Raw genomic sequence first — 138,165 nt, 5'->3', positions numbered from 1 at the left:
AGCTGCTGCAGCCCGTGAGTGTCCCTGGGATGGGAGATAGGAGGGTTGGGATGGGGGATAGGGAGTCAGGCTGGGGGCCTGACCCCTCCCCCCATCCCATGCAACCCTCTGGGAACCCCAGTGAGCCAGGCCTTCCCACTCCAGGGAGGGGCCGGGCCATGGGGGAGAGATCTCTGAATCCCCCCCAGTAGGGTTGCCAACTTTCTACTCACACAAAACCGAACGCCCTTGCCCCGCCCACTGCCCCGCCCCTCCTCCAAGGCCCTGCCCCCGCTCTGAGACCCTCCCCGCCCCTGCTCACTCCATTCCCCCCGCCCCCCGTCGCTCGCTATCCCCACCCTCACTCACTTGCTGACTTTCACCGGGCTGGCTCAGAGGACTGGGATGTGGGAGGGGGTGAGGGCTCCAGCTGGGGGTGTGGGCTCTGGGGTGGAGTCGGGGCTGGGGGATTTGGGGTGCAGAAGGGGGCTCCAGGCTGGGGCAAGGGGATGGGGTGCAGGAGGGGGTGAGGGCTCTGGCTGGGGGTGCATACTCTGGGGTGGGGCTGGGGATGTGGGATTTGGGGTGCAGGACAGCGCTCTGGGCTGGGGCCAAGGGGTTCGAAGGGCAGGAGGGGGATCAGGGGTGCAGGCTCTGGGTGGCGCTTACCACAGGCAGCTCCCGGAAGCAGCGGCATGTCCCTCCTCCGGCTCCTACACGGAGGCGCAGCCAGGCGGCTCTGCACACTGCCCCGTACTCAGGTACCACCCCCACAGCTCCCACTGGCCACGGTTCCCGACCAATGGGAGCTGCAGGGGCGGCACTTGGGGCAGGGGCAGCATATGGAGCCCCCTGGCTGCCCGGACGTGTAGGAGCAGGAGGGGGGACGTGCGGCTGCTTCCGGGAGCCATGTGGAGCCAGGGCAGGCAGGGAGCCTGCCTTAGCCCTGCTGTGCCGCCGACCGGACTTTTAACGGCCCAGTCAGCGGTGCTGATCGGAGCCACCAGGGTCCCTTTTCGACCGGGTGTTCCAGTCAAAAACTGGACACCTGGCAAACCCTACCCCCTAGGGGGAGGGGAGAGGACTCTGCCCCCGTAGAGAATGGGGGAGGGGAGAGGTCTCTGCCCTCCTGGGGATGTGGGTGGGTGAGGGGACAAGTCTCTGACTCCGGGGGGGTGGGAGTTGGGGGGAGCAGAAAGGTCTCTTCCCCCTGGGGGTTGGAAGATGGGGGAGAGGGATAGGTCTCTGCACCAGGGAGTGGGTGAGGGGGAGGGCAGAGATCTCTGCCCCCTGGGGTATGGGGGTTGTGGAGTGGGGGAGGGGAGGGGAAAGGATTCTGCCCCCTGTGGGGTGGGGGAAGGGATAGGCCTCTGCCAGATGGGGGGTGGGGGAGGGGAGAGGTCTCTGCCCCCCGGGGTGCAGGGTGTGGGAGTTCTGTGTCTCATTGCCCCTCCCGCTGTCACCCCAGACAAGGCCTCACTCCGGGTGACCCCAGCAGGGGGCATGGTCCCTGCCGGGGGGCGGGTTTCCCTGCGCTGCCTCTGCCAGGTGCCCTGCGCCCGGCTCTTCCTCTTCAGGGGCACAGGCCCCGTCCCGGTGCAGCACGCCGAGGCGCGGGACCAGGCAGCTGAGTTCCCCATCGACCGCGCTGGCCCAGGCGACACCGGCACCTACCGCTGCAGGTACCTGAGCCGATATGGGCAGCCCCGGTGGTCAGAGAACAGCGACCCCGTCCGGCTGGTCGTGGGAGGTGAGTCCCGAATGTGATGCTGACTCTGGGGTGTGGTGCGGGTGTTGGTTATACAGGGATCCCTCACCCAGAGCTCAGATGCAGCCACCTCTGGGGTGAGGTGCAGAGGCTAATTATACAGGGACCCCTCACCTGCCGCTGGGACACAGCCACCTCTGGGGTGGGGTGCAGGGGCTGGTTATATGGGAACACCTCACCCGGAGCAGAGATGCAGCCACCTCTGGCGGGAGGGGGCGGGGGGGCCGGATATACGGGAACTCTCACCCAGAGTGGAGATGCAGCCACCTCTGGGGTGGGGCACGGGAGCTGCTTAACAGCACAAAGCAACACCCCAAGCATTTGGGACAGGAAGTGAGGGAGAATCCAGTGGAAAGCGCAGAGGGGATTTAGGGCAGTCGTGTGGAAGACCCCCTCCTACACACACACACACACACATATACACACACCCATTATGCAAGAAAAATTCGCAGGGCTCCAGAGATGCTCTCCTGGAAGGAGCCGAATGACGGGCCCCCCCTTCACTGCCCTTCTTCTGTACCCCCTTCCCAGCTCCCACCAGCGAACGCTGTTTCTCTTCACTTTGCTTTCAACCTTTTTCTCCAGTGCGCTCTATTTTTCCGCTCGTGCAGCGTGGGGCTTTGTATGTCACAAGTCACTGGGTCCAGTTGTGCCCCATCGAACTGGGGAGAATTAACTGTCGGGCATCTCGCTGCAGTGGGGCGGCCAATGGGGCCCATGGGCTGAGAAACCGAAGCCCGGTTTGTGGGGGGGTTTTCCTATACAACTATTTTTAAAATCAGAATCAAAAGTTAATAGGGAAAAAAACCCGAGAACTCCCCACACACATACTGGGGTTTGGCCAGGACGCCGGGGTTCCTGCCCCCCATCTGGGGGGACATGCCAAGGGATCTGTACTACCCAGGCGCTGGCAGGGCCGGGGGATGGTGCCCAAGACAGTGGCAGGGGTAGCGGCCAGACAGACCAGGCTGGGAGGTTTCTGGTGCTGGGTTTAAACACCGCTTCCCCTCCCCCACCCCCACCCCGCCGCTCTTTATACAGGTGCCAGCCCGGATTCCAGCCCCGCTGCTCCCACCAGAGACCCCAGTCCCACCATCCTGGCACCCCTGTCGCACAGCCACAGTCCTCTGCCGGGTAAGTGATATGGGAAACAGAGGCCCAGGGCTGGGTTCAGATCTCAGCCCCCCAGGGTCAATCCAGAGTCACTCCTGACTGCTGTGGGGTCATACAGGGACCCCTCGCCTGGTGCTGAGATGCGGCCCCTCTGGGGTGAAGCACAGGGGCTGTTTAACAGCACAAAGAAACACCCCAAGAGTTTGGGACAGGAAGTGACAGATAATCTAGTTGAAAGCAAAGAGGGTATTTAGGGAGGATGAACAAAATCCTCTCCCCCCACACCCGCTGGGGTTTGGCCAGGATGCCGGGGTTCCTACCCCCCATCAGGGGGGACATGCCAGGGGGTCTGTACTGCCCAGGCACTGGGCAGGGCCGGGGGATGGCACCCGAGACAGCGGCAGGGGTAGTGGCCAGATAAACCGAGCTGGGAGGTTTCTGGTGCTGCGTTTAACACCCCCACCCCTTTATACAGGTGCCAGCCGAGATTCCAGCCCCACCATCCACCCCAGAGACACCAACCCCACCTCCCCGGGGCACAGCCACAGCCCTCCGCCAGGTAAGTGACGTGGGAAACAGAGGCCCAGGGCTGAGTTTGGATCTCAGCCCCCCAGGGTCAATCCAGAGTCACTCCCGATTGCACTGGGAGCTGGGTGAGGTCTGATCTTAACACCCCCCACCCCCAGGAAATGGCTGCAGATTGACCCCTCCCCTCTTTAGCAGCTCCGGCCCCACCTTGGCACCTGGATTTCACCCAGGGCAACATCGTCCGTCTGGGCCTGGGTGCCGGCGTCCTGCTGGCCCTGGGGCTGATCCTGGCTGAGTCCTGCCACAGCTGGGAGAGACGAAGACCCTGGACCAAGAGAGCTTGCAGACGCAGGGGAGGGGTCCCTCCACCAGGGCGTCTTGTGCCCCTCGACCACGACCTCCCACACTGGGGACGCTGCTCCTCACTCCCGACCTGCAGCCCCAGGAAGTCCAAAGCCGTCTGCGAAGAGTTACGAAGGGATCTCGCAAAACGGGCAACTGGGCGACAAAATGACCAATGAAATTCAACGTTGATCAATGCAAAGCAGCACTGCACATTGGAAACCATAATCCCAACTAACGGACAGGGTCTAAATTAGCTAGGGTGACCAGATGTCCCGATTTTATAGGGACAGTCCCGATTTTTAGGTCTTTTTCTTATATAGGCTCCTATTACCCCCCACCCCCGTCCCGATTTTTCACACTTGCTGTCTGGTCACCCTAAAATTAGCTGTTATCACTCAGGAAAGAGATCTCGGCGTCAGTGTGGAGAGTTCTCTGAAAACATCCGCTCAATGCGCAGCGGCAGTCAAAAAACCCAACAGAGAGTTGGGAATCATTGAGAAAGGGATAGAGAATAAAACAGAAAATATCATGTTGCCTCTATATAAATCCATTGTACATGCACACCTTGAATACTGGGTGCAGATTCGGTCGACCCAGCTCAAAAAAGATACATTGGAATTGGAAAAAGTTCAGAAAAGGGCAACAAAAATGATCAGGGGCTGGAACGGCTGTCGTACGAGGAGAGATTAATCAGACTGGGACTGTTCAGTTTGGAACGGCTTAGGCCAACCCCCCCCCCCCCCCCCGAATTTCACCATCCATGCTATGCAGTGCGGGGGTGCCAGTGACCCCTTTCACATAGCAAGCCTCTGAGTGTGACCCCCCCCTTATAAATTAAAAAGGGAGGGTAATTTAATGGGGGCCTAGGGCTGGCAGCCCCTTGTGACTCCCTGAGGGGTCACGACCCCCAGTTTGAGAACCTCTCTGCTAGAGGTTTAACAACCTTCTGAACCCCTTTCACTAAAATATCAAGTCTCGTGAACCCACTCCTAAAAATGAATATTTCCAGGGATTTCTCCTTTACCTGACCAAGCAGTGATCTCGGAAATATAAAATTTGTTTTTGACATGCTTATTATACACTATTATTAATTATTATTTATCATTACAATATTTTTATTACATTATGAAAACGGCAACACTCTTCCACGATCTCACTTTTGTAGCTTGTATCACTTTGAATAAGCCTGTTATAAGACAAGGCTCCAATGTTTCATCAAGGAGTGTCAGATGTGAAACAGCAGGGAGGGATTTAGGAAGCCAACTCAAAGCGTTCCTCCTACACAAGCATTCAGGTCTTGAGCAGTCCAGGCAAACAACGCACGTTACAACAAAGTTTAAACTTGTTCTTCATAATCATTTTAAAAACAATACTAGCTGCCTAGTTCATTCTATTAACAGCCAAAGATATCCACCTCCCTTTCCATTTCTTATAAGGTGTCTTGAAGTTTAAATCTCCTCAGTGTGATAGAGATGCTTGCTTTCATCTGCTTAGTTCTTGGAAGTCCAGGGGCTTCGGGCTGCTGGCCTCGTGCTGCCCGAGGTCCCTAGGGACAGCTCTGTCCGCCATTAGGGAATCTTTTCCTGAGAACCCCCTGTAACATTTCGCGAACCCCAGTTTGGGGACCACTGTGCTAGAGGGTCTCAACAACACAGTGGTCAGCATTGAACCCAGGCCGGCAAACCGGTCGGGGGAGATGATGGAGGTCTATGAAATCCTGACTGGTGTGGAGAAAGTCATTAAGGAAGTGTTATTTACTCCTTCTCATAACACAAGAACTAGGGTCACCCAATGAAGTTGACAGGCAGTAGGTTTAAAACAAACAAAAGGAAATACTTCTTCACATAACACACAGTCAACCTGTGGAACTCCTTGCCAGAGGATGTTGTAGAGGCAAAACGTATAATGGGGTCTGTAGAAAAGGTCCATCAATGGCTATTAGCCAAACTGGTCAGGGACACAAACCCATGCGCTGGGTGTCCCTAAATCTCTGGAGCCAGAAACTGAGACTGGACGACCGGGGATGGATCAGTGGATCATTGTCTGTGACGTTGCACTCCATAATATTTGATGGAAATATGCTAATGAGTGTGAATATGGTGTAACTGGAATGTGCTTTATGCAAAAGGTCTCTTGTAAGGTATCATTACAAAGCTTATAATCTACTGAGTGTGGTCATCCAATTTGTATGAATGTATCATTCTTGTATCTGAAACTAGGAATATGAAGTATAACTCTGAGGTCCTACTATAGTTATGCAAAGTGTGGGCCATTAATGGTGGTTTAGAATCCTGATGGCTCCCATTGACTAGGACAATTGATTGTAAATGGTTCTGTTTACTTGCAAACCTTCCTCTGTATGTGTAGGTCAGCCCAGGAAGAATGAAGACTCTCACAGGGGTCTCACAGGACATGTGACCATCCATATTAAACCTGGTGCTTTTCCATTTAGAAGGAGGGGTGGGAACCCAGAGAGACAAAAGTTTCCCACCTTGTGCCAAAGCGATAAAAGGGAGTGGAACAGAACAAAGTGGGTCCCAGTCATGAAAAAGCCCCTAGTAACAAGGACTGTACCAGGGAAAGGACTGGGCCCAGATTAGGAAGGAGTCTAGTCTGTGAAAGAAGCTTATTGGAACATCTCGGTAATCAGTTTCTTAATATATTAGGCTTAGACTTGCGTATTTTGTTTTATTTTGCTTGGTAATTTGCTTTGTTCTTTGTTATTACTCAGAACCACTTAAATCCTACTTTTTATACTTAATAAAATCACTTTTGTTTATTAATGAACCCAGAGTAAGTGATGAATACCTGGGGGAGCAAACAGCTGTGCATATCTCTCTATCAGTGTTATAGCGGGTGGACAATTTATGAGTTTATCCTGTATAAGTTTTATACAGAGTAAAACGGATTTATTTGGGGTTTGGATCCCACTGGGAGCTGGGTGTCTGGGTGCTGGAAACAGGAATACCTGCTGAGTGGTTTTCAGTTAAAACCTGCAAGCTTTGGGGCCATGCTTCAGACCCTTGGTCTGAGTTGCAGCAGACTATCGTGTCTGGCTCAACCAGACAGAGTTCTGGAAGTCCCAAGCTGGCACTGGAAAATGGGCTCAGAGGTAATCTCAGCACATCAGGTGACTGTCCCAAGAGGGTCTCTGTGACCGAACCTGTCACATTGCCCTGTTCTGTTCATCTCCTCTGAAGCACCTGGCCCCAGCCACTCTCAGACGACAGGATAGTGGGCTACACAGTTCATTGCTCTGACCCAGTGCGGCCGTTCTTACTTGTTATGATCCCAGCCACGTGGCCGGCGCCCCTGGGATGTTGCTGTGACGAACTGGGACTGTTCTCACGGTGGTCTGTGAATGCTGACAGGGGAGTGTGCTGGAATAGTCTGCATTGCAGGATGGGATCTGCCCGAGGGCGCATACCTGAGTGTGTAACATGAGAACCCAGGAAGGGGTTGAAGGCGAGGCGACTCCTTAGCCCGGGAAACTGAACAAAGGCTGTGGGAGGGGGGCTGAAAGCAGAGTGCTGGAAGCAGGCTGGAAGGAGGCTGGAGAGATGGCTGGGAGGCAGAGATGGCTCTGACCCCCCAAAGGGGGGTGGGCTGGCATGCCCTGGGACCCCAAGCTGGACCTAACTGAGGGGGGCCCTGTTGTCTGTGCCTGCAAGACCTGTCTTGGACTGTATTCCTGTCATCCAAATAAACCTTCTGCTTTACTGGCTGGCTGAGAGTCATGGTGAATCGCAGGAAGCCGGGGGTGCAGGGCCCTGAGTCCCCCAATACTCCGTGACAGTTGCTTTAGGGGAGAAAGTCCTTTAGCCCAGGATCTGAGCCTGTGAAAGTGACATTTTGACTCAAACAGTGGTGTTCTGTATTGGGTTTCCCGGTGGCCCGCTCTGTTTCCACCCTCCTGCCTCGGCAGCTCAGCTGTCGTCAGCGGTGGTAATAACCTTCTGGTTGTTTCCGTTGCAGTATCCCAAAGGCCCGACCCTGAGCTGGGGCTAGCTGTGGGTAGCGGGCCATACTGCTCGTTACCATGCGCGTCCGTGTCAGGGGCTGCACGCCGCCGGGTAACGCCTGCAGAAGGGGCTTGGGGTGCCGCCGCTGATACCCCCCAAGGCAAAGCACAGGCCGACCTAGCCCAGAGGCGATTGCTCGGGGGGCTGGTGGTGTCCTGGAGCTGACGCCCAACAAACCAGTGGCCTGGTTTCCAGAACCAGCGGAACCAATTTGGCTAAAATTCTCTCCCCAAAATTCATCCCACGGCGGCTGCCTGGGCTGGGGCAATTCCATCCCCAATGATGAACATCTGGCAAAGTTATCAGCATTTGGAAAACAGGGGCTTATAATGGGAAGAGTCTTTCCCCAGCTCTGGGAGGGGAGTGAGGTCTAGTGGTTACAGCAGGGGGAGCTAGGAGCCAGGACTCCAGGGTTCTCTCCCTGGCTCTGGGAGGGGAGTGAGGTCTAGTGGTTAGAGCGTGGGGGGGGGGGCTAGGACTCCTGGGTTCTCTCCTCCTGTGATGAAGTGGCAATGTTCTTAATGTTTTGTATGAATATGCTGTGTGTGCCTCAGTTTCCCCTGTATGTTACTCAAGTATCTAGGTGGTGGGACAAGGGTGTGTGATTATTGCGGAGCCCCCTAGAGGGCAGGTGCGATGCTGACGGGCTGCCTGGGCACAGACAATGGCTGACATTCCGTGTCCAGGCAACTCTCTGCATGAGCCAGCTGGAGGTGTTGGAGAACAAAGCGAGAGGTGGTGGCCAGGGACCTGCTTGCCCAGGAAAGAGACAAAGGGCGGAGGAGGGGCAGCTGGGCATGAAGCTGGAAGTGGGTCAGTCTCTTGGTTTGGGACTTGGGTGGGAGGAGCCGGGGGGGGGCAGGTTCTGGATCCCCCCCGAGATGGACTTTGATTTCGGTGCTAATGAACTCTGTTCTACACTGTGCTCCTGATGACTAATAACCCTTCTGTTTTCCATGGTGCTGCAGGGCCCCTTTGGGGTCGTGTGAGGCTTCCCCAGGGGTCCCAGCCAGGTGGACTCGCTGCGGGGAGCTCACAGTGTGAACAGGGGCGCTGAAGCCAAGGAGGGATGCCCTAGGAAGAGTGGGCCCTGGGGGGTGTCGCATTGCGACGAGGAACCTGTCTGACTTCATTCGGCGCGGGTCCCAGAGCACCACGCCTGCGCACTTTGTTACACCTCCACAAGCTCCCTCCCCTCTCGCTGCCTCAGTTTCCCCCTCTGGAGACTGGGGCTACCGATCCTGGCCAGGCTTTGAGGTCTATGGGACAGAAGGGCCCATTATTATAATACACCCCCTTGCTGCAGGGCACCTGTGGCCCTGTCCAGCTCCCAGCCCTGTCAAACAGGGCTCCGGCCAGCCGGGCAGAGACTCAATTCAGCAGGGGGTGGGAGTGACGAGTGTCTATTACCCCTGTGTCAGGCATCCCAGCTGTGTCAGAGTGGGAATTTTTCATAATAATTTGCATTAATATGATGTGTGCCTCAGTTTCCCCTATGCAGTGCCTGGTTAACTAGGTGGTGAGAAAAGGCTGTTTACTCGTTGCAGAGACCCAGGTGTGATTGACATCAGCTGTCTGGGGCCGGGCCCCTGGCCCATGGAGGGTCCCAGAAGATAGTGGCCCGGCTATATGGCCCCCCTCCGCAGGAAGCGAGCCGGGTGTGAGCAGCTGGAGGACAAAGGAGGGGGACCAGGTGACCAAGTGTCCCGAACCCAGGCTGAAGGCTGGAGGAGGGGCTGGGGGGTCGCTCCATGTGGGGCGCTGGGAGCAGGACGCTCTTTGGGACTGGGCCTTGGGGGTGGGCAGAGCAGAGCTCGGGGCTCTGGCCCAACCCACATGGACTTTGCTGTAACTTTAACCGAGGACTATCTACACTGTGTCCTGACCCCTCCTGTGTCCACACTGCTGGCTGAGTCACTCCAGATCAAGGGAACGTGGGGGAGGGAGGAACCTGGCTCCCATTTGGGGTGTGTCTACCACCACGGTCTGATCCCGGTGGACTCGCTGCGGAGAGCAGCCGGCATGCCCCAGGGGGACGGCAGGCTCCAAGGGCCGGTCCCCGGAGGTGGTGTGAAGCCGAGGGGCTGACCCCAGTGAGTGTGACCCACAGAGGGCTGACGTACACAGGACTCCTCCCAGGGACTGAGCCAGAGCACCGGATCTGTGGATCCGTGACGGGGGGTGGGGGAGAGCTAGTGGCAGCCGTGGCCAGAGGATTCCCCTTGGAGCACTCGGGCGGCTCCGATCCGTGGCCCAGTGGCAGGGGGCATCCTGGGTCTGCCGCGCTGCCTGGTCTAGGGCCCGGTCCATGGACGTCCTGGTGGGTCCCGGGGGCGCACGATGTGTGAACGCTCACGTGTGGGGCAGATCGCAGCAGACCGCAGCGTATACTGTCCCCCAGCACAGCCTGAGCAGGGCAGGCGGGAGTGATGTCCTCAGACCCCGCGCCCTGCTCCCGCCGGGGCTGGAGGTGGGGCAGAGGGGGCAGAGCGGAGGGGGTGGGGCGGACCGAGCCGTGCCCAGAGGAGGGGCAGAGCGGAGGGGGTGGGGCGGACCGAGCCGTGCCCAGAGGAGGGGCAGAGCGGAGGGGGTGGGGCGGACCGAGCCGTGCCCAGAGGAGGAGCAGAGCGGAGGGGGTGGGGCGGACCGAGCCGTGCCCAGAGGAGGGGCAGAGCGGAGGGGGTGGGGCGGACCGAGCCGTGCCCAGAGGAGGGGCAGCACGAAGGGGTGGGGCAGACCGAGCCGTTCCCAGAAGAGGGGCAGAGCGGAGGGGGAGGGGCGGACCGAGCCGTGCCCAGAAGAGGGGCAGAGCGGAGGGGGTGGGGCGGACTGAGCCCTGCCCAGAGGAGGGGCAGAGCGGAGGGGGAGGGGCGGACCGAGCCGTGCCCAGAGGAGGAGCAGAGCGGAGGGGGTGGGGTGGACCGAGCCGTGCCCAGAGGAGGGGCAGAGCGGAGGGGGTGGGGAGGACTGAGCCCTGCCCAGAGGAGGGGCAGAGCGGAGGGGGTGGGGTGGACCGAGCCGTGCCCAGAGGAGGGGCAGAGCGGAGGGGGTGGGGCGGACCGAGCCGTGCCCAGAGGAGGAGCAGAGCGGAGGGGGTGGGGCGGACCGAGCCGTGCCCAGAGGAGGGGCAGAGCAGAGGGGTGGGGCGGACCGAGCCGTGCCCAGAGGAGGGGCAGAGCGGAGGGGGTGGGGCGGACCGAGCCATGCCCAGAGGAGGGGCAGAGCAGAGGGGGTGGGGCGGACCGAGCCGTGCCCACAGGAGGGGCAGAGCGGAGGGGGTGGACACTGGAGAGGGGAGCGGAGTTGGGGGAAACCCAATGCCCAGCCGTCTGAGCAGACGTATCGAGTGGCTGAAGGCCCCATGACCCCAAGGAATATTCCACGCATCTCCGATTGCAGCCAGCAGGAGGCAACGGGCTCACACCCACGCCCCTCGGCCTAACAAATTTGTAGGGATACTAAAGAAGGTGCTAACAGTGATTCCCCCAAGTGACAGTGACCCCCCCATAATTTGTCCCCCACTCTTCAAAATCCAACAGTTTCACCAAGTACAAAAATCTCTTGGGTCTTTTGTTAAAACTTGTAAGCTCCTGTCTGTAAGAAACCATTGATTGTAACTGTCCTGGGAAAGATACTTTATTACTATGTAAAACTTACAAACAAGTTAATTGACTTTGTTCTTAAAGTGAACACTGTTACCACCCCTGCTGTGAGCCTTAAGCTGGTAAGTGACTTTCACTTCATTGTAACAGCAACGGCTCCTAGGAACAGACCCCCACCCTCTGTGATTAAAGGGCCGGGAGTCTCAAATGAATTAGCACACACCCCGAAAGTGGTGGAGACAGTAAATTAAAATATGGTTAAGATATGGAATGTATGTTGATGAATGCTTGATATACATGGATGGTTAGGGAGGTGCCAGCCTAGAAAGGGAGTATCCATCGGCCGAAGAATGTGTCAAGTGGACCACCAGACAACCCCCGAGGATAAACTGGGATCCACCCCATCACCTGGAAGGAGGAGAAACACAAACTTTGGACAGTGTGGAGCCACCAGGAATGTGCCACTTTGGACAGGAATGTGCCATCTGCTGATTGAGTCAGCAATAGCAGGATGAAACAGCTCCCATAGACTAACATAGGGATTAAATCCTATAAGAATGGACTCAAAAGACAGGCCTATGAGTGTCTGGTTCTGCTGTCAACCTCCAGGAGCATCAGGTGCACCTGACACCGACTTGGCTCCATCCTCATGACCAAGATACCTGGCCAGCAACTTGGCATGAGCAACTTCTAGGCTGGTAACTATAACACCTATACAGAACTTGAATGAATGATTGTGTGAATGAATCTATCTATCTATGTGTGTGTGTATATAAGGAATAAGTAGTGATAGGAATAAGTAGTCAAACAACGTTGTTTACTTTTATCTTTTGCTTTATCATTATATTTACAATAAATGTGGCATCTTTGCCTTATCCCTCTTAATAAGATCCTGCTGGTTTTTATTCTATCGGTATAACAAATTCTTCAGTCTCCTGCCTGTGTTTGGTGCTCAGAATACATTCCTGGTCAGCCTCCGGAGGTGGGACCCGCCTGCGCCCAGCTTTGTAGCAGCTCACCCATTGGCCGTCTCCTGTGCTCGTTGCCCGACTGCTCGGTAGTTTGCCCCTTTGGTTTTATCCACGTACTGGTTTATTTACCACCCCCTGCTGGGGAGAATCAGACCAGTTTCCCACACACACACACACCTCACCCCTGGCTGGGTGCAATTAGGAGTGAGTCCAGAGCTGGGAAACAAGGCCAGGCGCCGCTGAATGGTAGTCGTGAGTGGATGCACCGCTGTGGATAATAACGCCCGTCTCCGTAAGGTGAGCGCTGTTAAAACCAGCATGGCAGCAGTCCGGGCCCCGAAGCGCTTGCAATCTGAAGTAGATACAAGGCACATCACAACAGACCGGCCTTTCGATGCTGAAAGGCAAACGTTATAAACGGGAGCAAGGACAAGGCAACATGCCTGACGCTTCTGGATACAAACGTGGCTTGTTACTGCTTTCAGTAGGTGACATGGACCAAAAGAATATGTAGTCAGTGGAAGCGTTACGGGATTTGGAACTCTTGTGACTTTATTACAAGTCTCTTGCTATTTGGTCCTTTACTAAAATCCCCACCTCCTGGAGTCATGTTATTTCGTGAGAGTCATAGAGATGTCAGGCAGGAAGGGGCCTTGTGAGTTCATAAGAATAAGAAAGAACTGCCATACTGGACACCAATGGTCCATCTAGCCCAGTAGCCTTCCGACAGTGGCCAATGCCAGGTGTTTCAAAGGGAATGAACAGAACGGGGCAATTATCCAGTGATCCAATCCCTATTGTGCAGTGCAGGTTTAGGGGCACCCAGAGCATGGGGTTGCGTCCCTGACCATCCTGGCTAATAGCCATTGATGGACCTGTCCTACAGGAACTTACCTAATTCTCTTTTGAACCCTGTTATAGTTTTGGCTTTCACAACGTCCTCTGGCAAGGAGTTCCACAGGTTGACTGTGTATTGGGTGAAGAAATACTTCCTTTTATTTGTTTTAAAACTGCTGCCTATTCATTTCATTTGGTGACCCCTAGTTCTTGTGTTATGAGAAGGAATAAACAACACTTCCTTATTTACTTTCTCCAACCCAGTCATGATTTTATAGACCTCCATTGTATCCCCCGTTAGTCATCTCTTTTCCAAGCTAAAAAGTCCCAGTCTTGACTGCCACTGCACATTGAGTGGATGTTGAGGGACAGGGTTCATCCCTCCCCACTCTCCAGTCCCCCACGTTTAGCATTTCAGTGCTGCCGAGAAGTTTCCCATTCAGCAGAGCTGACCGGTCCCCACCGCTGGCATCCTTCAGCTGCGTCAGCTCTGCCGGCTCCTGCATGGGGCCTGAGTCGCTGGCCTGCTGGGACGGGCCGGCTCTGGCAGGGAAATCATGACGGCTGCCGAACGAGCGCACGTAGCGAGCAATATTCTTTATCTGCCATATCAACAGCGCTGCCACCATCACTGACCCTACCACCGGCACCACCACCACGGCAATACGGCTGGACCAAGATCCGGGCTCTGCAACCAACGACAGGAATTGCGGCATTAGCGGGAGAATTGGTCAAACCCAGCCGAAAACTTCCAGCCTCTCCACCGTGCTCAGTGTTCCACCCCGGCACGCGCAAAAGGGATTTTCTGATTCAAGACACTCCACAGTCCCCGGCTAATCGTGGGTTTGCCAATTTTCCTGGGGCTCTACCGTAACACACCATGACTGGGGTGCTAGGCACCATATACTTTAGGTTAAGGTTCACTTGATAGCTGGTTTATAAGGTGTTCATACATGGTGAATATACGGTCTCAGCATGCTAAAGACACATGTAACGAGTGTGCTTGTCTACACAGGGCCTCTCAGGAAATCTAATCTGACTTTTAAAGTGAATTAGTTAAACAGCATTAAACCCCTGAGTGGATGCTCTCCTTCAAGATTAAAGCAGCCTGAATTCAATTTAGCTTAATTTACTTCCAAAGTGAATCAAATTCCGGCCACTTCAATTCTAAATAAGAGTGTCCACACAGGGGGGGGGTCAATGCGGTTTAGCGAATCCACTTTAAATTCAGGGCAAGTCTATACTACAAAATTAACTCGACCTAAGTTACGCTGATGTACAGCCAGGGCAGTAATTAAATCGCTTTTGCATGTCCACACTGCGCTCCATGTGTCAGCGGCATGCGTCCTCACCATGCCAGTGTGGGGCATTGTGAGACAGCGTCTGAAAGGCAGCAACAGGCGATGTCATTAGCGCCCCGGCATCGATCTAACTGCATCCACCCAAGCACTACGCCTCGCGCGGAGCTGGAGTTATTCCGTCGGTTCAGCGGGCGAGTTCCACGGGTGGGAGTTGCCTTTCAGTGTAGACACTGACAGAGTTAGGGTGACGTAAGCTGCCTTAGGTCCACCTAACGCTGTAGTGTAGACCAGAGCCTGCACTTCGACGTGATTCAGATTAATTTTCCTGAGTGGCCCTGTGTAGACAAACCCTGCAGCCACCATTCAACCCTTTCTTAAATTACTTCTCCATGGAACCTCAATATAAAGTGTCACCCAAGAAATCAATTCGTAGTTGGGCATGGACGTGGGGTTGAGAGCCAAGCGGTCAGTACCTGGAGCTTCTGCCCCACCCACTCTGCTCCATCGGCCAGTTAGGAGCCGAGCAGGACAATCTGCCGAGGACCCGGGCAGCAGCCAGAATTAGTTGAAGATCCCAGCAGTTGGGCAGCCCGTTTCCAGCCCCGTTACTCACCCACAGCTGCCGTCCCGCTGCTGACCAGGGCCACCTGGGAGACCGGAGCTGAGGTTGGCGCAGGCTCTGGAATGAGACAACGCAGAGGCAGTTGCAGTGAGCGGATGCAGAGTCCCAGGAGGTCAGAGGAGAGGGGTCCCATCCCCTCCAACTCCTTAAAATCTGCCCCTTGCCCCAATGCCACTGCGCAGAGTCAGAGCAGGGTGGGGCCGAGAGGGAGCATCTGGCCCAGCCCCCGGTGCTGAGCCCAGACCAGTAACCCTAGATCCGCCCTGGCAGGGGGTTTGTCTGACCTGTTCTTAAAAACCTCCAGTGACAGGGATTCCCCAACCTCCCTTGGAAGCCAGTTCCAGAGCTTCACCAGCCCTAGGGTGAAAAACCTTTTCCTCCTGCAGAACCGAAACCTCCCTTGCTGCAGTTTATCATAGAAGATCAGGGTTGGAAGAGACCTCAGGAGGTTCTAGTCCAACCCCCTGCTCAAAGCAGGACCAACCCCAACTAAATCATCCCAGCCAGGGCTTGTCAAGCTGGGCCTTAAAAACCTCTAAGGAAGGAGATTCCACCACCTCCCTAGGTAACGCATTCCAGTGCTTCACCACCCTCCTAGGGAAACAGTGTTTCCTAATATCCAACCTAGACCTCCTCCACTGCAACTTGAGACCATTGCTCCTTGTTCTGTCATCTGCCACCACTGAGAACAGCCGAGCTCCATCCTCTTTGGAACCCCCCTTCAGGTAGCTGAAGGCTGCTATCAAATCCCCCCTCACTCTTCTCTTCTGCAGACTAAATAACCCCAGTTCCCTCAGCCTCTCCTCGTAAGTCATGTGCCCCAGCCCCCTAATCATTTTTGTTGCCCTCCGCTGGACTCTCTCCAATTTGTCCACATCCCTTCTATAGTGGGGTCCCAAAACTGGACGCAATACTCCAGATGTGGCCTCACCAGTGCTGAATAGAGGGGAATAATCACTTCCCTCAATCTGCTGGCAATGCTCCTACTAATGCAGCCCAATATGCCGTTGGCCTTCTTGGCAACAAGAGCACACTGCTGACTCAAATCCAGCTTCTCGTCCACTGTAATCCCCAGGTCCTTTTCTGCAGAACTGCCGCTTAGCCAGTCGGTCCCCAGCCTGTAGTGGTGCATGGGATTCTTCCATCCTAAGTGCAGGACTCTGCACTTATCCTTGTTGAACCTTATCAGATTTCTTTTGGCCCAATCCTCCAATTTGTCTAGGTCCCTCTGGACCCTATACCTACCCTCCAGCGTATCTACCTCTCCTCCCAGCTTAGTGTCATCTGCAAACTTGCTGAGGGTGCAATTCATCCCATCCTCCAGATCATTAATGAAGATGTTGAACAAAACCGGCCCCAGGACCCAGGGCCGTCCATAGGCAGACGCAACATATGCAGCTGTGTAGGGCACCTGAAAATTTGGGGCACCCCTGGATCTAAGTATCCACTTCCGGGCTTTCCTATCCCTGTTCTGACCCTTCCTGCAGGCTCCCACAGCTGGCTGCTGCAGCCTGGTGAGTCTTCCTCGGGAGGGGATCTAGTAGTTAAAAGTGAAAAAGCCTCCAGCCTGCCAGACCCGTTAGCACAGCATTGAAACGGTTCAAGAGCCATTCAAGGGGCAATGAAGCCATTTAACAGGCATTTGCCAAACCCCAGATATCTACTGTCAGTTTCTGAACAAACACAGTTGTGCATCACCCTAATATTTACTCAGAACATGTCAGTCTACAGGACCTTAGTTTAAAATTTGCTTTAAAATATTTCATTAGTGAGTTGGTGAAGATTATAAAATCACATCTCTAAAAAATCCTTGCATAGATTGTTAGATGCACAATCCTCTTTAGCCTTAAATGCTTGGCTCTTCAGACATATGGTTTTTTAAGTCAATTCTTCAAAAGACCACCCTTATCTAAAATACATATTTTAATTTTAATTACTATAGTAAAAAAAACCCTGCTTCCAAAGTCTTCCTGTCCTTTCTGTTCATACCTTTCTCCCTTCACCGCCCTGTTGAAGAGAGCCCTTAAAGGGACAACACCCCTTTCCTTCCAGATAGCTGGACAAAGAGTTTCCCTTTCTTTACTTTGGACTATCTGATGAACTAGTTTTAAGCAAAATCAGTACCTTAGTAAGATATACAATCCTTTGTTAGGCCTAAAATCTTTGGAAACATATTTTTTAAAGTTGGTGAAATTTCATAAACATGTCTATTGTTCTGGAGATCACACAGAGTAAATGAGTGTTCCCTTCTCCTAAATGCAACGAACATTGTTATGAACACGGTAAACCTCTGTGACTGATTCATTTAAAATAATGCCTGTTTCAGTGAGTTAAAGATGTAGTCATCTGGAATGATTACTTTATGAAGGCTTAAGAGTACATTTAAAATAGTAAATCAGACTAGAAATACTGATTAAGAAAATGTAAAACAGAGAAGAGCTGCATCATGTATTCCATTATATTGAATGTTGTATTCAGCAAGACAGCTGACCCACCCTTACTGCAAAGTTTTTGCAAATAAATGTCTGACAAACTTCGGGGCATATCAAAAAGCCTGTGACTGACACTTTTTATTCCCAAGTTTAGTGCTTTTAATTAGGTACCTTCTGCATGTCCATTCTGCGTGAGGGAGAGGGTACAGGGGTCTCTGCGGGGATCTGTGACTCTCTGCCACTGTGAGGCGGGCCGGGCGTCTTGTTATCCTTTGCTGTCTCGTCCCTGCCCCCGGCCAGGCTGCAAGCTCAGGCTGCCATCAGGCATAGGGGCACCGGTTTAATAATACTGCGTAGGGCCCCATAAATCCTAAGGACGGCCTTGTCAGGACCGACCCTTGGGGCACTCCGCTTGATACCGGCTGCCAACTAGACATGGAGCCATTGATCACTACCCGTTGAGCCCGACGATCTAGCCAGCTTTCTATCCACCTTACAGTCCATTCATCCAGCCCATACTTCTTTAACTTGCTGGCAAGAATACTGTGGGAGACCGTATCAAAAGCTTTGCTAAAATCAAGGTATAACACATCCACTGCTTAAGCCCATTACTGCTTGTCCTAGCTTGAGTGGGACTGAGAACAATTGAGCCCCGTCCTCTTTATAACAGCCCTGAACATATCTGCAGACTGTTCTCAGGTCCCACCTCAGTCTGCTTTACTCAAGACTAAACATGCCCAGTGTTTTTAACCTTCCCTCCTAGGTCAGGTTCTCTAAACCTTTCATCATTTTTGTTGCTCTTCTCTGGATTCTCTCCAATTTATCCACAACTTTCCTAAAGTGTCACGCCCAGAACTGGACTCAGTCCTCCAGCTCAGACCTGACCAGTTCCCAGGAGAGCAGGACAATGACCTCCCGTGTCTTACATACAACACTCCTGGTAATACAGCCCAGAATAATATCAAACTTTTTAGCAACTGCATCACACCAGGGGCTGCTATTCAATTTGTGGCCTGCCCTAACCCCCAGCTCCTTTGCAGCTGTGCATGCCCCAGGCTGGTTATTCCCCAGTTCAGAGCTAGGCATTGGATTTTCCCTTCCTAAGCAGGGCCGGCTCCAGGCACCAGCAAAACAAGCTGGTGCTTGGGGCGGCACATTTTTAGGGGTGGCATTCTGGCGCGGGCCATGCCGCCCCTAAAAATGTGCCTCGGCCACCCTAACTCACCTCTGCTGCTGCCGCTCGCGTGCCGCTGCTCGCCCTCCCTCCCAGGTTTGAAAGCCTGGGAGGGAGGGGGAGATCCCGAGCGGCCACGGCGCGCGAATCAGCTGTTTCGCGCGCCGCAGCCGCTCGGGGTCTCCCCCTCCCTCCCAGGCTTTCAAACCTGGGAGGGCGGGGGAGCAGCGGCGCACGAAGCGACCACTTGAGATCTCCCCCTCCCTCCCAGGTTTGAGAGCCTGGGAGGGAGGGGGAGACCCTGAGTGGCCGCGGCGCATGCGCTGCTTCTCCCTCTCCCTCCTTCCCTCCTAGGCTTGAGAGCCTGGGGGGAGGAGGCAGGGCTGGGGATTTGGGGAAGGGGCGGAGTTGAGGTGGGGCCGGGGGTGGGGTAAGAAAAAAACGGGGGGGGGGGAGGGCAGCCAAAATTGTTTTCACTTGGGGTGGCAAAAATCCTAGAGCCGGCCCTGTTCCTAAGTAACGCACTTTGCACTTGTCTCTCAGCCCAGTTCTCCAATTTGTCCAGGTAGCTTGAATTCTCCCCCCTCTCTCTGTGGAAAGTGGAGCCTTCCTCTGTCCCGCAGCTGGAACTCCCCACGCAGCCCCGGCCGGGACCCCGCGGTGACGTTATCTGATTAAAATATGATCATGTCGATCATTGTTGCAACCACTGTTATATATTTGCAACAAATCTTGCACAAAGGTTGCCAAGTGAGGCGTCTATGGAAAGGTTATGATTTGCTGAATATGATTATGCCATCTGTTTGTATTTGACATTATGAGCATTGGCTCTGTACCTGGATTTCAAATGTTTGCTCCCGGGGTAACGCCCACAAGGTAGTGAGCCAGCACATCTGGGAGGCGGCTATTCAAATTGTAAAAAGAACAGGAGTACTTGTGGCACCTTAGAGACTAACAAATTTATTAGAGCATAAACTTTCATGGACTACAGCCCACTTCTTCGGATGCATCCGAAGAAGTGGGCTGTAGTCCACAAAAGCTTATGCTCTAATAAATCTGTTAGTCTCTAAGGTGCCACAAGTACTCCTGTTCTTTTTACGGATACAGACTAACACGGCTGCTACTCTGAAACCTGTCATTATTCAAATTGTGTAGCCCATCGAAAGAACATTTAACTCACAATGGAAGACGCCCACCTACCCTGCAGGGACTTTCCTGTGAATGTGCTGTCTGAGATATAGCTAATGGCTTCTACTGGGACTAAACAGAATCATGCATGGACATGTGACTTGCCCATGTGACTTCAAAAACTCCATCTTGTCAGCTGTGATTTTCCACTAGCTGTGCTGAGGGCTTTGTTTGAAACAAGGAGTTTCCTGACACATTGTAGAAGCTAAAAGGCCCTGGAAACATCTAATGGGAACATTCTAACCAATGGACTAAGGAACTTCCAATGATTTTGAAGCACCCAGAGACTTGATTTAAGCCAGCAGTCTATTCCATCACTGCTACAAGCCTGAACCAAGAACTATGCAATTGTTGTATGTGATTCCTTTAACCGATTTTAACGCTCACCTTTTTACTTTCTTTTTATAAATAAACCTTTAGATTTTAGATACTAAAGGATTGGCATCAGCGTGATTTTGGGGTAAGATCTGAGTTGTATATTGACCTGGGTGTGTGGCTGCGCCTTTGGGATCAGAAGAATCTTTTAGGTGTCACCAAACTCCTTGTTGTTTTTGTGGATACAGACTAACACGGCTACCTCCTGATACTTTTACTTAATAAAATTGGTTTTAAAGAACCACTCATCTCTAAGTTGAGTGTTTTTGGTGGTGATACAAGGACTGGAACGACTAAGGAAACTGCTGTTCTGACTTCGTGTTAGCCAGTAGGGTGAAACAGAAATTTGCTTTTGTTGCTGGTTTGGTGTATCTCATGGGAGAATAACCTCCAGTTTTGGGGTGTGGCTGCCCAAAAGGATTAAAATTCAAAACGATCTGGACAAACGGGAGAAATGGTCTGAAGTCAATAGGATGAAATTCAATAAGGACAAATGCAAAGTGCTCCACTTGGGAAGGACCAATCAGTTGCACACATGGGAAATGACGGCCTAGGATGGAGTACTGCGGAAAGGGATCTGGGGGTCCTAGTGGGTCACAAGCTAAATATGAGTCAACAGTGTAACGCTGTTGCAAAAAAAGCAAACATGATTCTGGGATGTATTAGCAGGAGTGTTGTAAGCAAGACGCGAGAAGTAATTCTTCCGCTGTACTCCGCGCTGTCAGGGGCGTTTCTCGGGGCTGTAATACAGGCACGGGAGGGCAGGAACCCAAAGACATCAGCCAAGGGGCACCACTGGCTGCAGACTGGGATCCCGCTATGCACAACAACGCTCCATGGTACACCTCAAAGGGGTGGAGGAAACTAGGCTCAGGTGGTTCACGTGTTCACAGAGAACAAACATGTCAGTCTCTCTCTACCAGAGCGGCAGCACAGCCTGTGAGAAGGAGCAGTGGCCTGGGCCTCAGGGGGCCTGGGTTTGATTCACTGACGTGCTGTGTAACCTTTGGTAAGTCACTTCCCTGCCCCATGCCTCAGTTTCCCCCCTCAGACATTTTGTCTATTTCTTAGGGGCAGGGACTGATTCTTTCTGTGTCTGGGCAGCACCCGGCCCGACGGGGCCCCGATTTCAGTGACTGTCTGGGCCACGCCCAGTAAAACATAGACAAATGAAAGAAATGGCTGAACTGTCCCCAGGACCTGCCAGGAACTTGTAACCGAGAGAGCAAACCTGGTTGAGGGGTTTGAAAGTCCGACCCCTACCAGAGCCTGAGGTCGGAGCTGGAGCTGATCTCTGTTTAGCTGTCAACGGGCGTGTTGGGCGGTTTCTTATTTTCCATGTTTTCTCTGTGCTGCTCGGACTAAATGTGCTTTGCAGTGGTTGGTTGGTGCCTGGTGTCCATTGTCGTAGCCCCGGAGAAAAGGAAAGCACAGGTGCTTAGGATGACCAGATAGCAAGTGTGCAAAATCGGGACAGGGAGTGGGGGGTAATAGGCACCTATATAAGACAAAGGCAAAGCCCTGAATATCGGGACTGTCCCTATAAAATCAGGACATCTGGTCACCCTACGGGTGCTGGACCACGCTCAGATGTGCTGGGAAACTCACAGTGATGTTCAAACCCAAACCCAAACCCCCAGGCTGGAGGGAGACAGACGCAGGCCTCCACCTGTGAGAGGGGGCGGCTGGGAAGCTGGAAACCTGACATCCGGGCCCTCCAGAGGCCAAGGGGAAATCCACAGTGAGGTTACCCTGAAATTGTGACCCACGGCGCTTACCTGTTACATTCAGACGGATGAAAACCAGACACTTGCTTTTGTTCATCTCAGATTCGATCTTATACACCCCTGCAATGGCTTTGCTGGCGTTCGTCACGGTGAGCCATCTGTTGGACATGGAGATGCGCCCGGCGAAGGAGCTGTTGAGTGGGTTTGATTTCCCTGGACGGATGACGGCTATCAGTACCCATGTCCCAGCCAAGGCATCGTACCAGGAGAGCTGGGCAAAGCGCTCCGTGAGGTTAAGGGGCTGTTGCGCATCGCCACCCTCGGGCACAGACAGAGGGATGTCCTGTTGACATTGGCTGGGGCCTGTGAGAAGAAATCAACATTTCAGGCCGGCTTTGGTGAAGCCTGGAAGAAGTCAGACCCAGATCTGGCGGGGGAGGGAGGGATACGTTACGGGGAGCGCTTCAGCTATAAGGCGTAGACCCTGCAAATGCTGAAGCGGGCGTAGCATCACCCTCAGCTCGCTGCTCGAGGGAGCGTCTACATGGCAATACAAGCCCTGCCACGCCGAATCGCTACACAGCAACCGGACACCCCCGGGTGCCCCATGCCAGCCGACTCCAGCTCGTGGGGCTCGGGCTGCGGGCTGTAAAATGGCTGGGTAGATTTGCACTCCCACAAATGGGGAGCCCCCAACGTTTACACGTCTGTCTTTAGCGCCCCCCCCCCCCCGCAAGCCCGAGTCAGCTGAGCCGGCCTCGGTGCTGCGGGGGAGGGGAGGGGGGCTTGGTAGTGTAGACACCCCTGAGTGTGTGCGGAATCAGAGTCAAAATCACTAAACCGCACCAAGATCCCGGGCAGGGTCTGTGCAGTGCCCGGCACAATGAGGGCCTGGGTCTCCACACACACACATCCCACATGCGCTGTGTTCCACACACCCCTCTTCCCTCTCCAAATGGCCTCCCGGCGCATCCCCTCCCCCCCCCATTTCCCTTCTGGCCTCTCACTTTCGGGGAACCCAGCCCGGCACAGAGCTCCCCGGGCGGCACTTACGGGTGTCCGGTACCGCTTGCCCAGCGCGCCGGAGTAAGACGACGACTTTAAAGGCGATGCTTGCGAAGGCAAAGGGATGGGTTTGGTTTTTACACCTCGTGGCACTGTATCCCGCCATGATGCACTTCTGAGTCTCGCGCCCACATGGTCATCTGGGCACCCCCTAAGCAGGCCCGCCCCTTGACCCTGCCTCCTCCTGCGCAAAGCGTATCAATCCGGACGCTGGACATTCCGCAAAATTCCTGCAGGGCCCCCCAGTGAAAAAAAAAAGCCTTCCAAACAATCCAGACGGCACCACGAGTGGGATGGCGAGAAATCGATCCGTTACACGTGTCCGCATTTGTACGTCCTATGCCAAGGAACGCCCTCCGACACGTTTAAAAGAGGGCAATCTTCGTCGCGGTGTTATTTTGAAGAAATAGTTTTTATCCCCCATTCCTCCAGCGCTCTGTGTCAGTCACTGTGCGCCTCTCTGCCTCACGCAGGCGCCAGGCCGGCAAAGCACGTTAGCGGGTGCTTTGTTTTAAGCATCTCAGTCGTCCCCTGGGAGCAGGGACCCCATGAAACACAAGAGGTCTCGTTTCTCTGTGATTCTGCAGGGGAGACTGAATATGGCCACTGCAGTTTTAGACCCACCCTGCGAGAGTTATGGCGTCTCAGCGCCTCAGCGTGTCTAACAGCGACTGTCCGAGAGATCACTTGTTTTCTCCTAGGCGCCTAGCAGGAAAGCCACAAACTGTCGTTCCTACGCAGGCTGTATATCATTCTTCTGGGGCTCGGTGTTTTAAACCCGCCTGTGCCCTTTGAGTGCCTTGTTATGCATTTGAAACCTATTTCAGCCCAAAGAAGGGTGACACTCTCCCCCCACTAAGTCCTCCAGTGTCAAACAGCAAGCGTGGGCGTCTTACCTCCTGAAAAGCAAGTTTCCTCCACATCTTTCCTTCCCCAGGGCTGCTGGCGATTCCCCCTGGTAGAGAGGCCCACGGATAGAGCAAAAATTGAGCAGGCAGGAAAAGCAGACCGGAGGTGGCCACTTCCTTGTGACAATGTCAGAGCAAAAGCGAGTAGGCGTTGCTTTTCCCACGCCACCCCTTCGGCCCCACACGGCCAAGTTTCACTTCTCAGTTTTACGGAAGCAACAGCTGCAGCCTTGGGCCTGGCGTTTGTCACCTGTGCAAAAAAAAATAATTAAAAGCCCCTCCCCCGAGGATTCGCGTCTCAGGAGGTTCCCCTGCCAAAATCGCCAGGTTGGCTTAGAAATCGGGAGCTGAACGGGAAACGCCAGGGGCTCTGTCTTCGCCTTCGGGACTTTGAACCGTGTGGCCTGTTCCCTGGCCCGAGGGCCAGGAGCTTCAATATTTTGTTTTCGATGGAACTTCCTTGAACCCGGGCGCTGTGGTCAAGAGGCAAGGAGCGGAGCAGGCCTGGGGTGTTAGGCTGTGAACGGGAGCTTGGGGCAATGGGAGGGAGTCAGCGGGGCCCAGGGGCAATGGGGGGGGGGTCCGGGGAGGCAGCAGGGGCCAGGGGAAATGGGGGGGCAGGGAGACAGCGGGGGTCAGGAGGAAAGGGGGGACCGGGGAGGCAGCAGGGGCCAGGGGGGATAGGAGGGCCGGGGAGGCAGCGGGGGCCAGGGTTGGGGGCAGTGGGGGGCCGGGGCAGCAGCAGGGACCAGGGGCAATATGGGTATGGGGGAGCTGGGGAATCAGCGGAGTTGGGGATTGGGTGGATGTGAAACTTAACAAGCAGCACACAGCTGTCACCAAGCCATGTCTCTCTCTCGCACACACACACACACATCCCCACCGGGTGGGGCGGCCAAAAACCTGGGTTATCGGCTCATTCCCCAGCCACGCGCGTCTGCAGCCGCGGCCCAGCCTTGGGGAGGGGGAGCCGTTATTCCTAGAAAGCAGCTAGGGGGTGGGAACTGGAGCTGTCTCCTCTCTCCTCCCATCGGACTGAGGCCAGCGAGTTGGAGCCAAAATGATCAGACAAGAGGGGGTGACGGGGAGGGAATTGGCCCAGGCTAGCGCTGCGGGCGGCGGCACCAGGCGGCTCCGCTCCACGTCGGGCAGTGCAAGTTCTTGGTCTGAGCGCGGGAGCCGTGAACTCACTGCAGGCAGGTGGCGTTGGCTGCCCTAGTCTCGCTCCCTGGAACCAGTTGCTGGCGTCCGAGCAGAGAGTTCTGGGCGCTGTGTGTGACCACCCCTGTTCCAGGCCTGGGGCCAATAATAAAATAGCTTATGCTAGAAAACCAGCTGGAGTCCATGGCTTCTGGTGCTCCGGCAATGGGAAATTGATATGCCAGGCCTCACATTGCTCCCATTTGGCTTAGCGGCAAACTCCCCACCCCATTCCCCCATGCTCAGCCCCACGGAAAAGGCAGCTGTGCCCCGCCTGACCCAGCCCCTTGCTGGCTAGTATGTGCCAGCACCTTGCAGCGCTCGGCTGCTCCAACAGGGACACATACACAGAGCAGGGGGCAGCAGGATTTACACACACACACACACACACACACACACACACACACAGCAGGGCCCAGCCCCTCCAGCAAGGGGCACCAAGGACACACACACACACACACACACACACACACACACACACACTGCACCCCATATTCTTCACAGTTATATTATTATGATAGGATTATGGCATAATTATGATGCATTTTATACAAGACAGGTCATGCGAGGCGTCACTGGAAAGGTTATGGTTTACTGAATATGTTTGTATCTGGAGTTAGGAATATTGAATCCTGTACTTCAAATGGGCTTACTCTGGGTGACACCCACAAGCAGCCTTTCAGGTACAACAATGAAGCCAGACAGTGCTGATGGCCCATCAGCAAAGACAATGGACCCTGAAAGAACTTAACCTTCCTGTGGACCTTCCAGACAGCCTGTAAGTTAGGGCTGCTGTGACGTTACGAGTGTAATATAATATTTCGTTGGAAGGTGACAGGGCCAGAAAGAGTTCATTAACTCACAGACTGACCTGACCCATGGGTGAACCTTAAGGACTGGTTAGGAAGATAGGTAAATGAATAGAAATTGAAATGCAAGTCTGCATTGTTAGAGGTAGAAGGGGAGATGTTTGCTCGGGTCTAGTGATGTAAGCAAACAAGTCTTGTCTATTGCTATAGCTTTGATTCAAAGATCAAAAAAGGAATATTAACATTTATGACGATACTTGAGTGAAATAGTATTATTGTCTCTATGTCTCTTTGAAGGTTGTGGTAACCGGTATCTGAACTGTTTAATGGATAAATTACCCTGTGCTAATCGCCAGGATGTTTGGAAGGAGAATTAAGCCTATTGTTTTCTCAGGCCGAAAGGCTGCTGGAGATGTATAAGAACCCTGGGACACGATCCTTCTTCATCTCAGATCTGCTTTGGGTTTCAAGAGGGGGAAACCTTAAGCCACAAGGATTGAGATCCCCAGTCACTGACTGGAGCCACCCTGAATATGGACATTGGACTATAACCTCTGGACTATTTCTAAAAGGACTTTTGGCAACTACAGTCTCACTTCTGCTGTGCATCTGAACCTAAAGAATTGAATTAAAGTCTGTATGTATATATTGATCTTTTAACCAATACTCTCTCTCTTTTCTTTTTTAATAAATCTTAGCTTAGTTAATAAGAATTGACTATAGTGTGTATTTTGGGTAAGATCTAAGTTATAATTGGACCTGGGTGTGTGGCTGATCCTTTGAGATTGGAAGAACCTTTTCTTTTATATGATGAGATAAGATTTTCAGTAATCATCATCACATCCGACAGGTGTGTCTGGACGGAGGCCTGAGGCTGGGCACTTTAAGGGAACTGCGTTGTTTGGACTTCTAAGTAACCAGTGAGGTAATATAGAAGCTGTTTTGTGCTGGCTTCGTAAATCTAAGTATTGGAATAACCACCAGGTTTTGGGGTTTGTCTGCGCCGTTTTGTTTGTAGTTCACCCTAATTGAGTGACCTCAGCTGGCTCCCACGGGCAGCACCGTCACAGCTGCTATGTCTCATGCAAGGTATGCAAGGTCATGTGACCAGGCCACATGTCTCTGGACTCCATCTTGGGATGTCAGTGTTTTTCCACAGACTGGGCTGGGAACCAAGTTTTCAAACAAAGGGTTCCTGCCTTATGCCAAAGCTGTATAAGGCAGGGAGTGACATCATCTCGGCGTCTTCACCAATGACTCCCCACACAAGAGGACTCCTGAAAACACCCCTGATTTGGGGGACCCCAGTGCTAAAGGGATTTTTAGCCTGTGTGTGAAAACCCTGGGGATTCCAAGCTGCAAAAGCCAGCGTAGCTTGTGCCTTAAGAATCTGCAGCCTGCTTGTGCCATCCGTCAGGGTGAGAGATTGTGCATTCAAATCCTATCCTTCTAGCATAGGCGGCAAGTTATATGGGCCCATGGTGCCCCTGCTCCACCAATATTCAAGAACGTGGGCCCAGCTCCACCAATGTTTGGGTTTATATTTAATCAAAGCTGTCCCATACATAGAACGGACCAGGGCAACCGCCCCACACTTTGGGGGGGGGGCTCGCACTTCACGGGGAGGTGGGGTCCAGGGCGACCTGGGGGGTTAGTGGGTGTAACGAATTGGGGGATTTTCTTAGTTTTTCCTTGTTTTTTTCAATGGTTTGCATGCAGAGGGGGTGGGACTGAGTTTCCCTGGGTGTTACTGGTTTAACGAGGTGAGGGGAGAGGGAGTTTGTTGTGAGAACTTGGGACCCTGGCCAATGGTCTGGAGAATGGATACCCCAGCGACGGGTGACCTGGTGACCGGGAGGCCCAGCTCGGGAGTCACAGCTGGTTCTGGCCAGCAGGAGGAAAATGGGCTGCAAAGAGAGGACGCCGGTGACCTGACCAGCCGGTTCCAGCCAGAGGGGACCAGAGGACAGAAGAGAGGAGATGAGGCCCAGGCGACCCTGTTTACCTGGATAGAAGACAATGGACAGAGGTGGGACGTGGGACCGGTGATATCAGCTACCCAGCTGGGAAGCAGGGGGGGCTCGGGACTGGAGAGACAGAGCAGGCAGAGCCCACCTGGATGCAGGGGAGACTGGGATGTGCTGGGCTGAGGGAGGCCAGGCCTGAGGGCCCAGAGAGTTTCCTGTGCTGTGTTCAAACGCTCAATAAACCCTCCTGTTTTACGCTGGCTGAGAGTCACTCCGGTCTAGAGAACAGGGTTGCATTATTCCCTCTGGGAGTGCAGGCCCTGAGGGTCCAGAGTAAGTGGACTTCCTGAGGGGGCCCATGTGCTAAGGCTCAGAGAGGTGCGGCTCCAGGAGGCGGAGGGGCTTAACCCCCGAGAGAGAGTGGACCCCCGAGAAGGAGGTCACACTGTCACACTGAACGGGGTTCCCCCCAGGGACCGCATGGGGCCAAGAGTGGGCACGATCTATGAGTCAGTGACAATGTGGTAGGAGAGGATGGTTGGTGGCTGCACCCTGTAGATGGTTGGCTGCGAGCGCAGGCGCTTTGCAGTGAGTGGCTGCCAATGATAAAATGAGGGAACTGAAAGGAACCAGCCTGGAGATGGCCTATAACCAGCTCCATAAGAGCAACCTGGCAAGTCTGTGCAGGGAGAGGGGGCTGAGCGTGGGGAGGCTCACTAAGGAGCGGCTGATTGCTCAGCCTGTAGAGAATGACCCGTCTGAGGAACAAGCTGCAGACCCCAGGGGGGCTCCCAGGGTGCCCGGAGAGCTGGCAAGTAGCCGTGGAGGCAGTCTGTGTAGCGACTGGGAGTGGGTCAGTCCTGACTCCCCAGTCAGTACAGGGAAACCCCAGTCAGGTTCCTCCCTAGAGGAGCTGCGGAGACTGGAGCTGGAGCTGAAAGGAAAGGAGCTGGAGCTGGAGGAGTGGAGGCTGGTGGACAGAGAGAGAGAACGAGCAGACCGTGCAGAACAGCGGAAGCACGAGTTGGAGTTGGACGAGAGGCGGGCCAAGAGGGCCTGCCGAGGGGTAAGTGGGGAAGGGCCCTGAGACGCCAGTGGTGTGGGGAATCTAGACACCAAACTGCAGCCCCAGTTCAAGGAGGGGGAGATATTGATGCCTACCTCACAGCCTTTGAGAAGTTGTGATCTGAACCAGATTGACCCCGCAGACAGGCTCCGCTGTCTGACCCCCTGCTGGGTCCCAAAGCCATAGAGGTATTCAGCCAAATGGATGGTGTTGAGACGGGGGACTATGACCTGTTCAAACAGGCTTTGCTGCTGAAGTTTGAACTGACCCTCAAGGTGTACAGGAAATGATTCCGGGGTGTACGCAAGACCTCAGGTGTCACTTACAAGGAAGTCACCTGCCTGCTGGGGGAATATCTCCGCAAGTGGGGGAAGGGCGCAGAGGCCACTATCGCAGAGGACGTGTATAACCTGGTGGGGTTGGAGCAGCTATATGATATCTGCCCTCCAGACCTTAAGATGTGGCTAGTGGACCAGAAGACCAAAGATCTGCGCAGGGCAGGTGCACTGGCGGATGAATTTGTGGACAGCAGATCGGGGGCAGGAGGGAGACCCACATTGGGGACTCAGAAGGGGAGTCACCCAGAGACCTCTCAAAAGTGGGACTCCAGGAAGCCCAACTCAAGGGTGCCCGTGAATGCCGGGGCGGGCTGACCCCCTTCGTGGGACTTGAGGAACCTGAAATGTAATTACTGTGGCCAAAAAGGACACAAGGTGGTGCAATGCCTGAAGATGAAGGAAATGGCGGCCAAGCAGAACCCACGGGCTGTCAACTGGGTGGAAGCTCACTGAGAGGGGGCATCGCCAGTCAGGGATCCGCAGTCGAGAGGGCTGGGCCAGGGGGAGGGGACCGCCAGGCCAGGCCAGCAGGGGAAGGGGGGGCTCCAGGTCCAGAGCGCCCGTACTCAATCCACGAGGTGAGTGTGGGACAGGCCCCGGGGGACAATCGCCACATCATCCCCATTGAGATGGGGGGAAGACGCATCCAGGGGTTCTGGGACACAGGCGCAGAGGTGACACTGGCGTGGTCTGAGGTGGTGGACCCAGACCAGCTAGTGCCGCATGCCTACATGACTCTGAGGGGAGTGTTCGGGCCCCCCGTCAAGGTGCCTGTAGTGAGGATACACCTGAATTGGGGTCTAAGGAGGGACCCAAAGAGGTCGGGGTGCACAATCACCTGCCTACCGAGGTGCTAATGGCTAATGACTTGGAGAACTGGCAGGATGGCACTCAGAGAGACCTATTCCTTACCTGGAGCCAGAGCCAGCGAGGGACACGGGACCTCCCAAAGGGGGGGAATTGAAGCGCCCAGGGTAGAACTCGACAGGGTTGGGCCGGAGCCTCCATCCCAAGGTGGGGAAACTGAGGCACCGCTGACCAGGGCTGTAGCCTCAAACCCAGCAGCTGAATTCCAGATGGAGCTGCAGGACGATCCCTTCTTGGAGAAGCTGAGGGCCCTGGCTAGCCACAGTGGTTCAGGGTCCCAGGGGGAGGACCACCAGGAGAGATTCCTGTACCGGGAATGGGCTGATTGGAGGCAAACTGAACCTTGGAAAGCCAGGAGGAAGTTGGTGGTTCCCCAGAGGTAACGCTGCAGACTGTTGTACTTGGCCCACGATATCCCCCTTTCGGGGCATCAGGGCATCTGGCGGACCAGGCAGAGGCTGCTGCAGAACTTTTACTGGCCCGGGGCCTTTGACGCTGTCCGACAGTATTGCAGGTCCTGGGACTCCTGCCAGAGGGTGGGAAAGGCCCGGGATAAGTGTAAAGCCCCGCTGAGACCTTTGCCCATCATAGAGGAGCCTTTCCAGAAGGTGGCCATGGACATAGTAAGGCCCCTCAACAGGGTGACCCGGTCAGGGAAGAAATACATCCTGGTGGTGGTAGATTTCACTATGCACTACCCTGAGGCGGTGGCCTTGTCCTCTGTCAAGGCAGACACCGTGGCAGATGCGCTGCTGACCATTTTCACCAGAGTGGGGTTCCTCAAGGAGGTCCTTACAGACCAGGGGTCTAACTTCATGTCAACCCTGCTCCAGTGCTTGTGGGAGAAGTGTGGGGTCCGACACACCTGGGCCTCGGCATATCACCCTCAGTCCAATGGGCTGGTGGAGTGGTTCAAAGAGGATGCTGAAAACCTTTATGGACCAGCACCCGCAGGATTGGGACAAGTATTTACCCCACCTGCTGTTCGCATACAGGGAAGTGCCCCAGGAATCCACAGGGTTTTTCCCTTTCGAGTTGCTGTACGGGAGGAGAGTGAGGGGGCCCCTGAACTTGATGAGGGCCGAGTAGGAGGGAAAGGCCTCTCCCGATGGGGAATCAGTGGTGGAGTATGTACTGACTTTCTGGGAAAAGCTCGTGGAGCTCATGGGCTCGGCCAGGGGAAACCTAGCCAGGGCACAGAGGAAGCAGAAGGTATGGTACGACCGCTCAGCGCATGCCCGCACCTATGCTACCGGGGACCAGGTGATGCTTCTCATCCCCGTGAGGAAGAACAAGCTGTCTGGGATGGCCCCTTCAAGGTCATCAGACAGGTAAACGAGGTGAACTATGTAGTGGAACTGTCCAACCGGGCTCACAGCCACCGGGTGTATCATGTCAATATGATGAAGCTGTACTGGGACAGGGAGAAGTTGGTGCTGGCTGTGTGTGGGCAGTGGGAGGAGAAAGGAGAGGACCCCCTGGTGGGACTCCTCCCTGAGGCTGGGGCTAACCCCTTGCTGGAATCAATTCCCCTCTCAGACCAGCTAACCCCTGCCCAGCAGGCAGAGATCGGAGCCGTGCTGCATTCATACCGGCAGCTGTTCTCCAGCCGGCCTGGGCTCACTAACCTGGCTGTCCACCGGGTGGAGACGGGAACCAACCCTCCCATCAGGTGTTCCCCATTCAGGGTCACTGGGAAAACAGCCCAGGACCTGGAGAGAGAGGTCAGGGACATGCTGGCTTTAGGGGTGATCCAGCCATCCTCCAGCCCCTGGGCCTCACCTGTAGCGCTGATCTCGAAGGATGGGTCGATCCGGTTCTGTGTGGACTATCAGAAGCTCATTGTGTCCGATGCCTACCCCATGCCTAGGACCGATGAGATCCTAGACAAGTTGTGGGGCGCCCGGTACCTCACTACCATGGATCTTACCAAAGGTTGCTGGTAGGTGCCTTTGGACTCATATATGTAGTCAGTAGAAGTGTTACAGGATTTGGAACTCTTGTGACTTTATCACAAGTCTCTTGCAATTTGGTGCTTTACTAAAATCTCCACCTCCCAGAGTCATGTTATTACATGAGAGTCAGAGATTTCAGGCAGGAAAGGGCCTTGTGAGTTCATAAGAATATAAGAAAGAACGGCCACCCTGGACACCAATAGTCCATGTAGCCCAGTACCCTATCTTCTGACAGCAGCCAATGCCAGGTGCTTCAAAGGGAATAAACAGAACAGGGCAAACATCCAGTGATCCAACCCCTATTGTCCAGTCCTGGGTCCTGGTGGTCAGAGGTTTAAGGGCACCCAGAGCATGGGGTTGCGTCCCTGACCATCCTGGCTAATAGGAACTTACCTAATTCTATTTTGAATCCTGTTATAGTTTTAGCTTTCACAACATCCTCTGGCAAGGAGTTCCACAGGTTGGCTGTGCATTGTGTGAAGAAATACTTCCTTTTATTTATCAGAGGGGTAGCCGTGTTAGTCTGGATCTGTAAAAAGCAACAGAGTCCTGTGGCACCTTTAAGACTAACAGATGGATTGGAGCATAAGCTTTCGTGGGTGAATGCCCACTGCATCCGACGAAGTGGGTATTCACCCACAAAAGCTTATGCTCCAATACATCTGTTAGTCTAAAAGGTGCCACAGGACTCTGTTCCTTTTATTTGTTTTTAACCTGCCGCCTGTTAATTTCATTTGGTGACTCCTAGTTCTTGTGTTATGAGAAGGAGTAAACAACTTATCTACTTTCTCCACATTAGCCATGATTTTATAGGCCTCTATCATATCCCCCCTTAGTCATCTCTTTTCCAAGCTGAAGAGTCCAAGTCTTATTTGTGACAGGTTGGGTCACAGAAACCGCCTTGGGACTGCCCCCTGATGCACTGAGACTAACTCTGAGCCCATTTTCCCTGGCAGCTTGGGACTTCAGTACCTTGCCTTGTTGAGCCAGACACGCCTGCCTGCTGCAAACACAGACCCAGGTCTGAACCATGTCCCCCAAAAGCTGCAGGCTTAACTGAAAACAGCTTAAGAAGTGCTCCTGTCTCCAGCACCCACATACCCAGTTCCCAAAGGGGTCCAAACCCCAAATAAATCCTTTTTACTTTGTATAAAGCTTATACAGGGTAAACTCACTCTTCACTCTCTATAACACTGATAGAGAGATATGCACACAGCTGTTTGCACCCCCAGGTATTAATACTTGCTCTGGGTTAATTAATAAGTAAAAAGTGATTTTATTAAATATAAAAAGAAGTATTTAAGTGGTTTCAAGTAATAACAGACAGAACAAAGTAAGTTACCAAGCAAAATAAAACACACGAGTCTAAGCTTAATACAATAGGAAACTAAATGCAGGTAAATCTCACCCTCAGAGATGTTCCAATAAGTTTCTTTCACAGACTAGACTCCTTCCTAGTCTGGGTCCAGTAATCCCTCACACCCCCCATAGTTACTGTCCTTTGTTCCTGTTTCTTTCAGGCATCTCTTTGGGGTGGAGAGGTTATCTTTTGAGTCAGCTGAAGACCAAATGGAGGGGTTTTTAGGGCCTTTAATATTCTCTCGCTTGTGGGAGGAAAACCCTTTGTTCTCCTGTGCAAGATCATAGCCACACGATATAGCCACCTGAGTAATTCACCTGTCTATGAATGACTGAGCTTTTTGAAGGCCGACGCCAATGTTTACATGCTAGTTTGAACATTTCCAGGAAAGCTCAGATGTGGATTGGTGTCTCCCAAAGTCCATTGTCAGTTAAGTGTTTCTTGATTGGGCACTTACTGAGTGTCAAAGTTAGATTCAGGACTTACAATTTGTTAGACCACTCTGTTTATTAGCACAGCACTCTGCTAATACACTCAGATAATGTGAGCACCGTGCAAGACCCACACTACTTTATTTTATACAGATAAAAAGGGTGCGAACTTAACAAGAGGACAAAGAAAGCAGAACTGACAACGTTTACCTGAGGCTAGACATATATATTCGATTTCCTTACTAACTTTTACAGATCTCCAGTTAATGTTCCACCATTAGCTTAAGTGGATTCATTGTTTATGCCTTAATGTTTCTTTTCCTGACACCTGTATTTCAACATTCCTTATTTCTGCTTAAAGGTACATACAGCATTTCTTTAATCCATTCTATTTTTACAATATAATTCATTCTACTTTCACAATCCCTCCTTTTGGTCAAGCTACACAAATGACCAACAATTACTGGATTCCACACCCGTTCTTTATCTCTTTGTTCATCAGCGATATTCAAAATCATGATATTAGCACTCTGTTTTGGGGCAGTTACCTGGGTGGCATACCTTACACAATTCTGAATACAACAGGAGATTAACTGAAAACATACAAAAATCATTAGGATACCAAACAGGATAGTCAGGGCTCCCTAAAACAACCAGTTTCCTATGCCAGAGAAATTGAACAGGTTACTTAGCCACTTCCGTATAGAACTCGGCTCTTCATGGGGAAGATAGGCGATTTGTTCTAAGTGACTAGCGCGATCTATTACCTCATTGGCGTTGTCAGGTATGAACACACAACATTCTTTTCCAATGAGAGTAGAGGTCCCTCCTTTGGCCGCCAGCACTATGTCCAATGTCTGATGGTTTTGGAGGGCTGTCGGATCGCCCCTGTTTCTTTGGCCAGGGCTCTGGTTTCATTTGCCATTATTTCAACTACTGCTTGTAACCCCAGGAGCCTTTTTGCATGGTGTATTACTCCACCAAGTGGGATAAGGGAACCACCAATGGCCTCTTCCCAGGTTAAGGGGCTTATATTATTTACATACCATTGGGCATCTGGTAAATCCCTTCTTCTTCGCCTGAAATTATGGAGGCGTTCTCGTGGGAAGGACCCTAGCACTAAGAATTGTGGGAAGAGGCGGGCGGGATAACAGATACCTGACCAGTTAGCTGGTAACACAGTATAAGCTTTGGTCCCACAAACCCAATGATGGCCTATTAAGGCTGGGAAGGGTCGGTTGCACCCATTTGTCACATAGGTGCCTACCAAGGAGGAGTAATATCCTCTGAAGGGCACAGGGTAATTCTCCTTACAAGGAGTGGTGTTATTTGCATGGCATTGAAAGATTGTATTGTTCTCACTAAGGTTACTGTAGGGGGAACGTGAGATTGATTTTTCTGTTTGATCCCAGGTCGAGAAAAAAATTTATATCCCCATACCCGGCCCGCCACTCTTTAGTTTTGTTTGAATAATCCCATACACCATTGGCCACAATATGCTGAAGGCAACGGCTTTTCCCCAGATCCAGCCCTGTCCCATTACACACCCAACACCAATGATCTTTTCCCTCCACCACTTATCCATTTAGATACATTTATTCCCACCGCTTCCCAAGTGTCATTGCTGTTCCATGTTTTGTTAAACGGATGAGGTCCTCCAGTGAGGTCTGGGGAATTGAGTGGGTTTGCCAGGACAGGAACACCAGCTTGAGAGTGGGCTGGGTCTGTAGCCACATCCCAGCAATTAGAACTATTAAGGGTCTGAGCTATCCACACTTGCTGCTGGATAAAAGAACTGTCATTGTGGACTCCCCAGACCTTAAGATACCAGCAGCCGAGGAACAGGCACCACCAGAGGCGCATGTTGGAGGCAAGGCCCTTCCGGTTCTGACAACCTCAACTGAGGGAACCGCAGTCACGGTTTTACATCTACCAGGCAGCAGGCACTAGGCTCACTACTGCTTCTTTTTGGGCCTTGCTTTAGGTCCTCGTCTGCTTCTGGGAACCCTTACGAGAGCGTAGATTGTAAGGCATTGCAGGCTGTTCCTCTACGTCTTCTTCTGGAGTCAAAATTGACTCTGTGTGGTTCTGAGGTGATGATTGGTTCGCCGGGGAGGGTGTCTTCTTCCACTGCAAAGCATGTATCCACGCTGCGATGCCAGATAGTTTAACAGCCATCTGGGTAGTAAGCAGTACCTGATGAGGACCCTTCCACCGGGGCTCCAAGGTGTGTTTTCGATGATGGTGCCGTACATAGACCCAATCACCTGGCTCGAGGTCATGGCACGCGTCAGAGGTGGGTTCCATTGGCCAGGCGGCTCGAACCTGTGAATGGAAGTGACTTACAGCTTGCATTAATCCCTTGCGATATTGAAGGAGCGTACTGCGAGTCAAGTTCAAGTCTGGGACTGGAGTAATGGTAGCCATAGCTCGCATGGGGCGTCCCATAACAATTTCAAAGGGACTCAATTTATGCCTTTGGGATGGAGTGGATCGCATTTCCATAAGGGCTAGTGGTAATGCTGCTGGCCAGCTTAACCCTGTGGAGTCACAAATCTTAGCAAGCTTATTCTTAAGTACACCATTTCGCCTTTCCACAGCACCTGCGCTCTGTGGCTGGTAGGGACAGTGCAGCAGGTGTGTGATAAGTAATACACAATCCAGGTGTTGAACAAATTGTCCGGTAAAATGTGTACCCCGGTCACTGGTCAGAATGGCAGGAATTCCCTTGGCAGGCATAATATGATTTAACAAACATTTGGCAACAGACAGTGAGTCAGCCTCGCGACAAGGAAAGGCTTCGATCCAACCAGAAAATAAACATACCATAACCAAAATAGATTCCTATCGTTGACACTTTGTACAAATGCCTAAATCATGTTGCCAATGCAAGAATGGTGCTTGGGGCAGGCCCCAGAACCCCTGAGCCACTTTTACAGGTTTACCAATATTGTGGCTTTGGCAAGTGGTACCGGTGGCACAGTGGCGGGCTGCAAAAGTGCTGAAATGGGGGGCCCACCATCCTGCCTTAGTTGTAGCAGAGACCATCCCCTTCTTTCCGACATGCGAAACATCGTGTAGCAGGGCGGCCAGAGACGGGTAAAGTGAAAAGGGGGCCACAAAGGCGCCATTAGGCAAACGCCAAAGGGAATCAGGATGTAGAGAGCAACCCAGGAGTCTTTTTCGGCTTCTGGGGCAGAGTCTTGGAGCAGGGTGAGGTCAGTGAGGGACGGCGGTGGTATAGAAACAGAAAGGGAACCTAGAAATGCATCTGGGGACGGTTCTATGGCAGCAGCATGTTTAGCAGAGGCGTCAACAAATGCGTTACCCTTAGCAACATCAGTATCTGCCATCGAGTGGCCAGGGCACTTAACAATAGCTAGGGCAGATGGAAGTAACACTGCATACAGGAGAGCAGCGATGTAGGGGCCATTTTTGATAGGGGTACCGGCGGAGGTAAGGAAACCCCGAGCTTGCCAGAGGGTGCCAAAGTCATGTACAACCCCAAAAGCAGAGCGGGAGTCAATGTAAATGGTGGCGGAGCGTCCCTCCGCCAAAAGCAGGCAGTGGCGAGGGCAACTAATTCGGCAACTTGCGCTGTGGTTACAGAAGGTAAAGGCGCAGCTTCTAGAGTTTCAGAGAGTGACACTACAGCGTCTCCTGCAAGGTTGTCTCAAAAACAGGAACCATCAGTAAACAAAACAAGGTCAGGAGTTAGGGAGAGGGACATCAGAAAGGTCAGAGCGCGGGACGGTGACAGCAGAGACAGTTGCAAGGCAGTCCTGGGGATCACCGCCATCAGACAAAGGAAGGAGAGTGGCAGGGTTTAACTGAGAGCAACGCTTTATGGTGATATACAAAGCCGACAGCAGTAAAAGTAAGGCGGGCGGAGGAGAGGTGGCCTGTGTTACGTTGTAGCAGGAGAGTTTCCACAGAGTGAGACCATGAGGGTAAGAGGAGAGCGGAGGACAAGGGATTCGGACATTTCGACTAGGCGCGCTGCGGCAGCCACAGTGCACAGGCAGGGGGGTAAGCCTTGGGCAACAGGGTCCAAAGTGGCAGAGAAATAAGCCACTGGGCGGTTTTTGTCTCCGTGCATCTGAGTGAGGACTCCCAGTGCACACCCAGATTGTTCATGGCAGAAAAGGGTAAAAGGCTTAGAATAGTCAGGCAGCCCTAAAGCAGGGGCAGAATCCAAACCCTGTTTGAGGGAAACAAAGGCAGAGTTGGCCTCAGGGGGCCACAGCCTGGGGTCAGGCACAGAGACTTGAGTGAGTTCCTGGAGAGGTTTTTGCAAGGGAGGCATACTGGGGAATCCATTGCCTGCAAAATCCAGCCATGCCCAAAAACCTTTGGACCTGGCGTGGGGAGCGGGGTCGGGGAAAACTGAGGATAGCTTGGACGCGGGCGGGAGAAAGTGTACAGGAACCCTGGGAGAGGAGAAAGCCAAGGTATGTGACAGAGGCTTGACAGAGCTGTAGCTTAGAGCGAGAAGCCTTGTGACCCTTCTTTGCTAGGGCAGTAAGGAGCACTAAAGAATCAGTTTCTGAGGCAGACAACGAACAGGAACAGAGGAGTAGATCATCTACATATTGGACTAGTGTGGACCTGGACAGAAAAACAAGGTCAGCAAGGTCTCGGGCTAATGCTTGGGAAAAGTAAGATGGGCTTTCAGTATACCCCTGAGGGAGCGTGGTCCACGTGTACTGCCGCCCCTTGTAAGAAAAGGCAAAAGGATACTGGGAGTCAGGATGAACCGGGACAGAAAAGAAAGCAGAACACAAATCGACAACAGTAAAATGAGTTGCACCTGGTGGGAGAGAAGCCAGAATCGTTGCTGGGTTAGGGACAACAGGAAAGGCGGGTATGACAATGCGGTTAATGGCTTGAAGATCTGAGCAAACCGCCACGATTTACCATCAGCTTTTCGAACTGGGAGGATAGGGGTGTTACAGGGGCTGGAGCAGGGGACAATAATGCCTTGTTCCCACAGGGCGCAATGCCAGCCTCTGCTTCGGGGTTTAAAGGGTATTGAGACAGGCGAGGCAGGGGTTTAGAGGAGTCAACAGTAATGCAGACGGGGTCAGTATTTAAGCAGCCCGCTTCAGATGGGTGGGTTGGCGACAGAGAGGATGGGACCTACGAAATTAGGTGTTCAAGGGACAGGAGCAATGGTGTGACGAACTGGGCCTGTTCTCACTGTGGTCTGTGAATGCTGACAGGGGAGTGTGGCTGGGATAGTCTGCATTGGAGGATGGTAGACTGCCCGAGGGCGCATACCTGAGTGTGTAACATGAGAACCCAGGAAGGGGTTGAAGGCGAGGTGACTCCTTAGCCCGGGAAACTGAACAAAGGCGGTGGGAGGGGTCGCTGAAGGGAGGGTGTTGGAAGCAGGCTGGAGAGATGGCTGGGAGGCAGAGATGGCTCTGACCTCCCAAGGGGGGCTGGGCTGGGATGCCCTGGGACCCCAAGATGGACCTAACTGAGGGGGTCCCTGTTGTCTGTGCCTGCAAGACCTGTCTTGGACTGTATTCCTGTCATCCAAATAAACCTTCTGCTTTACTGGCTGGCTGAGAGTCGCAGTGAATCGCAGGAAGCCGGGGGTGCAGGGCCCTGAGTCCCCCAATACTCCGTGACAACTGGTGGCAGCGGCGGGATCTACTGCACCCCGTGGACGGCGCTTCCTGCAGTAAGTGACTGGGGAGCAGTAAAACGAAGGGGGATTGACGGGGACCAGGCGTGCTGAAGAGTGAGAGAGAGACGGTTATTACCCCTGGGAGTGTGTGACCAGCGAGAAGGACTTTTGCAGTAACAGGGTCCCCCGGAGGGATCGCAGCGAGTGGTCCCAGGGGCGGAGGAGTCTGCAGCTCGACCCTGGCAGAGAGGTGGTGACCTCGAGAAGGGCTGGCACACTAGGGGGCCCCCTGGGAACTGTGGGGAGCTGTGAGCACACAGGCCGGTGAGTGGCCAGCAGGAAGATGTATGCCACGCGGCTTAAGAGCGACCTGGTGGAGCTGTGCAAGCAGAGGGGGCTGTGCATTGGGAGGCTCACCAAAGCACAGCTCATTGCCCGGCTGGAGGCGGAAGATCGCGCGAATGAACTGATCCCTGTGTCTCAGGGAAGCAGCCTGGCAAATGCAGCGCAGGCACCAGTGTCTGTCCCAGCTGGGAGTGGTCAGCCGGCTGCTGAGGGCTTCCCGAGACCCCTCCTTCCTATGCCTAGGGGAAGGGTGGGGAGGAGCCCAGCAAATACCGAAGGCGCCGTGGCCCCCCCGGCCAGCAGGGGACCCTCCCGGCGAAGCTCGCCGGCCAGCAGAGGATCCTCCCGGCGACGTTCGGCATCCGTGGAGCGGAATTGGCTGGAATGGGAGAAAGAGCTAAAACTGAGAGAGCTGGAGGATCGTGAACAACAGAGACAGCATGAAGAGAGACAGCGTCAGCAGGAACGGGAGGAGAAAGAGAGACAGCATCAGCATGAAGAGAGACAGCATCAGCATGAACGGGAGGAGAATGAGAGACAGCGTCAGCATGAACTGGAACTGGCGAGATTGAAGGGCAGCGAACCCCTGGCTGCGGTGAGTGATGGGGGACCCAGGACTGCACGGAGCTTTGATAAGTGCATCCTGGCCCCACGCAAGGAGGGGGAGGACATGGATGACTTCCTGGAGGCCTTTGAGACGGCCTGCGAGCTGCACCGGGTTGATCCCGCGGACAGACTCCGGGTCCTTACCCCCTTACTGGACCCCAAAGCCGTGGCATTGTACCGCCAACTGGAAGAGGCAGAGAAAGGGGACTACGAACTATTCAAAAAGGCCCTGCTACGTGAGTTTGGGCTGACTCCTGAGATGTACCGGGAAAGGTTCCGGAGTCAAGATAAAACCCCTGAGATCTCATATCTGCAACTAGCCGCCCGCATGGAAAGATACGCCAGCAAGTGGGCTGGTGGGGCCCAGACGAAGGAGGACCTGATTAAACTGCTGGTACTGGAGCAACTGTATGAGCGGTGCCCATCCGACCTGAGGCTGTGGATGGTGGACAGAAAGCCAGAGAACCCGCGACATGCAGGCCGGCTGGCCGATGAGTTTGTAAAGAGCCGGTCAGGAGATAACAGGGAGGAGTCCCAAAGGAACAGTCCCACCACAACGCAGAGAGAGAGTCACCATGGGACCTCCCCGTGGGAAAATACAGAAAAACCCCATCAGAGGGGAACATCCGGCGTCAGGACCATCCGACCCACCCGGGGGGACCCATGGGACATGGGCTGCTACCACTGTGGCCAAAAAGGCCACATACGGGCCCAGTGCCCCAGGCTCAGGGACAGGCTGAGCAGACCGAACCCACAGAGGGTTGACTGGGTAGAGACCCAGCCCGGCGAGAGGCAGCATTCCCAGGGAAGGGGGGCTGGCAGAGTACCACCTGCTAAGGAGGGAGGAGAGCTCCAGGCCAGCTCCTCTAGGGGGCTGGATGCTCCAGATTCAGGGTTTTTGGTTTATACGGTAGGCGCAGGGCTGTCCCTCCGTAGAGAGTACCTTGTTCCCCTGGAGGTGGATGGGAGGAAGGTCAATGGATACTGGGATACGGGCGCAGAGGTGACGCTGGCCCGGCCCGAGGTGGTGGCCCCAGATCAGGTGGTGCCCAACACCTACCTGACCCTAACAGGGGTGGGCGGAACACCAGTCAAAGTGCCCGTGGCAAGGGTACACCTGAAGTGGGGGGCCAAGGAGGGCCCCAAGGATGTGGGGGTACACCTGTATTTGCCCACTGAGGTATTGATGGGGGGGGACCTGGAGAACTGGCCAAGCAACCCCCAAAGGGCACTGGTTGTGACCCGCAGTCAGAGCCGGCGAGGGGCACTGCGCCCTGGCCTTGGGGGGGGTGCCTTGCCTGAGGCGCAGGACCCTAACCTGGTGGGGAGGGAACGCCCAGGGACACGGCTCAGGGAGGCTGCAGCTTCAGACCCAGCGGGCGAGAAAGAGCAGGTGGCCATCCCTGTCCCAGCTGCTGAGTTCCAGGCCGAGTTACAGAGAGATCCCTCCTTGCGGAAGATAAGGGACCTGGCCGACCTCAATGCGGTACAGACCATGGGACGAGGTGGCCGGAAAAGGTTCCTGTGGGAGAAGGGGTTCCTGTACCGAGAATGGGCTCCCCCAGGGAAAATGGAGTCAGGGGGGATCAGGAGGCAGCTGGTGGTACCCCAGAAGTATCGCCGCCAGCTGCTGTGCCGGGCCCATGACATTCCCCTCTCAGGGCACCAGGGAACCTGGCGTACCCAGCAGAGGCTGCTACGGAGCTTTTACTGGCCTGGGGTCTTTGTTACTGTCCGACAGTACTGCGGATCCTGTGACCCCTGTCAGAGGGGGAGGAAGGCCTGGGACAAGGGGAAAACAGCTTTAGGACCCTTGCCCAGCATAAAGGATCCTTTCCAGAGGGTGGCCAAGGTTAAAAGGGCGGCTCTGAACCAAGAGAGCCCAAAGCACAGACCTCCAGACTGGAGCGCTGGGAGAAGACCACAGCCCAGTTGGAGCCCCAGAGGTATGGGGGTGGGGAAAGGGCACAGGCCGCATAAACCTTCCCACATGCAAACTGCGAGTGCCATCAAGCACCCCCGACCTAAGGGGGGGGCGTGAAACTGAAGGGGCCTGGTGTAATTCTCACCAAGGAATGGGAGGGATGCGGGGGCATCCATGGGAACGGGGGTAGGTTCGAACTTCCCCGGGTCACTGGCTAAAGTGACCCTGCTCAGTTCGGTCTCGAAGGGGGGAGATGTGACGAACTGGGCCTGTTCTCACTGTGGTCTGTGAATGCTGACAGGGGAGTGTGGCTGGGATAGTCTGCATTGGAGGATGGGAGACTGCCCGAGGGCGCATACCTGAGCGTGTAACATGAGAACCCAGGAAGGGGTTGAAGGCCAGGTGACACCTTGGCCCGGGAAACTGAACAAAGGCGGTGGGAGGGGTCGCTGAAGGGGAGAGTGGGAAGCAGGCTGGAGAGATGGCTGGGAGGCAGAGATGGCTCTGACCTCCCAAAGGGGGCTGGGCTGGGATGCCCTGGGACCCCAAGATGGACCTAACTGAGGGGGTCCCTGTTGTCTGTGCCTGCAAGACCTGTCTTGGACTGTATTCCTGTCATCCAAATAAACCTTCTGCTTTACTGGCTGGCTGAGAGTCGCAGTGAATCGCAGGAAGCCGGGGGTGCAGGGCCCTGAGTCCCCCAATACTCCGTGACAAATGGGTAACAGGAAACTGGAGTGGAAAGGGGAGTTTCAGACAGCAGGGAGGCCATAGAATCACTCAGAGAGGACTGGGTGATTTCTAAGTAGACACCATCCGGGGAACAATAGATGGTACAGCCAAGTTTACATAACAGATCCCGACCCAAAAGGTTTACCGGAGTGGAATCAGAGAGAAGGAATGCATGATCCCCGGAAAGGGGACCAACCTGGACCGGTAGACGTTTTGAAAGGGGATAAGGGGTTGGGACTCCCGTAATACCCACAGCGGGCATGGTTTTTCCGGAGCAGGGAACCGCAGGCAGATCTGTAGTACGAATTGCAGAGAGCGAAGCTCCCGTATCAACAAGGAAAGGGAGAGAAAGATCATTAATAGTCAAAACCCACTCACCCGTGGGAGTGAGATGTAGTAAAGGAGCTAAAATTTCCTGAGGTTCCCTGGCATCCCGTCATTGCTGTGGGACAAAGTAAGGCTGGGGACTGCCGGGCTGTGCTGGCAGGGGGTCTAGCTGGTTATTTACAGAGTTATCAGGCCGGTTCGGACACTCGTTCTTCCAATGTCCGGGCTGATTACAGTAATTACAAACATCCCCAAAACCCGAAAATCCAGTTCCACGACCCCTCCCGTGACCACGTCCCCGTCCCTGGAACCTTCCCCGTCCCCGGTACTGTTTGCCCTGCCCTGAATAATAACGTATTTGCAGGGCCATTAATTGTTGAGAGGACTGTTCCTTCTTTTCTTTCAGAGTGTGTTGGCAGTGCTCTGCCACTGTTTGCAATTTGTCCATGATTTCGGTCTCCCACCCAACACTTACTCGCTTTAGCATATTGCCAATAGCAGGTAGGAGGCTATTAACAAACGCATGAGCCAGGGCGCCCTGTCCATTTTCACCCGGTTGCAGAAAAACGTCAGTCAGCCGGGTGATAGTCGCCCGGGTTTTCTCCCTGTCGCTGTTTACAGCAGTGTATGGCCGTCCAGTTGGTTTTAGGAGTCCATACTCGAGGGATGGCTTCAAGCAGATTTTTAGCTCGGTCCTTACACTTGTTCCGGGATTCAGCGTCAGGACCGGTGTCTGGCAAATTAGAGTGGCGCTCACTGACGGGCCAGTTTGCTGCTGTGAGCCATTTTTCCATGTTCGCTAGGGGTTACAAGTAGCTCACACAGCTGCAGGAGATCTGCCTCAGAGGGTTCCTAGGTGTCGCATACTAACAAGAATTCCTCTGCCAATTTGGTAGGATTTTCCAGGGGCTTTGGAAAGCCTTTTACAATTGAAAGGAGCTCTGAGCGAGTCCAGGGTTTATAGCTCCAAGTGGGACCCCCTTCTTGGCCCCCAGTATGCAGGATTCGGAGGGGAGCCTGGACAGTTTTAGAGCTAGAGTGCAAGCAACGGCCCAATCCTTATTCAGGCTATCTTTGCATGTATAAGCAGAGGAGTCAGTCAGGTCTGAGCGGTACCGGAGGAATGGGCCTGGGCGCCATTGGATGGTCCGGACTGGTCTGAACTGGTGACCTCCGAGAATTGTTCCTGAACTGGGGAGGCTGGTGATTGTCTATTGATCCGACGCGAGGCTGCCAAGCCAATTAATGCGTCTTCCTCATCGTCGTCCCCCGAATTTAACAAGGGGTTTTCTTCGTCCTCTTCCACAATGAGATGGGAGTATGAAGGGGGTTGGGATCGATCTAAGCCTGCTCCGAGAACGGGGTAAAGGGGAGCGCTCGGTCTGGTGGTGGGATAGGAGGCTTCCAATAAAGCTTTTAACTTATCATTTGAATCTTTGAGAGAGGCGAGTTTTGATTCTGTCTACCTACGATTTGCCTCTTCCCACCACTGCATGAAACCATCAACCTCTCCTCTGGCCAATTTAGTTTTAGATTGGCCGAGTTTGTCTTTTAAGACGTCCACTCGGTCTTTGTCCCAAGATCCTAACAGTGGCCACGGAGTTTTGGGATCCCCCTGAGTTAATCTAGACCATTTTTCCAGAAATGTACAGGAGTCCGGACCCTTCCTAAAATACATAAAATGAGCCGGCGTTCCTTTAGGGAACTGTCCCGACTTAGACGTCCGGTTACCCATACAGGAGGACTTTACACACACACCAATCACACAAGAAGGAAATTCGGGTTCGTCAGAGCAATGCCCGGTGCAACACACAAAAGGAGCCCACAGGCTACTGCCTCAGTCGCCCTTGCTTTCACACCAAGGGTTTTACCCAAGGTGCGGTGCGGCTGCGATTGTGCAGATTTCACTCACTCAGACCGCGGGGATACGAACCCCTTGGTCGGCCGATCCCCGGACGGAGACGGCACCCAGACTCAAACACTCCACAGGAGGACGGATAGACACAGACAGGACAGTCCTCAGTCCGGAAAAAAACACAGAAATAATTACCTGACCAGATTCCTGATGTCAGATCCCGGGATCCCTACCAGAACAGAGTGGGAACCAACAGGTTTGATGGTGTAGACCTCACTGTGGTCGTGCGCCCTTCCGTTCCAGTGGAGGATCGCTCGGGTCAAATGCCCAGGTGCCGGCTGCCACGGTCATCCTACAAAAACGGTCAGGAATCACACGGCCCCAGTGAAGACTGTTGCCATTTCAGTGGGACCTCCAAATTGTCAAAGTTAGATTCAGGACTCACAATTTATTAGACCACTCTGTTTATTAGCACAGCGCTCTGCTAATACACTCAGATAATGTGAGCACCCTCCAAGACCCACACTACCTTATTTTATACAGATAAAAAGGGCACAAACTTAACAAGAGGACAAAGAAAGCAGAACTGACAAGTTTACCTGAGGCTAGACATACACATTCAATTTCCTTACTAACTTTTACAGATCTCCAGTTTATGTTCCACCATTAGCTTAAGTGGACTCATTGTTTATGCCTTAATGTTTCTTTTCCTGACACCTGTATTTCAACATTCCTTATTTCTGCTTAAAGGTACATACAGCATTTGTTTAATCCATTCTATTTTTACAATATAATTCATTCTACTTTCACATGAGAATAGTCATTTCTCTAGAAACTGACCAAATGCTTCATTGAAGCTACTTAGAATCAAACAAGTACATTGAATATATGACTATTGGCTCTTTTTTGACTGCCGCTGCAAATTGAGTGGATGTTGAGGGACGAGGTTCATCCCTCCCCACTCTCCAGTTCCGCAGTGTTTAGCATTTCAGCGCTGCCGAGAAGTTTCCCATTCATCACGGCTGACTGGTCCCCACCGCTGGCATCCTCCGGCTGCGTCATCTCTGCCAGCTCCTGCATTTCCTGCATGGGGCTTGCGTCGCCGGCCTGCTGGGATGGGACGGCTCTGGCACGGAAGCCAAGACAGCTGCGGAACCAGTCTCTGCAGTGAGCTTTCTTATTTCTCTGCCGTAGCCCCAGTGCCAACACCAACACCAGAAAGGCCACCACTGTCCCCACCACCACCGCTACAATATGGCTGGACTGAGATCCGGGCTCTGCAACCAACGACAGGAGAGCAGCGTTAGTGGGAGAGTTGGACAAAGCAAGTGAAAATTTCCAGCCTCTCTACCATGCTCAGTGTTCCACCCCGGCACGCAAAAGGGATTTTTCGGTTCAAGACGCTCCACAGTCCCCGGCTAATCATGGGTTTGCCGATTTTCCTGGGGCTCCGAGGTGCTACCGTAACACAGCTAATCGATACTGTACAGTGTCTACCGCTGTGCGGTGCTGGGCCATGACTGGGGTGCTAGGCACCATACACTTTAGATTAAGGTTCACTTGATAGCTGGTTTATAAAGCATTTGTACATGGTGAATATGCGGTCTCAGCATGCTAAACACACAGGTAAAGAGTGTACTTGTCTACACAGGGCCACTCAAGAAAACTAATCAGAATTGGCTTTTAAAATGTATTAGTTAAACCAAATTAAACCCCTGTGTGGACACTCTCCTTCAAAATTAAGGCAGCCTGAATTCTATTTAGCTTAATTCACTTTGTAGGGAGACAGGGTGGCTGCCCTCCGAACCTGAGGGTAAAGGGCCTTTCCCTCAGCCTGAGTGGGCGGGGCCAGCCCAAGCTCGCTCCACCCCCTGGAAGGGGAGGGGTGGAACAGGAAGTATAAAGGGCGGGGCCCTTAGCTCAGTTAGGGCAGCACCAGGGAGGGAGGCAGACGCAGACCGCGGGCTGCTCCCTTCAGACTCTGCTGCCACGCCAGGGGAGGCCCTGGACCCATGGAAACCTCACCTGGAGGACGGACTGGGGCTGCCAGGACTGCCCACGGCCGAGTACCCAGAGGAACTGGAGGAGTCAGAGGGGGAGCGGGAGCTGCCAGCCGCCGAGGAGCTGGAGGAGCCTGAGGGGGAGCCGGAGCTGCCAGCAGCGGACTACCCCGACGCACCAGCGGGACCAGAGGCATTCGGACGAGCGATCGGGTAGGAAGTAGCCCAGGGACAGAGCTGCACAGTGGTGAGTCTGTATTGCGGAAAGACCCCGCTGATCCAGTGGCAGGACCCTCGTCCTGCCACTGTCAGGGCCCTGGGCTGGAACGCAGTGGTGTAGGGTGGGCCTGCGTTCCCCTACCCGGCCGAGCCACGCCGGGACCTTTGCCGGCGCTCCCCTGCCTGAGGGGCGCGCTATTGACCTTTGCCGGCGCTCCCCTGCCTGAGGGGCGCGCTATTGACCTTTGCCGGCGCGCCCCTGCCTGAGGGGCGCCCTACAGACTCTGGCTGGCGGCCGCCCCGCCGTTAATTCCCCGCTGACGGAGGCGTGACCCAGGCCGGCCAGTGACCTCATAGCTCCCCACCACCCCCTAGCGGGTAGGTGGGCCAACGCGGATCACACACTTCAGGCCACTGAATTCAGGCCACTTCAATTCTAAATAAGAGTGTCCAAACAGGCGGGGGGAGGAGGGGCGGGAGGAAGATGGGGAGGTGGATCAATGCGGTTTAGCGAATCCACTTTAAATTCAGGGCAAGTCTCTACTACAAAATTAAGTCGACCTAAGTAATGTCGACGTACAGACAGGACAGTAATTAAAACCCTTTAGCATGTCCACACTGCGCCCCTTGTGTCGGCAGCGCGCGTCCTCACTGTGCCAGCGTGGGGCATTGTGGGACGGCGTCTGAAAGGCAGCAACAGGCGATGTCGTTAGCGCCCCTGTGTCGATCTAACTGCATCCACCCAAGCACTAGGCCTCGCGCGGAGCTGGAGTTATTCTGACGGTTCGGCGGGCGAATTCCATGGGTGGGAGCTGCCTTTCAGTGTAGACACTGACAGTTAGGGTGACGTAAGCTGCCTTATATCTACCTAACGCTGTAGTGTAGACCAGAGCCTGCACTTTGACATGATTCGGATTAATTTTCCTGAGTGGCCCTGTGTAGACAAACCCTGCAGCCACCATTCAACCCTTTCTAAATTACTTCTATGTGGAACCTCAATATAAAGTGTCACCCAAGAAATCAAGTCATAAATGGGCATGGATGTGGGGTTGGGGGCCAAGTGGTCAGTACCTGGAGGTTCTGCTCCACCCACTCTACTCCTTGCCCTACTGGCTGATGGAGAAGGGATGTAAAGCCATGGATGGCTCTCTCGGTGGGAGACGGAGATCTGACCCTGCTACTCCCAGCCCTGCTGGGACCAGGGAACACAGAGACCCTCCCTCCTGGCTGCTTGTTGGCCTCTAGCTGACACCGCACTGTTCCTTGCTGTCTGGCCTGTCCATGCCTGACAGGAGCCAGGCGGGGCAATCTGCCGGGGACCCGGGCAGCAGCCAGAATTAGTTGAAGATCCCAGCAGTTCGGCAGCCCGTTCCCAGCCCCATTACTCACCCCGTGCTGCCATCCAGTTGCTGACCAGGGCCACCTGGGAGACTGGAGCTGAGGTTGGCGCAGGCTCTGGAATGAGACAACGCAGAGGCGGTTGCAGTGAGCGGATGCAGAGTCCCAGGAGGTCAGGGGAGAGGAGTCCCATCCCCTCCAACTCCTTAAAATCATCCCCCCAAATGCCGCTTTGCAGACAGCAGGGCTGGGCCGAGAGGGACTGCGATAGAGTGTCTGGGCCAGCCCCCGGCGCTGAGCCCAGACCAGTTACCCTGGACCCCAGCCCTGGCAGGGGGTTTGTCCAACCTGTTCTTAAAAACCTCCCATGACAGGGATTCCCCAACCTCCCTTGGAAGCCCACATCTGTGCAGTGCCCGGCCCAACAGGGCCCCGATCTCGGTGACACTGTGTCTGGGCAGCGCTCGGCCCGACGGGGCCCCGATCTCGGCGACCGTGTTAGGGTGACCAGATGTCCCAATTTTATAGGGACAGTCCCGATTTTTGGGCCTTATATAGGTTCCTATTACCCCTCACCCCATCCCGCTTATTCATACCCAATCTCAGTGACTCTGTGTCTGGGCAGAGCCTGGCCTGACAGGGCCCTGATCTCGGTGACTCTGTGTCTGGGCAGTGCCCAGCTGTGTGTGGATAAATTAAAGAAATGGCTCATCTTCCCCAGGACCTGCCAGGACCTTGAGTGGTTTGAAAGTCCAACCTCTACCAGAGCCTGAGGTCGGAGCTGGGACTCATCTCTGTTAAGCTTTCAGCGGGCGTGTTGGGCTGTTTGTTATTTTCTATAGGTTTTCTCTGTGCTGCTAATGTAGCCTATTAGACTTGTTTTACATCAAATATAATATTAATGATAAATAGAAAGGTTAAGGTGGATTACGTGATTAGAGTATTGAGTAGTATGTATCTGGGTTATATTGATGATGTGGATATCGTTACTTCTTTTCTTTTCTTTGCTATACCCTGCCAGCCACCCTCTCTGGCCAGCAGAAAGGAATGGCCTGGCACCACAGGGAAATACGCATTGGGTAAGCCGAGAAGGTCATACTCCGATGGTAAGGCAGGAACAGACCATAACTTACTCTGATCATTTATTTTACCTTAGGACCAGGATTTTAGTACAGTGTCCGCTGTAAGGCCTTGCTTCTTGTCTGCATTGCAAACTGAGTTGTGTAAGGTTCTTTTGTAACCTCTTTAGTAACCGTATAATCCTTTCTAAAATGTAATCCTGTCTGAAATTCTCTGTAAAATTGTTTGGTGTGAGTGACGGCTGTGTGCATGGTTCAGGATGAGTGTCAAAACCATCACAAATGGCCAGTTGGTCAAGAAGTGAGAGACTTGGCAACATCAAAAACATCCATTGTATCCGATGCTAACCGAGTTAGCAGATTTGACAACCCTAGAGAGGAGACAAACATCCCCGAAGGCAAGACAACAAATAAAAGATCACGATGGGGAAAGCCAACAATGATCATCAAATGCTAATGACTATTGCAAAATCCATAGACTCGAATGGGAACGTACAAGTACAGAGCTGGGGTGTTTTGCTATGGGACTCTGGGTTCAGTCCTGCAAAGCCTCGGAGCATCGGATTCGCAATTAGATTGACTTGAGCTACGACAAACTGGTAACTGTTGCGGTATGTAAGGGTTAAGTAAAGACCTGGGTGACGGCTACCATGGTAATGGGGCGTAGGGCACAGGTGAGCACCATTTCTTTTGCTTGATAGATAAAGTGGCCATCCTGTCCCTTCCTTTTTGCTTGTTAGATAGATAAGCATTGCAACCGCATAAGAAATGTGGCTGTCTAAAGAATCCCCTCTATGGGAATTGGGGTTCTCTCGCCTCTCCCTTCTTTTTCCCAGCTACATCAACTGTGTTCAGGGTCGTGGCCCCCATAAGCTGCTGATTAAGGAAATCTGTAACTATAAGGATTGTAACAGCGCCAGCGCGATATGGATGTTAACAGTAAAGAGGAGCGGGTATAATTATTCTATATATAGTTATTAATATTTATCATATGGGTGTTCATACTACTAAATAAGGGTGTTGGGGGGTTATAGTAGATGTATGTATTTGCATATTAACTTGGATAAAAGTAATGTGATTAACCTGGTGCTCACTTGATGGGTTGAGTCGAGGGGAACGAGTACTGCAACTACATAACGCCACTAGCCGTCACCTTCAGCCCCCCACTAAAACCTCTCCAGCGCATCATCAAGGATCTACATCGTCCTTCAGGAGAGGTTCCCTCACTCTCACAGTCCTTGGGAGACAGGCCAGTCCTCGCTTACAGACAGCCCCCCAACCTGAAGCAAATACTCACCAGCAACTACACACCACACAACAAAAACACCAACCCAGGAACCAAACCCTGCAACAAACCCCAATGCCAACTCTGTCCACATATCTATACAAGGGACACCATCATAGGACCTAACCACATCCGCCACGCCATCCGGGACTCATTCACCTGCACATCTACCAATGTGATATATGTCATCATGTGCCAGCAATGCCCCTCTGCCACGTACATTGGCCAAACCAGACACACTCTGCGTAAAAGGATAAATGAACACAAATCAGACGTCAAGAATTATAACATTCAAAAACCAGTCGGAGAACACTTCAATCTCCCTGGACACTCAATAAACAGACTTAAAAGTGGCCATTCTTCAACAACCAAAAACTTCAAAAACAGACTCCAATGAGAAACTGCAGAACTGGAATTAATTTGCAATCTGGACACCATCAGATTAGGCCTGAATAAAGACAGAGTGGATGGGTCACTACAAAAACTAAAAACTAATTTCCCTATGCTAATTTCCACCTACTGTTACTCACACCTTCTTGTCAACTATTTGAAATGAGCCACCCTGATTACCACTAGAAAAGTGATTTTTCGTCCTGTTGATAATAGCTCAGTTCCACTTTAATTGAATTGTCTCGTTAGAACTGACCCCCCTACTGGGTAAGGCAACTCCCTTTTCATGTACTGTTAATACATCTTCCTACTGTATTTTCCACTCCATGCATCTGATGAAGCGGGTTTTAACCCACGAAAGCTTATGCCCAAATAAATGTGTTAGTTTCTAAGGTGCCACAAGGACTTCTCATTGTTTTTGCAGTAAAGGTATCCATTTACTCTATCCGCCTGCTCCTTCTTTCCTTCTCCAACAGTAAATATAAGGCCATCTGCAGGAAGTGTGTGTGTGTGTGTGATTGAACTGTTGTATTTTCAATAAACATGGCGTATTGCCTTGTCCCCTGAAAAAGATCCTGTGTGCCGCTTATAAGCATAACACTAAGACTAAATGTGCTTTGCAGCGGGTTGGTACCTGGTGTACATTGTCACAACACCGTGAGAAAAGCAAAGCACGGGGACTGGATCCCGATCCGACGTGCTGGGAACTCACAGCGACGTTCAGAGGCCTCGCAAACCCAACCCCCCAGGCTGGAGGGAGACAGACGCAGGCCTCCGGAGACCTGTGAGAGGGGGCGGCTGGGAAGCTGGAAACTTGACATCCGGGCCCTCCAGGAGGCCCAGGGGAAATCCAAGGTGCGGTTACCCCTGAAATTGCGACCCACGGCGCTTACCTGTTACATTCAGATGGATAGAAGCCAGACACTTGCTTTCATTCATCTCATTCACAATCTTCAAATTCCCTGCAATGGCTTTGCTGGCGTTTGTCACGATGAACCATCTGTTGGACACAGAGATGTGCCCAGCAAAGGAGCTGTCGACCAGGTTTGATTTCCCTTTCTTGATGATGGCTATCTGCACCCATGGCCCAGCCAAAGTGGGGGACCAGGACAGCCTGGCAATGCGCTCCGAGAGGTTAAGGGGGTGTTGCGTGTCACTGCCCTCAGGCATGGACATAGTGATTTCTTGTTGACACTGGGTGGGGCCTGGGAGAAGACATCAACATTTCAGAAAGGCTTTGGTGAAGCCTGGAAGAAGTCAGACCCAGAACCGGCCAGGGGGCAGGGGATACGTTATGGGGGAAGGGGGGGGCTTCAAATATAAGGCACGGACCTCGCAAATGCTCAAGCAAGCCTTGCACCGCAGGCATAGCTCGTGCAAGTCACCCTCAGCTCGCTGCAGCCTTACTGCCGTCTACACAGCAAAATGAGCCCAGCCGCGCCGAATCGCAGGGTGGGTCTACACAGCAACCAGACACAGGCCCGTGCCGACTGCGGGGCTGTCAAATTGCCGAGTAGATTTGTGCTCCCGCCAACGGGGAGGGTCTCAGAGCCCGAGCTCCCACCTGAGCCCCAACATTTACATGGGTGTCTGTAGCCCCGCACAAGGCCGAGTCAGCTGAGCCGGCCTCTGGACCCGCCGGGAAAGGGGGGTGGGGGGGCGGCTCGGCAGTGTAGACGCGTTCTGACTCGTGTTTGCGGAGAGGCCCGCGCTGTCCGCCGACAGAACTAGGCTCTGGGCACGTCACAGCGGCCATCGCACTTATGACGTCACACGCGTTTATTGCGCCTCTCACTCCGCCCCCTGCCCCGCGGCCTTGCAGCCAGACCCCGCCCACCGTTCCCCGAAGCCCTGCCCCTTCCCGCCCACCGTTCCCCGAAGCCCTGCCCCTTCCCGCCCACTGTTCTCCGAAGCCCTGCCCCTTCCCGCCCACCGTTCCCCGAAGCCCCGCCCCTTCCCGCCCACTGTTCCCCGAAGCTCCTAGGGTGCACAGCGAGCGCGGGCAGCTCCACCTATCGCCCGAGAAGCGCGTGTGGGCTGCATCCTGCCGGCCCTGGCGCAGCACGCGCTCAGGGCCCTCTGACCCGCCCCAGGCGGTGAGTGCAGCTGCGCAGGGCCCCGCCCCTTCCCGTAAAGCGTTCCCGAAGCCCCGCCCCTTCTTGCCAACCGTTTCCCTGAAGCCCCGCCCCCACTGTAACTCTGGACACCGCCCATCAGCCCCGCCCCCCCCAGCCAGAGGTGCCCCACCCCCCCCGCCCGCGCCTGGCGCGGCGCCTGCGCAGTCAGACCTGGGGCCCGGGGGGGGGCACTCACTCACCGGGGGGGGTTCCTCTGCCAGCCCCCCCCCATACCGCCCCCTAGGGCGGGAGCTGGACGGAAATTCAAGCACAACAAGCCCCGATTGGCAGGGATCGGCCTCATGTTTATTAGATACAGATGGGACTGGGGGGGGCTATTAGGGGGGCTCCCCCTCCTGCCTGCTGCTAACCAGGAGGGCTCAGCTTCGCGGGGGTGGGGGCGGGTCAAAAGAGGGGCCCCTCCCTCACCTTGCAACTATTGGGGTGACAAGGGGGCCCCCCTCCACTCTGCCACGTCAGAGATCCCCCAAAACCTGCAGAGCTCTACACTGCCCCCCCACAGGGCGGGACACCCCAAAACCAGACTGCACCCCGAGATGTGCCCACCTCAGAAGGCCCCCCCGCCCCCAAGTGCATGGTGGGAATCCCAAATCCGGAAGACACCCCAACATGTCAGGAGACACCCCCAAAATCCAAGGGGATACCCCCAGATCAGGGTGACACCCCCAAATTTAAGGCAACACACTGACATTCAAGAGGATTTCCCCCAGATCAACGTGGCACCCCTGAATTTTAGGCGTACCCCTGAATTCAAGGGGACCTCCCCAGATCAGGGTATCCAGGCAGTCTCCAAATGCCCCCCACCCTCTGTTAGCTCAGCACCCGGCCGGGGTTCCTCACTGCATCCACTTGTGGGGTGCCCACCAGGTGGGGTCCCCCACTTCCCGCAGAGGGGGAGGGGTGGGGATGAGGGAGGAGCTTGCGGCTGGAGGAACAGGGTTGCCATGGTTACCACCCCCCTGGCGCCACTCCAACAGGGTACCCCGGGGAGATGGGGTGCAGGGAGCCCGGGGGATCTGGGGCCCAGAGGGGGGCACCGTCCGTGCCCAGGGTGGGCAGGGGGTCCCAGGAGAGGGGGCACTGGCTAGGCTCCAGGGGGTTGTGGGTAATTGGGGCCCAGCTGGGGGGCAGCCCCGGATCTTCCTCGCCGGTGATGGGGTCAAAGAGGTCGCCGGGGTCAGGGGTCAGGGAGGCCACGCTCAGGCCCCAGCCAGGCCCCGGTTCTGGGGCCACGAAGGCCTCGGCCACGCCCAGGAAGGAGCTGGCAGCTGGGGCGGGAGGCTCTGGGCCAGGACGCCGGGGTTCTGCGGGGGGTGCAGGGTCCTTTGGGGACTCCTGGGCCAGGATGGAGGAGGCCAGGCGGTGCGTGGCGGCTTCGATGTCAGCAAATTGCCTGGGGAGAGAAGAGACGGGCTGTGAGCTTCCCCCAGCAGGGCCCTGAGGGGCTGCGAGCTTCCCCACAGCAGTACCCCAAGGGGCTGTGAGCTCCCCCCAGCAGTGACTTGAGGGGCTGCAAGCTTCCCCCTAGCAATGCCCTGAGATGCTCTGAGCTTCCCTCAGAAGTGCCCTTAGGGGCTGTGAGCTTCCCCCAGCCGTGCCCAAGGGGCTGTGAGCTTCCCCCCAGCAGTGCCCTGAGGGGGTGCGAGCTTCTCCCCAGCAGTGCCCTGAGATGCTCTGAGCTTCCCTCAGAAGTGCCCTTAGGGGCTGTGAGCTTCCCCCAGCCATGCCCAAGGGGCTGTGAGCTTCCCCCCAGCAGTGCCCTGAGGGGGTGCGAGCTTCTCCCCAGCAGTGCCCAAGGGGCCGCAAGCTCCCAAGGGCTCCCACCTGCTGATCTGGTTGTGCAGGAACCGGCGGTGGTTCACCCGCCGCTTGCCAGGGCGGCTTTTGCGGGGTCTCTGCAGTGTCCGCATCATGTGGGACGAGGCCATGGTGACGAAGGTGAAGAGATCCCGGCCGCGCCCGGAGAGCGCCACCTGCTGGGGGGGCAGGAAGCTCAGGGACAGGCGCCCGCCCCGCTGCATCCCAGCTCCTGGGGGTGGAGCTGCCAGGCAGAGCCCCCAGGCTGGGCAAGGCCGGCCCCCAACAGAGCCCTGCAGGAATAAATGACAGTTCTCAGCCCAGCAAGCCTGAGACCCCACAGACCCCCGAAGGGAGGGGCTGCAGGTCGGGAGTGAGGGGCACTGGCAGGGGTGTGGGGAGCCCAGGGCTGGGCTAGCAGGGGGCTGCGGGTCGGGAGTGAGGGGCACCGGCAGGGCTGGGGCAGGGGGGGAGGGCTGGGCTAGCTGCGGGCTGCGGATCAGGAGTGAGGGGCACCGGCAGAGCTGTGGGGGGAGCCCAGGGCCGGGCTAGCAGGGGCTGCGGGTTGGGAGTGAGGGGCACCGGCAGAGCTGTGGGGGGACCCAGGGTTGGGCTGGGGGGGTCTCTGTCTCTGGATAGGGGTCAGCCCTGGCTGTGAGGGGACAGCGCCTCCGGCTGGGCCCCCCAGGACACTTACTTGGTTCGGGGTCCAGGTGTGTGAAGAATCGGTCGCAGTCACACCCCCCAGTGCTGCGGGGGCGGAGGGGGCCGTTCGGTTCTCCCTGGGGGCTGCCCCCTTCTCGCCTTCTGCCCCCCCAGCCCCGACCCTCCCAGCCAGCCCCGGCACCGGCTCCGGTCTCTGGTGGGGCCGAGCACCACTGAGAGAAGCAAGAAGATGCTCAGAGAGTCACTGGCTGAGCCCCCCCCCCGCTCCCCCCAACCCTCTGAGCCCCTCCCTCCTGCTCACCCCCCCTCTGCCCTCCAACTCCTGCGGGAATGGGGCATGGGGCCTCAGCCCCCAGGGGGCACTGTCTGCTAGCTGCCCCCGGGCGGGGGGGCAGCTGACTTGGGGGGGGAGTATGTCACGGGGCCTTCCCCCTCCAGCCAAAATCCCTCACTGTGATAGTTGGGGGGCTGAGGGGGCCCCCCTTTGACTCTAATAACAGGGGGGCCTTGATGGGGCCCCTCCCCTTATCCATCTCTTCCCCTCCCTGGACCCCCATCGACCCCCCGAACCCTCCCCGCCTCCCCCACCCTCCCCATCATCTCCTGCCCCCCCTTCGGCCCCACCCGCTGTCGTCCCCCCCCACCCCCCGCGCCAGCTGCCCAATTAGGACATTCTTTCCCCTGGGATGCGGCCCTGGCACTTAGCAGCAATTAGGGGCGTCCGGGGGCCGGGGGAGCCACGTGCCGACAGCTCCGTGGAGACGGGCTCAATGGGGCTCGCGGGTTCAGGAATCCGGCTGCACAAAGGGGCCCCCCCGGCTCCCCCCCTGCAGCCTGCGCCCGGCCACGCGGAGCGGTTAGAGCAATTGCTGGGAATTGGAGACTTAAGTGCGAGGTCAAAGTGTGTCCAACCCCCCCGCACTCCCGCCCACATCAGCGTCTGGGCCCATCTACCCCGGCGTCCTGCCCCCCACATCAACGCCTGGGCCCAGCCCCTTCACTGCCCCCCCAGATCGGACCCACGGGCCCATCTACTCTGGTGTCCAGCCCCTTCCCTGCCTCCCCATCAGCGCCTGGGCCCAGCCCCTTCCCTGCCCCCCCAGATCGGACCCATGGGCCCATCTACTCTGGTGTCCAGCCCCTTCCCTGCCCCCCGGATCAGACCCACGGCCCATCTACCCCAGTGATCAGACCCGTAGGCCCCTCTTGCCTCCAGCAGAGGGTGGCAGACACCCTCCCCCCCACACAGAGACACAGACACACATCTGCTTCCCTGCAGTTGGCTAAGCCAACCCCCCCCCCACCTTGGCAAACACTGCCCCCCCTTCCTGGCTGGGGGAGATCAAAGCTCACCCGCCCCCCTCCCTGGCTCCCCTGCCCTTCGCAAGCAGGCAGCAAAATAAACTCAGGCTGGGAACAATGTCGCCTCTCATGTTAGCAGGCCCTTGCGGGGTGTGTGCACGGGAGGGAGGTCAGGGGGGCAGCGACCAGGGCCCAGCAAAAATCCTTTGAGCGAGGGGGCCAGGACGCCGAGGTTCTCTCCTGGCTCTGGGAGGGGAGTGGGGGCTAGTGGTTAGAGCAGGGGGGCTGGGAACCAGGACGTCTGGGTTCTCTCTTGGCCCTGGGAGGGGAGTGGGATATAGTGGTTAGAGCGGGGGGGGGGGCTGCGAGGAGGGGGAGGGTGTCTCTGTCTGTCTGGCCCCTCGCTGGTCTTTGGTGGTTTATTTTTCCACCAGGCCGGAGCCAAGCCGCCGCTGACGGGGGGAGCGCTGGGGCTGGGGCTGGCACCGGGAGGGAACCCCGCTGTCCCCCTGGCCCAGACCGCAGCCAAGGCGGACATGAGCTGTGCCCAGGAATTGCGCGGCCCGTGGCCGTCACGCCTCGGCAGCAGGGCAAACGGCGCGCCAGGGCGGGCAGGGCGGGCGAGGGGGGGAAGAGAAGGGGAGGGAGCCGCAGCCCTAAGGGTGGGTGGGGGGAATGAACTGGGGGGGCGACAGGAACAGCCGAGCAACGGGCGGCTGAAGTCAAGAGAGACCCAGAGAAAGGGGGAGGGAGAGGAAAGGGGGGTGCCGTGGGGCAGGGCAGGCAGCTGGCTGGAGCAGGCGACTCTGTGCCCAGGTGAGGCCCAGCCAGGCCCATGGTCGGGAGGAGCCGGAGGCAGCTTCCCCAGCCAGGCTCAGAACCTGCTGCCTGAGCCGTGCCAGGGTCTCCGAGCCAACCGGCTCCACCCACTGAACCCCACTCCCCGCCCAGAGCTGGGGAGAGAACCCAGGATTCCTGACTCCCAGCCCCCCCCCCCGCGCTCTAACCACTAGACCCCCTCCCCTCCCAGAGCTGGGGAGAGAACCCAGGAGTCCTGACTCCCACCCCCCCCCCCGCGCTCTAACCACTAGACTCCCTCCCCTCCCAGAGCTGGGGAGAGAACCCAGGAGTCCGGGTTGGGCTGATATTTCTGTTGTTCATTCTCCTCCCCTCTTGTCTATTGCTGCATTTCCCGCCCCCCCCCACACACACCTTGCTTTAAATCTACCTGCTGGGGGCAGGTCAGGGGCTAGACAAACCCAGGAGGAACAGGCCTGTTTGCCGTGGGGAGGGGGGGTCCCTGCTGCATGCTAAAGCCAAAATTACAGCATGGGGCAAACCGCCTCAGGGCACGTTTGTGCCTTACCCCCCCCCCCCCCCGCGAGAGTCCCTGTCTCCCCTCCCCCCCCGGAGCACCACGAGCGCTTCCCAAAATGTCCTGCACCCACCAGCGACGACTCACCCAGCCGGGTCACTCCCCACGGGGAGGGCAGTGTGGGCGCGCACCGGGGGCATCGGAACAGGGGGCCATGGCCCCCCACTTTTTACCTGCCACAAGGGCAAGCGACGGGGGGAGGGGGCGGAGAGGAGTGAGTGGAGGGAGTCTCAGGGGGATGGCAGGGCGCAGGGGCCCCCCCACTTTTAGCGCCCGGCCACCACTCCTGACGTGCACAGCCGGCTCCGCCGCGCGCCGCTGTGAGTGGGCTCCACTTCATTTTGCAGTGTAGACACGCCGTTAAACCGGAACAGTTGCTTTATGCGACTCTGCGGGGCGGGGCGGGGGGGCGGATTCCTGGGGAAAGCCCATCGCGTTTGCTGAAGGGAGGGATTTACTCACATACCCACAGGCGGCCCTCGGAGCTGGGCGACCGGCCAGCAGCCGCTGCTCGCCCAGCGTGAGCCCCAACACAAATGAAGCACTGTGGGGAGGGGCAATGGGCCCGGGGGAGGGGCAGCAGGGCCAAGGGCATTTTCCCTGACACCAGCCCGGGTGGGGGCGGGAAGGGGGCTCTGGCTTGTTCCTCTCCCTGCGGTTTGGTTTGTCTCTGCGGGCGAGTCACGGACATTTCGGCAGGAAGTTTTTCCAAGGCAAACACCCTGGATCCGGGCCTGGCCAAGTCCCCGCGCCCAGACGGCTGCCCCAGGGCGGCACTAAGGGGTACCGTGCTGCAGAGAGCGGGGCTGGGGTCTCAGCAGGGGGCACTGGAGTCCAATGGGGCCGCTGTGCTGCAGGGGGGGCCCAGTAGGGGGCGTGCTCCCCCAGCAGTCAGTGCCAACCCCGATGCCCCACGGTGGCAATTTTCCAAGCCAAGTGGAGATTTCCTGGTGCCAACGTTCCCTGGGTGCAAAGAGACATTTTCCCTGGCCCAGCAATGGCCATTTTTCAGCTGGTCCCTCGTTTTCCTTCCTTCGTCTGCGTCTCTGGCACTGTTTATTTCTCGCGCCCGTGGCTGGCGATGGGCCCGCTGAACCCAGCAGGGGTACGCCCGCCCCAGCAGGGCCGCCCTACACTGCCTCGCTTTCTTGCCTTTCTTCTTGGGGTCTTTTTTCCTAGTTCATTCATTCCTTCTTCCTCCCTCTCTCATGTTTCAGGGCAGCCCCCTTTCTTTCTTTCTTTCCCAGCCCCTCTGTCAAGCCGCCCGTCCCGCCCGCCCCGTGGCTGGAAGAACCAGGTCGCTCTCTGCAGCTCAGACAGAAGCCAGGAGCATGCGCCCCCTGCCAGGGGCCGGCCCGGCTCAGCCCCACATACCGACCTAGCAGGGTGCGTGGAATGCGGACAGAGCAGACGGCGCAGGCCAGACACACACACACCAGCCCGCCAGCCGCGCACGCACCCGCGCCAGCCAGGGCGCCGCCAGACGCCGACCCCGCCGGACCCCGGGCAGCAGGGGGCACAAGGCCAGCGACGGGGCGATCAGACCCCCCTGGCCCTTCCGGCACAGCTTGGGACTTGGAGTGTCGGACGAGAGAGCACCGGACAAAGCCATGGACTGAGAGAGAGACGGGATAGATAGATAGATAGATAGATAGAGGGGGTGTCTGGGGATAAATAGATAAATGTGGTGGATTGGGATAGATAGACAAACAGGGAGCTCTGGGGGCAGGCGGGGGCTCTGGGGACAGACAAACGGGGGATTCTGGGAACAGACAGACAGACAGGGGGCTCTGGGGGACGGACGGCTAGCCAGACAGACTCTGCCGGCCGAGTGACATCTCCACTCCTGCCATCGGTGGAAGCCCCTGGATCCAGCCCCCCAGCCATGGACCCCCCCTCCAACCTGTCGTCCCCCTCTAACGGCTCGCTGGTGGGTGGGCTGCCGGAGGCGGTGGGGCTAAGCCTGCTGGGGGCGGCCGGGGCGGCCGGGAACCTGTACACGCTGGCGGTGGCACGGGCCGGGGCCGTCCCCTCCCCGCTCCACGTCCACATCGTCCACCTGGCGCTGGCCGACCTGCTGTACCTGGCCGGGGTGCCCTTCGTCGTGCACAACGGGCTGGCGCGGGACTGGCACTTCGGCGAGGCCGGCTGCCGGGCCCTGCTCAGCCTGGACCTGCTCACTATGCACGCCAGTATCTTCCTGCTGACCCTGCTGAGCACCGAGCGGTGCCGGGCCGTGCGGCGCCCCTTCCGGGCCGCCCGCCGCTCCCCCGCCCGCCGCCGGGCCCTGGCCGGGGCCGCCTGGGCCGCCGCCTTCGTCCTGGCGCTGCCCATGATGCTGATGGTGCGGCAGGAGGAGCGGGCGGCGGGCGACGGCCGGGTGCGGCGGCTCTGCGTGCCCACCTGGCACGAGGCCCAGTACAAAACCTACCTGACCGTGCTCTTCGGCACCAGCATGGTGGGGCCTGGGCTGGCGCTTGGGTACCTCTACGGGCGGCTGGCCCGGGCCTACTGGCTCTCGCAGACCCGGGGGGTGCTGGGCCCCCGGCGGGGGCCGAAGCAGCGGGTCTTCCTCCTCATTTTCCTCATCGTCGTGGCCTTCTGGGTCTGCTTCCTGCCCTTCTGGCTCTGGCAGCTGGTGCCTCTCTACAGCCCGGGCACGGCCGCCCGCCTGCCCGTGGCCACCGAGATCTACATCAACCACCTGGTCACCTGCCTGACCTACAGCAACAGCTGCATCAACCCCTTCCTCTACACGCTGCTGACCCGCAGCTACCGCAACTACCGACGGGCGCGACGGGCTGGGCGCAGGGCGGTGCCGCGGGCACAGGATGCGGGGCGCTGAGCAGCCAACAGACCTCCACAGGTAGGGGGGAGTGGGGCAGTGTGGGACAGGGGCACTGCTGGGGGAATATCGCAGCGCTGGGGAGAGGAGCCGCGGGGCACTACTGAGGGAAGATCGCAGCGCTGGGGAGAGGTGCCGCAGGGCACTGCTGGGGGAAGATGATAGGGGCTAATTTAGCTACAACTAATCAGGAAAGAGATCTTGGAGTCATCGTGGATAGTTCTCTGAAGACGTCCACGCAGTGTGCAGCGGCAGTCAAAAAAGCAAACAGGATGTTAGGAATCATTCAAAAAGGGATAGAGAAAAGGACGGAGAATATCTTATTGCCCTTATATAAATCGATGGTACGCCCACATCTTGAATCCTGCGTACAGATGTGGTCTCCTCATCTCAAAAAAGATATACTGGCACTAGAAAAGGTTCAGAGAAGGGCAACTAAAATGATTAGGGGTTTGGAACGGGTCCCATATGAGGAGAGATTAAAGAGGCTAGGACTTTTCAGCTTGGAAAAGAGGAGACTAAGGGGGGATATGATAGAGGTCTATAAAATCATGAGTGGTCTGGAGAAAGTGAATAAGGAAAAGTTATTTACTTGTTCCCATAATACAAGAACTAGAGGCCATCAAATGAAATTAATGGTCATCGGGTTTAAAACAAATAAGAGGAAGTTCTTCTTCACACAACGCACAGTCAACCTGTGGAACTCCTTGCCTGAGGAGGTTGTGAAGGCTAGGACTATAACAGAGTTTAAAAGAGAACTGGATAAATTCATGGAGGTTAAGTCCATTAATGGCTATTAGCCAGGACGGGTAAGGAATGGTGTCCCTAGCCTCTGTTTGTCAGAGGATGGAGATGGATGGCAGGAGAGAGATCACTTGATCATTACCTGTTAGGTTCACTCCCTCTGGGGCACCTGGCATTGGCCACTGTCGGTAGATAGGACACTGGGCTGGATGGGCCTTTGGTCTGACCCAGTCTGGCCATTCTTATGTTTACTGGGGAGAGGTGCCACGGGGCACTGCTGGGGGAAGATCGCAGCGCTGGGGTGAGGTGCCGTGGGGCACTGCTGGGGGAAGATCGCAATGCTGGGGAGAGGTGCCATGGGGCACTGCTGGGGAAAGATCGCAGCGCTGGGGAGAGGTGCCACAGGGCACTGCTAGGGGAAGATTGCAGCGCTGGGGAGAGGTGCCGCAGGGCCCTGCTGGGGGAAGATCACAGTGTTTCTGTGAGGTGCCACGGGGCACAGCTGGGGGAAGATCACAGCATGGGGGAGAGGTGCCGTGGGGCACTGCTGAGGGAAGATCGCAGCGCTGGGGAGAGGTGCCGTGGGGCACTGCTGGGGGAAGATCGCAGCATTGGGGAGAGGTGCTGTGGGGCACTGCTGGGGGAAGATCACAGTGTTTCTGGGAGGTGCCACAGGGCACTGCTGGGGGAAGCTCGCAGCTGTGGAATCCCCAGCTCTTGTCCAGCCCTGACCCGGGGGGAGGGGCTGGTCCAGGTTGCAGGGAACAGGGTACCGGGGTTTCCCCTCTAGGGGGCGCCAGCCCCCCTTAGCAGCCATATGTCTCCCCCGCACTGTTGGAGCTGGACCTCAGCTCTCGGGGCGGGCGGCAGCCGCCAGCATGGGCGGGGGACACCCCAGTACCCTCACACATGTGGCTGGCCCCGAGCCCCCTTCTCTCTGCACCCCTAGGAGCGGCACCCCCTGCAGCCGGGCCCTGGACATGGCCCCCCCTCGCCAGCCCCCCGTGAGGATGATGCATCAGCCTCCAGCGACCCCTCAACCCCACGCAGCCAGGACCAGATGCAAAAGGAACAGCCCCAGCGAGAAACAAGGCGCCAGGACTCCTGGGTTCTCCACAGCCGACTGCGCTGGGAGGGAAAGTGGGGGGCAGGACTCCTGGGTTCTCTCCCTGGCTCTGGGAGGTGTTGTACCTCCTGCGGTACCTTTGGGGACCCCTATATGAAGTGGACATGTGGGGGGGGCTGGTTTCTACGCCGGGGGGAGGTAACCAGAGCCCACCAGGCACTACCACAGCGGGGGGGCCATGCCCCCTGTGCCCAGCTCGTGACACGCTGCCCGCGAGAGAGGTGGCACAAGCCGGCACCGTGTCTGCCCTTGGGGTCAGCAAAGAGAGAGCCCCCCCGGGTCCCTCCCCAGGCTGTGCCGGCCCCGCCCTGGGCACGAGGGGCTCCAGCAGCTTCTCCCTCGGCCTTGCCAGGCTAATCCCCAGGGAAGAAAGCGTCTGCTCTGCCGGGCAGCGGCTGGCGAGCAAAAGCCAGGCACCCGAGCAAAGGTTGGCAGGGGGGCGGGGCTACAGTGATGGGCCAGCAGGATGGGGCGGGGCTGGGAACCAGGACTCCTGGGTTCTCTCCTGGGAGGGGAGTGGGATCTAGTGGTTAGAGTGGGGGTGGGTGGGGGGGTTGAGCTAGGACTCCTGGGTTCTTTCCCTGGCTCTGGGAACAGAAGGGGGCCGGGAGCCAGGACTCCTGGGTTTTCTCCAGGGGAGTTGTTTCTAATGATTAGAGCAGCAGGGGCTGGGAGCCAGGACTCCAGGTTCTCTCCCTGGCCCTGGGAGGGGAGTGGGGTCTAGGGGTTAGAGCAGGGAGGACCAGGAGCCAGGACTCCTGGGTTCTCTCCCTGGCTCCTCCCCTTCGCTAAGATTGTAGCTTTGGTCTCTGCCTCCGGCGGCTGCGATGGGGCCCAGGCCGGGTGCCAGGGTCCCGGCCAAACTCAGCTCCCCTGGAAACGCCGTGAGGGGCAGGCCCCAGCTTTTAATCTCCCCCCCCCCCACGCTCCAAGCTGGGGGTGTCAATAAACCACCCCCGTCTCTCCGCATCTCCTGTGTGCGTCTCGCCCGCCCGTCCGGCCCCACCAGGCAGCCATGCGCGGGAAATCCGAGATGAACTTTAATAGAAGACACAAACTGGGGGGTAAAACGAAAAGCAAACAGAACCCGCCGAACCCCCCACGTCCTCACCCAGCCAGTGCCCGCCCCGGGGGCCAAAACACCCCACAACAGCCCCACGTAGCCTACAAGCCAACGGCTCCAGACCCAGCCACCTTAGGAACCCCACCCCACCCCCGCAAATCACTGTGCAGAGAGAATAACACGGGGGGGCAGGATCCAACCCGGGAGAGGGGGTGACCCCACAGCCAAAGGCCAAGAGACGCTAGGAAAAGGGGCCCGGGGGGGGGGTTGGCGACCCAGCGTTTGCTGAAGCGGGGGGGGGGGGAGGGAGAGGGCTTAGCAAAGAGTTTCCATCTCTCCTGTGGCCACTGGGGGCGGGGGGGGGTGTCCCGTGTGTTGGCTGTAACCCCACGGGGGCCCACTAGGGTTTACACTGAGCTGCTGAGATGTGGGAAAACTCAAAAGGGGTGGGGGGGGGCAGGATGTGGGGCTAGATGGGCCTGGGGGGGCGGGATACTGGGGTAGATGAGCCCAGGGAGGGCAGGGAGGGGGCGGGTCACCGGGGTAGATGGGCCCAGGGGGGTGGCTCCGGAGGGCAGGGAGGGGGCGGGTCACCGGGGTAGATGGGCCTGGGGGGGGGGGCGGTTCCGGATGGCAGGGAGGGGGCTGAAGCCAATGAGGGCCCGGGGTGCCCCTGATGGCCAGGCCGGGGTGCCCAGGCGGGGGCAGGACCCAGCAGCCGGGGGTGACACACACGTGGGGCCCAGGACTGGATCTAAGGGGGGGGGTTCGGCCCCAGGGAGCCAGTTAACCCTTCAGTGCCTGCTTCTTCCAGAGTGTAGGGTGGGGGGCGCCCCCGGCCAGCCCCGCCCCACAGGGGAGCACGACGCGGGGAAAGGGGGGAATGTGCTCAGGCAGCCCCTCTAGTCCTGGGGCTGAACAGGCGGGGGGGGTGCTGGGTCGGGGGGATCCCAGGTCAGGGGGAGTGTGCTGGGTCCAGGGGGGATCCCAGGTGGGGGGTGCTGGGTGAGGGGGGCGGGGGATCCCTGGCCAGGGGGAGTGCTGATTTGGGGGGGCAGATCCCAGGCTGGTGGGTGCTGGGTTGGGGGGATCCCAATGGGGGGTGCTGATGCTGTGCCCCCCAGCGGTCAGATCCTGGTGGGGGACAGGGGGGTTATTTCATAGGGGAGCCAGTTAGGATGCAGCCACCCCCCCCCTCCCCAGGGCCCCCCATTCTAAAGTGCTGCCTGATACGCGACCAGCCCCCAGCGTGGGGCCGGGATGTGGCCCAAGACCCAGTGCTGAGCCTGGCTTCGTCGCTGCGCCGGGGGGCCCGGTCCCAGGGCTCCTCACGGGGCCGGGGGCTCGGCCGGGGGGGGCTGCGGCTGGTGGTCGGGAGCCGGGGTCTCCGCATCGGGCCCGTCGGCCTCATCATCTGAGACGCCCTCCAGCCGGAAGACCTGACGCACCGTGCGGGTGGTGAACGTCAGGGGGGCGCGCCTGGGGGGGAAAGAGGGGTCAGTCCGGGCCATGGGCCCCCCCAGCACCCCCGCCTGCTCCCACGGCAGGCCCCAAGTCAGCGCCCCTACCGTGGCCCCTAGTTCACCTCCCTAGGGCCCCCCACAGCCAGCACCCCAGGTTCAACAGTGCCCCCCGGTCCCACAGGATCCCCCCCAGCTAGCACCGGCTCCCCTGCTCCCACCCCCTGGGCCCCCACCACAGCCAGCACCCCCACCTTGCTCCCCACGGTGCCCCCAGTACCCCCCACCACCAGCAGCGCCCTCCTTGGAGGCCCCACACCCCATGCCCACACCCCCCACAGCACCCCCGCCCCACCCTGCCTGGCACCCCTTGCCAGAAGAGGCTAGAAATGACACACTTGGCCCCACACGCCCCCCCCGGCAACCCCCCAACCCTCCCCCAAGCTGAGCACAGCAGCAGCAACGTCACACAGCAGAGCCTGCGGATCCGAGGGCCCCCCGACGCCGGTAACTGCCCCCCACCAGCCGGTGCCTGGGACTGTACTGGTGGGGGGGTGGCGGGGGAGGGGAAGAGAATGGGTCGGGAGAGGGATCCCACAGTGCGGGGGGGAGGGGAGCTCAGAGGGGTGGGCATAGGTGGAGCTCGGATCAGGGGGACTGTTGGTGGGGGGGAGGGGAGTTTGGATTGGGGGACCCTGGGAGGGGGCAGAGGGAACTCGTGGGGGGGGATCCCTGTCCCAGTCGATGGCTCAGCCCCTCCCCCCCTCCACACACACACACACACACACAAGCAGCCCCCCTCCCCCACGGGGCGCTGGGAGCGGGCACTGCCACACAGCACACACGGCTGGCATGTCGGGGGGCAGCAGGAGCCGGGGGGGGGGACGTACTTGCGCTGGAGACGCTCCAACTTGCTGGGGGGTCGGAAGAGAGAGAAGGAAACAGGAGAGATGGAGAAAGTGAGAGAGAGAGAGACAGAAACCGCCCCAGCCACGGAGAGATGGGGACTAATGGACACAGCAGGCGGGTTGCGGGGGAAGGGCTGGGAGCCCGGACGCCTGGGTTCTCTTCGTGGCTCTTCTGCGGGTCCCACCCCCGTCCCCGTGCCTCAGTTTCCCCTCCTGTGCTGAACTATTGTGCTGCGCATCGATCCCTTTCACCTGAGCCCTGGTGGCGCTGCCCGGCTGACACCCTTCTCCAGCACCAGCTGGCCCCAAGCAGCACACGGCCCCCACCCTGCCCCCGAGAGCCAGACTGACCCCCATCCCTGGGAGGGCTGTCTGGGGCACGGCGGGAAGAGCTCTGGGGTCAGGACTCATCAGTATGGTAGGAATTAGATGGGTGCCCAGCGGCCAGGTGGGGAGAGCCAGGTTCCACCCCCCCCAGCACCCCCCGAGCCTTGCAGGGAGAGCCGGGTTCGGAAAAAAAACCCGGCCCCTCACCCGCCCAGCCCCTTGGAGAGAGCTGGGTTCCACCCCCCTCCAGTCCTGCGGGGAGAGCCGGGTTCTGACCCCCTCTGTAGGACCCAGGCCCCCTAGAGCAGTCGGGTTCAAATTCCCACCCCCTGGCCCCTCGAGGGCTCGTCCTCCAGTTCACAGCAACCCCCCGGTGCCCCCAGCCACCGCCTGGTGCCCCTGCCCCCCCCCCGTGCCCAGCGCCCCCCCGGTCACCTGAGCCGGTTGCGCAGCGTGGTGACCTCGCGGTTCATGGACTCGGCCGACTCAGTGACGTCGTCCAGCTCCCGCTGCATGCGGCGCCGGCTGGAGTTCGCCCGCGACACCTCCTCCTCCGCCTCCTCGAGCTGCCGCTTCAGCTGCTTCAGCCGGATGTGGCCCTTCTCCACCTGCCAGGCACGGAGCGGGCGGCTCGGCGGGGGCAGGGCGGGGGGGCAGCACTAGGGGGCTCCGTGCCACAGGGAGTGCGGGGCGCTGGGCCACACGGGCCGGCGCGGGGAGGTTTGGCAGGGGGCTAGCGGGGGTTGCGTTGTGCCGCGAGGGGCCAAGCAGGGCAGGGCAGGGGGCTGGCAGGAGGCACCATGGGGCTGGGCAGGGCTGTGGGTCAGTGTGGGGTGCCGTGCTGCGGGGTATTGGTGTCAGCGGGGGGGCACTGTGCCACAAGGGGCAGAGTAGGTCACGGGGCTGGCAGGGGGCACTGTGGGGCAGGGCATGGGGCTGGTAGGGGGCGCTGTGGGGCAGGGCAGGGTAGTGGGTCAGTGGGGGGTGCCCGTGCTGCGAGGTATTGGTGTCGGCGGGGGGGGGGGGGTGCTGTGCCACGAGGGGCCGAGCAGCGGGCGCCATGGGGCAGGGCAGGGGGTCGGGGGGAGGCGCCATGGGGCGGGCACATACCTGGTCCTTGAACTGGTCAGCGCTCCGACGCTCCTCCTCCACCTGTAGCACCACCTCCTTCAGCCGCTTCTCCGCCCGACGCACCAGCTTCCCTGACAGGATCCGCTCCCTGAGCCGGGAGGGACACGGGGGGGTCAGCACCAGGCTCAAGGGGGGGTGCACCGTACCCAGAATCCCCCAGGGCAGCCACATCCCTTCTGTGACCCCCAGAGGGTTCTGGGTAGACAAACGCCAAGCCCCCCGCCCCGGGGGCATTCTGGGTAGTCAGGCCCTCTGGTCCCACAGCAGTGGGTTATACCACAGGGGATACAGCCCCAGAGCATGCTGGGTACCTGGTTCCCAACTCTGCCCCCCCCACCCCTACCCTGCTGTCCAGCCCCAGGGCATGCTGGGTAGCCCCACTCCCCAGCGGCCTGGTGTTGCGGATTGTGGGGGAGTTAGGGCCCTGCACCCCTCTTCCCGAGATTCACTGCGACTCTCAGCCAGCCAGTAAAGCAGAAGGTTTATTTAAGGACAGGAACACAGTCTCAAGCAGAGCGTGTAGGTACGACCAGACCCCCTCAATTAGGTCCCTCTGGGAGGTTCAGGGAGCTTAGACCCCAGCTTGGGGTTCCCTGCGTTGCACCACCCAGCCCCAACCGAAACTAAACTCCCAGCCCCTCCCGCTGCTCCTCTCCTTTGTTCAGTCTCCCCGGCAGAAGGTGTTAATTCTCCCCACCCCCGTTCCTGGCTCAGGTTACAGCTCAGGTAGCTTCCTTCAAGGGAAGTCCCACATCCCCACTGCAACCCCCCTGCAACATTCCCAGGTCAAATCTGCCCTGCTCCCTGCTCCGTCACATCTCTCCCCCCTTCGAGACTGAACTGAGCGGGGTCACTCTGACCAGTGACCTGGGGAAGTTCAGGGCTCCCTCTCCGGGACAACGCGTCCGCTATCAGGTTGTCACGTCCCTTCACATGGACCACGTCCATGTCATAATCCTGCAGGAGCAGGCTCCATCTCAGGAGCTTGGCGTTGGCTCCTTTCATCTGGTGCAGCCAGGTCAGGGGAGAGTGGTCGGTGTGCACGGTGAAGTGACGCCCAAAGAGATATGGCTCTAGTTTCTTGAGGGCCCACACCATGGCCAGGCATTCCTTCTCGATGGCCGCGTAGTTCTGCTCCCGGGGTAGCAACTTCTTGCTCAGGTACACGATGGGGTGTCTCTCCCCCTTTTCATCCTCCTGCATTAACACCGCCCCCAGTCCTGTGTCTGAGGCGTCGGTGAACACCATAAAGGGCTTGTCAAAGTCTGGGTTTGCCAGAACTGGGCCACTGACCAGAGCCTCCTTCAGCGCCCGGAGAGCCTCCTGGCACTCCTCGGTCCAGACCACTTTGTCTGGCTTCCCCTTCTTGCACAGCTCAGTGATGGGGCCGGCTATGGCGCTAAAGTGGGGCACGAACCTCCGATAGTACCCTGCCATCCCAATAAAGGCTTGGACCTGCTTTTTGGTTTGAGGAGCGGGCCAGTCTCTGATCACCTCCACTTTGGCTGGTTCCGGCTTTAGGCAGCCGCTTCCCACCCGGTGGCCTAGGTAGGATACCTCAGCCATCCCCACCTTGCACTTCTCCGGTTTTACGGTCAGCCCAGCCTTCTGGAGTCGGTCCAGCACTTGTCTAACCTGGGATATGTGGTCCTCCCAGGTCTGGCTAAAGACACAGATGTCATCGATATACGCCACGGCAAAACTCTCCATCCCCCTCAGTAGCTGATCCACCAGGCGCTGGAAGGTGGCCGGCGCTCCCTTGAGGCCGAAGGGCAGGGTCAGGAACTCATAGAGCCCCAGAGGGGTGACAAAGGCCGATTTCAGCCTGGCATCTGCATCCAGCGGCACTTGCCAATAGCCCTTTGTAAGATCCATGGTGGTAAGGTACCGAGCACCTCCCAGCTTGTCTAGGAGCTCGTCCGGCCTGGGCATGGGGTAGGCATCGGCCACAATGATGGCATTGAGCTTCCGATAGTCCACACAGAACCGGATCGACCCGTCCTTTTTGGGGACCAGCACCACCGGCGAGGCCCAAGGGCTGGAAGACGGCTGGATCATCCCCAAAGCCAGCATGTCATTGACCTCTCTTTCCAGGTCCTGAGCAGTTTTCCCTGTGGCTCGGAAGGGGGAGCATTTTATAGGCGGGTGCGATCCTGTCTGCACCCGGTGGACAGTCAGATTAGTGCGTCCAGGCTGGTTGGAAAACAGCTGCTGGTACAGATGCAGCACCCCTCCGATCTCAGCTCGCTGGGCAGGGGTTAGCCGATCAGAGAGAGGAATTGCTTCCAGGGGGAAGCCAACTCTTGTCCCAGGGAATAGATCTACTAAAGGGTCATCTCCCTGCCCCTCCCACTGTCCACACACGGCCAACACCATATTCCCCCTGTCATAATATGGCTTCATCATATTCACATGGTACACCCGGTGGTGGTGTGCCCGGTTCGACAGCTCCACCACATAGTTTACCTCGTTTAGTTGCTTGACAACCTTGAAGGGCCCTTCCCAGGCGGCCTGGAGTTTGTTTTTCCTCACGGGGATGAGGACCATCACCTGATCCCCAGTGGCGAAGGCACGGGCCCGTGCTGTGCGGTCATACCAGACCTTCTGCTTCCTCTGGGCCCTGGCCAGATTCTCCCTGGCCAGGCCCATGAGCTCGGCAAGTCGTTCCCGGAAGGTCAGGACATACTCCACCACCGACTCTCCGTCAGGAGTGGCCTTCCCCTCCCATTCGTCTCTCATCAGGTCCAGGGGCCCCCTTACCCGCCTTCCATATAGCAGTTCGAAAGGCGAAAACCCAGTAGACTCCTGGGGTACCTCCCTGTACGCAAACAGCAGGTGAGGTAAGTACTTGTCCCAGTCCTGCGGGTGCTGATTCATAAATGTTTTCAGCATCATTTTTAGCGTCCCATTGAACCTCTCCACCAGCCCGTTGGATTGGGGGTGATATGCTGAGGCCCAGGTGTGCCGGACCCCACATCTCTCCCACAAGCACCGGAGTAGGGCCGACATGAAGTTGGACCCTTGGTCCGTCAAGACTTCCTTGGGGAACCCCACTCGGCTGAAAATGGTCAGCAGCGCATCCGCCACAGTGTCTGCTTCAATGGACGATAAGGGCACTGCCTCGGGGTAGCGGGTGGCGAAATCGACCACCACCAGGATGTATTTCTTCCCAGACCGGGTCGCCTTGCTGAGAGGTCCCACTATGTCCATGGCCACCTTCTGGAAAGGCTCCTCTATGATGGGCAAAGGTCTCAATGCTGCTTTCCCCTTGTCCCGGGCCTTCCCCACCCTCTGGCAGGGGTCACAGGATCGGCAGTACTGCCGGACGTTGGTGAAGACCCCGGGCCAGTAAAAGTTCTGTAGCAGCCTCTGCCTGGTGCGCCGGATCCCCTGGTGCCCTGCGAGAGGGATGTCATGGGCCAGGTACAGTAGCTTGTGGCGAAACTTCTGGGGAACCACCAGCTGCCTCCTGATCCCCCATGACTCCACTTCCTCCGGGGGAGCCCACTCTCGGTACAGGAACCCCTTCTCCCACAGGAACCTCTCCTTGCATCCTCTCCTCATGGTCTGTACCACACTGAGGTCAGCCAGGCCCCTTAGCTTCCGCAGGGAGGGGTCCTTCTGCAACTCGGCCTGGAACTCGGCGGCTGGGGAAGGGATGGGGACCTGCTCCCTCTCGTCGGCTGGGTCGGAAGCCCCAGCCACCCCGCGGCCTGTCCTTGGGGTTTCCCTTCCCACCCGGGAAGGGTTCGGTGCCTCCGGTGGGACATCCTCCCCAAGGTCCGGGCGTAGTGCCCCTCGCCGGCTCTGGCTACGGGTCACGACTAAGGCGGTCTGGGGGCTGCTTGGCCAGTCCTCTAGGTCCCCCCCCATCAACACCTCAGTGGGCAAATGGTGGTGCACTCCCACGTCCTTGGGGCCCTCCTTGGCCCCCCATTTCAGGTGTACCCTCGCTACGGGAACCTTGAATGGGGTCCCGCCCACCCCGGTCAGGGTCAGGAAGGTGTTGGGCACCACCCGATCTCAGGCCACCACCTCGGGCCGGGCCAGTGTCACCTCTGCGCCCGTGTCCCAGTAACCATAAACTTTCTTCCCATCCACCTCCAGGGGAACAAGGCACTCGCTCCGCAGGGACAGCCCCGCGCCAACCCTGTAAACGGAGAACTTTTAATCCGGAGCATCTGGCCCCCCAGAGAAGCTGGCCGGGGGCCCTTCTCTCTCTTGAGCAGTTGATAAGCTGCCAGCCCCTCTTGCGTGGGAAGCCTGCCCCTCGTCCGTCTGGGCCTCTACCAAGTTAACCCGGTGCGGGTTCGGTCTGCTCAGTCTGTCCTTGAGCTTGGGGCACTGGGCCCGAACGTGGCCTCTTCAGCCGCAGTAATAGCAGCTCAGGTCCCGTGGGTCCCCTCGAGCCGGTCGGTTGTCCCTGATGCTGGGCATTCCCCGTGGGAGGGGATTCCCCATATTCCCCCTTTGGGAGGTCCCAGGGTGACTCTCTCTCTGCATCGCGGCGGGCCTGTTCCTTTGGGGCTCCTCCCTGCCACCCCCTGACCGGCTCTTTACAAACTCATCAGCCAGCTGCCCTGCGTGTCGCGGGTTCTCTGGCTTTCTGTCCACCAACCACAGCCTCAGGTCGGATGGGCACCGCTCATACAGTTGCTCCAGTACCAGCAGTTTGACCAGGTCCTCCTTCGTCTGGGCCCCATCAGCCCACTTGCTGGCGTATCTTTCCATGCGGGTGGCTAGTTGCAGATATGAGATCTCAGGGGTTTTATCCTGACTCCGGAACCTTTCCCGGTACATCTCAGGAGTCAGCCCAAACTCTCGTAGCAGGGCCTTTTTGAATAGTTCGTAGTCCCCTTTCTCTGCCTCTCCCAGTTGGCGGTACAATGCCACGGATTTGGGGTCCAGTAAGGGGGTAAGGACCCGGAGTCTGTCCGCGGGATCAACCCGGTGCAGCTCGCAGGCCGTCTCAAAGGCCTCCAGGAAGTCATCCATGTCCTCCCCCTCCTTGTATGGGGCCATGATGCACTTATCAAAGCTCCGTGCAGTCCTGGGTCCCCCCTCACTCACCGCAGCCGGGGGTTCGCTGCCCCTCAGTCTCGCCAGTTCCAGTTCACGCTGATGCTGTCTCTCATTCTCCTGTCTCTGTCTCTCTTTCTCCTCCCGTTCATGCTGTCTCTGTCTCTCTTCACGCTGATGCTGTCTCTCTTTCTCCTCCCGTTCATGCTGACGCTGTCTCTCTTCATGCTGTCTCTGTTGTTCACGATCCTCCAGCTCCCTCAGTTTTAGCTCTTTCTCCCATTCCAGCCAATTCCGCTCCCCGGATGCCGAACGTCGCCGGGAGGATCCTCTGCTGGCCGGCGGGCTTCGCCGGGGGGATCCCCTGCTGGCCGGGGGGGTCACGGCGCCCTCGGTATTTGCTGGGCTTCTCCCCACCCTTCCCCTAGGCATAGGAAGGAGGGGTCTCGGGAAGCCCTCAGCAGCCGGCTGACCACTCCCAGCTGGGACAGACACTGGTGCCTGCGCTGCATCTGCCAGGCTGCTTCCCTGAGACACAGGGATCGGTTCATTCGCGCGATCTTCCGCCTCCAGCCGGGCAATGAGCTGTTCTTTGGTGAGCCTCCCAATGCGCAGCCGCCTCTGCTTGCACAGCTCCACCAGGTCGTTCTTAAGCCGCTTGGCATACATCTTCCTGCTGGCCACTCACCGGCCTGTGTGCTCACAGCTCCCCACAGTTCCCAGGGGGACCCCTAGTGTGCCAGCCCTTCTCGAGGTCACCACCTCTCTGCCAGGGTCGAGCTGCAGACTCCTCCGCCCCTGGGACCACTCGCTGCGATCCCCCCGGGGGACCCTGTTACTGCCAAAGTCCTTCTCGCTGGTCACACACTCCCAGGGGTAATAACCGTCTCTCTCTCACTCTTCAGCACGCCTGGTCCCCGTCAATCCCCCTTCGTTTTACTGCTCCCCAGTCACTTACTGCAGGAAGCGCCGTCCACGGGGTGCAGTAGATCCCACCGCTGCCACCAGTTGTTGCGGATTGTGGGGGAGTTAGGGCCCTGCACCCCTCTTCCCGAGATTCACTGCGACTCTCAGCCAGCCAGTAAAGCAGAAGGTTTATTTAAGGACAGGAACACAGTCTCAAGCAGAGCGTGTAGGTACGACCAGACCCCCTCAATTAGGTCCCTCTGGGAGGTTCAGGGAGCTTAGACCCCAGCTTGGGGTTCCCTGCGTTGCACCACCCAGCCCCAACCGAAACTAAACTCCCAGCCCCTCCCGCTGCTCCTCTCCTTTGTTCAGTCTCCCGGGCAGAAGGTGTTAATTCTCCCCACCCCCGTTCCTGGCTCAGGTTACAGCTCAGGTAGCTTCCTTCAAGGGAAGTCCCACATCCCCACTGCAACCCCCCTGCAACATTCCCAGGTCAAATCTGCCCTGCTCCCTGCTCCGTCACACCTGGCCCCAGGGTCACCTGGACTCCTGCTCCAACTGCTCCTCCAGCTGGGCCACCTTGGCCTCCAGGGTGGCGATGGTCAGCTTGTACTTGGCCTTGACGGAGGAGTCCAGCTCGCCCAGCTTGGCCCGCAGCTCCTTGTTCTGCCGCTCCATCTGCTGCCGGGCGTTCTCCGCCTTCTGCGAGAAGCTGCGCTCGGCCCCCAGCTCCGTCGTCAGCGTCTCCACCTGCGGGGGGGGCGGGGGCTGGTCACGCAGCGCCTGGGAGCCCCTGCCCCAGCGGGTGCGTCCCCTGGCAGGCAGTGTTGGCCCCGAAGCCCTAGTGTGGCACAAGGGGGCGCTGGGCCACGGGGAGCGGGACGGGGGCTCGGCGGGGGGCGCTGGGCCGCGAGGGGCGGGCAGGGGCTCGGCGGGGGGCGCTGGGCCGCGGGGTGCGGGCTCGGCGGGGGGCGCTGGGCCACGAGGGGTGGGGCAGGGGTTTCGTGGGGGGCGCTGGGCCGCGAGGGGCGGGGCGGGGGCTCGGGGGCGGGGGCTCGGCGGGGGGCACTGGGCTGCGGGGTGCGGGTTCGGTGGGGGGCGCTGGGCCGCGAGGGGCGGGGCAGGGGCTCGGCGGGGGGGACTCAGCGGGGGGCGCTGGGCCACGAGGGGCGGGGCGGGGGGCGCTGGGCCGCGGAGTGTGGGTTCGGCAGGGGGCGCTGGGCCGCAGGGTGCAGGGTGGGGGGACTCGGCGGGGGGCGCTGGGCAGCAGGGGTCCGGCGGGGGGCGCTGGGCTGCAGGGTTCTCGACCCCCCCCCCCCAGGCCCACCTGCAGGCTCAGCTTGCGGTAACGGTCGTTCAGCAGCTCCGCGTTGCTCTGCTCCTCGTCCAGCTCCTCCTCCAGCTGCCCGATCCGCGCCTCCAGGTGCCGCTTCTCATCCAGCAGTGCCGACCTGCGGGGAGGGGGGGCCGGGCTGAGTGGGGCTGGGAGCCCGGGGCAGGGGCGGTTCTGGCGTGAGCAGCTCCTGCTCCGTGCCCAGGATATGGGTTGTGGCATCGGCAGCGGCTGGGGGCACGGTGTTCACAAAGGGGTGTGGGCGAGGCATGGGGCAGTGGGCGGGGCTAGTGAAAGGATGGGGTGGAGCATGGGCATGGCATACATGGGGGCATGGGTGAGGCACGGGGTGGGGCAGGGCATGGGTGAGGCACGGGGTGGGGCAGGGACAGAGGGCGTGGCAGGGGGCGGGGCCCATGGCAGCAAGGGGTGGAGCTCACAACAGGCCAGAGGCAGGGGAGTGGCAGGGCGGGGCACTTGTCATCACCAGGGGCGGAGTCTACAGCAGTGGGCGGGGCCTATGCAGTGGGCGGGGCACTCACTTGCTGCTGGCACCATTGGCCAGCTCGTCAGCCAGGTCGTCACGCTCCTGCTGCGCCTGCCGCTTGGCTCGCTCGGCCGCCGCCAGCTCCTGGAACGGGCGGGGGAGGGGTCAGGGGTAGGGGGGCTTGGCTGTGCTCGTGGGGCGTTGACAACACCCCACAGCATGTACCCACCCCTACCACAATAGCTCCACCCCCTCGCCCCCTGCAGCTGAAGTAGCTCCGCCCCAAATGAAAGAGCCCCACCCCCTCGCCTCCTGCAGCTGAAGTAGCCCCGCCCCCAAATGGAAGAGCCCCACCCCCTCAACTCCTGCAGCTGAAGTAGCCCCGCCCCCAAATGGAAGAGCCCCACCCCCTCACCTCCTGCAGCTGAAGTAGCCCCGCCCCCAAATGGAAGAGCCCCACCCCCTCACCTCCTGCAGCTGAAGTAGCTCCGCCCCCAAATGAAAGAACCCCACCCCCTCACCTCCTGCAGCTGAAGTAGCTCCGCCTCCAAGTTTTTCAGCTTCTTCTCGTTCTCCCTGGACTGGATGAAGATCTCCTCGCGGGACGTGCGCGACTCCTCCACCTCCCGCCACAGCTCCTTCATCTGGGCCTGTGGGTGATGGGTTGAGAGCAAGTGAGAGACTCCCCCCCGGACGCCAGGGTCCCATAATGAAGGGTAAGTTCCACTCTTGTGGCACTCGGACGCTGGGATCCCGTAACGCAGAGCAAGCCCCACTGCTGGGGTGCCCGGATGCCAGGGTCCAATAACACAGAGTAAGCCTCACCCCTGGGGTGCCAGGACGCCAGGATGCAGGAGAACGAACAAGATACTCAAGCTCCCAGCATGCACTGCTCCCCTTCTGGCTTCCCCTGTGGCCCAGTTGGGTGCCCGATGCCCCTCCCCTAGTCTCCCAGGCTCCTCCCCCAGCCCCCAGACCCCTCCCCCGGCCCCAAGCCACACACCCCACCTGCAGTTTGCGGAGCTGCTTGACGGCCTCTTCGCGCCCCTTGTTGGCGGTGTCGATCTGCCCCAGCACCTCCTGCAGGTCCAGCTCCAGCTTCTTCCGCGCCGCCACCACCTGGGCCCGCTGCTTCCGCTCGCCGTCCAGCTCCTGCTCCAGATCCCGCACCTGGGGGGGGGCGCAGGGGTCACCCACGGCCAGTGCCCGCCCTGCGCCCAGCAGGCACCGGCCTGCCACCAGCCCAGCCCCCTCCCAGCCCCGGCACCCCCCTGCCGCCCCCACCTGCTTGGCGAGCAGCTTCTTCTTGTCATCGTTGCTGTCGTCGCGGCTCTGCAGGTCCCGCTCGTGCTGCGCCTTCATGGCCTGCAGGGTCACCTCCAGCCGCAGCTTCCCGTCCTCCGTGGCCTGCAGCTCGTCCTCCAGCTCCTCCAGCTGCGCCCGCATCTCCTGCACCTGCTGCTCCAGCGCCCGCTTCGACCGCTCCAGCTCGTGCACCTGCGGGAGGGCACGGACCAGGGTTCCCAGCGTGCACTGAGCCAGCATCACCAGCAGGCACCGCACCACGGCCCTCCTGGGGGCACGGCCCAGAGCTCCCAGCATGCACCGCACCAGGGCTCCCAGCATGCACCGCGCCACGGCCCTCATGGGGGCACAGCCCAGAGCTCCCAGCATGCACCACACCACAACTCCCAGCATACACCACACCACGGCCCAGGGCTCCCAACGTGCACCACACCAGGGCTCCCAGAATGCACCATGCCATGGCCCTCCCAGGTACATACAGCTGTGTTAGACCCCATACCCCTCCAAGAGCTGGGGAGAGAACCCAGGAATCCTGGCTCCCAGCCCAGGCCTCCCTCCCCGCGCCGAGGTGGGGGCGGAACCCAGGCGTCCGGGCAGGGCTCCTTACGTTCTTGCCGACGTCGTCCTTGGAGCTGACCAGGTCATCCAGCTCAGCCCGGAGCTGCTTGTTCTGCCGGTCCAGCTCCTCCCGCAGCTCCAGCGACTCCTCCAGCGCCCGGGTCAGCGACAGCACCTTGGTCTCCTTCTCCCGGGCTTCGGCCTCGGCCCGGTCCCGCTCCTCCGCGTGGCGCGCTGACACCAGCTTCTCCTCCGCCAGCATCTGCCGGGGGCCAGCGCGTCAGGGGGGGCCTGGCCAGGCTGGGGGGTGGGGAAGGGGAGCCCTGGCCAGGCTGGGGGGCCGGAGGGAGGGTCAGGGGAGGGGTGAGTAGGATTTGGGAGGATCAGTAGTAGTGGAGGGTTGGTGGGTGGGGTTGGTGGGACGTGGGGAGGGGGAAGTCAGTGGCTGTTGGATGAGGAGGTCGGTGGATGGAGGAGTGGGGGAGGGGAGCATGGGGGGGTTGGGATCAATGTGGGAGGAGAAGGGGGGAGGAGGGTGGGGGGGAAGCAGTGGAGGGTGGGGACAGTGGGGGGGAGTATGTGGGGGGGAGCAGCGGGGGAGGGGTGGGGAGCAGCAAGGGATTGGGGGCAAGGGGCTGCGCCCTCACCTGGTCAAACTTCTTCTGCCGGCGCTCCAGGTTGGCCACGGCCTGGCGCTGCTGGCCCAGCTCCAGGCTGGCATCGTCCAGCTCCTGCTGCAGCCGTGCCCGGGTCTTCTCCAGCTTCTCGGCCGCCTGTGCCTTCTCCTCCCAGCGCTGCCCCAGCAGCTCCAGCTCCCGGGCTGCCCGGCGCCGGGCCTCCTCCAGCGCCTCCGCCGTGCCCGCGTCCTCCTCCAACTTCCGCCGCGCCTCCACCACCTGCCGGCAGCGGGGTCAGCCGGGGCGTGGGGCCCCCCACCCTGGAGCCGGCCGGCCCCACGCGCCCCCATATCCCCTCACCCCAGAGCAGGCTGGCCCCACGCGCTCCCGGAGCCCCCCACCCTGGAGCCGGCCGGCCCCACGTGCCCCCATATCCCTTCAACCCAGAGCAGGCCGGCCCCACATGCCCCCGGAGTCCCCCACCCCAGAGCAGTCCGGCCCCACGCGACCCCACAGCCCTCCCCACACGAAGCCAGCCAGTCCCACGGGCCCCCAGAACCCCCACCCTGGAGCCGGCTGGCTCAACGTGCCCCCACAGCCCCCCATACCAGAGGCAGCCAGTCCCAGGACACGCTCCCCACCCCAACCAGCAAATGGCCCTGCCCTTGGGAGACACTGGGACGCGAGCAGGGACAGAACAAAGAGGGGGCCGGGGCAGGAAACACTGCACCCGCCGTGCCAAGCACACTGCACCAGTGCTCTGCACCCACTGCGTCCCCTTCACTGCATCCCCACACTGCACCCCTGGCACCCCTCACATAGCACCCACTGTGCCCCTCACACTGCACCAGTGCTCTGCACCCACTGCGTCCCCTTCACTGCATCCCCACACTGCACCCCTGGCACCCCTCACATAGCACCCACTGTGCCCCTCATACTGCACCAGCACTTAGCACCCACTGCATCCCCTGCACCCTCACACTGCCCCCGCGGCACCACCCACTGCTGTGCACACGGAGCCAGCTCCGTGCTGGCTGCACCCCCCTGCGGCCCCGGGCCGGGCTCACCTGCTGCTGCAGGGCCTGGATCTGGCGGCTGAAGTTGGCCTTCACAGCCTCCTCCTCCTCCAGCTGCTCCAGCACGGCGCCCTTCTCCTCCTCCAGCTGCCGCACCCGCGAGCCCAGCGCCAGCTTCTGCCGCGTCTCCTCCTGCAGCAGCTCCTGGGGCAGGGAGTGGGCGAGTCAGAGACCCTGCCGCAGGCCCCTCCCCCACGACCCTGGGGCAGAGACCCCGCCATAGGCTCCTCCCCCCCGCCCCCAGCAGAGACCCCGCCACAGGCCCCTCCACCCAAGACCCCGCCGCAGGCCCCACCCCTGACCAGAGACCCCGCCGCAGGCCCCTTCCCCCCGATCCTGGGGCAGAGACCCCGCCACAGGCCCCTCCCACCCGGCCCCAGCAGAGACCCCGCCGCAGGCCCCTCCCCCCGAGACCCCGCCGCAGGCCCCACCCCCCAACCAGAGACCCTGCCACAGGCCCCGCTCCCTGACCCCGGGACAGAGACCCCGCCGCAGGCCCCGCCCCCAGCCCCTGGGGCAGAGACCCCGCCACAGGCCCCACCCCCCGAGACCCCGCCGCAGGCCCCGCCCCCAGCCCCTGGGACAGAGACCCCGCCACAGGCCCCACCCCCCAACCCCGGGGCAGAGACCCCACCCCAGCCCCCTGCCAGACCCCCAGGCCCAGGGGCAGAGCCGCCCTGTGCCTACCGACACCACCCTCTCCACACTGCCCAGGCCCCACTTCCCCGGCCCCACCCCACCTAGCTCCCCCCACCCAGGCCCCATTCCCAACCCCGTCCCTCCACCCCAAACCACTCCCCCAACCCGGCACCTGTTGGGCTCAGCCCCTACCTGGGTGTCCTGCAGGTGGGACTCCACGCTGGCCAGCTCCTTGGCGAGCTTGGTCGTCTTCGACTCCGTGGTGCCCAGGGCCCCCGAGACGCTGTCCAGCTCACTCTGCCCAGGGAAGAGGGGGAGGGGGCTCAGCGACCCTGCTCCATGGCCCCCGTCATCCCACAGGGGTGATCGGGGGGGGGGGCAGGATACTGGGGTAGATGGGCCCGGGAGGTGATGGAGGAAGCAGGATACCAGCTTAGATGGACCCAGGGAGGGGGTGGGATACTGGGATAGATGGGCCCAGGAGGTGATAGAGGGGACAGAATCCTGGGGTAGATGGACCCAGGGGACAGGGAGGCAGCAGGATACTGGGGTAGATGGAGGGGGCAGGATCCATGGGTCTGATCCAGGGGGCAGGGAGGGGGCGGGATACTGGGGTAGATGGGCCCGTGGGTGGGATGGAGAGGGCAGGATACCAGGGGATAGATGGGTGTGGGGGTGTGATCCAGGGGGAAGGGAGGGGGCAGAATACCGGGGTAAATGGGCTCGGAGGGGTGATGGAGGGGGAGGGATACTGGGGTAGATGGAGGGAGTGGGATCTATGAGTCCGATCCAGGGGGCAGGAAGGGAGCAGGATACCGGGGCAGATGGGCCCAGAGGGGTGATGGAGGGGGTGGGATACTGGGGTAGATGGGCTCGGAGGGGTGATGGAGGGGGCAGGATTCCGGGGTAGATGGGCTCAGAAGGGTGATGGAGGGGGCGGGATAGCGGGGTAGATGCTGGGGGCGGGATCCATGGGTCCGATCCAGGGGGCAGGAAGGGGTCAGGATACCGGGGTAGATGCGCTCGGAGGGGTGATGGGGGGGTGGGATCCATGGGTCCAATCCAGGGGGCAGGGAGGGGGTGGGATACCGGGGTAGATGGGCTCGGAGGGGTGATGGAGAGGGTAGGATACCGGGTAGATGGGCTCGGAGGGGTGATGGAGGGGGTGCGATCCATTGGTCCGATCCAGGGGGCAGGGGTGTCTCACCTGCAGCTTGCCCACGCGGTCGGCGAGCTCGGCCTTGGCTCGCTCGGCCTCGCTGGCCCGGATCTGCAGCTCCTGCACCTGACCTTCCAGCTTCTTGCGGCGCTGGTCTGAGTCCAGCCGGGCGGCCTGCAGCCCCTTCACCTCCTGCGCCAGCTCCGCCTTCTCCCCCTCCAGCGTCTGCTTCGCCTTCTCCAGGGCGCCTTTCACCTGGGAGGGCCGAGAACCACCTCACACAGAGCTAACACCCACAGCAGAGCCCAAGAGAGCCCAGGAGTCCGGCCTGCCAGCTCCTGCCCCCCTGCTCTCACCACTAGCCCCCACTCCCCTCCCAGAGCCAGGGAGAGAACCCAGGAGTCCGGCCTGCCAGGCCCTGCCCCCCTGCTCTTACCATTAGCCCCCACTCCGCTCCCAGAGCCAGGGAAAGAACCCAGGAGTCCGGCCTGCCAGTCCCAGCCCCCCTGCTCTCACCACTAGCCCCCACTCCCCTCCCAGAGCCAGGGAGAGAACCCAGGAGTCTGGCCTGCCAGGCCCTGCCCCCCTGCTCTTACCATTAGCCCCCACTTCCCTCACAGAGCCAGGGACAGAACCCAGGAGTTCAGACTGCCAGTCCCAGCTCCCCTGCTCTCACCACTAGCACCCACTCCCCTCCTAGAGCCAGGGAGAGAACCCAGGAGTCCTGGCTCCCAGCCCCTGCCCGTGCTGACCCCACTGAGCTCTCCCCAGGCAGGGGGAGGTGTAAGGGGGGAAGGCTTGGGGAGCCCGGCATGATGGAGGTCCAGGCATGGAAGAGCAGGGGGGCTGATGCAGGGGGGACCTAGCCCCATGGAGGACCCTTCCCCTCCCGGCCCCTACCCGGCGCGACTGCTCCAGCTGCTCGGACAGCTCCTCCAGGGCGTGGGCGTGTCGCTGGCGCATCTCCACCACCTGGGCCTCGTGCACCTTCACCTCATCCTCGATCCCCTTCTTCAGCTCGGCCACCTCCTGCTCCCGCTTCGACCTGCGGGGGGCAGCGGTGAGCCACGGGCGGGGGGCACGCAGGGGCTACTTCTGCAGGACCCCCTTGCCCTATGCTGAGACGTGGGGTGGGCTGGGTGCACGGGGACTTGGGTGCACGGGGATGCAGCTGGCTCTGGGGGGAGGCGGTCGGGTGTGTGGGGACGTGGCCGGCTCCCAGGGGAAGTGGACTAGGTGCGTGGGAATCCAGCTGGCTCTGGGGTGAGGTGGGCCAGGCCTGGGGACACAGCCAGCCCCAGGGCTAGACAGGCCAGGCACAGAGGGATGCGGCTGGCTCTGGGGGGAGGCAGGTGGGCTCAGGGGATGGTGCACACCAAACCCAGGGATAGGCAGGCCAGGCCCGAGGAGGCAGGGGGCTCCGGGGAGGGTGTGCAGCTCTGGGGAAGGTGCGCGGGGATGCGGCTGGCTCTGGGGGGAGGCGAGCCAGGCCCAAGGAGGCAGGCAGCTCCGGGGAAGGTGTGCAGGGATTCAGCTGGCTCTGGGCAAGGTGCACGGGGATGCGGCTGGCTCTGGGGGGAGCCGAGCCAGGCCCGGGGACGCGGGCAGCACCGCACCGTAGCTCCTGCTGGGTGGCTGTGGAGTCCAGCGTATCCTCCAGCTCGGTTTTCAGGGCCTCCAGCTCCTCGCCCAGGTCCCGTCGCTGCTTCTCGGCCTTGGCCCGAGCCACCCGCTCTGTCTCTACGTCCTCCTGCAGCTCCGTCAGCTGGGCCTGCAGCTCCCGCAGGGCCTTCAGCACCTGGTTCTTCTGGGCCGCCTCCTCCTCCAGCCTGCGGGGCAGAGAGCGGGTCAGCACCGCGGGGGGAGGGGGGAGAGCGGGTCAGCACCGCGGGGGGAGGGGGAGAGAGCGGGTCAGCGCCACGGGGGGAGGGCGAGAGCGGGTCAGCGCCGCGGGGGGAGGTGGAGAGCGGGTCAGCGCCGCGGGGGGAGGGCGAGAGCGGGTCAGCGCCGCGGGGGGAGGGCGAGAGCGGGTCAGCGCCGCGGGGGGAGGGGGAGAGCGGGTCAGTGCTGCGGGAGGGGAGGGGGAGAGAGTGGGTCAGCGCCGTGGAGGACGGGAGAGAGCGGGTCAGCGCCGGGAGGGGAGGGGGAGAGAGCGGGTCAGCGCCAGGAGGGGAGGGGGAAAGTGGGACACCGCCACGGGGGGGGAGGAGAGAGAGAGAGCGGGTCAGTGCCGTGGGGTGAGGGGGAGAGAGCGGGTCAGCGCCGTGGGGTGAGGGGGAGAGAGCGGGTCAGCGCCGCGGGGTGAGGGGGAGAGAGCGGGTCAGCGCCGCGCGGGGGCAGCCGGAGAATAACTCCCATCCCTAACCCGGGCGGGGGGGGCAGCAGGGGGGTAGTGGCTACAGACGTGGCAGGGGGTCGGGCAGCAGGTACCTGGCAGGGGGATCCCAGTGGTGTCCCTGACCCCGGGAGGACGGAGCAGGGATCCCAGGGGAGGGACCTGGGGGGCCCCAGGCAGGAGTTGGGGGCGGATCTCTGGGGGGACCCAGCTGGGGGATGAGGAATAGGGGGGCACCTGGCCAGGGCGGTCTGCAGCTCGGCCTCCTTGCGGGCCAGCTGGGCCCGGAGCTCCTCCAGCTGCTGCTGCAACTCCAGCAGCTGCTCCTGCAGGTCGCTCGTCTCCCCGTCCAGCCGCCGCCGCTGCTTCTCCAGCTCCTGGCGCCCCTTCTCCTCCTTCTTCAGCCGCTCTGCGGGGGGGCGGGGGGGTCAGCGAGGCCCCACCCGGCCCAGCCCCGGGGGAATCCCTTCCCCCGCCCCCCAACACACCGCTCGACCCGCCCAGGGGTCAGCACCCCCCATCTCCCCATCCCCTGTGCCGGCCAGGGCTGCTAGGGCCTCCCCACCCGGACGCCGGGGTCCCCCAGGGCCCATCCCCCACCCCTCACCTTCCATGTCGGCGAGGACGGCCTCGTATTTGTTGCGCAGTTTGGACAGGCTCTTCACCTTCTCCTCCTCCTCCGTCATGTGCGAGGTGAACTCCGCCAGGCGCTCCTCCATCAGCTTCCGCTCCTGGGGGGCACGGGGCGGGGGTGAGGCCGTGCCGTGGACCCACCCGCTCCCACCAACCCTCCCCGCCGGGAAAGGAACGGGGATGGACTCCAGCTAGGGCGCGGGCGGGTTCAGGGTGACGCTTCGCGGCTGGATCCGGATTCAGATCCGAATGGGTACGGAAACGCCGATTCTGACCGCGATTTAGATCACGGCACAGAGCTGGCTTCAGCTCTGGGTCACACCCCAGCTGTCGAAGTCCTGATCTGGATCACGGTTCAGATCAACCATCCCAGATTTGAGTTCAGAACTGGACTGCAAATCGGTTGAGAGTTTGGGTTCTAATTCCGATTCGTATCCAGATTAGGGGTCAGATGGGGATTTGTAATATCCCCATCTAGGCTTGGATTCAGATTCAGAGTTGCATTCACATCTTACACCTACACCTAGATGGCGTTCACCTTTCGAGGAGAGGAAAGACCCTATTCGGACACAGACTGGCTAACCTAGTGAGGAGGGCTTTAAACTAGGTTCGACGGGGACAGGTGAGCAAAGCCCACAGGTAAGTGGGGAACATGGAGACCGGGGAAATGAGTCGGAAACAAGAGGGAGTGTGGGCTATATTGGCAGAGAGAAAGGAGAGTCAGGACAAAACTGGGAGGAAAGATCAAACCAGTATCTTAGATGCCTATATACAAATGCGAGAAGTATGGGGAATAAGCAGGAAGAACTGGAAGTGCTAATAAATAAATACAACTATGACATTGTTGGCATCACTGAAACTTGGTGGGATAATACACATGATTGGAATGTTGGTGTGGATGGGTACAGCTTGCTCAGGAAGGATAGACAGGGGAAAAAGGGAGGAGGTGTTGCCTTATATATTAAAAATGTACACACTTGGACTGAGGTAGAGATGGACATAGGAGACGGAAGTGTTGAGAGTCTCTGGGTTAGGCTTAAAGGGGCAAAAAACAAGGGAGATGTCATGCTAGGAGTCTACTACAGGCCACCTAACCAGGTGGAAGAGGTGGATGAGGCTTTTTTCAAGCAACTAACAAAATCATCCAAAGCCCAAGATTTGGTGGTGATGGGGGACTTCAACTATCCGGATATATGTTGGGAAAATAACACAGTGGGGCACAGACTATCCAACAAATTCTTGGACTGCATTGGAGACAACTTTTTATTTCAGAAGGTTGAAAAAGCTACTAGGGGGGAAGCTGTTCTAGACTTGATTTTAACAAATAGGGAGGAACTCGTTGAGAATGTGAAAGTAGAAGGCAGCCTGGGTGAAAGTGATCATGAAATCATAGAGTTTGCAATTCTAAGGAAGGGTAGAAGGGAGAACAGCAAAATAGAGACAATGGATTTCAGGAAGGCAGATTTTGGGAAGCTCAGAGAGCTGATGGGTAAGGTCCCATGGGAATCAAGACTGAGGGGAAAAACAACTGAGGAGAGTTGGCAGTTTTTCAAAGGGACGCTATTAAGGGCCCAAAAGCAAGCTATTCCGCTGGTTAGGAAAGATAGAAAATGTGGCAAAAGACCACCTTGGCTTAACCACGAGATCTTGCACAATCTAAAAAATAAAAAGGAGTCATATAAAAAATGGAAACTAGGACAGATTACAAAGGATGAATATAGGCAAACAACACAGGAATGCAGGGGCAAGATTAGAAAGGCAAAGGCACAAAATGAGCTCAAACTAGCTACGGGAATAAAAGGAAACAAGAAGACTTTTTATCAATACATTAGAAGCAAGAGGAAGACCAAAGACAGGGTAGGCCCACTGCTTAGTGAAGAGGGAGAAACAGTAACAGGAAACTTGGAAATGGCAGAGATGCTTAATGACTTCTTTGTTTCGGTCTTCACCGAGAAGTCTGAAGGAATGCCTAACATAGTGAATGCTAATGGGAAGGGGGTAGGTTTAGCGGATAAAATAAAAAAAGAACAAGTTAAAAATCACTTAGAAAAGTTAGATGCCTGCAAGTCACCCGGGCCTGATGAAATGCATCCTAGAATACTCAAGGAGCTAATAGAGGAGGTATCTGAGCCTCTAGCTATTATCTTTGGAAAGTCATGGGAGACAGGAGAGATTCCAGAAGACTGGAAAAGGGCAAATATAGTGCCCATCTATAAAAAGGGAAATAAAAACAACCCAGGTAACTACAGACCAGTTAGTTTAACTTCTGTGCCAGGGAAGATAATGGAGCAAGTAATTAAGGAAATCATCTGCAAACACTTGGAAGGTGGTAAGGTGATAGGGAACAGCCAGCATGGATTTGTGAAGAACAAATCATGTCAAACCAATCTGATAGCTTTCTTTGATAGGATAACGAGTCTTGTGGATAAGGGAGAAGCGGTGGATGTGGTATACCTAGACTTTAGTAAGGCATTTGATACGGTCTCGCATGATATTCTTATCGATAAACTAGGCAAATACAAATTAGATGGGGCTACTATAAGGTGGGTGCATAACTGGCTGGATAACCGTACTCAGAGAGTTGTTATTAATGGTTCCCAATCCTGCTGGAAAGGTGTAACGAGTGGGGTTCCGCAGGGGTCTGTTTTGGGACCGGCTCTGTTCAATATCTTCATCAACGACTTAGATATTGGCATAGAAAGTACACTTATTAAGTTTGCGGATGATACCAAACTGGGAGGGATTGCAACTGCTTTGGAGGACAGGGTCATAATTCAAAATGATCTGGACAAATTGGAGAAATGGTCTGAGTTAAACAGGATGAAGTTTAAAAAAGACAAATGCAAAGTGCTCCACTTAGGAAGGAAAAATCAATTTCACACATACAGAATGGGAAAAAACTGTCTAGGAAGGAGTACGGCAGAAAGGGATCTAGGGGTTATAGTGGACCACAAGCTAAATATGAGTCAACAGTGTGATGCTGTTGCAAAAAAAGCAAACATGATTCTGGGATGCATTAACAGGTGTGTTGTGAGCAAGACACGAGAAGTCATTCTTCCGCTCTACTCTGCTCTGGTTAGGCCTCAGCTGGAGTATTGTGTCCAGTTCTGGGCGCCGCATTTTAAAAAAGATGTGGAGAAATTGGAAAGGGTCCAAAGAAGAGCAACAAGAATGATTAAAGGTCTTGAGAACATGACCTATGAAGGAAGGCTGAAAGAACTGGGTTTGTTTAGTTTGGAAAAGAGAAGACTGAGAGGGGACATGATAGCAGTTTTCAGGTATCTAATAGGGTGTCATAAGGAGGAGGGAGAGAACTTGTTCACCTTAGCCTCTAAGGATAGAACCAGAAACAATGGGTTTAAACTGCAGCAAGGGAGGTCTAGGTTGGACATTAGGAAAAAGTTCCTAACTGTCAGGGTGGTTAAACACTGGAACAAATTGCCTAGGGAGGTTGTGGAATCTCCGTCTCTGGAGATATTTAAGAGTAGGTTAGATAAATGTCTATCAGGGATGGTCTAGACAGTATTTGGTCCTGCCATGCGGGCAGGGGACTGGACTCGATGACCTCTCGAGGTCCCTTCCAGTCCTATAATCTATGAATCTATGAGATCTGGATCCAGATTCAGATCAAACCCAGTGCCAGATCAGGATCAGAAAATCAGATTTAGATTCAAATTCAGATACAGACCCTGTTCTGGATCTTAAATCAGATTTAAATGTGGACTATGATTCAGATTAAGATCAAAACTGCGACTAGGGGTCAGATTAAGATTAAAATCCAGATTCAAGAGTGCATTGTGATTCAGATCAAGGTCCAGATTTAAAGTGAAATCAAGATCCAGATCTGCATTAAGATCCAGTGTATGTTTGGATTCAAATTCAGATCAAGAGTCAGTTTAAGTATGAGATTAAGAGCCAGATTCAGGGGGCAATTAAGGTGTGGACTCAAATTTAGATTAAGATTAATATACAGGTTTGAATTAAAATTCAGATTTGGAATGAGATTAAGATCTAAATTCAGATTAAGATTTAGTGTACATTTGGATTCAAATTCAGATCCAGAGTCAATTTAATATCCAGATTCAAAGTGAGATTAAAATCCAGATCTAGAATAATATCATGATCTGGATTCAAATCTAGATTAGGATTCACAGGTAAATTTAGATTAAAATTCAGATTCATCCAGATTAACAATTAGCGCACATTTGGATTCAAATTCAGATCCAGAGTCAGATCCGGATTCCAATTCAGCAGGAGATTAAGATCCAGAGTCCGAACCAGATTCAGATTCCATTCTAGGTGTCACGAAAAACTCAGAACCCAATTAAGATCCAGAGTCACATCTGGATCACAATTCAGATCTCAGTTTGGGCCCAAACCCACATTCCGATCAAGAGTGAGAACAGGATCCAAACTGAGGCTAAGACAGACCGACCTGGGGGCATCTCCTCCCGCCCCCATGAAGAACCCAACACCGGGGGCGGGGGCTGGCAAGGGGGCACAAAGCCCCATAGGGAGGAGGTGAAGGGTGGACTGGGCAGCGAGGACCAGACTCCCCTCCCCAGCATGCGGGGCCCACAGCCCGGGGCCCCCTCACCTTGTGCAGCTTCGAGTTCTGGTCCTCCAGCAGCAGCAAATCCTCCTCCATCTTCTTCAGCTTGGACTCCGTGGTCACCTTCTCCAGCTGCAGCTTCTGCCGAGCCGCCTCCTCTTCCTCCAGCTGCTCCTCCAGGTCCTGGGGGGCAGCGGGGTGTCAGAGGGCTTGGGGCTGGCCGTCGGCGGGGCCCAGGGCGTGGGCAGTGGGCGCGGAGCTCAGGGGTGTGGGCACTGGCGGGAATCAGGGGGCGCAGGGCTGGCCGTCGGCGGGGCTCAGGGTGTGGGCAGTGGGCGCGGGGCTCAGGGGTGTGGGCACTGGCGGGAATCAGGGGGCACAGGGCTGGCCGTTGGCGGGGCTCAGGGGCATGGGCACCCGTGGAGGGCTGTGGGGTGCGGGGCTGGCTGGCAGTGGGGGCAGCACCCTCCCAAGACAGCCCGGGGAGAGAGGCGCCAGTCCCAGAACAGCCTCACAAGCCGGGTGGGAGAGGGCCCCCTTCCCGATCCCGGCTCTGGGATGGGAGTGGGGTCTAGTGGTTAGAGCAGGGGTAGGGGGCTGGGAACTAGGACTCCTGGGTTCCATTCCGAGCTCTGGGATGGGAGAATGGGGTTTACTGGTTAAAGCAGGAGGGATTGGGAGCCAGGACTCCTGGGTTCTCTCCTGGCTCTGGGAGGGGAGTGGGGCCTAGTGGTTAGAGCAGGGGGGCTGGGAGCCAGGACTCCTGGGTTCTCTCCTGGCTCTGGGAGAAGACATGGGATGCCAGCCGAGCCCCATGGGGTGGCCCGGACGTGCCGGTTGGGCTGTGCCCCCCGGGCCATAGCACCGCCAGGGGTCCCCCCCCCCCAGTCCCCTGGTACCTGAATGTGCTGCTGCATCTTCTTCTTGTCGGTGTGCAGCTGCTGGCAGCGCTCCTCCTCCTCCTCCACCCGCCCCTCCAGCTCGTGCAGGATCTCCTCCAGCTCCTGCTTCTTGGTGGCCAGGCGCGCCCGCAGCTCCTCCGCCTCGGCGAACAGCTCCGTCTCCGCCTGCAGCTGCTCCGCCAGGATCGCCTTCTCCTCCGCCAGCTGCGGGGCACGGCGGGCTAGTGCGCTGGGAGCCAGGACGCCTGGGTTCTCTCCCCGGCTCCCAGAGTGGAGGGGGGCTAGTGCTTAGAGCACGGGGGCTGGGAGCCAGGACGCCTGGGTTCTCTCCCCGGCTCCCAGAGGGGAGGGGGGCTAGTGCTTAGAGCACGGGGGCTGGGAGCCAGGACTCCTGGGTTCTCTCCCCAGCTCCCAGAGGGGAGGGGGGGCAGTGCTTAGAGAAGGGGGGGCTGGGAACCAGGACGCCTGGGTTCTATCCCCAGCTCCTGGGGGGCGGGGGGCTAGTGGACTGGGGCAGCTGGGAACCAGGACTCCTGGGTTCTCTCCCCAGCTCTCGGGGGCGGGGGGAGCTAGTGCACTCTGGGGTGAGGGGGGCTGGGATCCAGGACTCCTGGGTTCTCTCCCCAGTCACGGAGGGGAGGGGAGGGGAGGGCAGTGCTTAGAGCAGGGGGGCTGGGAGCCAGGACTCCTGGGTTCTCTCCCCAGCTCACGGAGGGGAGTGGGGGGCAGGAGTCGGGCCCCTTCCCAGTCCCTCGCTCCCCCCCCACCTCACCTGCTGGTATTTGCTCTCCAGCTCCCGGAGCTCACTCTGGGTTTTCACGTGTTGATCCTGCACCTTCTGCAGCTCCACGGCCTTGGCCTGCATCACCTCGTCCTGCCGCGTCACCTGCAGCAGCGGCTTCACCTGCCGGGGGGGGGGGGGAACAATGGGGGGGTGACTCCAGGGTGACCCTGACCCCTGGCCTTGGAGCCCGGCTCCCCACCCCCACCGCTGCCCCCAGCCTTGCTCCAGAGAGCGGACCCCCCACCCCCACCTCACCGGGGCCTGTGCCCCCTCCCTGGGACCTGCACCCCACCCCCACCCTGACATCCCCACCCCCGCCTCCTCGGGGCCTGCGCCCCACCCCCACCCTGACATCCCCACCCCTACCTCACCAGGGCCTGCACCGCCCTCCCACCCCGACATCCCCACCCCCGCCTCCCCGGGGCCTGCACCCCACCCCGACATCCCCTCACCCGCCTCCCCGGGGCCTGCGCCCCACCCCCACCCCGACATCCCCACCCCCGCCTCCCCGGGGCCTGCGCCCCACCCCCACCCCGACATCCCCACCCCCGCCTCCCCGGGGCCTGCGCCCCACCCCCACCCCAACATCCCCACCCCCGCCTCCCCGGAGCCTGCGCCCCACCCCCACCCCGACATCCCCACCCCCGCCTCCCCGGGGCCTGCGCCCCACCCCCACCCCGACATCCCCACCCCCGCCTCCCCGGGGCCTGCGCCCCACCCCCACCCCGACATCCCCACCCCCGCCTCCCCGGGGCCTGGGCCCCCCCACGCCCATTATCCCTCCAGCCCCCCAAGCTCTGAGCCCCGCCCAGCCCCCACCTTGGTGAAGAGGCGCCACCACTGCCAGTGGCGCAGTTTGAGGTAGGCGGCGCAGTTCCGCTGCATCACCCGGAGGGCGCTCATCTGCTGCTGCTTCTTCATGAACGCCCTGCGGGGGGGGGGGGGGGGGCAGCCAGTCAGCCCGGACGCCTGGGTTCTCTCACTGCTCCGGGAGGGGAGTGGGGGCTAGTGGGGGGGGCTGGGAGCCAGGACTCCTGGGGTCTCTCCCCAGCTCTGGGAGGGGAGCGGGGTCTAGTGGTTAGAGCAGGGGGCTGGGAGCCAGGACTCCTGGGTTCTCTCCCCGGCTCTGGGAGGGGAGCGGGGTCTAGTGGTTAGAGCAGGGGGGGCTGGGAGCCAGGACCTTTCCCTTCACAGCCCTGGGATGTGGGGCCCCGCCCACCCCTGGCCAAGCCCCACCCACCAGCCCCCCGACCCCTGTTCGGTCCCAGCAGTGGGTATGCCCAGCGCTCCCCCACAGAGCTGCATGCATGCCCCCCCGGCACTCACTTGCGGGCCAGGTACCCGCGCGCGGCGGCCTGGAAGGAGACGATGATGTCGGTGATCTTGAGGTCCCGCTCCTCCTCCAGGTGGGCCAGCACCCCCGCCCGGAAGAATATCTTGCTCTGGCCGATGCGGTACAAGTTGTCGTCGAGCTCCAGGGCCTTGATCTGGGGCAGGGGAGAGGGAGGGGTTAGTGAGGGGGGCCGGAGCTCCCCACCTGGCCAGGGTCCTCCCCACGCAGCATCCACCCAGCAGGGCAAAGTCCTCGGGGGGGATGGAGGTTTGGGGGGGACGAAGGCGGTGGAGCGATGGAAGGGTAGATGGGGGGTGTAGGGGGATAGAGGGTCAGCGATGGGGAGGTGGCTTACGGGGTGGGTGTGATGGGGCTGGGGAGTTCAGGGGGTCCGTAGAGGGATGGCTGGGAGAGGGGATGGGTAGGGGGAGGTGGGGGGGATGGCTGGGAGGGGTGGATGGTGGGGGAAGGTGAATGGCTGGGGGATGGTTGGGGGGTGGGGGGACGGTGAGGTGGATGTGGGGGTGGAGATGAGGGGGGTGGGAGGATACCTGGGTGGTGGGGGGATGGGAAGGCAGATGGGGGGATGGCTGGGAGGGGGGTTGGGGCAATGAGGAGGTGGATGGGGGGATGGCTGGGGAGTGGGGGGCTGGCGATGAGGGGGGTGGGGCAAGGAAGAACCCGGGGACAGGTGCCGGGGGCAGGAAACTCAAGGTCGTGGGTCCCAGCCCCACTGCCTCCCACTGCTGACGCCCCCCGAGTCTGGGTTGCTCCCAGCGTGGGGGCCAATCCCCAGGGTGGGTGGGGTCTGCCGCTCAGAGCCCCTCCCCCTGGGCAGGCCCCGCCCCCGCCCCGTACCATGCGCTCGCAGGCCTGTTTCCCGTCCATGAAGCCCTTGGGGATGGCGTTGGATGTCAGGATCTCGTACCTGCAGGGGGGAGGGGAGAACATGGGTCAGAGGTCACACAGCCCCTTCCCCCCACGCCCGTCCAGAGCAGCCACTGGTGGGATACCGGGGTAGATGGGCCCAGGGTGGACGGGGAGGCAGGATACCGGGGTAGATGGGGCCGGGGGAGGCGGGATACCGGGGTAGATGGGGCCGGGGGAGGCAGGATACCGGGATAGATGGGCCTGGTGGGGAGGCGGGTGTGACGTTATTGATATACTCTGGGACCATATAGATCATTGTTGCAACCAAGGTCCTATAGTGGCACCCAGATCTTGTGTAAAGGGGGTCAAATGGGGTGTCTAAGACAAGGTTATGGTTTACTGGTTATAATTATACTGTCTATATGTACGTATCAATTTTGTAGTTGAAGTTAGGAATATTGACTCTATACTATCTGCATTTCAAACTTAGGCTATGCTGCTGGGTGACATCCCAGACAACATGGTGTTAGCTCTGCCTAGCCTGCTTGATGGCCCATTAAGGACCATCAGCTATACAATGGACCCATTGAGAGAAGGCAGATACGCCTTGTGACTCAGCAAAGTATGCAGGAACTGGCCCATGTGACTCCAAACTCCATTTTGCTGTAATTTTCCACAGTAAGAACAAAGAGGTGTTCTTACACCTGGAAAAGACTATATAAGGCTGATGCCTCATCTCCATCTGGTCTTCAATCCTGCTTCTTACCTCGGGAGGAACTTTGCTACAAGCTGAAGCTCTGAACAAAGGACTGAGGACCCATCCCAGCTGGGATGTATTCCAGAGACTTGATTTGAACCTGCAGTTTATTCCATCGCTGCTGCAAGCCTGAACCAAGAACTTTGCCATTACTGTATGTAATTGATTCCATTTAACCAATTCTAACTCTCATCTCTATCTTTTTCCTTTTATGAATAAACCTTTAGATTTTAGATTCTAAGGGATTGGCAACAGCGTGATTTGTGGGTAAGATCTGATTTGTATATTGACCTGGGTCTGGGGCTTGGTCCTTTGGGATCAGGAGAACCTTTTTCTTTTACTGGGGTATTGGTTTTCATAACCATTTGTCCCCATAACGAGTGGCACTGGTGGTAATACTGGGAAACTGGGGTGTCTAAGGAGATTGTGTGTGAGACTTGCGGTTAGCCAGGGGGTGAGACCGAAGTCCTCCTAGTCTGGCTGGTTGGTTTGCCTTAGAGGTGGAAAAAACCCCAGCCTTGGGCTGTAACTGCCCTATTTGACCAATTTGTCCCGAGTTGGCACTCTCAGTTGGGTTCCACCAGAACCGCATTGTCACAGTGGCGTAGTCGTGCTTGGATCCACAGAACCAGGTCAATTAAGCTTTGGGTCAGAACCCCGCGCTGTCCAAATTTGAATTTTGGGATTGAGAGTTTTGTTGGTTAAAGAGCTGCTGCAATGGCTGAGCAAAGAGCATATGAGGGACTTGGCAAAAAAGCTGGAAAATTTGTGTTCAGAAAAGGAGGATAAGCTTTAGAAAGAAAGCTACAAAGGAAGAACTGAGAAATCTGTTAATAGCCAGTGATCAGGGGGCAAGAGCACAGCCCTTACCTGAGGCTGCAGAAGATGCAGAAAAAATTAGGATGCAAAGGGTGACAAGTCAACTGCAATTTGAGCATGAACAGAAGCTAGCAGATCTTCGATTGCTGGAGAAGCAAAAAATAGCAGAATTAGAGAAGGAGGCTGCTGAGAGAGAGAAAGAGGCTGCTGAGAGAGAGAAAGAAGCCGATCAAAGAAAGAAGGAGGCTGATGAGAGAGAAGAGAGAGCTCATAAGGGGCGTCTAGAGCTGCTCGCTGCTGAGAGGAGACTCACAGGATGGAACAGGAGACGGCCAGACTTCAGCTCCAAGTAACGGAAGAGCGGAGAAAGTCATCCCCACCTGGTACTCCACTTCCCCCCCGCCATGAGAAAAACTGGGAAAGGATGTGTCCCATTTACAACGATACTGAGGATATAGAGGAGTTTTTGTCTACCTTTGAACGCCTCTGCAATCTGTACCAGATCCCTGAGGGTCAGCGAATGCCTGTCCTGCTGACCAGACTGACTGGAAAAGCCAGGGAGGTATTTAATGACTTGGGGGAACAAGAAGCCTTGGATTATGGGCGGTTTAAAGATTCTGTGTTAAGGCGATTCAAGGTTACTCCTGAATCTTACAGAGTTAAGTTTAGAGAGTTTAAAATGTCTAAGGATTGTACTTTTGTAGAATGTGCTCATAAGCTGATGGGTTTTGTTAAAAAGTGGGTTGTGGGAGCTAAGGCGCATGGGAGTTTTGAAAAACTGCTGGATTTGATAACTTTGGAACAGTTCTTAGATATTGTGCCTGACCATGTGAGAGCAGCTGTGTGTGACAGGGACCCTGAGTCAGTCCTACGGGCAGCAGAGATTGCGGATGCCCATACCCAAAACAGGGCTCGAGAAGGGTGTAAAACCCCGGGGAAAACTAATCACCATTCTCCCCAGTTCAAGAGGAGGGAAGGATTTAAAAGTAAACCTGTCCCTGACTCTTCTAGAGGAGTTCACGGGGGCCCCTAGATTTGGTTCATGACTCGTGGGAAGGTAATGTGGAGGAGGTAGAGCAGCCGGTGGCCGAGTATGTGGCTCAATTCAAGGAGAGTTTGCAGGAGATGATGAAGTTGGTTGAGCAGAATCTGAAAGAGAGCCAGGATACGCAGAAAGCCTGGTATGACAGAGATGCTAAAGAGAGAGCTTTTGAAATAGGGGACATGGTGTTGGTGCTAGATCCTGTCAGGAAGAACAAAATGAAAGATGTTTGGTCTGGACCCATGGAGGTAGTGGAAAGGATTAATGAGGTTACCTATGATGTGAGGAAGCCCCAGGGCCAGGGAAGTGTGCAGACAGTGCATGTGAACAGAATGAAGGCCTACCATGAAAGGGAGGTAAATGTGAACACAATCTGTTATGCTGAGGAAGAGGCAGGGTCCGTCCCTTTAATTGACATGGTTGCTGAAAGCCAGGAGGAGACGCCTCTCGAGAGCATTGAGATGGGGGAGGATTTAACCCCCCCTCAAAGAAAAGAACTGCTGATGCTGTTAAGACACCATAAGCGAACATTCTCCAATAGGCCAGGGCTCACAGATAGGATGACACACTCCATCCAGACGGTGGGTCCCCGCCCAGCCCCTAGCAGAGCTTACAGGGCCAAGGGAGAGATGCAAAGACAGATCCAGGAAGAGGTGGAAAGCATGTTGACAATGGGAATAATCACCAGATCCCAGAGCCCCTGGGCCTCTCCCATTGTAATGGTGCCAAAAAAGGATAAGACCATGAGGTTTTGTGTGGATTACAGGAAGCTAAATGCTATCACCCAGCCTGACCCTTACCCCACCCCCAGAATAGAGGATCTACTGGATACACTGGGAGGGGCAAGGTTTATAAGCACCCTGGACCTGACTAAGGGGTACTGGCAACTACCCCTAGATGGCGAGGCACAAGGAAAATCCGCTTTCATAGTGAAATCGGGCCTATATGAGTTCAAAGTGCTGCCCTTTGGGATGCGAAATTCAGGGGCTACGTTCATGAGACTTATAAATGAGGTCCTACGGGGATTAAAATCTTTTGCGAGGGCCTATATAGACGACCTGGCCGTATTCAGCAATTCGTGGCAAGATCACCTGAACCACATAGGGGTTGTGCTGCACCGGCTCAGGGAGGCCAATCTAACGGTTAAGGTTTCTAAATGCAGAATGGGAGCTGCTGAGGTGACCTACCTGGGGCACAGGGTGGGCAATGGGCAACTGCGCCCAGAGCCTGTAAAGGTAGAGGCCATTAAAAACTGGCCAACCCCTAGAACTAAAAAGCAGGTCCAATCCTTCATTGGTCTGGACAACTATTACAGGAGATTTGTGCAGGGATTCAGCGACATTGTTGCTCCCATCACAGACCTGACGAAAAAGGAAAAACCAGACCGGGTGCTGTGGACGGAGGCCTGTGAGCAGGGTTTTCAAAGCATAAAGAGCGCTTTGGCCAAAGAGCCTGTTTTGGCCAGCCCAGATTTTGAAAAGCCCTTTTTATTATGTACAGACGCTTCCAATATTGGGCTGGGGGCAGTGCTGATGCAAGAGGGGGAAGGAGGGAAGAGACATCCCGTGGCATATCTAAGTAAGAAATTGTCCCCCACTGAGCAAAATTACGCTCCCATTGAAAAGGAATGTTATGCCATTGTCTGGGCTGTCAAGCAACTTAAGCCCTATTTGTACAATAAAAAATTCACTGTGTTGAGTGATCATGGCCCTCTGGTCTGGCTGCACAGGGCCAAGGGCAACACCTCCAGGTTGCTGCGTTGGAGTTTAGCCCTTCAGGAGTATGAAATGGATAGAGTCCACATAAGGGGAAAGGAAAATATTGTAGCTGATGCATTGTCCAGAGTGGAGAGCTCTTAGGATGCAGTCAGTGATGTTTGTGACATCCCTTCCTGCATCAATTTTGCGTTGGGGGTGTGACGTTATTGATATACTCTGGGACCGTATAGATCATTGTTGCAACCAAGGTCCTATAGTGGCACCCAGATCTTGTGTAAAGGGGGTCAAATGGGGTGTCTAAGACAAGGTTATGGTTTGCTGGTTATAATTATACTGTCTATATGTGTGTATCAATTTTGTAGTTGAAGTTAGGAATATTGACTCTATACTATCTGCATTTCAAACTTAGGCTATGCTGTTGGGTGACATCCCAGACAAGCTGAGATTAGCTCTGCCTAGCCTGCTTGATGGCCCATTAAGGACCATCAGCTATACAATGGACCCATTGAGAGAAGGCAGATACGCCTTGTAACTCAGCAAAGTATGCAGGAACTTGCCCATGTGACTCCAGACTCCATTTTGCTGTAATTTTCCACAGTAAGAACAAAGAGGTGTTCTTACACCTGGAAAAGACTATATAAGGCTGATGCCTCATCTCCATCTGGTCTTCAATCCTGCTTCTTACCTCTGGAGGAACTTTGCTACAAGCTGAAGCTTTGAACAAAGGACTGAGGACCCATCCCAGCGGGGGATGTATTCCAGAGACTTGATTTGAACCTGCAGTTTATTCCATCGCTGCTGCAAGCCTGAACCAAGAACTGTGCCATTACTGTATGTAATTGATTCCATTTAACCAATTCTAGTCCCATCTCTATCTTTTTCCTTTTATGAATAAACCTTTAGATTTTAGATTCTAAAGGATTGGCAGCAGCGTGATTTGTGGGTAAGACCTGATTTGTATATTGACCTGGGTCTGGGGCTTGGTCCTTTGGGATCAGGAGAACCTTTTTCTTTTACTGGGGTATGGGTTTTCATAACCATTTGTCCCCATAACGAGTGGCACTGGTGGTAATACTGGGAAACTGGAGTGTCTAAGGAGATTGCTTGTGAGACTTGCGGTTACCCAGTGGGGTGAGACCGAAGTCCTCCTAGTCTGGCTGGTTTGGTTTGCCTTAGAGGTGGAAAAAACCCCAGCCTTGGGCTGTAACTGCCCTATTTGAGCAATTTGTCCTGAGTTGGTACTCTCAGTTGGGTTCCGCCAGAACCGCATTGTCACAGCGGGATACCGGGATAGATGGGCCCAGCGTGGACGAGGGAGGTGGGATACGGGGTAGATGGGCCTGGGGGCCGGGGGAGGCAGGATACTAGGGTAGATGGGGCCAGGGGAGGCGGGATACCGGGGTAGATGGGCCCGGGGGAGGTGGGATACCGGGGTAGATGGGCCCAGGGTGGACGAGGGAGGCAGGATACCAGGGTAGATGGCCTGGGGGCTGGGGGAGGCGGGATACCAGGGTAGATGGGGCCAGGGGAGGCGGGATACCGGGGTAGATGGGATACCGGGGTAGATGGGCCCAGGGTGGACAAGGGAGGCAGGATACCGGGGTAGATGGCCTGGGGGCTGGGGAAGGCGGGATACCGGGGTAGATGGGGCCGGGGGAGGCGGGATACCGGGATAGGTGGACCCGGGGGGTACCTCTGGCGGAACTCCTGGAAGATGATGCGGTTGGGGAAGCCCTGGCGGCAGATGCGGATGCCCTCCAGCACTCCGTTGCATCGCAGCTGGTCCAGCACCAGGTGGGGCTCCAGCTTCCCAGCCTGCGGGAGGGAGCGTCAGAGCCCAGGGAAGGGGGGGGCACTCGTGCGGCGCACCAGGGCTGGCACGCCAGAGCTCCCGGCCCCTCGCACCCACACACTGCCCCTCCACTGCCCAGGGGCACTGCGCCAACGCAGGCTGCAGCCGTGCACACCAACCAGGGCAGCTGCCCGCCCGCCCGAGTCTGTTCGTTTGCATGCCCACCCCAGGCTGGCACTACACACCCTCGGCCATGCTCATGCTCGCTGGCCCTTGTCCCTTCACACTTCCACACACACCCACGGCACGCTCGTGCCAGCCCTGCAGAAGCCCCTTTGCCAGCCCACTCTCGCACGCCTTCTCTTGTGCACAACGGCTGACACCGGCTCTCACGGGGACACATGCTCCTTCATTTGTGTGTGTGTGCACGTGAGGATACATGGGGAGTGGTGCACACCCAGCAAGGGCACGAGCACCTTCATATGTGTGCACACTCGCTCGCTCTCACTGCAACACACGCTTCCTCGGAGGCTAATGGTGCTTGCACAGTTTTGCACTCACACGTCAGATCACACAGCAGTTCACACTTCTCCCCACGTTGAAAGCACTTGCACAATTTTTGCACACTCAATTGCTTTTGCACAGCCGTTCACAATTCCATGTATGAACAATGGTGCCTGCACTGTTTTGCACACTCATTCCCACCTGGCTGTTCACACTTCCAAATACGCTGATGGTGTTCACAAAGCTTTGCACACTCACGCTTGCTCCTGCATGGCAAGTCACACTGCCCAGCATGGACAAGGTCACAGAGGTTCACATTTCGCTGCACACATAATGGCACTTACACAATTTTGCACGCATGCTTGTTCTTGCACAGCCATTCACCCTCCCCTGCAGGGACACGAGAGTTCACCCAGTTTTGCACACTTGCTCTCACATGACGGTTCACACTTCCCCACACACTGACGGTGCTTGCCTGGTTTTGCACACTCACACTTGGTCTTGCATGGTAGTTTTCACTGCCACACATGAGCAATGCCACTTTTGCACACTCACATTGGCGCTCTCACCACAGTTCACATTTCCTCACAGGCACAATGGCGACTGCATGATTTTGTGATCACTCTCACACAGCCAGTCACACTCCGTGCATGCAATTGGCACTCAAAATTTTTCACACTCACACCCGCATGGCCATTCACATGCCCCTGCATGAACAATGACACACTGTTTTGCACACACACACTTGCTCTTCCATGGCAGGTCACACTGCCCTCTATGAATGATGCCACATGTGCACACTCACATTCGCTCTCGCACAGTGGTTCACATTTCCACACACACACTATGACACTCGCACAATTGTGTGCTCACACTTGCTCTCGCACGGCCATTCAGTCTCACCTGCAGGGACAACGGTGCTCGCCCAGCTTTGCACACACACAGACCGCACTCTCACATTCAGTTCACACGTCCCCATGCGCAGACTACTCTTGCACGGTTTTGAACACTCGCTGTTGCACAGCCGGTCACACTTCCCCACATGCACAGTGGCCCTTGCACGATTGTGCACATTCCCACTCACTTTCGCACGGCCATTCCCACTCCCCTGCACAAACAATGCCGCTCCCCCAGCTTTGCACATTCCCCCTTGCTCTTGCACGACGGGTCCCCTGCCCCCGCTTGCCCGATTCGGCCCCCTTGCTCCACTGCCGTTCCCACTTCCCCACGAGTGCCACACCCCACCCTGGCGAGGCAACTGGCCCTTCCCATTGTGCCCCCTCGCACGCCCGGCTGGCACCAGGGCCTGACGACTCACCCGCTTCTCGTGGTTGGGGATGATGCAGCGCACGAAGTTGGGGTTGGTGTTGCGCAGGGTGGCCATGAGCTTGGCCAGCGACTCCTTGTAGAGCTGGCCCACGGTGCGGAACATCCCCTTCTTGGTCTTGTAAGAGGGCCCGAAAGCCACATCCCCCATGCCGCTCACCTGGTCCAGGCCCACGATCCGGTCCACTGCGGGCGAGGGGGCGGGGTCAGCCAGGAGCCCCCTCCCATCCCCGGAGTCCCCGCCCCCCGCTGGGAGAGGTGGGGCTGGGGTAGTGGGGAACCCCCGCCCACAGTCAGCGCCCCACAGTGCCCCCTGCTGGGAGAGGTGGGGCTGGGGTAGTGGGGAACCCCCACACACACATCCAGCACCCCACAGTGCCCCCCCCAGGGAGAGGTGGGGCTGGGGTAGTGGGAGCCCCTCCCAAGTCAGCGCCCGACAGCTCCCCCTTGCTGTACCAGGCAAAGGGCCCTGAATGGATGGAGGATGCAAACAGATGAGTCAAGGGGTGAAGGAGGAACGGCCCTTATCCACCCCACCCCCCGCCGCTGACCTGACAAAGGGCCGGCTGGGGGGCCGCTGCCTGGTGGGAGAGGGGGTCTGGCTAGACGGGCCCCTGATCCCCCTCCCTGGGGCTTAGCCATCGCGGCGAGGCGGGGATCTGCCCCGGGGCTCAGCGATCTTAGCAGGGGGGCAGCCCAGGCTGGGGAGGTGATGTGAGGGGGGGCGGGTGATGTGAGGGAGGGCGAGTTAGGGGGGCTGATGTGGGGGGGGGGAACATGGACGTACTTTCACCTTGGCCTGGGGACACCCCGGCGTAGCTGTCAAAGAAATAAACCTTCTGGATGTTCCCGATCTCTGGAGAGGCCGACGCGGGGGTCGGGGGGAGGTGAAGGGGATGGGAGGGGGGGGTTAGACAGACAGACAGAGAGATCAAGGACAGACGGACGGACAGAAAAATCAAGGACAGACGGGGCCAGGCCCGGAGGGCAGAGAACACAGCAGAACAGCGAGAGCCAGTTAGTTACAGCACCGAAGGGTTAATGGGGGGAGAAATCATCACGGGGGGGGGGTGAGGTAAATGGGGAGAATCATCCCAGCAGCCCCCCGCCCTGAGGCCAGCAGAATGCGGGAGCAGGGGGAAGAGGTCAAGAATTAGTGGATGCTACTGGGGGGGTCAGAGAGGTCAGGGGAGGGGGAGTCGGTGCCAGGGGGTGCTAGCGACCCCCCCCCCCCAGTTATTTACAGTGCGCTTTGCTTTGAGTCTCCTGATTCCTGGGGAGTGAGTGTGGGGGGACAGGTGGGGTTAGTGGCTGGGGGCTGTTGGGGGGGCACAAAGGGCCAGTGGCTGGGGCTGTCTGTGGGGAACCGGGGGGTGCACAGAGGTGCTGTGCCTGGGGGGGAGGTCTGTGGGGGGCAGTGGCTGGGGCTGTCTGTGGGGAACCGGGGGGTGCACAGAGGTGCTGTGCCTGGGGGGGGAGGTCTGTGGGGGCAGTGGGGGGCAGTGGCTGGGGCTGTCTGTGGGGGACCGGGGGGTGCACAGAGGTGCTGTGCCGGGGGGTGGTTTGGGGGGGTCTGGGGGGGTGCAGGGAGCTGCTGTGACTGAGGCAGTAAAAGAAGGGAGCAGACAGTGGCTCCGTGGGGAGAGTGAGGGTGTTTCCCCCCCTCAACCCCACCCCCTCACCCCATCCTACCGTCCTTCCAGAGCTCGGCGGTGAAGCGCTCCGCGCTCTGGTGCAGCAGGGTGGCCACATTGTCGTTCAGCGGGTCCATGTTCTTCATCAGCCACTCGTCTGCCTTGTAATCCACCTGGGGGGGGCGCATGGGTCAGGGGGAGGCACCCCAGCCCCCACAGCCCGACAAGCTGGGGCCTGTGGGACTCCCTGCCACTTGACAACCTGGCGGGTTTAAAACCACAGCCGGGGGGTGGGGGGGGCGACACAGGACTGGGGGAGTAAACTGAGTGGGACGACACACAGCAAATGGGAGCCAGGACTCCTGGGTTCTCTCCCCGGCCCTGGGAGGGGAGTGGGCAGCGTAACAGCGAGCTAGGCCTGGGGCCATTTGAGTGAATCAGGTTATGATGGGAAAACCACTGCACTTAAGGGGCTGTCCACTAGAGGGCAACATCACACACACACACACACACACACACACCAGGGCCCGGCCCCCCCCTAGCAGGATACACACCCACACCAGGGACCAGCCCCCCCAGCAGGGGCAAGGGCACACACCTTGCCCGCGTAGTGGAGGATGCAGAAGTCGGCCTTGTCGCGCAGCTGCCGGGGTTTCTGGAACTTGGGGTGCCCCCCCTGCTCCTGGATCACCTTCTCCACAAAGCTCTTGTCGGTGGCTTTGGGGAACCAGCACTCCTCGTCCAGCAGGGCCAGCACCCCCGGGGGGTTCACCTGTGGGGGGGGAGGGACCGTCACCCCACTGGCCCCCTGTGCACGGGGCCCCCTGCCAAGCCGCTCCGCCCCCTGCCCCGTGGCACAGAGCCACCTGCCCAGCCCCCCCTCCTTCCCCCCCCCCAGCACTTCGCCCCCCTGCCCAGACGCCCCGCCCCGAGACCCAGTGACCCCTACTGAGCGCCCCCTGCCCTGCCAGGCCTCCCCACCCTGCCCCCCGCCCAGCCCCCCGCCGACCGGGCGCTCGATGAGGTCGATGCAGGGCTGCAGGTCCAGGCCGAAGTCGATGAAGTCCCAGGCGATGCCCTCGCGCTGGTACTCCTCCTGCTCCAGCACGAACATGGTGTGGTTGAAGAGCTGCTGCAGTTTCTCGTTGGTGTAGTTGATGCAGAGCTGCTCGAAGGAGTTCAGCTGTGGGGGGGGGGGGGGGGACAGGTCAGGGGGCACAGGTGGTTCGGGGGGGGCTGGGGGAGGTTTCGGGGGGGGTTGGAGAGGCTGGGGGGGGCTCACCTGGAAGATCTCGAAGCCGGCGATGTCGAGGATGCCGATGAAGGAGGCTCCCTGGCGCTTGGTGCGGTCCAGGGCCCGGTTGATGCGGTGGACGAGCCAGCGGAACAGGCGCTCATAGGTCGCCTTGGCCAGCGCCTCGATGGCGAAATCCGCCTGGGGGGCGGGGCAGAGAGTCACCCCCGGCCCCTCCCCCACCACACCCCACCCTGCCCCTCCCCATCACACCCCCTGCCACTCCCCCACCTGCCCCTGTCACACATCCCCCGGCACTACCCCTGACACACCTCCTGCCCCTCCCCACCACACCCCCTGCCACTCCCCCACCTGCCCCTGTCACACATCCCCCGGCACTACCCCTGACACACCTCCTGCCCCTCCCCACCACACCCCCCTGCTCCTGCCACACCCCCTGTGTGTGTCTGGGGCAGGGTATGGGAGGGGTGGAGCATCTCCCCCACCACGCCCCACCCTGCCCCTGCCACGTCGCCTTCCCCTCACCCACCATGCCCCTGCCCCTCCCACACATCCCCCTGCCCTACCCCTGCCACAGCCCCCTCCCCTGCCCCTCCTCCACACCTCCTCCCCGCCCCCCAGGATTCCAGCGCCACATTCCCTGACGTCTGTTCCCCCCTCCCCCACAGAACCCAGCCCCCCAGCCCTGCCCCCCCTTCCCCACCTGCTCCTTGGTCTGGGCCTTCTGCACGTAGTCGCGCCCGACCTTGATGCGTGGCATGAGGATGGCGCGGGAGAACTCGGTCACGTTCAGCCCCAGCAGGTGGCAGAGCTTCTGGGCGGCTGGGGGGCAGCGAGAGCTCAGCATGAGGGGCGGGAGGGGGGCAAGCTCCCTCTCCCCCCACAGCCCCCCCTCTTCCCTCCTCCCGCCCCCACACATAGCTCCTCCCATGCCCCCCCACAGCCCCCCATGGGTCACCCCCAACCACACAGAGCCCCCCCCGATGGTGCCCCCTAGAGGAGAAAGGCCCCGTGTCCCATTCCCTGCCCCCCTGAGCCAGCCAACCCCCCACGCCGGGGCTGGATCGGGGCCGTACCTGTGTTGTCCGGCATAGAGGCCTGGTCCGTGTTTCGCTCCTTGCGGAAGACAATGTTCCCAAACTGCAGCACGGCCGACACCATTCGCAGCATGCCTGGGGGGCGGGGAGCCGGTGAGGGGGGCAGGGGGCCCTCCCCATGGCCCCCCAGTCCCCATCCCACTCCTCCCACTCCAGGGGCTTCCCCCGCTGCCACCCCAGATCCAATCTTACCTGATCCCCCAGATCCTGCCCCCCAACCTCAGGGTCCCTCCATCCCCCCTCCACTAGATCAACCCCACACAGGCTGCCAGTTCCTGGCCTGCCACCCCTCCCATACCCTGCCCCAGACCCCGCCCCCCCGAGTTTTGACCCTCCTCTCCTAAGCCCCACTCTACATTGGCTTCCCCACCCCTCAGGTTTCCACCCCCATAATCTCCTCTGGGTACCAGCTGTGCCCCCCCAAGGTGGGGATCTGCCCCCGAACGGGGAGGGGGGGGCGACTCACTGTGGATCTCCTCGGGGGAGAAGCCCATGATGCGCATGGACTCCATGGTCTCCTGGAAGATCTCCTTGTCCTGCTGGCCCGGGATGGGCAGGAACCCGTTGGACAGGAACCGATACTGGTTGAATGGCTCCAGCAGCAGCTCAGCTGGGGGGGAGACAGGGACGGGGTCGGCACCGCGTCCGACCGGCCACCTCCAGCCCCCCGGGACCGGCGGGGACGGGGTCGGCACCGCGTCCGACCAGCCACTTCCTGCCCCCCAGGGCCGGCGGGGACGAGGTCGGCACCGCGTCCAACCGGCCACCTCCCGCTAGGGTGACCAGATAGCAAATGTGAAAAATCGGGACATGGGGTGGTGGGTAATTGGAGCCTATATAAGAAAAAGACCCAAAAATCAGGACTGTTCCTATAAAATCGGGACATCTGGTCACCCTACCTCCCGCCCCCCAGGGCCGGCGGGGACGGGGTCGGCACCGCGTCCGACCGGCCACCTCCCGCTAGGGTGACCAGATAGCAAATGTGAAAAATCGGGACATGGGGTGGTGGGTAATTGGAGCCTATATAAGAAAAAGACCCAAAAATCAGGACTGTTCCTATAAAATCGGGACGTCTGGTCACCCTACCTCCCGCCCCCCAGGGCCGGCGGGGACGGGGTCGGCACCGCGTCCAACCGGCCACCTCCCGCCCCCCAGGACCGGCGGGGACGGGGTCGGCACCACGTCCGACCGGCCACCTCCCGCCCCCCAGGGCCGGCGGGGACGGGGTCTGCACCACGTCCGACCGGCCTGCCCCAAGGAGCCCCACACAGGACTGCTGTACTGTCTCAGCCCCCAGAGAGTGAGTCAGTAGGGGAGTGGGGTCTAGAGCAGGGGGGTGGGAGCCAGGACTCCTGGGTTCTCTCCCAGCTCTGGGAGGGGAGGGGAGGGGGGGGGTCTAGTGGTTAGAGCAGGGGAGCTGGGAGCCAGGACTCCTGTGTTCTCTCCCAGCTCTGGGAGGGGAGGGGGGTCTAGTGGTTAGAGCAGGGGGGCTGGGAGCCAGGACTCCTGGGTTCTCCCCAGGTCTGGGTGGGCCATGGGAGTCCCGGGGAGGCTCCGTACCCTTTGTGTTCTCGCCCGCCCCCACCAGCAGCTGGTAGAAGATGTGGAAGGTTCTCTCGTCCTTGGCCTGGCGGATGGCGCGAGATTTCTCCAGCAGGTCTGAGCCCGATGTTAAGGAAAGGGGCGTGGGCCCTGGGATCAACCCCCCTCCCACAGGGAGGGGGAATCACCCCCACACGCAGCCCCAGAGCCCCCCATACCTCAGGGAGGGGGAATCACCCCCACACGCAGCCCCAGAGCTCCTCCCGTACCTCAGGGAGGGGGAATCACCCCCAGCCCCAGAGCCCCTCCGTACCTCAGGGAGGGGGAATCACCCCCAGCCCCAGAGCCTCCCCGTACCTCAGGGAGGGGGCATCACCCCCCCAGCCCCCCCACACACCTTGCTAGGGGCCATGTGCCCTGCCCACCCCCCTCCCATCCTGCCCCCCAGCCCAGAGGATACATGTCTCTATATTGGCTCCAACAATGTAGCCGGCCACGTCAAAATTGATCCGGATGAATTTACCCTGGGCGGGGGAAAGAGTGCAATGGAATTGATGTTGGGGGGTGGAAGGACTCCTCTGCCACCCCCAGGATCCCCACACCCAAACCTGCCCCTTCCCCCGAGGCCCCCACACTCCTACCTGCCCCTTCCCCCGGCCCCCCATGCCCCAATCTGCCCCTTCCGGCCTGCCCCTTCTCCCGAGGCCCCCACACTCCTGCCTGCCCCTTTCCCTCATTCCCCCCCCCCCAGCTCTGCTGTCCCCCGGCACTCACGAATCGGGAGGAGTTGTCATTTTTCACCGTCTTGGCGTTGCCGAAGGCCTCCAGGATGGGGTTGGCCTGAAGCAGCTGCCGCTCCAGCTCGCCCTGCGGGGAGAGGGCTGGGGTCATGCCGGGGGGGGGGGGCGCTGGGGGGCAGGGAGCTCCCGGCTGCTCCAGCCCCACCTCTCCCAGCACGGGGCACTATTATATGGGTGACCTCCCCCGCTCCCAGGATTTGGGGGTTAACCACAGGAACCGCAGGGCTGGGAGCTACTCACGTAGGAGACGGGGCCGGAGCTCTGTGGCGGGGTCACACGCACATGAGATGGGGGGGGGAGGGACGACAAAACACAAACAGAACCGGAGGGTTAGTCGGAGCGGCGACGAGGGAGGCGACTGAACAGGACAAAACGAGGCAACAGCGACACAGACCGGGAATCGACCCCGCCCCCACACTAACCACCGGCCCCCACCCCCCTCCCCAAGCGGGGGAGAGAACCCAGGAGTCCTGGCTCCTGGCACTGGGGCAGATGTAACAAAAAAGCCTTTGCCAAAGACAGCCCAAAAAAAACAAAAAAAATCCAGCCAAAGAAGCAAAAGACAACTCAGTGAACTGCGCCCCAAGGGGGCGGGGCTATGGGTAGCCAATCAAAGGGCAGGAATGGCTGAGGGCAGGCGGGCAGGCAGGTGGCACACGATGCATCCACTTGCCGGGTGCTTGGCCATGTTCGGTGACTCCAGCTGGAGGCAGCAAGACAGGGGAGAGGGGAGGTTACTGCTGGAGGACGCGGGTATCCCACTGCACCCACCAACGGCCCCCTCCAGCCACGCTGCCAGCAGTCAGAACACAGCCGCCTCCAGGGCGCTAGGGCTGGTTATATGGGGACCCCTCGCCCGGATGCAGACCCTCTGGAGTGGGTCACGGGGCCTGGCTATACGGGGACCCCTCACCCAGCACTGGGATGCGGCCTCTCTGGGGTGGAACCCAGGCGTCCTGACTCCCACCCCCCACCCTCTCAGCACTGGATAGCTCTAACCCTCTCACTTCGGCCCCAGACCCACCTTCCTCATTGCCCCAGGGACTCTGGGGTAACACACAGGGCAGGAACATAGCTGGGGGGGGGGCACATCAGGGTGGGGGGGAGCTGGCAGGGCCTAGACACAGGTGTGGGGGTGGGGAGCGGTGGGTTTATATGAGCAGCTGGGGGGGAGGAAGGGACCCTGAACTGGCCAGGTGGGCATCTGAGCTGGCACAGGTGTTGAGCCCCAGTAGTACCCGCCCACCCCCGCAGGGAGCACCCACCCCAGCACCCATGGGTGCCCAGTGCCAGGTCGGCTCAGCTGGACTCTCACCGGGACGCTCTGCTCCTTGCGGGCCTTGTGGGAGGAGGCCACGTGGGCCAGGTACTGGATCACCTTCTTGGTGTTCTCCGTCTTCCCGGCGCCGGACTCGCCCCTGCAACAGCACCAGGCCTGCATTGATGGGCATGGGCCAGAGCCACCCCCCGGCAGCCACATGGGGCAGCACTACACACACAGCCCAGCAGGGGGCAGCACTGGGTACACACACACACACACACACACCAGCAGGGGGCAGCGCTGGGTGCACACACAGAGCCCAGCAGGGGACAGCGCTGGGTGCATACACACACACACACACACACACCAGCAGGGGGCAGCGTTGCTCTCTCTCCCGCACGCACACCCTTATCCCCCCAGCAGGGAGCAGTGCTGTGCGCACATACGCACACACACACTCAGAGTTTGTGACACTTACGTGCACAGGATGGACTGATCCTCTCGGTCTGTTGGAAGAGACAGGAAGTGAGTGTGGTGCTGCGCACACCACCCAGCAGTGTCACCCCCCACCCACCCACAGCTCCCTCCTGAATATGGGGGGGTGCGTCACCCGGCTGGATGTAACAGCCCCCGTCCTTGCTGCCCCAGAGCCCCCATTTCCCCAGCCCACACAACCCCCAGCACGGACACTCACACACAGAGCAGGGCCCAGCCCCCAGCAGGGCCACACACACACACACACACACACACACACACACACACACACACACAGAGAGAGCAGGGCCCAGCCCCCAGCAGGGGTGACACACACACAAACACACACACACACACAAGGGGCAGGGCTGGACACACACACACAGAGCAGGGCACAGCCCCCAGCAGGGGCAACACACACACACACAGAGCAGGGCCCAGTCCCCAGCAGGGGCAACACACACAGGGAGCAGGGCTGGACACACACACACACAGACACACACACACAGGGCCTAGCTCCAGCAGGAGCAACACACACACACACACACACAAACACACACACGGGGCAGAGCTGGACACACACACACACACACACACACACACACACAGAGCAGGGCCCAGTCCTCAGCAGGGGCCACACACACACACATATAGGGGGCAGGGCTGGACACACACAAACACACACACACACACAAACACAGAGCAGGGCCCAGTCCCCAGCAGGGGCGACACACACACACACACACACACCCTGCAGCATGCTGCGGTAGGCGGCCTCCGAGATGGCGTAGATGTGGGGCGGCATCTCATGGCGCTTCTTGCCCCGATACATCTCGACAATCTGCTCCGTGTAGATGGGCAGGTTCTTGTAGGGGTTGATGACCACACAGAACAGCCCTGAATACGTCTGGGGAGGGCAGAGAGAGAGAGAGGGGAATTAACGGGGGAGGGGCAGGGAGCCCGGACTCCTGGGTTCTCCCCGCAGCACCATTAGGACAGGGAAAGTGATCCCTAGTAGTTAATTCCCAAGCAGGGCCGGGCGTTCGGGGGCCAACACAGAGGAAAGGGGCCATGCCAGAGCGAGGGCCGCGGGTGCCCCCGTTCGGTCCAGCTGGCCCAGAGCCCCCTGGTGGTTGTTGGGGGCCAGGACCCTCTGCAAGGCCAGGAGGATGGAGTCATGTCTGGGCTCTCTTTTGACCCCAACCAGCGCCCACCTGATCCCTAACGGGTGCACGGAAAGGGGGGAAGGGGAGATCGGGGGATCTGATGGGGGTTTGTATCCCCACTCCCCTCCCAGAGCTGGGGAGAGAACCCAGGAGTCCTGGCTCCCAGCCCCGCCCCCCCCCGGCTCTACCCACTAGACCCCATTTCCCTCCCAGAGCCGTAGAGAGAACCCAGGCATCCTGGCTCCCAGCCCTAACATCTGCTGCGTGCACGGCCCCCAGTGGCAGCTGGGCTCAGGGTCTGTAATTACAGGAGGGGCCACCCACCAATTAAATCCCAGTTAATTACAGAGCCGAGGGGCACTGGCCGGGCATGTTCCTGCCCCAGGCTGGGCGAGGTGCCCAGGCCAGCACAGCGGGGGAGGGGCAGATCCAAGCCCACCCGCGGGCACCATGGGAGACCTCTGGCAACTCAAGAACTGACATGCTCTAAGCTCAGCGCTGGGACCTGGACGCCTGGGTTCCATCCCTGGCTCTGGGAGGGGAGTGGGGGCTATTGGTTAGAGCAGGGGGGCTGGGAGCCAGGACTCCTGGGTTCTCTCCCTAGCTCTGGGAGGGGAGTGGTGTCTAGTGGTTAGAGCAGGGGGGCGCTGGGAGCCAGGACGCCTGGGTTCCATCCCTGGCTCTGGGAAGGGAGTGGGGGTTATTGGTTAGAGCAGGGGGGCTGGGAGCCAGGACTCCTGGGTTCTCTCCCTAGCTCTGGAAGGGGAGTGGGGTCTAGTGGTTAGAGCAGGGGGCGCTGGGAGCCAGGACTCCTGGGTTCTGCGGGGGACTCCTGCGGGGGACTCCTGGGTTCTCCCTGTAGTACATTGGGGTTGGGGCCATGACCAGCTCCGGACCCATCCGTGGGACCCTGCGGTTGGTGACGAGCCCCAAATCCCTATGGAGGGAAGAGTGGGGCTGGACGCAGGTCAGGGGGGCATCGCTCCCGTGGGGGAGGGGGCGGAGCTGCCACCCCGTGACCCCATCTCATGCTAAGCAGGGACAGGCATGTCCTGAGCAGGGAAGGGTGACAGGCCGGGCTGGGGTGATGCCCAGGGGGGCTCAGTGCGGGACAGGCCGGGGGCACTGTGCTGAGGGAGACCTTCCTGGGGCGCTTTCCCCTCGGTGCCAACCCCGCCCTCCCCCGCAGGGCAGGACTCGCACCTGGCGCTGGGGCCCGCCCAGGCTCTCAGCAAACAGGTCGGGCCTGTCCTAGCCCTGGCACCACGCCAACCTGCCCCACACCCAGCCCGGCTGAAGGGGGGCAGGGATCCGAGGCAACCTGCCCCTCCCCCCACAGCCAGCCGCCCCCCCACCTCGGCTGCTGTGTCCTCTGCCCCCCGCCTCACACTGCCGCAGGCCCAACCCCATCTGCCCCCTGCACTGCCCAACGTCCCACTCTGATCCCCAGCGTCCCCCCCGCCCCCACGGGCACGGCCCTGTCGGGGCATCAGGGCCAGCCCTGATGGCTAGTGGAGAACGACCCCCGCTGGGACCCCCCTCCCTGTAGCCCAGAGCCCCCAGCTGATCCCCCCCAGGACAGCCCCCCTGCTGAGTCCTCTGCCCCACAGCACAGGCCTCTTGCCCCATAGCACAGCCCCCCCTACCCCACAGCACAGCGCCCCCCGCTGAGCCCCCCACCCCACAGCATAGGCCCCCTGCTGAGTCCCCTGCCCCACAGCACAGTCCCCCTGCCCCATAGCACAGCACCCCCTGCTGAGCCCCCTGCCCCACAGCACAGGCCCCCTACCCCACAGCACAGCGCCCCCTACCAAGCCCCACAGCACCAGCCCCCTGCTCCACAGCACAGCACCCCCTAGTGCCACCCTGGGGCACCGGAGCCAGCGCTGGGCCCACGGCTCCCACGGGGCAGGGCTGCCCCTAACGGGTTCCCGGCCAAGCCCCTGGCTGTGCTCCGCCCCCCCAGCCCATGAGCCAGCCCCATGGAATCCACCTGTCCCGCCCTTCACCCTGGCCCAGCCCTCCCTGCCCCGGGGCGAAGTACAGGCCGCTCCCTGCCTCCCCCAGCCCAGAGACGCGCCCAGCCCCACACCTGCCGGGACAGGCCAGGGACGGGGCGGGGTGACCCCTAGTGGGGACATCGGGCAGCACAGGCCGGGGCAGCCCCCGGCAGGCACCAGGCGGGACCCCCTCTAGATGTCACCGCCTGGCCCTGCGGCTTCCCCCATCTCTCCCAGCCCCCATGACAACGGGGAGAGGGGGGCACATTGGGGACTCTTGGCTGCATCGGGGGGGAGGACAGGGGAGACAAGGGGCCTTTCCATATCGGGGGTGCTGGGAATCCTTGGTTCAGTGTGAGGGGGGGTCTAGTGGGTTAGAGCAGTGGGGCTGGGAGTCAGGACTCCTGGGTTCTCTCCCCGGCTCTGGGAGGGGTGTGGGGGGGTTGGGCTCCCGGACGCCGGGGTCCCGCACTCACGTAGATGAGGCCGGAGTAGTAGCGGTCCTTGAGGTTGTGCAGCACGGAGGCCTCGTTGAGGCAGGTCAGCTCGGCCATGTCCTCCACCTTGGAGAACTTCGGGGGGTTCATCTTCTGCACCTCGTGTTTGGGCACCAGCACCTGGCGCCCGTTCTCCGCCAGCTCCACCAGCACCTCATCGGCCCGCTCGTCCCGCAGGCTGGCCGCCTCGAAGCCGTGCCGCTCCGAGGGCACCCACACCAGCCGCTTGGCCGTCCAGTCCGCCTGCGTGGCCGGGTTCCCCACCGAGTCCCGGTCCACAAAGAGGTAGCGCTCGGCGGTGTCCCGCTGAGCCACCCGCGCCGCCATGGCTGGGGATGGAGGGAACCTGGGGGGAGAGGGATGGGGTCAGTGCCGCAGGGAGACCCTCCAAGAACGCGCTAGACCATGCCACCCCCCTGAGAGACCCTACAATAACAAACCAGCCCCGAGAGACCCTACAATAACACACCAGCCCACACCACCCCCCTGAGACACCCTATAATAACAAACCAGTCCCGAGAGACCCTACAATAACACACTGGACCACGCTGCCCCCCTGAGAGACCCTACAATAACAAACCAGCCCCGAGAGACCCTACAATAACAAACCAACCCGAAAGACCCTACAATAATACACCAGACCACGCTGCCCCCCGAGAGACCCTATAATAACAAACCAGCCCCGAGAGACCCTACAGTAATGCACCAGACCACGCCGCCCCCCTGAGAGACCCTACAATAACAAGCCAGCCCCGGGAGTCCCTACAATAACGCACCAGACCATGCCACCCCCCTGAGAGACCCTACAATAACAAACCAGCCCCGAGAGACCCTACAATAACACACCAGCCCACACCACCCCCCTGAGACACCCTATAATAACAAACCAGTCCCGAGAGACCCTACAATAACACACTGGACCACGCCGCCCCCCCGAGAGACCCTATAATAACAAACCAGCCCCGAGAGACCCTACAATAACGCACCAGACCATGCCACCCCCCCTGAGAGACCTTATGATAACAAACCAGCCCCGAGAGACCTACCAGTAACACACTGGACCACGCTGCCCTACTGAGAGACCCTACCATAATACACCAGAGCACACCACAGCAGGAAGACCTACAATATCAAACCCAAGAAGCCAGAGTGACCCTACAATAACAAACCAGCCTGTGCAGGACTGAGAGGCTCTGCCAGACAGTGCCCCTCAATCCCGACCCACAGCTCCCTGCTGTCCCAGCCCTGGCCCCTCCCCCGCAGCTCTGCGGGTGCCCCTCACTCCCGACCTCCTTGTATTCGAAGCGGGGAGGCCGGGCTGCGATGGGGGGAGCTGAGCTGAGCTCCGGTCACTACAGCTGAGACCGGCCAACTCACGGCATCCGCTAGCCCGATTCCGGCCCCATGGCAACCAGACCCAGTGATTCCCCCCCACACCACCCACCTGCCCTTCCCTCAGGGGGAGGGGCAGGCCCCCTGGCTCCCCCCCACCTTAGCCCATCACACACACACACACACACACACGCGGTGTCCAGCTCACAGGTAACCCTAGCCTGGCACTAGGGGCCTCCCTGCCCCTCTCTCGGGGGGGGGTGGGGGGAAATAAGCACCCAGGGGTCTGGGAATTTAAAACTCTTGGCAGGGTGGGGGATTTCTCACTGTGATCTGTCCAGAACTGTTTGTTATTGTAGGGTCTCTCTGCAGGGGGCGGGGGGAAAGCCACATGGTTTGTCACGGTAGGGATTCTGGAAACACTGGGGGCACAGACACAGGGGTTGTTATTGTAGGGTCTCTCGGGATGGCTGGGGCGGAGTACGCTGGGTTGTTATTGAGTAGCTGTGGAGTAGGGGGAGCCCAGGGCTGGGCTAGCAGGTGGCTGCGGGTCAGGAGTGAGGGGCTCTGACAGAGCTATGGGGTGAGCGGGGGCTGAATCAAGACTCTTGGGTTCTATCCCCGGATCCGGGAGGGGGAGGGGGTCTAGTGGTTACAGCAGGGTGGGGGCTGGGAGCCAGGACACCTGGGTTCTATCCGCGGCTCCGGGAAGGGAGTGGGGGCTAGTGGTTGGAGCGGGGCAGGGGCTGGAAGCCAGGACTCCTGGGTTCTCTCCCGGCTCTGCTACTTCTCCTGTCCCTCAGTTGCTTCGCTGGGGGGCAGCAGGGTCGGCCGGGGGAGGGGGCAGAGCTGCATTTCCCCATTCCCACAGCCGGGGGAATCCTGCCCCCCTCCCCCCCCCGGCAGGACAAGTCCCAGCCTGCCCTCTCCCTGCAGGTGTTTCGCTCGTTGGGTGCACACGGGGGGGGGGGGGGGGGGCCTGGCTCCATCCCCCGAAACTGGCCCTTCAGCTGGGGAGGGTTTCACCCCAGCCACCCCCTGCCCCAGAGTGGGGGACCTCAGAGCACAACCCAGGCTCTAATCCACCCCCCACCCCCGGGTGCGCCCCTCACCTGGCCAGGCCTGGGCAAGGCTCAATCCCGGCTTCCCAGCAGCAGCGCCCGGCAGAGCTACCAGGTCGCGTCACTGAGACAGGGAGGAGACAGGAGGGAACTGCCAACCCCAGAGGCTGGCATGGGGCAGCTCCTGGCACCGGGGAGGGGAGAGCCCCAGCCCCGCCCCCGCTCTGACCCACAAGACCCCACCCTCCTCCGGGGGAGAGAACCCAGGAGTCCTGGCTCCCAACGGGAGGCCTGAAGACACTTGACTGATTCAGAGCCCATCACCACCAGAAACCGAAAATCCAGCTGTGGGTGGGGCCCAGAGCTGGGCTAGCAGGGGCTGCGGGTCGGGAGTGAGGGGCACCGGCAGAGCTGGGGGGAGCCCAGGGCCGGCCTAGCAGGGGCTGCGGGTCGGGAGTGAGGGGCACCGGCAGGGCTGGGGGGAGCCCAGGGCCGGCCTAGCAGGGGCTGCGGGTCGGGAGTGAGGGGCACCGGCAGAGCTGGGGGGAGCCCAGGGCCGGGCTAGCAGGGGCTGCGGGTCGGGAGTGAGGGGCACCGGCAGGGCTGGGGGGAGCCCAGGGCCGGCCTAGCAGGGGCTGCGGGTCGGGAGTGAGGGGCACCGGCAGAGCTGGGGGGAGCCCAGGGCCGGGCTAGCAGGGGCTGCGGGTCGGGAGTGAGGGGCACCGGCAGAGCTGGGGGGGGTCACTTGCCCCGCTGCTTGGACGCGCCAATACTTTGTATCTTGGCTGGTGTGTCGTCCCGTCCCCCCGCCCCAGGGCAGGGCAGGGCAGGGCTCAGCTCATTCCCTAACAAGGAGCGAAGAGGCAGGTATGACTCCCCCGCCCTTTGGCCCGGACCCAAGGCAGGTGGATCTGGCGGCTCAGCAGGGCAGGGTGCAAATTCCACAGTCACCTGCTCCAACCGCATCCGCCCAGGCTGGGGAGAGAACCCAGGAGTCCTGGCTCCCAGCCCCCCCGATCTAACCGCTAGACCCCACTCCCCTCCCGGAGCCAGGGAGAGAACCCAGGAGTCCTGGCTCCCAGCCCCCCCTGCTCTAACCACTAGACCCCACTCCCCTCCCAGAGCCAGGGAGAGAACCCCGACCCCAGTGATCGGCTGCGTCCCAGCCGACACCCCGGCCCTGGGAGGGACGGGAACCCAGCCCCGGCTCCACTCTCCTGCCAGCTGTGCCCAGCCAGCCCGTTAATTAGCTCATCAATCAGCGCCCGGAGCGGGCATTGCCGGGCGCGCCGCGGCTGAGCCAGAGGCCCCTGAGACACCTGGGGAACCTCCTGCCACTGCGCTGCTGCCAAGTGGGGAAGCTGGCAAAGCAGGTTCTGGCCAGGTCAGCACGTGGAGGAGACACAACACGGCTGGACCCACCGGACTGCCCTGGGGATGGATCAGCAGGGGGCGCTCTCCCTGGGCAGGCAGGGCTGGCTCCGATACCACAGGGCAGCACTAGGGGGCGCTGGGCTGCAGGGAGCGGGGGGGTGGGGGGCTCAGCAGGGGGCGCTCTCCCCAGGCAGGCAGGTCGGGCCCCGATGCCCCAGGGGGAAATAATCCCTAGGAGACACAAGCAGGTTTTGGCCATCGTGACTGATTCTCTCCCCAGCTCTGGGAGGGCAGTGGGGTGTAGTGGTTGGGGGGGGGGGGGCTGGGAGCCAGGACTCCTGGGTTCTCTCCCCGGCTCTGGCAGGGTCAGGGCTCCGAGCCAGGCCCATCGCGCAGGGGGGGGGGGGTGCTCTCAGCATAATTGTGGTCTGTGCTGTGGAATGCCAGGAATGCCTCTGAGACCCACAGGTCGGGCTGCGTCCCCCCCCCCGCCCCTCATGAAGCGTCTGGCCGGGCCTCCCCCTCCCTCCCCCCCCCCAGCTCAGCGGGCACCAGGCAGGGAGTCTGCCAATGCCGGGGGAGATGGGCCCGTGGGCAGAGAGGGGGCGGGATCCCGGGGTAGATGCGCCGGGGTCGGGTGGGGGAATCCATCTCCCTGTCCTGTCCTGCCCTCAACCTCCCTCTATATGGGCAGTTATTGCCTAGGGGTGTTGATGGAGGTGGGAGGGGAGTGAGGTCTAGTGATCAGAGCCGGACTCCTGGGTTCTCTCCCCAGCTCTGGGAGGGGAGTGGGGACTAGTAGTTAGAGCGGGGGGGCTGGGAGCCAGGACTCCTGGGTTCTCTCCCCAGCTCTGGGAGGGGAGTGGGGACTAGTGGTTAGAGCCATGGGACCAGCTTGGAGGGAAACATCCCCACATCCCATTCCCTGCCCCCGCCAATCTGAAAGATCAAAGTTCCCTAAGGAAAGGCCCAGTCCCAGAATGCTCAGCGGCCTCTTCTCTCCCTTCCTTCCCCCCCAACCCTGCACTGTCACTGAAGAGACATCTCCCCACCGCCCATCTTCCGCCCCCCCCCGGCTCCCCGATCCCGACGCGCCAGCTAATTGGTCTGGCAGCCTCCCCTCGGGCTCAGGGCTCCTGCCAAGAACACGAGGGCCGGCCGCCTATTTTCGGTGCAAAAGGAGCCGGGGATATAAATACAGCCGGCCCGGCGCCCAGACGCCCCAGTGACGGGCGCCCTCCCTCCCGGAGACGGGGCCCTCCCATCCCCACCCTCATCCCTTTCAACCGGACGGGGGCCCCTGCTCCACCCCCGCCAGTTTGAATCAGCTGCTGGCTACGATTCCCGTCCCCACCACGGCCCGGTGCCGCTCAGAGCCTAACCCAGTCCTTACGGCTGCAGCTCCAGCCCGAGACTGGCTGGGCCTGGCAAAACGGCGCAGGGGGGATTTGATACGGTGCAATTCTCTCCAGGGTGCCAGGCCCGGGGAGAGGGGCCTATACTGGGAGAGCAGCCTGCAAAATCTAGACGCGTGGGGACTTCTCTCCCGGTATGAAAGGGGCCCTACCCTGGGGGAGTTTATTCCAGCAGGTAGACCCGTGCCAGCACTTTTAGCTCGGTATAACCACCCCCACACTCAGCTGGGCTGGGCTGGCACGAGCCAGCAGGAGTTTGGTGCGCCAAGCAACGCGGGTATCCAATGCCACACAAAATACCCGCGAGCACTCAGGTCGTACGTAAACCTCCGGGCACAAGCCGCTGCGTTTGCCAGGGCCGACCCACCGCGGCTAGAAACCAGCCCCTCTCCGGGGACGCGGGGCCCACGGCCCAGCAAAACAAGGACAGATGTCTTGCCAGTCGCCAGCGTCGCTCAGCACGCGAGGGAGTGGGGAGGGCAGAGCCGCTGGCTCATGGACTTAACTCCTATGGAAAGCTAAGAGTCCGGGCGTCTTTTCCCCCCGGCACAAACCCGCCTCAGTCCCACGCGCGGAGCGGCACCGAAAAGCCTTCCCCGGCCTACATGTCAACACGGGAATTTCCCCCCGCGCCGGGGGAATTTCATGCCACGTTCTGAGCCGCTTTGGCCAGCATAAGCCACAGAAAAATTCCAGCCTCTCTTGCCCTAAGAGACCCCGCTTTGGGGGCTCAAGGTGCCTGCCCGGCCTGGTTCCTCTCCTCCGAATGGCTCCAGGTCGCAGGCTCTTTGCCCCGGGCATGCGAGCGAGACACGGACCCTCTGGAGAGCAGGTTCCGTTCCCCACCCCACCCGCCAGATCTCGCCTGGAAAGGGAATCGTGGCATGTCATTGCACAGGAACAAACCGAACTCGGCCTTGCCCCAGGCCGGCCCCTGGGGTCAGACAAGGGAACCCCCAGGCTGGCACCCTGCTGAGCATAAGGGGACCCTAGGGACCAAATAATGGGACCCCCCACTGCAGATAACGGGACCCCAGGGACCAGATAACGGGACCCCCAGGCCAGTCCCCTGCTGTGGATAACGGGACCCCCAGGCCAGCCCCCTGCTGTGGATAACGGGACCCCTGGGACGAGGTAACAGGACCCCCGGGCCGGGTCCCTGCTGCGGATAACAGGACCCCCTGGCCCGGCTCCCTGCTGTGGATAACGGGACCCCTGGGACCAGATAACAGGACCCCCGGGCTGGCCCCCTGCTGTGGATAACGGGACCCCTGGGACCAGATAACGGGACCCCCAGGCCAGCCCCCTGCTGTGGATAACGGGACCCCTGGGACCAGATAACGGGACCCCCAGGCCAGCCCCCTGCTGTGGATAACGGGACCCCCAGGCTGGTCCATGCTGCGAATAACGGGACCCCTGGGACGAGGTAACAGGACCCCCGGGCCGGGTCCCTGCTGGGGATCACGGGCCCCCTGGGACCGGATCACGGGCCCCCCCATTCCTATCACGGGCCGGGACCGGCGCCCGCCTGCGCTGGGGTTACCTGAGCAGGGCCGGAGGAAGGTGTCCGGGCCGGGGAGGTGTTGGCCGCGGAGGGGGCGCAGCTCTCACGGGCTATTGACAAGGCCGAGCCGTGCTCACTGGCCCGGAGAGGCAGCCGGGTGATTATGCAAATTTATGTAAATTTATGCAATTAGATTATTGCATTTTTGGAAGCATCCAGGCCCAAGCCCCCCGCCAGCCGGGTGCCCCCCCAGGAGAGTGGGGGAGGGGACAAAGCCAGGCCCCCCCGGTCCCCCCACATCAGCCCAGGTGCTACCGGTCCAGCGGCCAAGGAGCTACTGAGCTGTCCCGGACTGGGGGGAGGTGTCCCCTGCGCTGGCGCCGCCCCCTCCGGAGGCAGCCCACCAATGGCAGGGGGGTGGGACCCTACAGCCGCCCTGAGATAGGTTGGTGGGGGGAGGAAGGCCACGCCCACTACGGCGTGGGCGGGAGGTGAAGGTGAGTGGCAGGGGCTTTGGCCAATCGGCGGAGGGGAAATGCTTTTGGGGTGGGGCGAGTGGAAACTGAATGGGGCGCTTTGTGTGAAGCTGGGTGGGGGGACGGAGGATGGAGGGATCAATGGGGCCCATTGTCTGGGGCCCAGAGTCGGGGGGGGCAGATGGTCATTGGACTAGCAAAGCTCTCCCTCCCACCGCAGGCGCGGAACCCAGGAGTCCTGGCTCCCAGCCCCCCCCCCCCCACACACACACACACACTCACTGCCCCTGCTCTAACCACTAGACCCCACTCCCCTCCCACAGCTGGGAACAGGACCCCAGTCTCCCCTGCATAGGTCCCAAGCGGCTGCCGGGCTCGACCCTCTGTCCGAATCCCCTGCACATGGAGCACCAAGCCGGCACCCCCCCCACCCGCCCAGCCCCCCCTGGGCCGGCTCACTCGCCCCCCCGGGCCGGCTCGATCATCCCCCCCCCGCCCAACCCCCCGGGCTAGCTCGGTCACCCCCCCCCACCGCCCAGCCCCCCCCCCCCGGGCCGGCTCGCTCACCCCCCACTGCCCAGCCCCCCGGGCCGGCTCTCTCACCCCCCAGGCCGACTCGCTCACCCCCCCCCACCCAGCCCCCCGGGCCGGCTCGCTCACCCCCCCACTGCCCAGCCCCCCGGGCCGGCTCGCTCACCCCCCCCGCCCAGCCCCCCGGGCCGGCTCGCTCACCCCGCTGCCCCGCCCAGCCCCCCGGGCCGGCTCGCTCACCCCGCTGCCCCGCCCAGCCCCCCGGGCCGGCTCGCTCACCCCCCCCGCCCAGCCCCCCGGGCCGGCTCGCTCACCCCCCCCCCACCCAGCCCCCTGGGCCGGCTCGCTCACCCCCCCCGCCCAGCCCCCCGGGCCGACTCGCTCACCCCCCCCCGCCCAGCGGCTCTAGGTTGCCCCGAGCTCTTGTGGCTTGAGCCGCCCAGGGGCTGGAACTGGCTGCTGCCAGGCTGGGGTGGCTCCTGTGCCTGCCATGGACCCGGACCCAGCCTGCAATGACACAGCACCAGCTGCCGGGCCGCGGGAGCCCAGCACCAAGCCTGGGAATTCAGTGGCTTTGGCTGGCAGGAGGAGCCGGCCTGGCAACCCCCACACTCCCAGCCCAGCCACTCTGTGCCACCCCACCACAGCCCCCTGCGATCACCCACACGCGACCCCCAGCCCGGGCACCAAGCAGCATCAGGAGGTGGGGTCTTCCCATGCCACCAAGAGGGGACACGCCCTGCTGCCAGGCTCAGGGGGGCCACGGCAAAGCTGGGGCTACGTTATACGTCCCCTCCCACCCGTTGTCCGGTTAGACTGGGCGAGCGTTGGGACGGGGAATCTCTCTTGCTCTGTCTGCCCGGAGCAGCACCCGGCCCAACGGGGCCCTGATCTCAGCGACTCCGTGTCTGCACAGCGCTCGGCGCGACGGGGCCCCGATCTCGGCGACTCCGTGTCTGCGCAGCGCCCGGTGCGACGGGGCCCCGATCTCGGCGACTCCGTGTCTGCGCAGCGCCCGGAGCGACAGGGCCCCGATCTTGGCAACTCCGTCTCTGCGCAGCGCCCGGCGCAACGGGGCTCCAATCTCGGCGACTCCGTGTCTGCGCAGCGCCCGGAGCGACAGGGCCCCGATCTTGGCAACTCCGTCTCTGCGCAGCGCCCGGCGCAACGGGGCTCCAATCTCGGCGACTGTGTCTGGGTAGCGCCCGGCGCGACAGGGCCCCAATCTCGGCGACTCTGTGTCTGGGCAGCGCCCGGCCCGATGGGGCCCCGATCTCGGCGACTCTGTGTCTGGGCAGTGCCCGGCGCGACTCTGTACCCACACACCCCTCCGCCCACACCGTACCTGCAACCCCCTCTGCCCACACCGTACCCACAATCCCACACTGCATTGTGATGTCATTCTCGCCCCGAGGATTCTCCCTGGTGCCTTGCGCGCAGCAGGGCTGAGAACGGGCAGAACTTGTCACGCCGGGCTGCACCATGGCGCTCCTGGCTCCCCTCGTGCTGGGGGCCTGGCTGGCGGCGGGCGCCGGGGGCTGCCTGCAGTGCGACCGGCAGATCCGCAGCACCCTGGAATCGCTCCGCACCGGCCTGGTGCCCCGGCAGATCCGCGACAGCCGCCTGCGGGCACGGGCCCAGGCCCTGCTGCGCGGCATGGAGGGCGGGTTCTTCCGCCACTACGCCACCAGCCAGTTCGCGGGCACGGCCGGTAGGGGGCACAGCCCAGGGACCTCTGGGGGGGCACGACTGGGGGTATCCAGCGGGCATGGCCTGAGGACACTGTATGGGGGGGGAACCATAGGGCAAAGGGATGAGGTATGAATCCACCAACACTCCACTGTCCCCTCTGTACCCAACCCCCTCCCCCCCACACACTGCCCTGGCAGTCAGGGCTGGCCCCAGGGCAGCGCTAGGGGGCGCTGTGCTGCAGGGGGTGGGATGTGGGGCGGGCGCCACAGTCCACCTGGGGCCGATGTTTTCTCCCCCTCCCAGCTCTGAGCAGCATCAACGCCCTGATCCACCGCGTGAGGCTGACGGCAGCCGGCCTGGAACGAAGCGCCTTAACAGGTGACAGCCCCACAGTCCTGCGCCCCCAGTGCCCCACAGTGCCCCCAGCATTCCACAGTCCTGTGCCCCACAGTGCCCCCAGCACCCCACAGCGCCACCAGTGCCCCACAGTCCTGCGCCCCCAGTGCCACCAGAGCCCCCTGCGCCCCCCAGTCCTGCATCCCCCAGTGCCCCCAGCACCCCACAGCGCCACCAGTGCCCCACAGTCCTGCACCCCCAGTGCCACCAGCGCCCCCTGCGCCCCCCCAGTCCTGCACCCCCCAGTGCCACCAGCACCCCACAGCACCACCAGTGCCCCCCAGTCCCACACCCCACAGCACCACCAGCACCCCACCGTGTCCCCCAGTCCTGTGCCCCACAGTGCCCCCAGCACCCCACAGCATCCCCCAGTCCCACACCCCACAGCTCCCCCAGCATCCCACAGCACCATCAGCGCCCCACAGTCCTGCACCCCACAGCGCCCCACAGCACCATCAGCGCCCCACAGTCCTGCACCCCACGGCACCCCACAGCCCCAAGCCCCACAGCCCTCCCCCCTCCACCGGAGTCACTTCCCCATCTGTCTCCAGACCAGGCCCTGCTGGACGCGCTGGTCGCTTACAGGCGCAGAACGACCATGGAGCTGAAATCGGCTCTGAAGGAACATCAGGCAAAAGGTACCAGCTCCCGGGGTGGGGGTGGGGGGGCTGCCCCTCTGCCCTGGGCCCCTTCCTCCAAACCCCCCAATCCTCCAGTTCTGGGGGGCCCTTCAGTCACAGTCTGGGGCTACAATCGGTTTTTCTCTCTCTCTCCCCAGCTTGTAACCCCAAAACCTGTGGTAAGTCGACTTTCCATCGCTGCTCGGGGAATGGGGCAGGGGGCCTGTCCCCCTAGGGGGCGCCGGCCCCGATCTGGCCCGGGGGAAGGAACTGGCTGGTTCGGGGTCAAGGAATGGGGCGGGGGGGGGGGCTGGCTGGGGGCCTCACACTTTCCCCCTTCCCAGGCTGGCTCTACTATGACGTCTTCGACTGCACCAGTTGCAGGAAGGCGAAAGCCGTGTGTTTGAAGCAGCACCACTGCCTTGGTAGGGGGGAGTTGGGGGGCAGGGGGTGAGGGGCAGGGAGAGGTCGGGGGCCATGGGCAGACGAGCACGATGTCCAGCGGGGCCGTGGGGTGCAGGGTTGGGGGAGGGTATGGGGGCTCCAGCAGGGCCGTGGGGCAGGGAGGGGCACGGAGCTGATGCCCGGGGGATATCACTGACCCCAGCCCCCCACGTGAGGGGGGGGTGAGGGGGGGTGAGGGGGGCAGACAGCAGGTGTGGGGGGGGTACCCAGGAGGGGCCTTCAGCTCTGTCAGCTCCTAACCCCCCTCCCCAACACAGTGGACTCCCAGGCCCGGCTCTCCCTGCGGTACCGGCCCCCGGCCCCCGGCCCGGCCATCGCCCGGACCGGCGTCTCTGTGGTGCTGTGCATGGGTGCCCTGCTCTTCCTGGCGCTGAGCGTCGCGTGAGTGTGAGGAACCCGCGCCCCCCCAGAGCCGGCCGCGTCCCCACGCCCCCCAGAGCCGGCTGCATCCCCTGAGACCCCCCCAGAGCTGGCTGCATCCCCCGTGCCCCCCAGAGCCGGCCACATCCCCCGCGCCCCCCAGAGCCAGCTGCATCCCCTGAGACCCCCCCCCAGAGCCGCTGCATCCCCCGCGCCCCCCAGAGCCGTATCCTCTGAGACCCCCCGAGAGCCGGCTGCATCCCCTGAGACCCCCCAGAGCTGGCCACATCCCCCGCGCCCCCCAGAGCCGGCTGCATCCTCCATGCCCCCCCCCCGGGCTGGCTGCATCCCCTGAGACCCCCCAGAGCCGGCCGCATCCCCTGAAACCCCCCTGAGCCAGCTGCATCCCCTGAGACTCCCCAGAGCCAGCCACGTCCCCTGAGACCCACCTGAAACTCCCTAGAGCCGGCTGCATCCCCAATGGCCCCCCAGAGCCGGCTGCATCCCCCGCACCTCCCCCCCCGAGCAAGCTGCATCCCCTGAGACCCCCAGAACGGCTGCATCCCCCGCAAGCGAGCGGTCGCTGTCCAGGCCAGTCTGACTCTGCCTCTCGCCCCCCAGGGCCGTCACCTACTGGAGGAACCAGCAGTCCCTGAGGCAGTAGCGCCCACACACGCACCCTGACCTGGGCCCGGCACCCGCTTGGGGACAGGGCTGGAAGGATGCTGGAGCCGCCGAGGTGGAGATCGCAGACAGGAGGCGCTAGCTCCAGCCCCCAGATCTCAGACCCCTCCTACCCCAGCTTGAAATTAAACACAGAGAACAAGGTTTTGGGTAGGGTCCTGGCTTCCAGCCCTCATCCCCTTCCCCGCTCTAACCACTAGAACCCACTCCCCTCCCAGAGCCAGGGAGAGAACCCAGGAGTCCTGGCTCCCAGCCCCCCAGCTCTAACCACTAGCCCCCACTCCCAGTGGGAATTATGTACAAACCACACCAGTATTTTATTTCCAGGCTTACACTGGGGAAGCCATGGGGCCTGGCATGCCCAGGTGGGTCCTGCTGCCCCCTTGTCAGTCCCTCACCTGGCTAACACGCCAGCCACCTGCCCTGTCTGGCCCAGGCCCTGTCCTCCAGCCACCTGCGGTGTCGGCAGCACACGCAGTACCTAGGGGAGAGCGGCTGTCAGGGTCTGCCCCCTGCCCTCACCCCCGGACTCCTGGGGTCTCTCCCTGGCTCTGGGAGGGGAGTGGGGTCTAGTGGGTAGAGCAGAGGGGTGCTGGGAGCCAGGACTCTGGGTTCTCTCCCTGGCTCTGGGAGGGGAGTGGGGTCTAGTGGGTAGAGCAGGGGGTGCTGGGAGCCAGGACTCCTGGGTTCTCTCCCTGGCTCTGGGAGGGCTGTTCAGATTCTCACTGAGTGCTGGGTGGGGTCACCCCACTTTCAGTATCTGCGATGAGCCCAGAGGGGTCCCCAGAATCTGCCTCAGTTAGGGGTGATCCCAGGTTTTTGGGTGCATGGGGGCGGGGATGCCGTGAAGATGAAGGGGGAAAATATGGGTGTTGGGCATCAGAGGTAGGGAACGTGGGGTACCCAGGGCAGCCCCCCATCCTGAGCCACTCTGTCCCAGCAGGGCACTCACAGCAGGGCGGCCGAGGCCAGCAGCACGGACTGGCAGACCAGGAAGAGATAGAGGGTGATTTCCTTCCTCTCTGCATCCCGCGGGTCCTCCTCTGGGGACAGAAAGGGGGTGAGCCCCAAGCGCCCCCCACAGCCCCCCACACCTCCACCCCACTGACAAGCAGACCCCTGGTTCCCCCCAGTACCCCACACCTCCTGCCACCCCCCAGGCTCCCATTCACCCCACTGCCCCCCAACCCCCAGTACCCCACACCCCCTGCTGCCCCATTCACCATACTGCCCCCAGTACCCCACAACCCCTGCTAACCCCGTTCACCCCACTACCCATCAGCCCCCCTGTCCTCCCCACCCCCATCTGCCCCCCACTGCCCAGCCCCCCACCCCAGCCCCACGGCAGCAGCTACCTCCGCAGAGCTCCCCGTCGAAGCACTGGGTATTGATGCGAAGGCAGGTCCAGCAGTCGAGAACTGGTCCCTCTGTAACCGCTGGGATGTGGAAAGGGGGGACCAGGTCAGGGACCCACGGGGAGACCCCGCCGTGCCCAGCAGGGGGCGCCAGCTCCCACCTGACCCCAGGGAGCAGGGAACGGGGCAGGGGGCCTTTCCCCTCTAGGGGGCGCCAGCTCCCACCCGGCCCCAGGGCAGGGACTGGCTGGCTCAGGGAGCAGGGAACGGGGCACAGGGCCTATCCCCTCCAGGGGGCGCTGGCAGGGGGCTGTGGGTAGGCACCGGGGGGCCACACTCACTGCAGTCCTCGGAGCAGGCTGTGGGGGAAGCACAGACAGACACAGCGTTAGAGACCCCCTCCCATGGGGCACTCCCTGCCCCCCATGCCCCTCAGAGCCCCCCACCACCTGCCCATCACCCAGAGGGCCCTACCCTGATCTCAGGGATGCTGGACCCAGATCTCCCCGCTCCGCCCCCAATGCTGCTTGCGTCTCATGCGGCTGGAGATGGGGGGTCCCTGGCTGTCGCATGGGGGGCGGGAGGGGTGTGGGGGGAGCCCCCCATCTCCGGGGGCACGTACCCAAGTCGGCGAAGCTCTCCATGGCCTCCCGGAGGCGGGTTCGCAGGGAGTCGCGGTGCTGGGCCAGCGTCAGCTGCAGCAGGTGAACCCCTGGGGGACAGGCAGACATTGCTGGGGGGCAGCCGGCCCCACGCACACCTGGCACCCCTCCCCCAATGCCAGCCGAGGTGGCGGGCACCTGTCATGTGGTCCACACCCCCTTCCGGAGACCCACAGCCCCACTCCCGCCCCCCACCTCCCAGCCACTGCCAGCTCCTGCCCAGCATCCCTGCCCCCCGGGACCTCCAGCCCTGCCCCCCCCCCCCAGCCTGGGCCACTCTCAGCCCCGCCAGATCCACCCCCCACACACACTCACCTTTCCAAGGTGTCTCCTTGAGAGCCCTCAGCCAGCTGCTCAGAGCAGTTTTCACAGCCAGCATCCCGCGGACATCTGTACAGGGAACCAAGGGGTCAAAGGGGGCACCCTCTGCCCCCCAGCAGCTGTGCCAGTGCTCCTCACTCCTGACCCACAGCCCCTGCCAGCCCAGCCCTGGGCTCCCCCCATAGCTCTGCCGCTGCCCCTCACTCCCGACCCACAGCCCCCTGCTAGCCCGGCCCTGGGCTCCCTGCTACCCAGCTCTGCCGGTGCCCCTCACTCCCGACCCGCAGCCCCTGCTAGCCCGGCCCTGGGCTCCCTGCCACCCAGCTTTGCCAGTGCCCCTCACTCCCAACCCGAAGCCCCCTGCTGTCCCAGCCCAGGTGCCCCCGGGGGAGGGGCCGCACACCCAGCACCCGGTGGTGTTTCTCTGGCAGGTGGGTGCTGTAGAGGTGCTCAAAGGCCTGGACCTGGCGCTGAATTAGGGCATCCCGGTTGGGCACTTCAGAGGGCACCGCCTCCCCCAGCAGCACCCCCAGCCCCCGCAGGAAGGGCCGGTCGCAGTGCAGGCAGCCGCCCGCCCCCCGGGGGCGCAGCAGCAGCAGGAGGAGCAGGAGGGAGCAGGACATGGCCACAGATCCCCGGCCCTGCTGTGACCTCATCGGCCTGGTGACATCACAGAGCCAGAGGGGCAGAGGGTTCCCTGGGCAGAGAGGAAATGACATCATAGGCAGAAGAGGGGGTTAGAAGGTGTTGGCTGCAACACAAGAAATGATGTCACTAACAGAACTGGGATCTAATGAGAGGAGTGGGTCTAGAACAGGAAGTGATGTCAGAGGCAGAAGAGGCAGTGTGATGAAGTGGGAATGTTCTTAATGTTTTCTCTGAATACTGTGTGGGTGCCTCAGTTTCCCCTATGCATTTCTTAACTATCTAGGGTGGTGGGAGAAGGGGATGTGGTTGTTGCAGAGCCCTAGAGGGCCAGTGCGATGGTGTCTGCACAGAGAATGGCTAACACCCTGTCTCCTGGCAACTGATGGCCTGGGGCCCTCCCCTGCAAGTGCCAACTGAAGGTGTTGGAGAACAAAGAGATCAGGTGACCTCCTGGCCCGGGAAAGAGCCAAGGGCTGGAGAGTTTCAGTTTGAGCTGGCTAGGGAAAGAGAGGCCCCAAGATGGACCTGACTTAGGGGTCCAGTTTCTGGACCTACAAGCTCTGTTTTGGACCGTGTTCCTGTCGTCTAATAAACCTTCTGTTTTACTGGCTGGCTGAGAGTCACGTCTGACTGCGGAGTTGGGGGTGCAGGGCCCTCTGGCTTCCCCAGGACCCCGCCTGTGCAGACTCGCTGTGGGAAGCTCACGGCGGGGTAGAGGATGCTGAATGCTCCGAGGCCAGACCCAGGAAGGTGGCAGCTGTGGAAGCTTCTTGCCCTGGAGACAGTCTGCTCAGAGAGAGGAGGCTCCCCCGAGGCCTGCCTGGCTTCATATGGAGCAATTCCAGAGCCTCGCCCGGTGACAGGCGGCTAAAAGAAGAAGTGGAGGCACAACAAGAGATGATGTCAGAAGCAGAACAGGCATCTAGTGGGAGGAGCGGATGTAGAACAGGAAGTGATGTCAGGGGCAGAAGTTAGGGCTAAAGAAGAATTGAAGGCAATCAGGAACTGATGTCGAAGGCAGAATGGGAGGTGATGTTCGCAGCAGAAGAGGGGCTTAGAAAGGATTGGAGACAGAACAGGAAGTGATGTCAGAAGCAGGAAAGGGGCCCAGAGGTGGACTGAGGCAGAATGGGAAGTGATGCAGGATTGCCAACCCTTGACCTTGATCTCCATCCCCCTGCGCCAGGCGATGCCCTGTTCCCGTGGGCAGAGTCCCCTGGGTCCCAGCCGTGGCCCTGGGGCAGCAGGAGGAAGGGCCGGTTTGAGACACAAACCAGTTCTAGGGAGCTGGCTGGAGAACTTCATTCGAATTCTCATGCGCTCATCAACCCATGGATGGTGGTGTGTCACGGAGTATTGGGGGACTCAGGGCCCTGCACCCCCGGCTTCCTGCGATTCACCATGACTCTCAGCCAGCCAGTAAAGCAGAAGGTTTATTTGGATGACAGGAATACAGTCCAAGACAGGTCTTGCAAGCACAGACAACAGGGCCCCCCTCAGTTAGGTCCAGCTTGGGGTCCCAGGGCATCCCAGCCCCCCCCCTTTGGGGGGGTCAGAGCCATCTCTGCCTCCCAGCCATCTCTCCAGCCCGCTTCCAACACTCTGCCTTCAGCGACCCCTCCCACAGCCTTTGTTCAGTTTCCCGGGCCCCGGAGTCACCTGGCCTCCAACCCCTTCCTGGGTTCTCATGTTACACGCTCAGGTATGCGCCCTCGGGCAGATCCCATCCTACAATGCAGACTATCCTAGTCACACTCCCCTGTCAGCATTCACAGACCACCGTGAGAACAGGCCCAGTTCGTCACATCTCTCCCCCCTTCGAGACCGAACTGAGCAGGGTCACTTTAGCCAGTGACCCGGGGAAGTTCGAACCTACCCCCGTTCCCATGGATGCCCCCGCATCCCTCCCATTCCTTGGTGAGAATTACACCAGGCCCCTCCAGTTTCACGCTCCCCCTTAAGTTGGGGGTGCTTGATGGCACTCGCAGTTCGCATGTGGGAAGGTTTATGCGGCCTGTGCCCTTTTCCCACCCCCATACCTCTGGGGCTCCAACTGGGCTGTGGTCTTCTCCCAGCGCTCCAGTCTGGAGGTCTGTGCTTTGGGCTCTCTTGGTTTAGAGCCGCCCTTTTTACCTTGGCCACCCTCCGAAAAGGCTCCTCTATGCTGGGCAAGGGTCCTAAAGCTGTTTTCCCCTTGTCCCAGGCCTTCCTCCCCCTCTGACAGGGGTCACAGGATCGGCAGTACTGTCGGACCGTAACAAAGACCCCAGGCCAGTAAAAGCTCCGTAGCAGCCTCTGCTGGGTACGCCAGGTTCCCTGGTGCCCTGAGAGGGGAATGTCATGGGCCCGGCACAGCAGCTGGCGGCGATACTTCTGGGGTACCACCAGCTGCCTCCTGATCCCCCCTGACTCCATTTTCCCTGGGGGGGCCCATTCTCGGTACAGGAACCCCTTCTCCCACAGGAATCTTTTCCGGCCACCTCGTCCCATGGTCTGTACCGCATTGAGGTCGGCCAGGTCCCTTATCTTCCGCAAGGAGGGATCTCTCTGTAACTCGGCCTGGAACTCAGCAGCTGGGACGGGGATGGCCACCTGCTCTTTCTCGCCCGCTGGGTCTGAAGCTGCAGCCTCCCTGAGCCGTGTCCCTGGGCGTTCCCTCCCCACCAGGTTAGGGTCCCGCGCCTCAGGCAAGGCACCCTCCCCAAGGCCAGGGCGCAGTGCCCCTCGCCGGCTCTGACCGCGGGTCACAACTAAGGCGGTCTGGGGGCTGCTGGGCCAGTCCTCTAGGTCCTCCCCCATCAACACCTCAGTGGGCAAATGGTGGTGCACTCCCACGTCCTTGGGGCCCTCCTTGGCCCCCCATTTCAGGTGTACCCTCGCTACGGGAACCTTGAATGGGGTCCCGCCCACCCCGGTCAGGGTCAGGAAGGTGTTGGGCACCACCCGATCTGGGGCCACCACCTCGGGCCGGGCCAGTGTCACCTCTGCGCCCGTGTCCCAGTAACCATAAACTTCCTTCCCATCCACCTCCAGGGGAACAAGGCACTCGCTCCGCAGGGACAGCCCCACGCCAACCCTGTAAACGGAGAACTTTGAATCCGGAGCATCTGGCCCCCCAGAGAAGCTAGCCTGGGGCTCTCCTCCCTCCTTAGCAGGTGGTACCCTGCCAGCCCCCCTTCCCTGGGAATGCTGCCTCTCGCCGGGCTGGGTCTCTACCCAGTCAACCCTCTGTGGGTTCGGCCTGCTCAGTCTGTCCCTGAGCCTGGGGCACTGGGCCCGTATGTGGCCCTTTTGGCCACAGTGGTAGCAGCCCATGTCCCATGGGTCCCCTTGAGTGGGTCGGATGGTCCTGATGCCGGATGTTCCCCTCTGATGGGGTTTTTCTGTATTTTCCCACGGGGAGGTCCCATGGTGACTCTCTCTCTGCGTTGTGGTGGGATTGCTCCTTTGGGACTCCTCCCTTTTATCTCCTGACCGGCTCTTTACGAACTCATCGGCCAGCCGGCCTGCCTGTCGCGGGTTCTCTGGCTTTCTGTCCACCAACCACAGCCTCAGGTCAGATGGGCACCGCTCATACAGTTGCTCCAGTACCAGCAGTTTGACCAGGTCCTCCTTCGTCTGGGCCCCATCAGCTAGGGTTACCATATTTTGTGCCTCCAAAAGGAGGACACTCCACGGGGCCCTGGCCCCGCCTCCAGCCCCGCCCCCTCCCCCGCCCCAACTCCGCCCCCTCCCCAAAGTCTCCGCCCCCTCCCCTGCTTCCCGCGAACATTTAATTCGCGGGAAGCCTGGGCAGGTAAGGGGGGGTATGGGGGGAGGAGGTGCGGCCCAGGCTGGCCCCCCCGGCGGCTCCAGCCTGGGTCGGCTCGGGCCCTGGGGTGCCGGCCCTGGCCCCCGGCCGACCACCCCCGGCCCGCCCAGCACTGCCGGCCGGCCCCCGGCGGCCCAGCGCATCCCCCCCGGCTCCCGGCCCGGCGGCCCAGCGCATCCCCCCCGGCTCCCGGACCGGCGGCCCAGCGCATCCCCCCCGGCTCCCGGCCCGGCGGCCCAGCGCACCCCCCGGATCCCGGCCCCGGCGGCCCAGCGCACCCCCCCGGCGGCCCGGCTCCCGGCCCGACCCCCCGGCTCCCGGCCCCGCAGCCCAGCGCACCCCCCCGGCGGCCCGGCTCCCGGCCCCGCGGCCCAGCGCACCCCCTCGCCGGCCCGACCCCGCAGCCCCGGCCCGGCTCCCGGCCCGGCACTGCGCCCCTGGACCCCGGCCCGGCACCGCGCGCCCGGCCCCGCGACCCCGGCCCAGCCCTCCCTCCCGATTTTCCCGGACATGCCCGGCTTTTGGGGATTTCCCCCCGGACGGGGATTTGAGCCCCCAAAAGCCGGACATGTCCGGGAAAATCCGGACGTATGGTAACCCTACATCAGCCCACTTGCTGGCGTATCCTTCCATGCGGACGGCTAGTTGCAGATATGAGATCTCAGGGGTTTTATCTTGACTCCGGAACCTTTCCCGGTACATCTCAGGAGTCAGCCCAAACTCTCGTAGCAGGGCCTTTTTGAATAGTTCGTAGTCCCCTTTCTCTGCCTCTTCCAGTTGGCGGTACAATGCCACGGCTTTGGGGTCCAGTAAGGGGGTAAGGACCCGGAGTCTGTCCGTGGGATCAACCCGGTGCAGCTGTGACGAACTGGGCCTGTTCTCACGGTGGTCTGTGAATGCTGACAGGGGAGTGTTCTGGGATAGTCTGCATTGCAGGATGGGATCTGCCCGAGGGCGCCCAAGGGCGCATACCTGAGTGTGTAACATGAGAACCCAGGAAGGGGTTGAAGGGGAGGCGACTCCTTAGCCCGGGAAACTGAACAAAGGCTGTGGGAGGGGTCGCTGAAGGCAGAGTGCTGGAAGCAGGCAGGGAGAGAGGGCTGGGGGGCAGAGATGGCTCTGACCTCCCAAGGGGGGCTGGGCTGGGATGCCCGGGGACCCCAAGATGGACCTAACTGAGGGGGTCCCTGTTGTCTGTGCCTGCAAGACCTGTCTTGGACTGTATTCCTGTCATCCAAATAAACCTTCTGCTTTACTGGCTGGCTGAGAGTCATGGTGAATCGCAGGAAGCCGGGGGTGCAGGGCCCTGAGTCCCCCAATACTCCGTGACATCTGCCTCTTCCAGTTGGCGGTACAATGCCACGGCTTTGGGGTCCAGTAAGGGGGTAAGGACCCGGAGTCTGTCCGCGGGATCAACCCGGTGCAGCTCGCAGGCCGTCTCAAAGGCCTCCAGGAAGTCATCCATGTCCTCCCCCTCCTTGTATGGGGCTATGATGCACTTATCAAAGCTCCGTGCAGTCCTGGGTCCCCCCTCACTCACCGCAGCCGGGGGTTCGCTGCCCTTCAATCTCGCCAGTTCCAGTTCATGCTGACGCTGTCTCTCATTCTCCTCCCGTTCATGCTGTCTCTGTCTCTCTTTCTCCTCCCGTTCACGCTGATGCTGTCTCTCTTTCTCCTCCCGTTCATGCTGACGCTGTCTCTCTTCATGCTGTCTCTGTTGTTCACGATCCTCCAGCTCCCTCAGTTTTAGCTCTTTCTCCCATTCCAGCCAATTCCGCTCCCCGGATGCCGAACGTCGCCGGGAGGATCCTCTGCTGGCCGGCGGGCTTCGCCGGGGGGACCCCCTGCTGGCCGGGGGGGTCACGGCGCCTTCGGTATTTGCTGGGCTCCTCCCCACCCTTCCCCTAGGCATAGGAAGGAGGGGTCTCGGGAAGCCCTCAGCAGCCGGCTGACCACTCCCAGCTGGGACAGACACTGGTGCCTGCGCTGCATTTGCCAGGCTGCTTCCCTGAGACACAGGGGTCAGTTCATTCACGCGATCTTCCGCCTCCAGCTGGGCAATGAGCTGTTCTTTGGTGAGCCTCCCAATGCGCAGCCGCCTCTGCTTGCACAGCTCCACCAGGTCGCTCTTAAGCCGCTTGGCATACATCTTCCTGCTGCCCACTCACCGGCCTGTGTGCTCACAGCTCCCCACAGTTCCCAGGGGGACCCCTAGTGTGCCAGCCCTTCTCGAGGTCACCGCCTCTCTGCCAGGGTCGAGCTGCAGACTCCTCCGCCCCTGGGACCACTCGCTGCGATCCCCCCGGGGGACCCTGTTACTGCAAAAGTCCTTCTCGCTGGTCACACACTCCCAGGGGTAATAACCGTCTCTCTCCCACTCTTCAGCCAGCCTGGTCCCCGTCAATCCCCCTTCGTTTTACTGCTCCCCAGTCACTTACCGCAGGAAGCGCCGTCCACGGGGTGCAGTAGATCCCACCGCTGCCACCAGTTGTCACGGAGTATTGGGGGACTCAGGGCCCTGCACCCCCGGCTTCCTGCGATTCACCATGACTCTCAGCCAGCCAGTAAAGCAGAAGGTTTATTTGGATGACAGGAATACAGTCCAAGACAGGTCTTGCAAGCACAGACAACAGGGCCCCCCTCAGTTAGGTCCAGCTTGGGGTCCCAGGGCATGCCAGCCCACCCCCCTTTGGGGGGGTCAGAGCCATCTCTGCCTCCCAGCCATCTCTCCAGCCTCCCTCCAGCCTGCCTCCAGCCCTCCACTTTCAGCGACCCCTCCCACAGCCTTTGTTCAGTTTCCCGGGCTAAGGAGTCGCCTCGCCTTCAACCCCTTCCTGGGTTCTCATGTTACACACTCAGGTATGCGCCCTCGGGCAGATCCCATCCTACAATGCAGACTATCCCAGCACACTCCCCTGTCAGCATTCACAGACCACAGTGAGAACAGGCCCAGTTCGTCACATGGTGATGGGCTCGTTTCTGGGTGTGGGTCCCGGAGTGAAACCTGATGAGTTAAACTGCCTGTTTAAACACTTCGCGAGCAATTATTGAATATATTGAAAATAACAACAGTAGCAGTGAAGGTTTGTTGAAAGTGAAGGGGAAAGTGCAGCCATTGTACGTGTCGGGGGAAACTGAGGCACACACGGGCTTAGTACAAATATTACAGAAAATCCCCCCCTTTGTCACAGGAGATCTGAGGAAAACTGGGATGTGATGTCAGCGGCAGAAGAGGAAGTGATGTCAGACGTAGAAGAAGGGGCTAAAGAAGAATTGAGGCACAAGAAGAAGTGATGTCAGTGGCGGAACAGGAAGTGATGTCAGAAGTGGCACAGACCTTTATGGCAGGACTGGAGGCAGAACAGGAAGTGATGTCAGAGGCAGGAAGGATTAGAAGAGAACAGGAAGTGAGGTCATAGTGGTTGCCGGGGCGATGCTGGTGCTGGTGCTGGTGGTGCTGCCCCTGCTGGCCCCGGGCGCCGCCCCCTGCCTGCGCTGCTGGCCGGACGCCCCCCGCTACGTCCACTACGACGTGCGGCTGCTGCTGGGGGCGGCGCAGCCGGGGGGGGCCACGTGGCTGGAGAGGGAGCTGAGCGCCCTCATCTTGGGGGGGGACCACGGCGTCCACCTCATGGGTGAGGGGTGGGGCATGGGGCCCCCCACAAACACCCCCCTGGCCCACCTGTCACTGCACCCCCTGCCCTGCCCCCCATGGCGTCCCCCACTGAGACCCCTCCCATCAACTCCCTCCTGGTGACCCCTGCTGAGCCCCCCGATTCCCCCATAACAGCTTCTGACGAGCCCCCCCCACTCCCTGCTCCCATAGCTCCCCCCTCCCCGCAGCCCAGCGCCCCCTGCTGACCCCCGACCCCCGCCTCCTCCCTGCAGCCCAGCGCCCTCTGCTGACCCCCTGCCCCCCTCCCCGAAACCCAGCGCCCCCTGCTGACCCCCTGCTCCCCTCCCCGCAGCCCAGCGCCCCCGCTAAGTCCCCGACCCTGCTCCCTGCAGCCCAGCGCCCCCTGCTCTCCCCCTCCCCCCCTCCCCGCAGCCCAGCGCCCCCACTAAGCCCCCGACCTTGCTCCCAGCAGCCCAGCGCCCCCTGCTGACCCCCTGACCCCCGCCTCCTCCCTGTAGCCCAGCGCCCCCTGCTGAGCCCCCCACCCCACCCCCTACAGCCCAGCGCCCCCTGCTGAGCCCACAGCCCCACAGCCCAGCATCCCCTGCTGACTCCCTGCCCCCCTCCTTGCAGCCCAGCGCCCCCTGCCGAGCCCCCGCCCCGCTCCCCACAGCACAGCACCTCCTTGAGTCAGGACAAGGGGCGTGGTGGGTGCTGCAGGGGCTGACGGGCAGCAAACCTCACCTCTGTCCGTCTGTCCGGCCGCAGAACGGGAGCGCCTGGAGCGAGAAGCCGGAAAGCTCTTCTATCGCCTGGACCAGATCATCAACCGCAACCAGCAGGGTGAGCGCCAGGAGCCCAGCCCCAACTCGGCCTGCCCTGTCTGCCCCGCGCAGAGGGAGCAGCAAACCCCATCATGGATCAGGGCTTGCCTTTCCCTCCCAGAGCCAGGGAGAGGACCCAGGAGTCCGGGCTACCAGCCCCCCTCACCCTGCTCCCGTAACTAAGGGATGACAAGAAGTTGGGACTTTTTCCCCTTTTGACCTGAGCCATTAGCCGAAATTCACGGTCTTGTGGCCCGTTGCCAATCAGAGGAGAAATCGAGCCCTAGATTCTAAGGCCAGTGGGGATGGTCTGATCGTCTGGCCGGACCCGTCCCCCCGGCTAGCACAGGCCAGCGCCCTGCCCCCAACCCCCTCACGCTGAGCCCAGCAGCCTGGGTTAGACCGAACCGGGGCTGGAGGTGCAGCCAGGTACCTTTGGGACGATCCCCTTTTGTCAGTCGCATCCTGGCCCCCTTGCAACTCGAGCACCAGCCCGGGAGGGAGAAGGGCCCTTGGCCCCCGAACACCGCAGGAGACGGGCCCTTTGCTCACAATCCCGCGCCTCCTCCCACGCAGCCCTGTGCCCAAAAGCTCTCCCGGGCGGTTTGTTCCCTCGTGTGCCGGGGTTTCCATCGGGGGCTTCATCTGCGCCTTCGCCCACGTCTCTCTCCCCCTCCCCTAATGTATGACCCTGCCCAGCCCCGGCAGTGGCCATGGGGCAGACCCCACCGTTGGGACGGGGTGGGGAGGTTCCCATCGCTGGAGGGATTCCACCTCCCTGTGGGACGTCGCCGGACGCCGTCTCCTACCCACGTCTACCCCAGGGGCTAGGTCGGCCCAGCCCCGGCACACACAGGGGGTGGGTGGAGCGACATCACCCTGAGTTTTAACCATGGCCCGTGCTCCAGTGGCCTCGTATGGGCGGGTCAGCTCCGGGCCGAGCACGGCGCTTCCTTCCCAGCTGTGCGCGGGGGCCAGGTGTGGTCCAAATAAGGCATGCGACACCCAGCGCCCTCCACCCCCAACTCCTCCCCTGCCCCGCTCCCCACAGCCAACGCCCCTCCCCCACTTCTGCCCCGCAGATCCAGTGCGCCTGATGAAAGAAGCAGCGCTTGAAAAGCAGAACTTCACCCAGCGCCTGAGAGCAGCATCGGCAGCCGTCCGGCAGCAAGGTACCCGCCATGCCCGCCTGCTGCCCGAGCTGGTGCCCCTCACTCCCGACCCGCAGCCCCTGCCAGCTCAGCCCTGGGCTCCCCCAGCTCTGCCAGTGCCCCTCATTCCGGATCTGCAGCCCCTGCCAGCCCAGCCCTGGGCTTCCCCAGCTCTACCAATGCCCCTCACTCCTGACTTGCAGCCCCTGCCAGCCCAACCCTGCCACCCCCCAGCTCTGCCGGTGCCCCTCACTCCCGACCCGCAGCCCCTGCTAGCCCAGCCCTGCCCCCCCCAGCTCTGCCGGTGCCCCTCACTCCCAACCCACAGTTAGCCCAGCCCCGGGCTCTGCCCCTGCACCCAGCTTTGCCAGTGCCCCTCACTCCTGGGTTCTCTTCCCACTCTGGGGGGGGGTGGGATCTAGTGGTTATAGCCGGGGCGGCAGGGAGCCCGGATTCCTGGGTTCCATCCTGGCTGGGGGGGGGCAGAAGGCTTGCGGGGAGCTGGATTAGGGGCCGGGGCCGTTCTGCCTGCGCTGATCCATGTCTCTCTCCCCACAGTGTGCAGCGCGTCCTGTGGTGAGTCCGTCTGTCCATCCGGCTGCCTCCCGGGGGGGTGGAGGGCTGCAGCCCCCGCAGCACGAACCTACCGCTCGCGCCCTGGGCCGGCCCCCAAGTGGGGCCGTATCCACCCCCGCAACGCTGCCCCCTGGGGAGGGGCCCCCAGGAATGTGCGGGGCTGGGACGGCTCCCCTGGGGGTGTTTCTCTAATGGGGTCCCCCCCCAACAGGCCAGTCCGAGCCCTTCGATTTGTCCGAGTGCGACAGCTGTGAACGCCTCCAAGCTCGATGCAGGGACCAGAGGGTCTGCGCAGGTAACCCATGACACCCCCCAAACCCCAACACTCCTCCACACCCCCGAACTCCAACACCCCCAGCCACCGAACCCCTCCACCCCCAGCCCCCCAAACTCTGACACCCCTCCACCCCCTCCACTCCCCATTGGCCACCAAACCCCTCACAGCAGCTCCCCCGAACCCCAGCATCCTCCACAGCCCCCTGAACTCCCCCAACCCTTTTTCCAGTCTTCCCCCCACCCCCCATTCACCCTC

At 60.0% G+C, this 138,165-nt stretch overlaps 6 protein-coding genes across 9 annotated transcripts; 2 read left to right on the top strand and 4 right to left on the bottom strand.

The window, feature by feature from the left end:
* Positions 1–13,299: 13,299 nt before the first annotated feature.
* On the bottom strand, positions 13,300–24,058 carry LOC128826549 (uncharacterized). The gene is made up of 4 exons (XM_054009890.1): positions 23,038–24,058; positions 22,036–22,347; positions 15,080–15,145; positions 13,300–13,853 (listed from the first exon to the last, which is right to left on the bottom strand). The coding sequence occupies exons 1-4, from the start codon at positions 23,153–23,155 to the stop codon at positions 13,483–13,485; spliced, it is 867 nt and encodes a 288-aa protein (XP_053865865.1). The 5' UTR covers positions 23,156–24,058; the 3' UTR covers positions 13,300–13,482.
* Positions 24,059–54,372: 30,314 nt separating this feature from the next.
* On the bottom strand, positions 54,373–55,844 carry C20H19orf85 (chromosome 20 C19orf85 homolog). Its single transcript, XM_054009915.1, has 2 exons — positions 55,648–55,844; positions 54,373–55,216 (listed from the first exon to the last, which is right to left on the bottom strand). Exons 1-2 carry the CDS (start codon positions 55,842–55,844, stop codon positions 54,772–54,774), a joined length of 642 nt encoding a protein of 213 aa, XP_053865890.1. The 3' UTR covers positions 54,373–54,771.
* Positions 55,845–60,848: 5,004 nt separating this feature from the next.
* LOC128826561 (urotensin-2 receptor-like) lies at positions 60,849–61,808 on the top strand. Its single transcript, XM_054009912.1, has one exon. The coding sequence runs from the start codon at positions 60,849–60,851 to the stop codon at positions 61,806–61,808; it is 960 nt and encodes a 319-aa protein (XP_053865887.1).
* A 2,897-nt stretch (positions 61,809–64,705) lies between these two features.
* On the bottom strand, positions 64,706–125,642 carry LOC128826551 (myosin-10-like). 4 transcript variants are annotated; one of them, XM_054009895.1, is made up of 42 exons: positions 125,622–125,642; positions 112,739–113,105; positions 109,847–110,003; positions 109,101–109,128; positions 108,677–108,779; positions 107,602–107,622; positions 107,336–107,428; positions 107,022–107,085; positions 106,580–106,678; positions 105,486–105,629; positions 104,999–105,094; positions 104,626–104,744; positions 103,950–104,102; positions 103,677–103,850; positions 103,266–103,439; positions 102,726–102,840; positions 101,026–101,219; positions 99,105–99,226; positions 93,064–93,133; positions 92,199–92,359; positions 91,692–91,800; positions 90,861–90,992; positions 90,086–90,292; positions 89,232–89,369; positions 84,609–84,732; positions 84,239–84,410; positions 83,283–83,495; positions 82,567–82,711; positions 81,715–81,921; positions 80,700–80,804; positions 79,860–80,012; positions 78,823–79,071; positions 78,225–78,437; positions 77,597–77,809; positions 77,321–77,482; positions 76,834–76,962; positions 76,368–76,456; positions 75,820–75,943; positions 75,034–75,242; positions 68,547–68,655; positions 67,872–68,044; positions 64,706–66,220 (listed from the first exon to the last, which is right to left on the bottom strand). In XM_054009895.1, the coding sequence occupies exons 2-42, from the start codon at positions 113,084–113,086 to the stop codon at positions 66,070–66,072; spliced, it is 5,961 nt and encodes a 1,986-aa protein (XP_053865870.1). In that variant the 5' UTR covers positions 113,087–113,105; positions 125,622–125,642; the 3' UTR covers positions 64,706–66,069. The 4 variants fall into 4 exon arrangements, with proteins under 4 accessions (XP_053865870.1, XP_053865867.1, XP_053865868.1 ...); XM_054009892.1 differs by lacking the exon at positions 125,622–125,642 and adding an exon at positions 119,485–119,659; XM_054009893.1 differs by lacking the exon at positions 125,622–125,642 and adding an exon at positions 115,204–115,275.
* IZUMO2 (IZUMO family member 2) lies at positions 121,935–123,614 on the top strand. The gene is made up of 5 exons (XM_054009572.1): positions 121,935–122,163; positions 122,448–122,522; positions 123,092–123,178; positions 123,319–123,339; positions 123,505–123,614. Exons 1-5 carry the CDS (start codon positions 121,935–121,937, stop codon positions 123,612–123,614), a joined length of 522 nt encoding a protein of 173 aa, XP_053865547.1.
* Positions 125,618–127,630, bottom strand: IZUMO3 (IZUMO family member 3). The gene is made up of 6 exons (XM_054009571.1): positions 127,411–127,630; positions 127,002–127,076; positions 126,647–126,736; positions 126,366–126,383; positions 126,025–126,105; positions 125,618–125,712 (listed from the first exon to the last, which is right to left on the bottom strand). Exons 1-6 carry the CDS (start codon positions 127,628–127,630, stop codon positions 125,618–125,620), a joined length of 579 nt encoding a protein of 192 aa, XP_053865546.1.
* Positions 127,631–138,165: the final 10,535 nt, after the last annotated feature.

The sequence above is a fragment of the Malaclemys terrapin genome, chromosome 20 (genome assembly GCF_027887155.1).
Source record: "Malaclemys terrapin pileata isolate rMalTer1 chromosome 20, rMalTer1.hap1, whole genome shotgun sequence".
Taxonomy (NCBI): domain Eukaryota; kingdom Metazoa; phylum Chordata; order Testudines; family Emydidae; genus Malaclemys; species Malaclemys terrapin.
The sequence above is the reverse complement of the archived record's forward strand: the minus strand, read 5'-3'. Positions and strand labels throughout refer to the sequence as shown.

Coding starts and splice junctions, on each gene's coding strand:
- LOC128826549 (XM_054009890.1), bottom strand. CDS start 23,155: ATGGCGGGATACAGTGCCACGAGGTGTAAAAACCAAACCCATCCCTTT. Junction 15,146..22,035: donor CATCCGTCTGAATGTAACAG/GTAAGCGCCGTG, acceptor GTCTCATTCCAG/AGCCTGCGCCAACCTCAGCT. Junction 13,854..15,079: donor CAGCGGGACGGCAGCTGTGG/GTGAGTAACGGG, acceptor CGTTGGTTGCAG/AGCCCGGATCTTGGTCCAGC.
- C20H19orf85 (XM_054009915.1), bottom strand. CDS start 55,844: ATGCAGCGGGGCGGGCGCCTGTCCCTGAGCTTCCTGCCCCCCCAGCAG. Junction 55,217..55,647: donor CTGCACAACCAGATCAGCAG/GTGGGAGCCCTT, acceptor TTCTCTCCCCAG/GCAATTTGCTGACATCGAAG.
- LOC128826561 (XM_054009912.1), top strand. CDS start 60,849: ATGGACCCCCCCTCCAACCTGTCGTCCCCCTCTAACGGCTCGCTGGTG.
- LOC128826551 (XM_054009895.1), bottom strand. CDS start 113,086: ATGGCGGCGCGGGTGGCTCAGCGGGACACCGCCGAGCGCTACCTCTTT. Junction 105,095..105,485: donor CTCCCCCGAGGAGATCCACA/GTGAGTCGCCCC, acceptor CCCGCCCCCCAG/GCATGCTGCGAATGGTGTCG. Junction 80,805..81,714: donor ACCGCGTGGGCAAGCTGCAG/GTGAGACACCCC, acceptor TTCCCTGGGCAG/AGTGAGCTGGACAGCGTCTC.
- IZUMO2 (XM_054009572.1), top strand. CDS start 121,935: ATGGCGCTCCTGGCTCCCCTCGTGCTGGGGGCCTGGCTGGCGGCGGGC. Junction 123,179..123,318: donor GAAGGAACATCAGGCAAAAG/GTACCAGCTCCC, acceptor CTCTCTCCCCAG/CTTGTAACCCCAAAACCTGT. Junction 123,340..123,504: donor TTGTAACCCCAAAACCTGTG/GTAAGTCGACTT, acceptor CCCCCTTCCCAG/GCTGGCTCTACTATGACGTC.
- IZUMO3 (XM_054009571.1), bottom strand. CDS start 127,630: ATGTCCTGCTCCCTCCTGCTCCTCCTGCTGCTGCTGCGCCCCCGGGGG. Junction 127,077..127,410: donor GAAACACCACCGGGTGCTGG/GTGTGCGGCCCC, acceptor TTCCCTGTACAG/ATGTCCGCGGGATGCTGGCT. Junction 126,737..127,001: donor CAAGGAGACACCTTGGAAAG/GTGAGTGTGTGT, acceptor CCTGTCCCCCAG/GGGTTCACCTGCTGCAGCTG.